Source organism: Acomys minous, assembly GCF_964271855.1.
Source record: "Acomys minous genome assembly, chromosome: 6".
Lineage (NCBI taxonomy): Eukaryota > Metazoa > Chordata > Mammalia > Rodentia > Muridae > Acomys > Acomys minous.
In genome coordinates this window covers 60204469-60342240 of record NC_140487.1, presented here as the reverse complement: position 1 = coordinate 60342240, position 137772 = coordinate 60204469, and the positions used below count along the sequence as shown (strand labels likewise).

Below are 137772 nucleotides of genomic sequence, written 5' to 3'. Positions count from 1 at the left end.
GGGGTGAACGTAACTACAGAACCCCTCCCATGTGTGAGCGTTACATGTATATGGCAAGGCCTGTACACCTTGAAGTGCAGAGCTCAGAAACTGCCAGCCCACCCCTGCCGTTTGTTCCCTGAGCAATAGCTGTGCCCAGGTACTGCCCACACTGGCAGGTCTACAGGTCCTGGTTTCAGCCCTGTGCTATGCAAACTGCAGCCCAGGGCAATCCTTGTCTCTCTGTCAGGAGACTGAGGACAGTGACCTTAAGTGAAACGTGTGCCTTTTCCCTTAGTGAAGATAGAGGCTGCATCCGGGGATTGTCCCCTTCAGGGCCTGCTCAACTGCCTAAAGGAGATCCCAGAAGCCCCAGACAGGCGTCCCAGCCCCTCAGGAGCAGCAGATGTGCGCCTACAGGAGGATCCAGGGAAAAGGAACTCCGGAGGTAAAGGCCACTTGTTAGGTTAGTGCTGGGGGAGCTAGATGGTTTCCCTGCTCTGAGTACAGCTGTGTGTGACTCTTGGTGACAAAATTTGATGCCCTGTGTCAGCATGTTAATCAGAGAACCCAATGCTGGACTACACCACTCTGTACAAAGAATGGAGCATGTAGGAGATTCTTGGTCAGTGCTTCATAATTTCCCAGCAGACTAGAACTTTCTAGAAGGGATACTGGGGAAGGAAAGAGAAAAATAGAAAGCAAGAGTTGTGTCTAGCACAGTAGACTGTACGTGTGACTGGGGACTCCTGTCATCCAATACTCAAGCTAGGTGCTATGATGGGAGTTTGGGGTTCCTAGCACCTATGTTTAGACTGGGGTCACTTGTCAGCTCTTCAGTAAGCTTGTTTTCCAGAGAGCATGGTCCCTAACTGCCAGGGTGGAGAGCCAAGCCTGCTTATGCAGCAGGAGTGAGGTCTGAGTTGTTGCTGACCAGGGAGGGGCTCATTTCAATATCCCTCAGAAAACTCTGGAGCACCCAGAGGTGGTAGGAATGTAACTTGGAGCAGAGCCAGTGACTGCTGTGGAGGCAGGGAGCCTCCCAGCTCTGTAAAGAGGGGCCTCTCAAGACTTAGGGTGAGTCTAAGCCTGAAATTAGGGCTTCCCAGCAAGCACCTTTCCCACAGGGATGAGACGCCTCCAGACTCCTCCTCCCCATTCTGGTCATGCACATGCCAGTGTGCTGACCACAGTGAAGGTGGAAGATGGCTGGACCCAGAGTCCCCCAGTGCCAGCATCCTGCCAGCTTAGCAGGCAAAACCACAGTCCGTATTCCACTGGAGACAGCAGAGAGGTCCGTGTGCCCCGCTGGGGCCCCTTGACACTAGGTAAGTCCGGGGTTATCTACCCACAATCCAATGGTAATGAGTTCCAAAGCCCGCAGAGGAGGACCTGCTTCACTTTGGCCAAGGAGCCTCCCCTGCCTCTCCTCCCAAGCTGTTAGACCATCGTCCATGTCCTCAATCCGTGCCCTTTGTGCAGGCAGCCCTCTGCTTTCAGGACCTTCCTTTTGCAGTGAGGCCCTGGCTGTGGAAGCTGGCCACTGCATGCAGGTGGCTGTCCCACCCTTCCTCTCGGAGTTGAGGACAGCCTCATTCCTTCTTTAGAATCAGAAAACACATTCAGAGTTCCTCACTGGAGGATCATCTGCCTAGCAGATCCCTGGAGCCTGCTGTAGAAGGCAGGTTGTGGGCCAGCAAGGCAGCCAAGGGCCAAGGTGGGGTCTGACAAGCAGGCCAGGGCCCAGCAAGAGAAGATGACAAGGTGGCCTCTCTTGTCCAGCCAGCAGGGCCTCAAGCTCACCTCTAGAAGCTCTGGAGGCCTGTCTGAAGGGCATTCCCCCAGGCGGGTTATCACCTCTCCAGTCACTAGCCATCTCATGGTCCAGAAGTCCCCAGCCCGGAGAGGCTGGCTCTCAGAGGCTTGAGCTACAGCCACAAGGATCTCACAGTGAAGGTACTTGGGCCCGGGTTGACCGTGTGCACAGTGGCGGGAGATGTTGGTCATCCTCTCTGGGCCTCTTCGAGTTTGTGCTCATTTTCCCTAACCCCTGCTTCATGCCTTTCCCCAAATAGCTATCCAGGTTTGGTGACAACCAGATCCTGTCCACCCACTTCCCTGCTCTAAGGACTTCTTATCCCCAAGAGTATTTGTGTGCGTGTGCGTGTGTGTGCATGTGTGCATGTGTCCAGGTGATAGGTAGACTTTTCATCAGAGCCATGGGAAACCCTGGAAGGGAAGGACGGGGTCTCTTGGTACCATATACTCTAAGGCCCAAGGTCGTCTTCTCCAGCAGGTTCTGCCTTGACCCAATTATATTCCTTTATGTAGGAGCTACAAGGGAGCCACCTCTGCCTCTGAGCTTGCAGGGCTACATGAGAGAAGGACCTGGGACTCATCCCTGTGGCTCCCAGGGTACCCCTACCAGCTTCTCCTCAGCCAGCAGCAGTGATGGGGATCTGGATTTCGGGAGCCCCAGGAGCAGCCATGGGCAACGGCTTGGGAAAGGTGAGCTGGTCCGGCCTGAGGGTGTAGTCCTCTGGGAGGAGCACAAGGTCCTTGCACACCGTTATCTCTGCCCCAGTGCCAGAAGAAGGGCTGGGGACACCAAGGCAGAAGCAGACCTAGGACTTGTTCCGGCAGCGTGAGAGGGGTCTGTTGTAGTGACTTGGCTCAGAAGAGATAGGACAATGGCTGGCCATGTGTCCTTAATCTCCCTTTATAGAAAATGCTTCCCTATCTCAGACAAAAAGAAGTGTCCATACTACTAACTGACCTCCACCTTAGGGGAAATGGAGTGAGGATCGTAGAAGACACCTTCAGAATTGTACTCAGTGACCTGGGCCTCCCTGGGCCCTGCCAAAGCGAGGTAGTCTGGGAAACTTCGGGTCTTAGAGAACTCTCTCAGCATCCCCTTTTGTCTTTGTCTTGGAACAGTCATGTCTGCCTTGCCCTTGGTGGATACTCAGTGCATCTGCCCGTCTGTGCCCTGGCCACATCCATTGTTAGTGGGAAGGCTTGAAAATGTCCAATGACATCTGCCTCGGTGACATGGCACCAGCAGCCCAAAGAGCGGCTCATTCTAGTTTACAAGTCTGCTGGGGCAGGGGCTGGAGAGATGGCTCAGAGGGTAAGAGCACTGGCTGCCCTTCCAGAGGTGCTGAGTTCAATTCCCAGCAACCACATGGTGGCTCACAACCATCTATAATGAGATCTTCTGGCCTGCAGGTGTACATGCATGCAGAGTACTGTATACATAATAAATAAATAAATAAATCTTTAAAAAAAAAAAAGTCTGCTGGGGCTTACCTCAGGCATGTGGAGAGCTGCATTTTCTCAAAGTCCCCAAGCCAGACCTACGCAGCTCCTAGTCTATATGGCTATAAATCTACCGTAGAATAGTGTAAAGCTTGGCTGGTAGGAGTGCCCAGCCCTAAAGCAGCAGAGCCCAGACGACAGAAGGCGAGGACAAAACCAGCTGGGCAAGTCACATGTTTGTGTGCGCCCTGTTCTTGCCCTCGTTCCTGCCAAACGCTGCCTAATGAGGGCAGGATGGCTTGCTTTGTTCTTGTCTGGCACATAGAAGCGCTAAGGGACATTTTGATGCAAGTTGTTGTACTCAGCAGACTTTCATTACAGAGCCTGCTTTCTCTCTTGCTCAGTCCTACTGAGGGACTCCCCGCCCCAGTGTACAACTCAGATGTTCTTCAGCCTCCCCCCCCTCCCCGCAGTGCGTACACGGCATACATATGATCAGAGGACAACTTGCAGGAGTCAATTCTAAATTTCCCAACACCATATGTGTCCGGAGATCAAACTCAGGTGTGCTCAGCCTTGGCGCCAAGCTCTTTGCCTGCTGTGGTTTCCACATCCATGCTATGCTATGTTACTCCAGCCCCACGTGACAATCTCTTGGTTACAACCTCTGCCCTGGTTGTAGACAGGCGCTGCCTCATGGAGGAGTGTGGCCAGTGCTGTCCTCACCTTACCCCTCTAGAATGTCACATCATCTGGCTCCTGCCATTTGCACATGACTCCAGGACTGGGAGGAGTTCTGTCTTTGCCATGTGTCTGAGTCCTATGGAGAATTAGACCTCCTGTGCCCTGATTGAGAGGCAAGAAAGCCTGTTGCCCTCCTTGGAGAGTAAAAAAAGCCTTGTGCACATTTAAATGTTAGGGTGTCCTGTGCTCTAAGCAGGTAGCATCACACGTCGCTGTGGTGATAGCTGCTGCACTAAGGAAGCCTAAGATCTATACCTGTGACTAGACTCCCCCAAGGCAGACTTCTGTGTCAGCTTTCTCCAGGGCAGCCTGAGCAGGGATGACAAGTGTTTGGGGCCATGTCTCCATCTGGGGCTCTGAGCTACCAGGACTTGCCCTGTATGCCGTGTTTCCTTCCTCGGCTCTGATCAGGGCAGACAGGCTGCAGGGCTTCACAGAGCACTGGCTACCCATCCAAGACTGGTCATGTCTGATCTTTACAGGATATCCACCAGGAAACTCTCCACTCCAGGGCCTGCAGAACTGTCTGAGAGACATCCCTATTCCCAGGCCACAGGCTTCCTGGCCTTGCCCCTCAGCTTCAGACAGGGGGTTGAAGAGAGCAGAGCCCAGGAACTGGGCTGCAGACAGAGAAGGTAACAAACTGGTATTTGTGGATAACTGTGGGGAGAGCAATCCCTCCTACACCGTAGCTTTGGCAGTGGTTGTAGCAGCCCTCAGGCTGGATCTCAGCTGAGCTGAGAGGATGCTCAGGAGTCAGGCTTGAGCAGAGCCCTGAGGGCGGAAGGTCAGTCACTGGTAAATGAGCACCAGTGTTTGCTGCTCCATGGAGCCGGAGCTTTGCTGACCAAGTGTCTCTGTTGTGGCTGTGTCATCCCCTCATGCCTTGCGTCTGGGCACTGTGTTATACACCTCCTGAGAGTCCACATAGATCAAATTGGGGTTAAAGAGGTTTGGGCTGGTGCAGTGACCAAGCAGGGACCCACACCTGAAACTTATGTGCTAAAAGCCTGGCAGTGACAGAAATTCTGTCCATTCTGTGGCAGTATGAGGTCCCACAGGACCACTTGGACTATTCTCATTAAAACAGGACTGAGGGGCGAGACCTGTGAACCACTGCACCTCAGACAGGGTCGGGGAGAAGTGCCCAGCAAGAGCCTCCATCAAGGCACTCCACAGACCTGCACTCCCACCTGCCACCAGGTGACCACCAGGCCAGGAACATGGCAGTGGCCACAAGATGGTGAGCTACCGTCAGTGTTTACATAGTAGTGTCCCTCCAGCGAGTTTTTGTCAAGGCAGTAGCCTTCCCCTTTGTTTTTCTGTTTCCATCCTACCTTCCCGTGCATGGAGCATAGAAGTGGACAGGAAGAATAGGATGTTGTTTGGTCTCCCTGTGGGGTTTCTGCAGCGGAGACACTGCTGGGATTGAGGGGGACCCCATACACACTGTTGGCTGTAGGCAGCTCCATCAGGACCATTCTGGCCTCTGCACGGGGTAGAAGGATGACTCAGCTCATCAGTGACCCTCACTAAGCTGCCAGCTCTTTCCTGGTGTGGGGTAGAGGCTCTGCTAAGGAGAGGGTTGGCTGCCTGCCCAGTGGGAAGGGCTTGAGTCGCTTGCAAGACTCGGGACCTAACTGGAACCTGATGAGGAGTAGCTTCTCAGGACTTGGAACTTCCAGAAAGTTCCCCAGCTCACTCAGCCAGGGGCATGGCTAGCCTCTGGCTTTGCTTCTCTGCCTGTGACCAGAAAGTAAGTCATTTGGGATCCACTAGAACCCAGATGGGGTGTGGCTGAGCAGAAAATAGACATCTGGAATGCCTGGCCATCAGGACTGGGCAGTGAGCTCTCTTTTCCTCTGTCCAGAGGCAGCCACCATGCCCTCCCCTCTGCACCGCCTAGAGAACTCTCTGAAGGGGATCTTGCCCGTGCGGCCCCTGCGTTTCACCTGTGTGACTGGCCCTGGCCCCAGCCCGAGCCCCTGCTCCAGCTCCAGCTTCAGCAGCTCTGATGGAGAGGACCAGAGGCCCGAGCCCGCTCCCTGGCAGCCACCCCTCCAGAGTAAGTCAGCTGGCATGGGGGCGGAGTGGCAGTGAGCTGCTCTCTGAGGTGCCTGTCAGTACCCTGACGCTGGCTTACCTATGACACAGAGAAGGACCACCTCCCCTCCTGTGAGGGTCCTGCCCCTCAGTGCCCTGTCTCCGGAGCATCCCCAAGAGTCAAATACAATGACTGTCTTGCTGAAGACCCTGAGAGAAGAGATCCCCGGGACCACAGCAGCCTCAGTGCAGGTGAGCCTGGCATCTCCCTGGAGGATAGCCACATGTCCCCTGGGGGCCAAGGGTCTAAGCTTCAGTCTCTGAGTTTCGCTGTCATTCTGTGGGCTCTCATTAAAATCTCCCCCTAATTTGTTGTACTTTAGATCCTGTAAGGCTGAGCCAGAGGGAAGATGAGCCCATGATCCAAGGCCTGTGTTCTATTAGGGAGATCTTGGTGAACCACTGATACACAATATCTACATATATGCTCATTAATACATGCACACATGTGTTTGTATACACATAGGTTCGCCATATAGTATCCAATAACATTTTTAAAACTTGACAGTTTTAACAAAAGAAGTATCAATCATGATCTTTTTCAGTGATAAAGCTCTTGTCTGGCATGCATGAGGCCCTGGGTCTGATCCCCAACATTACCTACACAGTGAGAATAGAACTTTTGAAATTGGCCCAGAAGTCTCGAAATGACACCTGGTATTACAAGCCACATTACTTTCCACCCAAGCTGTGACCCAGACTTTGTTCCTACAGGAAGAGCAGAAGGGACAGAAGTCAAGTCCCACTCACCCAAAAGAGAAGAGGCTGCAGAGCGCATGTGCCAGCCTGCCCCTGTCAGCAGCACCGAAGGAAGAGGAGGTAGGCCCCGGAACCATCTTCAGCAGCTGCTTTGCTCTGGCTGTGCTTGTCTCCTGTGAAGGACTCAGGATGAGCCACATTCCTCACGTTTCCTTATAAGAAGACACTGAGGCTTTAGTAGAGAATGGTAGAGGGGGGTCCCCACATGATGGCACAGTGGGCCAGCCCACCAGTGTTAGGCTCCCCAACATCTTACATCTGATTTAATCATTGTTTAAAAGTTGAAGGTTTAAGGCCAGGTGTGGTGGTGCACGCCTTTAATCCCAGCACACAGGAGGCAGACGTAGGTGGATCACTGAGTTCAAGGCCAGCCTGTTCTACAAAGCCAGTCCAGGACAGTCAAGGCTACACAGAGAGGACCTAGCTCAAAAAACCAAAAAAAAAAAAAAACAAAAAAAACAAAAGTTGAAGGTTTGCCATTGGAGTTAGGGTGGGAATAGGGGATGTGGCTCAGCAAATATCCCCATGTTGCAGTGGTACTTATAAACATCATTGTCCTTGTCCCAAGTGCTCTGTGCGCTTTCTGCAGAGGCAGCTGGGCACCCATGGCCTGCCACTCAGCTAGAGGAAAGGCCCGAACCCAAGTGTACTGAAGATCCCAGGGACCTGAAGCCTGGACATGGTCAACCCAGTGCCACAGGTGAGGGGGTGGCTGTCCAGCATTTGCTGTGCTTTAGAGCCTCTGAGAAAATCAGAGCCCAGGTCACATCCTAAGGAAATACACATGCTCCAAGCTCATCATTTGGGTCCTGGGTGGGAAAGTCTTATACTGAAACCACTCAGATGCATGGTTCACTTCACCTCAGAGTTTTCTTAAAAGGGCACAGGCTCCCCCTGTAGAGGCATTGAGAAGCATCTGGAGTCAAAGTTTGGGTTTGAGGGAACTGAACCTCGGCACTGTTGCGTGGCATGGCTACCAATGTCCTGCACAGAGCACAAGCGTCTTTACCACACATTGCTCCAGGGGCCCACAATGACAACAGGCAGGGTGATGCACCTGTGTCCTGAGCTCTGCTGGGAAGGCCTCACAAGTATGCAGGACTCAGATGTCTGTGGCATATGCCCTTGCTGCCTTTTGTACCTGTGCTGGGCACCTTCTTTGCCTGTGAGCTTTGGCTCCTCCAAGAATACAAAGTTAAGAGCCTTTGGCACCGTCCCTCAGATGAAGCATCACAACACATTCTTACTTTGTTTTGTGGTGTTTCACCATTAGTTTTTGTTTGAGACGAGGTTTCACTAAGTAAGCCAGACCACCTGGAACTTGTGATCCTCCTGCCTCAGTTTCAAATCCTTGACGTAATTCAAACACTTGTCGAGACAGGGTGTGGGTCCTTGGGCCATTCAGGTCATTACCTGTTCTTTGCTGTTTGCCGTCCTAAAGATACTGAAAAGACACAGGCAGACCTTGACTGGCATTTAGCAGACAGTAGATCCCTTTTCCGTTCTGAGCTGAGTGGGTGGGAAATGGGAGGGGCCTTGACCAGCACCATGTTGCCTGGGGTGACACCCACTCCAGTGGATGTGGGACTGAAGAATTAGTCTTGGAAAAAAAGAAACCCAAGATTAAAATTCTCTAGAAACCAGGCCTTATGAGGCAGGATACTAAATACACTAATGAGGTCTTGGGGGCCAGAGAGATTGTCCTCACTCTTACCCATCCTTTCTCTGGTTTTAGCCAAGACCCAAGGGAAAATGCTCTCTGGGGACCCTCCAGAACCACCTGGCAAGTCTCCCCTTCCCACAGCTGTCTTGCCGAAGTGGCCACCCACTTCTCTCCAGCCGCCATGCCCCTGTGGCAGGTCCCTGCAGCAGGAACTGCACAACCTGGGTACTGTCCTCACGGACAAGCTGGACCAGCTTGCAGCAGCCGTGGCAGGCCTGTCTCAGGAAGTGGCCACCATGCGGACCCAGATGGATCAGCTGGGAAGGCGCCCACGGAGCCTTGGGCCAAAAGGCCAGGCTTCCTGGCAGTTGGCCCTCCCCAGGAGACCTCGCTGGGCCAACAGACTGAACCACAGACATCTACCCTACTGGAGGCAGAAGGGCCCCACCAAGCCCAGACCAAAGATCCTGCGGGGCCAGGCAGAAGGCTGCAAGGCTGTTGACCGCCCAGGACTCTCTAGAGGGAAGGGCAGTTTGGTGCCTCAGCTGCCTCCAGATGCTTCCTTGGTAGAATCTTCCAGGCCCACCTGTAGCTCCTCCCAGCAGATCTCCTCTATACCTGGAGGCCACACTGTGCTGACTGCACTCCCCCTTCTGGAACACACTGGATGCCACCAGAATCCCCTCTCCCCTACTGTGCCTACTGCCTTGGTCCCCCCTGTGGCCTCACCTGCAACCAGTGCAGACCCAGAACCTGGGGCTGCTAGTGTGGGAGCAATCGGCACTCCAAACCAGCCCAAGGAACCTAACAGCCTGCTAGGGGGCGCCCTCAGCAAAGACCTCTGGGGAAGTGACCACAGGGATCCAAGGTGGGGGACCCACTAACTGTGCTACTTGTCTGCTCAGCCTTGCTGGGGATTCTGGGTGGCAGGGATGTCCTGGCAGGACTCTCTGGGGTCCAGCCATCCCAGCTACCTGCTTCCCAGGGCTTGTGTCTTCCTTCTTAGCTGTTCAACCAGCCCTCTCATTGCTGCTTCAGGTCTGGCCCTTTGTGTCTGCTGTGCCAAGCCCCCATGGTGTCTGCACAGAGCCACTGTTGAGGCATTCCTCAGCCATACCTCTGGCTTCCTCAGTTCAGGTCCAGTCAGGTCCAGGCTTAGCAGAGCTGTCTAGGTGTCAGGTGGTTGTCAGGCATGTGCCCAGAGCCAGCTGCAGAGGACATCCTAATCTGATGGCCTGCCCCTGATCTCAAGGACACTGAAGGCTACCCTTTGTCTGTCTATAGTGAATACTTCACAGATTGCATTTAAGGAGAGCCTGGCCTGTGGTTTAAGCTCAATTAAGCCACATGGATTCTAAAATTAAACAGAGTAGCTGCTAAGAAAAGGCCACTGGCTCCTAGGGAAAGGTGCTCCGAGGGGATGACACTCAGGCATGGCTGTCTGGATTGTCACCTGTACATTAGGAACTAGGCAGCTCATGCTCCCGAACTCTACACACTTAACACCTCAAGAGAACTGAGCATGTGTCGTGTGATGGAGACTGAATGCCACAGGGCCCCTGGGAAGAGTACAGCACATGTGCCAGTCTCCTAGGCCGTGTACAAAGTGTCACAGACTTAGTCTGGGGCAGCTTAAATCAGGGGTCCCAAATCCAGGTCCTGTCAGGGTTGGTTCTGCAGTGGACATCTGGCTTTGTTGAGGGTCGTTTTCATGTTCACATGGCATCTTCTACGAATCTATTCTCCAAATGCCCCTTGTGCCAGGGCACAGGTATGATGTTTTGGATGGCACCCATTCTCATTTGAACTTAAAGACTTTAAGGAACATCACATTTGAAGTGCCAGGAAAGCTAGCATGGTGTCAGCCTTTCAACATTGTGACACACCGTTGTCATCCAGAAAGTTCACATTAAAGAACCAGACAGTTGAGATTATTAAAGAAAAAAGTCAGAAAAAGAGATCTCTTGTTTTCAGTGTGTTTACAAGTTTGTGTTGGATTGCATATGGAGCATTCCTGGGCTACATGCAGATTAGGTGATCTGCCGGTTGGACATGCCTGTTAGAATTAAAACTTTTAGCATATAAATAGGGAAGAGGCGCCATTTAGCTCATAATACAACTAAGAACTGTGCCAGTCTTGGGTCTGGCCTGGCTGACTAGATGTCGCTCTGTTTCTGCCCTGCTATACCACAGCTGGCCACCCCCTATTTGATCACTGCATGTCTTTCAGAATTGACCTGAGTTCCTTTTGAACCTGAGGACTTTTCAGGAGTGTTGCCTATACCCATAGGAGCTGGGAAGGCCAGGGCCTGGGCTGCCTGCTGAAGCTCTGATTGGCATCACCTTGTCTGTGACAACCATAAGTGGGGGCCAGAGAAGGTCTCTCCCCTACTGTTTGGGGAAGTGGCCATAGACCACACCTGGGTGGGGACCCTCTTTCTTTATATTACCGGTGGGGCTGAAAAGTGGGTGAGTCCTGCTCGCTGAACAGACTGATGGAAGGCTGGAGGAGGTAGCCACAACAGGGACCATCTGTGGCTTCTTTCAACAACCTGCAAGGCACTGTTCCACCAAAGGAACATCTCCCACTGGTGCTGTAAATTACCTGGGTTGGCTGGTCTCTGGGTTTGCATGTAGCTCCTGTAAATAAGCCATGGTTGCAAGGCTTTTCCCTCGTAATCCATCTTGACAATTCTGCTCTTGGAGGCCTTAACCCACTTAGGTGGTATTGATTACTGGTACAGTTATGGTTGGACACACCTTCGATAGTTTGTGTTTTGTCCCACTTGCAGAGTTTGGGATTGGTAGATTGGGTTTGGTTTTTGTTTTCTTTTTTTCCTGTCTTATTTTAGGTTGGCTGTGGTGGGGTTTTTTGTGTTGTTATGGTTAATTTTTTTCATACTCATCCCACGTCTACCAATTTTATCCTTCCAAGATTTAGAAGGAGAAACATTTGTGTTCACAGTGCGAATTTGGAAGATGTCAGTATTCTTTTCTCTAATGAGTTAGGAAGGAAGCCAAATTTTGAATAACTGATTAACAAAATTGGCCTGATTCATGAATGCAAACACTGTACCGCAGTACTGCTGTTTACACACAAACACATACGAGAGAGAGAGAGAGAGAGAGAGAGAGAGAGAGAGAGAGAGAGAGAGAGAGAGAGAGACCTAGGTGAGCAAGCCCTAAAGCAAGCTTAAACAAACTTAAAACCTGGACATTACAAGGAATGAGTTTTCTGACCACACCTTACCTTCCAGAGTTAAATAGAAAGTCCCAGAGTTTTTAAAAATATATTCAAAAAGTAACGATTATTCTACACATAGTCACAATGATCTATAACTCCAGTTCCAGGGGCTCTGACACCCTCTTCTGGCCCCCATGGGCATAAGACGTGCATATAGGCAAACACTCAGACACATGAAAAAAAAAAAAAGCTGGGAGCGTGACACATAACTGTAAACCCAGCACTTCAGAGGTGAGACTAGCACCAGGAGTTCAAGGCCAGCCTTGGTGACACAGAAAGTTCAAGGCTAGCCTAGGCTGTGTGAGACCTCATGTCAAAAAGAAAAATAAAAAGTGGATTCCACAGAGCCCTGAAGAATCAAAGGTCTTTGGAGTCTCTAGAAGCCAGTAGGGAAACCAGGTGTATTAATGAGGCATGGAATATTCTTGAGAATGGAGGGGAAGAAGTGTAGAATAACTGGAGCCTGCGGCTCTTGATAAAGACATTAAATCTAGCAAGGATGTAAACTGGAACTGCAACTGTCCAACCTTTCCAGGAATCCTTTGCTCTTCTGCAACTTTGGTACCCCAAAGACAATGCTGCGTACGTAACCTGAGTGAGCACATAGGAGGCTGAGTGCCTCCGGCTATCAGGTGCCATCATCCAGAAGGTTCCTCTACTCATTTCCACAGCCCCGCCTCACCCCACCCCCACACTCAGAAGCCAGAGAAAATAAATGTTAGACAAAAGTCCCTCTATCTATGAATAAACCAATAATATATATATATTTTTTAAGTCCCTCTTTCATGAAAGGTGAGACTTTAAAACTTCAATCTTCAGATGGGTCTCACTATAAAGCTTCAATTGGACTTAATCTGGCTATTCTCCTGCCTCAGCTTCCTGAATGCCAGGATTATAGGCATGTATTTTAGACCGTGTTGTAACTTGGACTTCTAATGCTCTACAGCATCTTAGGAATCCTTAGCCTAGCATTTATGGGACCTAGCTCAGCTTAGTGCAATGCGGGCAGTTCTGAGAAAATGGAGTGTCCTATCCTTGGTATGTACATATACCAAGCCCACAGTCCTGGGTTGGGTCCCTTGAATCTACAGGCACCCGAGGATCTCTTCTCCCAATGTCCTCGGCCTCTGATGGCTGCCCTCTCAGGAAGTCAGTTCTCCTCTCTGACAGCCGACTGAGAGCTTTGCAAGCTTGATTACATCTGACACAGTTAAAAGTGGGTCTCCTCTGGGAGTCAGACTTCGTGCTCTCGATGCACAGGCCTAACCAGAATTCTGTTCCCAATGCGTAAGCCACACTAAGATACAAGAGCTGCCCACCAGGCTGCTGCTCCTGTCAAAGTGAAGTCACTGAAAGCTGGGTGTGCCTTTAATGGCAGCTTTCCTCCTTGACTCTTGCAGTACCTCTTCCTCAGCCTCTTCATTCTCTCAGCACTGTGCTTCCTCGATTGGGCCTATCCATCTTTGCAGTAGTATTCCTTTTTTCTTTTCCTTTCTCTTTTTCTTTTCTTATTTATTTATTTTATTATTATTATTATTATTATTATTATTATTATTATTATTATTAATTTATTTATTTATTATTATTGCTATTCTGTAGCCCTGGCTGGCCTGGAACTCACCATGGAACCAGATGGCCTCGAACCACAGAGATGGTCTGCCTTTGCCTCCCAAGTGCTAGGGTTAGAAGCCTGTGCCTCCATGCCCAGCTGCAGTGACCTTTTTATATTCAGGAATCTCAATATGTAGAAGAGAATGTTCTGGAATGGCCACAGGGAAAGCATTTCTTCTGCTCCGCTCAGTGACGTTGAAGGAGATACCTGTGAACTAGTATTTAAGACAAACAGGCAAACCAATGCTGAAGTTCACACACAGGGCAAGTTAGCCCTGTATCCATTTGGTCTTTGGTTCATTGTGTGGATCTCTCCCTCTCTCTCTCTCTCTCTTCTCTCTCTCTCTCTCTCTCTCTCTCTCTCTCTCTCTCTCTCTCTCGTGTACTCACTCATCTTCTCGTGTGTATTAGTTAATTTTCTGTTGTAACATGACTAATATTAGTAAATTTGACTGTCCCTGGCTAAGCAGATGGCTTATAGCTCATCTTCAGTTTACACAGTGACCAAGGCAACCTATAAGAGGAAGGGTTTATTTGGCTTACCGTTCCAGAGAGGTAAGACTCCATCACGGTAAGGCGCTGCAGGAAGTAACACGCATGGCAGCAGGAAGCTGAGAGCTCACATCTTCATGTGCAAGCAGGAAGCAGGGAGAGGGAAAACTGGAAGTGGCAGGAGGCTTTGACCTCTCAAAGTCAGTCGCCTGTGACTCCTTCCAACACGGCTGCACCTCCTAAGCCTCCCCAGACAGTGCCATCAGCCAGAGACCAAGCTTTCAAACATCCGAGCATCCGAGTAACATTCCCACTCAAACCACACCATGCACACACAGGGGCCAGTAAATATCAGCTAGTGTTGTTTTGAGAACAGATTATGGACCACTGAATCAGGTAAGGGACCAGTCACTGTAAAGCAGAAGTGCAAGTGATATGGCAAAGGTCATGGGAAAAGCGAAGGGATGCTGCTGGAAAATGCACGAAGTTTGTCATAAGAGTCTTATAATGTAACGTTGTCTGAACATCATTCTTTGTAAGTTGTGACACAGGAAGCAAAGAACGTCAAATGAACAGCCGGCAGCAGCATACCTTTCTGGACTTGCTGAGACATATTTTAAAATGTGATTATGATTATGTTTGGATTTTTCCAAACTCACATAACATTACTTCAAATCTTAAAATCTTAGGGCACTGACAATATTCTGTCTGAAAGGATGCCTCAAATTCAAAGAAGGTGAGGGTTTGTGACCTAGGCATGTGAGCCCCAACAACGCCCTGACATCTCAAAGCCTCAGTCACTTTACCAGCCTGCTGGGATACGTAAGCTTGTAAAAGTGCACTGCACAGAGAAAGCATATAAGAAATACTTGATTGTGAGAGGTATGCTAAGACATTTTAATTTTCTTCTTTATACTTTTCCACATTTTGTTTCAGAGTTATTTTGAGTGAGAGAGAGAGAGAGAGAGAGAGAGAGAGAGAGAGAGAGAGAGAGAGAGAGAGAGAGAGAGAGAGAGTGTGTGTGTGTGTGTGTGTGTGTCTGTCTGTCTGTCTGTCTGTCTGTCTGTCTGTCTGTCTGTCTGTCTGTCTGTGTCTGCATGCAGGTGTCCTTGGAGGCCAGAAGAGGGCATCAGATCTCCTGGAGCTAGAGTTACAGTCATTTAACGGAAAATGGTGATAATATAGCAGAGGCCACAGAACATTCTGGGTGTATGTTGGCAGTTTTCATTTCTTTGGGGCTGCAGGACTGAGGGGAGAGCTCCCAGCTTTTTAATAACCCAGCTAAAAAGCCACTCTCACACCCTTGCTAGGAGAGCACCCAAGGTTCTCCGCCACAGGCTTCTGAACACAGCACGTGCTTATCAGGCCTGCAGAGAGAAGCTCTGCTAGCCAATTGGCCCTGACTTACATGGTGTGGAGGGAGCAGTGACCTCCATCAGCATTACCATAACTATCATTTAAGAGGCCAAGTCACGGACTTGCTCATACTCAAGGGTTTGTGCCATGTATATGTGTGTGCACGGGTGCACTTGCCTGTGTGTGCACAGGTGGAAGGCCAGAGGCCAACAACAGGATGCCTATTTTTACTGTTTTCTACTTTATTTTCTGAGGCATGGTCTCTCAATAAATCCAGAGCTAATCATTTTGGCTAAGGTGGCTGGCCAGCAAGCTCCAAGGATCTGCGTGCCTCTGACCCACCCCCAGCACTGGGTCACAGATGTGCACTGCCACACACCTGCTCTATACATGAGTGCTGTGGATCTGAACTCTGGTCTACATGCTTCCACAGCAAGCCCTGTGCCCACCGAGCCATCTCCCCAGCCTTATCGAGACTTACTATGTGCTGGCCTCAACTGGGGTAGTTTAATAAGGACTTGTACTGAAGATTTGGGACTAGCTCTTCATCAGTTTGATGAAATAAGATTTAATGGTTTTGCTGGGCATGGTGGCTCATGCCTTTAATCCCAGCACTTGATAGGCAGAGGCAAGCGGATCGCTGTGAGTTCAAGGCCAGCCTGGTTTACAAAGTGAGTCTAGGACAGCCAAGACTGTTACACAGAGAAACCCTGTCTCAAAAAACTGAGGGAAAAAAAAGATTTAATGGTTTTATTGTCTGATTTTTTAAATTAAAATTTAGCTAAGAAATACATCCAGAATGTTTTATGTCCTCTGTTCTGTTATCTCATCATTTGGCATTATTTTATTTCATTCTAGTGCCAAACCAATAAAGTGTTGTTTTATCCTTATTTTGTAGAGAAGGAAATTGAAGCTGCTTTACCTGGGGACAGTCAGATTTACTAATCATGAAACCATCGATTGTCACTTCAAAGGTTGCTTCAGTGGAGAGTGAGAGCAGAGGTTTAGACTGCAAGTGGCTTAGTGGCAAATGGAGTAAGGAAGTGGAGACAAGATGTGTTGAATATTTAGGATGGATATGTTTTTGGTTTTTTTGTTTTTTTGTTTTTTTTTTGAGAAAAAGGTATCACTATGTAACCCTGGCTGGCCTGGAACTCACTATAGAGCTAAGCTGGTCTCAAACTCACAAAGATTTCCCTACCTCTGCCTCCCAAGTGCTAGGATTAGAGGTGTGCACCACCATGCCTGAAGTAGATATGCAATTTTTATTTGCCTAGTGGCACTCCAGGAAAAAGCAGCAGCTTTTTAATTCCTGGGTCAACAGCGTGGCCAATAGCTGCCATGTTCCTGTGTGGTCCTGCCCCTGGCACCTGCTGATTGGTCCAGTTCAGGATATCTCCAACTTCTCCTCAAACTGCATCAACAGCAACCAGGAGCAGCAGCAGGGAAGCACCAGCAGCCTTCTTCTTTCTCAGTCTCTCTCTGGGTCTGGCTTTTATCCCAATTGGCAAAGACCACGCCCCCCCTCCCCCATGCAAGGTAGTTCCCAGCTGACAAAGATCACATGACCTCTCAGGAGGCTGTTATCAGCTGTGGACAAACTGGAGCAGCCCCCATAGCCCACACCTGGGATTAAAACAAAAACATGCTTACATATCATAGACCAAAACTTCTAACACCAACACTCAGGAAGCAGAGGCAGGCTGATCTCTGGGAGTTCGAGGCCACTCTGGTTTACAGAGCAAGTTCCAGGACAGCCAGGGCTACAGTGTGTTGTACACTACTCTTCCAGTTAGCAAAAGCCATAAACAGCAAATACTCCTGAGAGCTTTCCTTGATCATATTTCTTACTTTTTTGTAGGTTCAATTTTCTTAACCAATATATTTTATTAACAACTTAGTGACCGAGCATACGTCACTTATAACCCGACTAACCAAAACAATAGGAAATGAGGATTAATGGACACAATAACAAAACCTTAAGGATATCAGTTCCAAGGAATGATTCTCTGGGTGTGAGCCGCAGGATTTCTTCTGCTGGAACCTGGGGTAACCAGAACCCAGAACCTCAGCAGGAGCCGGAGCCCTGAAGCCTTCCCTCGAGCAGTTCTCTCTAGGAGCATCTTGAAGTGCAGCAATGAACAGCCAAAACTATCCCAAGTCTCCAAAAAGCCCCACCTCCAGTTCTGGGCTCATTTATATATCTCCTCCCAGAGTCTGTTCACAGGATCTTTTCAGCTGGCAACAATTAAGCTCCTGCATGAGGTGGTTGCTCTTCTAGTGAATTAACCTCACCTGTTCTCTCACGAGACCTTTTCGATCCCACACTTGGAATCCTAAAAAACAGGTTTATCTCTTCTTCACTTTTTTTTTTTTCCGAGACAGGGTTTCTCTGTGTAGCCTTGGCTGTCCTGGGCTCACTTTGTAGACCAGGCTGGCCTCGAACTCACAGCGATACGCCTGCCTCTGCCTCCCAAGTGCTGGGATTAAAGGCGTGCGCCACCAACCCCCGGCTCGTTGATCCTATTTCTTATCGCATGAAGAAGGCTGGTCTTCAATGAGACCAGGAGTAAAACAGGTTAAGAGGGAAGCTCAGGATTAAATGATCCATAGGTCCTTGGTATTCCCAAGGCTGAATCAGAGACCTACATTCTTGCGGGAACTGAGGAGAGGCCGCCCTTGAATATCCCATCTAAACCCAGCACAGCTCAATTCAAGAAAGCAATGGCTGCTTGTCTGCAGTCGCTGGTCTGCAGGCTCATCAGCCCAGGCCACGCTTTCCCTAGGAAGCATCTGCCATAGCTGAGCATGGCAGGGTACTAGGCTTGGTTCTCCTGCCCACAGTACGCTCACCTGACGAGCGCTATCTTTGCCTCAGAACTCCCTGTTGAGTGGCTGAGACTTTACACAGGAAGGTGTGAGGCCTACATGGTTCTACTCCTCTTCTCTCTCTCTTTCTTTTCTTTTCTTTCTTTCTTTCTTTCTTTTTTTTTTTTTTTTTTTTTTTTTGGTCTTCTTTAGTAGAGTTGAATTGTTGTGATGATCACTGCTCTATGTCAACTTAGCTGGGCTAAAGGAGCTTACAGAACCATGACCCACAAGCCAAATGCATCTGCATGTATCATAAATTACTGAGACCCAGAAACTCAAAATGAAGAAAGTCACCATTTGTGGTGTCTCGAGTAGGCCGAGAGTGAAGGGTGGGCATCAGAAAGCGTGTTTCCTCATCAGAGAGCAATGGGAGCTCATGTGGCCTCATGCCAGGACAGAGACAGAACCCAGCAGAGCCTCTTACAACATAAAGGACTAGTATTCCCAGAGCACCAGGCACATACACATTGCCAGATGACAATGAGTGAGTCAAATGAGGTATTTCTTTCTCGTTTCATAAACCTTCTCTTCTTATGGGGAGGTCCATGCTGCCCCGATAGAGAAGGCACAGAAAACAAGATAGAGGTCATGGAGACCTTGGTCTCTCTTCTCTTGTCACTGAGCAACTTCAGTGGCACCAAGGGGAAAGACACCAAGCTGGTGAGATAGGGGAGCTTTAGGTTAGATAAGAGTGAATTTTTCAATAGCTGAAAGAGGAACTGCTCAAGCACCCACACTCTATGAGGATCCACCTAACACACGTTCCACTAGTGGGTACAGGAGACTGTCAACAAAGATGGCTGATGACTTGCTGTGTTCAAGAGGATTTAGTAGAAGTGACATTGCGTGAGGTCTGAGGTAAAGGCTGCTCCTGCTCTTTGTTTCAGGGCTATCATGTTAGGAAACACAGACCAGCCTTTTAGACGAAGAGAGAGGCCCAGCCAAGATCTAGAACCAACTGCCCAGTGGCTTGTTGGGGGACATCTTGGGCCACCTAGGTCTGGGAAAGGAAGCATTTGGGCATCATCATTTAACTCTGCTTCCCCGACAATGCCTGCTCCTGACTCATGCTCCCTCTACTTGCCTCGCCTGCCATGATGGACTGTGCCCTCCTTCAACCATGAGCCAAAGCAAGCCTTCCCTTCTTAAGGTCACAGAACGTAGAAAAGTAGCTAATAGGTCATGAAATCAAAACAAATAAAGGCTTGTCACTTTGCACTTGATTTGGGATTGGTGTGCCCAGCTACAGAGGACTGGTGTGGTGGAAAAAGAGATCCAACGGTATAAGTTTGAAGGTGGTGGTGGGAGAAATATTTATCTCCTGTTTGACATCTACTAAGCACAATTCATTTAAGTAACTACATGGGCAAAAGGCAGATAATGCAATGATGCTATATAGAGTCTAGATGCACCCCTCGTCCATATTCTCTGATGCCTAAGTACCTACCTGATTGTTCTGGTGACTCTCCTTTGCCCTAGTCAGCTGCACTGCTCTGGGGACATCACCCACAGAACCCTTGCAGCTCCCAGCTGTGACATTGACTAGAGACAGAAGTGGAGGTAAGGATGAAACTTTAAAGGCTCAGGAATAGAACAAAACTCACAAATCTCAGAAAGCTCTGGAAACTTACAAGATTTAAAGCCTCCCTTTCAAAGGTTATATAAACAGTAACAATTGCTGGGCAGAGGAGTCTGAATAGCTGAGTTATAAAAGAGCTCACAGAACACACCTTTCCTGAGTTGCCACTCCTTCTGGGAAGGCTTTTCAGTATTACAGCTGGCTTTGAGTCACATGTGTTCCTTGTAAGTAACCTCTCACGCATTCTCATGTCGTGTATCAATGTGGAGATCAATGGTTAACTCATGGGAAATGCTTCTCTCCTTCCAGCATGAGGGTCCTAGGAATCTAACTGTGGTCATCAGGCTTGGCAGCAAACACCTTTAACCACCCATCCATCTCACTAGCTCGTAGCAGGCGTCTTGCTAGAAGCTCGGTCCAGCCTCAGCCCCAGGTCCCCCTCAGTTTGTGTTTCATATCCCACCTTCCTCTGCCTCAAGAAGAGGAAGGGGGATCCAGAGGCAGGGCTGTTTCTTGTGCACACCCACCTGTTCCAGAATGTCTTCTAGGCTCTGCTGTGGTAGGCACAGGCCACACTGGGAGTCAGACATCTGTAAGCAGGACCTGCCCTACCACACCATGGGCTCATCATCCATCCTTCCCACCTGCAGCCCTATGGACTCATCTCTCCCTCTCTACGCCCGACTTGCCTTGTAGGTAGGATGAGAACAGCGATTCTTTCAACATCCCTGAGAACCTGTAAGAGCACATGCCTAGGTTTAAGAGCGGATCATGGACTCTGAGTTTATTTGCAAACTTATTTCAACACATACTATTTTGAGAGCATCATCCATGTTTACCGTGGCCCCATTTACAATGGACTAGGTGCACACTGACTGAATAATGGGTAAGGAAAATGTAGTCTATGTCCACAGAAAGCATTAGTCAGCCCTAATACGTTGACATGAGAAGTGCTGGATTTTGGCTTCAAGTGACATGAACAGAAACAGAAGAGCAATGCTGCACGTCCTCTCTCATGGGAGGGAGCTGAGCTAGACGGGCCTGCGTGAAGAGCAGTGAACAACAAAGCTCAGAAAGAGCATGGGGGTGTGTAGATAAACTGTGTCCACCGTACTTGTGTGTGCAAGCAATATGTACAATTAACATGTGTTAGCAAGACACTTTAAACTATTTAGTGGTCCACAGAGATTTAGAGACTGATGTTTGAGCACATTCCCAGGCCTGACTGAGGTGACAGCACTGGGAGGACAGGTGTAGGCAGAGAGGCATCTGAACAGGCCTGTGGGTTGTTCTGCAGTGCATCTCAGAGATCCCAAGGATGGAGCTAGCCCCATCCATCTAAAATCCAGATCCTGTGGGAAGACCCTGAGTCCTGGACAGAAACCCTGGTAGAGGAAGAGGGCTCTGACCCCCCAGGAGCTGTCTTGCAGGGTTGGAATGGGATCCCTGGTCTGGCTTCTGCAGAGCCTCCAGTAGAATTCGATTTGTGATGCCTCTAATGACATTACATAACGGTATTACATAAACCCGTTACATAAATCAGTGTCCTGTCGTTGACCAGGAAGGTCCCCTGCCCCGAGGCTGACCTAATCCCAAACCTGAAGGCTCTGTTTTCTGTGGGCAGTTGGTTTAATCTCCTCCCTCTGTCTCCAGTGCAGCCTGCCTAGATCTAGCTGTTCCCATCTTTAGTATCTTGGGACCTCCACCATCTGCATCAGGCCACTGTTCCACCTTTCTAGCTCTTTTTTTTTGTTTGTTTGTTTGGTTTGGTTTTTGTTGTTGTTGTTGTTTATTTATTTATTTATTTTTCCTTTATTAATTTATTCTTGTTACATCTCAATGGTTATCCCACCCCTTGTATCCTCCCATTCTTCCCTCCCTCCTCTTTTCCCCTTATTCCCCTCCCCTATGACTGTTCCTGAGGGGGATTGCCTCCCCCTGTATATGATCATAGGGTATCAAGTCTCTTCTTGGTAACCTGCTGTCCTTCCTCTGAGTGCCACCAGGTCTCCCCCTCCAGGGGACATGGTCAAAGGTGAGGCACCAGAGTACGTGAGAAAGTCATATCCCACTCTCCACTCTACTGTGGAGAATGTTCTGACCATTGGCTAGATCTGGGTAGGGGTTTAAGGTTTACCGCCTGTATTGTCTAGCTCTTGTCATACACTCCCTCCTCTCTCCATGGCGCATCCCACAGCCCTTCCCCAGAGACAATCTTGCAGCCCCTCCCACAACAGCTGCCCCAGAAAGCACAGGGAGCCGTTCATCCTGTGTAAGTATCTCCAACCCTGCTTTGTCTCCAGCTAAGTCCCAAGAGTCAAAAAGGAAGTAAACTCTGAGTTCCCCTAAAGGATAAAGTAAGAGACTCTCTGAGGCCCATGGAGTCCATAAAAATGTCAGCAAAGGCTAGATATGGTGGCACACACTGTTAGTTCCATCCAGCATCTAGGAGGTAGAGGCAGAGGCAGGTGGATTTTCCTGAGACAGGATGACAGCCTGGTCTACATGGTGAGACCCTGTCTCTAAAAAAAAAAAAAAAAAAAGGCAACCAAAATCACCTGTATAGGTAAAAATGTAATTCTGTCTCGCAGTAGCTGTTTCGAGTCCTCCAGAGCCAGCTCCCAACCTCTGGGTACCCAGAGCTTTCCTTTCAGGCTCTCCTACAGCTCCGAGGCCATGTATCTGGAAATAGTGGCTTTGCAAAGGTAATCAAATTAAGATGAAGTCATTAGGTTGGGTATAATCCAATAGGACCTGTGTCCTTAAGAAGAGAAGACACAGATGCCCACAGAACAATGGCTCTGGAAGTCATATGAGGTCAGAAGGGGAGATGGGGAAGCATCCATCAGTGATGGGTCAGATAGAATGGAGGCAGCAGAGTCCCCATCCCCCCACTCCCAAGCAAGGGCTTGAGGTCCTGTTAGCACCTGGGCTTCAGGCTTGCAACCTCCAATGCAAGGACAAGGCAGGAGCTGCTTTGTCATTTTGAGCCTTCCAGACGCTGGTACTCTGCTAAGAAGACTTCAGAAAAGGAATATGGTGCCTTTGGTGAAGGAGCATTGGGTACAGACCATCCCCCCGCCTTCTTTTTGTGTGTGAAGGTTGGCATGGATGGTAGGGGAGGAAGAAGGCATCATCAAGAGACAGGGAAACTCCCAGGCAGGTCTCAGATACCCAGGCCAGCTGAGAGGCTGGGCCTGGATAGTGTCAGCTGTCTGCGACGCAAAGCATCTTTTCCTGGGGGTCTCCACCACCTGTTCTGGGAGCACATGTCAAGATCCTGAGAACTTCCTGTCGCCCCGCCCCATGTGTTCTCTTGTCTGTTGCACAGCTGGCCTCCCCTTCGCGTTATCTTCTAGGACACTTGTTTCCCATCCCAAGTGCCTTTATCCAGCTTGTTGCAGAATGCACTTTCCATGAAAACTGGGCTTTACCCAGCTTGTTCATTTCTAGGTGTTTTATTTATTCTTATTTTTATTTTATTTTATTTTTGTTTTTCAAGACAGGGTTTCTCTGTGTATCCCCTAGCTGTCCTGGAACTCATTCTGTAGACCAGGCTGGCCTCGAACTCATGGAATCCACCTGCCTCTGCCTCCCTAGTGCTGGGATTAAAGGTGTGTGCCACCATGCCCGGTGTTTCTAAGTGTTTAAAATTGTGTCCTTAATGCCTCAGCATAGCCTGCAGGCCTGTGTCTTAGCATGTCTCTGAAACTGATAGTTTGTCACTGAGACCCAGACACTTCATGCTTTCCTTACTATGTCCAACACTGTTTTCATAGTCCTGGGCACAGGAGGATGATGCTTCCCTCTTCTTTCCCAGGAGATAGACATGGAGGACCCTGGATGTGTGGAACCATGCTGCCTGGATGGCCAGGGGCCCAGACCACAACACTGACCTCCCTGCCAATTTGATTCATCTTCTCTGAGACGCCTCCTGACCAGACACCTTGTATTTGTGCTTGTCTTCCGTATTCACAGGCCAGGTCCATCGATGAATCTAAGCTTATAGACTCCAGGAATGAGAGGGTGCTCTCTGCAAGGGGGTACAACATCATTCACAATAGCTACTGGACAGAAACAACCTATCAATGAAATGGATAGAGAAACAAACAAACAAAACTATAGACACACAGTGGAATATTATTCAGCCTTTAAAGGGAAGAAAACTGGGCTCAAACCTGTATTAAAAGACTAAAACAAAAATTAAAGGAATGCTATGCCTGTAAGATGGCCCAATGGGTTCAGGTACTTCCTGTGTGATGCCCAAGATCACATGGCAGAAGAAGAGAGCAGACTCACTCAAGTTGTCCTCTGATCTCCACATGCATACTGTGGTACACAGACACACAGACACACACACACACACACTGCGTTTACTTTTTTTAAGAAAGGGAATTTATAAAGGAGATTCTGGTATGTGCTATCGTATGGATGGACCTTGCAGTTTTTTTTTTAACTGAGTGAAATAAGCCAGACAAATATTATATGCTCCAACTTATGGGAGAGTCCTAATGGTCAGGTTCATAGAGAAAGTAGAATGTTCGTTGACAGAGGCTGCCAGATGAGGAGAAGGGAGCCATTGTTCCATGGGCAGAGTCCCTATCTTCTCAGCTGACACTGGGGCCTGCACGCATGTGGAGGATGGTATGACATTCATATAACAATGAACGGTTGGTGGTTACTAACCTGTACTGTCTAGTTCTGTGTCAACTTGACACAAGCCAGAGTCATCACAGAGCAGTGAGCCTACACTGAAAAGAAAATGCCTCTGTAAGATCCAACTGTAAGGCATTTTCTTAATTAGTGATCAATGGGGGAAGGACCCAGCCCATTGTGGGTACCGTGCCTTGAACAGGTGGCCACGGGTTCTGTGAAAAAGCAGGCTGAGAAAGCCATGGGAAGCAAGCCAGTAAGCAGTACCCCTCCATGGCCTCTGCATCAGCTCCCGCCTCTAAGTTCCTGCCCTGTTTCAGTTCCTGTCCTGGCTTCCTTTGCTGATGAACAGTGATGTGGAAGCACAGCAGAATAATAAACCCTTTCCTCCCCTAACTCGCTGTGGTCATGGAGTTGGATTCATCACAGCAACAGAAACCCTAATTAAGACAATATCCATCTGCTTGAACATCAGTCGTTTCAGCAGAGGTGGGATTTCTCTGAACCTACCCCAAGACAGATAACCAGTTTTCATCACTGCCCCAGAGTTACATAAAGCCCCCTTACAATGGCCTTGAGGGGGCTGGAGAGATAGCTCAGTGGTTAAGAGCACTGCTTGTTCTTCCAAAGGTCCTGAGTTCAAGTCCCAGCAACCACATGGTGGCTCACAACCATCTATAATGAGATATGGTGCCCTCTCCTGGCATGCAGAGGTACATGCAATCAAAACATTGTATACATAATAAATAAATATTTAAGGCCTTGAGGTTGATCCTAAGGTCTCTACCTCCTGCTTGCTTAGCCCTCTTCTTAGCCCAGGGCACACTCCCCTCCAGAAACACCCCTGACTTCTCCAGCCTATACCCTGACCTTTCTCTGCCCATTGGTCTCAAATATCAAATAGAATACAATACCTGTGCTTGCCCAGCCACACGTGATGGGCATGATGTGGAGCTCAGGTCTGTGAGTCTGGAGCTACGCCTTTCATTCCTTTACCATCTCCCAGAGCACTCAGCATTAAGGAGCATGAAGGGCCATCCACAGGACATAGCTTGTGTTACATCTGATGAATCAAACACACCAGATCAAGGGCTCGTGCTGTGTTTCCTACACTGTTTGCACAGGGCCGGGTGGATTTGCAAGCTCAGAGGGATTAAAATGCCAGAGTCTCTCTACCTGCTTGTCTGAGCTGGTCAGAGACACACCTAGACTCTCTTTGACTTGAGATTAAGCAGGCATGCTTGGCCAATCTTTCTGACCAGCACTCTCAGTGTCCCTCTGCAGACAGAGGGGAGAAGACAGCAGACACAAGCAAGATGCCTGTGTTGCCTGGGTCACATGACAGGCAGATTTCACTAGAGCCTGGATTAGCTGCTGCTAAAGTCCACTCACTTTGCTCGGCCCTTGCCAAACAGTCTCTTGTCACTGATTGGTTCCCCCAAGCTTGGTGACCGAAGAAGAGAACGAGAAGAGAGATTGAGACACAGCATTCTGGGCATCTGAACGGCGGCCAAGGCAAAGCAATGCAAGGGCCGCCGCTGCGTGGTTTGTTGAAAACACCACACACAGATCCTCCCCCGACTCCTCCTTCTCCAAAGGCAAAAGCAGGAGCACACAAAGCCTTCGTTACTCCTCTGTTTGTGGCCACTGACATTTCCTCCCCAGCCAGACTGTAAGTTCCTCACGGGCAGACGGCATGATCTATCCATGGGTGTTACATACTGGGACTACAGACCGCCTGCTTCATACCTGCTTACTACAGACAATCTCTCTGTTAAACAAGACTTGGAGGAAACTAAACATATGTTGGCTAGTTAATGAAACATTTCACCGGAGATTATTTCATACATAAATAAATACATATGATTTGTGCTTTACTTCTTAGAGCATTTTTTGAGTACCAGTACAGGGGATGGCTCACACCTGGGCCCCCACCTGGAGAAGCACAGGAGTGTGTATTAATTTTAGTAAGAGCCCCTCTGACTGGACCTAGAGCTCTTCCTTGTGGCAGTCATCAGATCTTGGGCCGAGGAGGGATGGAAATTGAACACTGAGTTTCACATATGCCAGACAAGGCCCTGCCACCAAGCTCCAAGCCCAAAACTATCCCTTTTAAAGTTCTTTTTATTTACTTAGTGTGTGTACACACATATGCAAACTACAACCCACACATGGGGGTCAGAGGACACCTTGTAGGAGTCAGTTCACTCCTTCCACCTTGTGGGGTCCCAGGATCAAATGCAGGTGTGCAGTAGGCATCTTTACCTGCTAAGGCATCTTGCCGGTCCCTTCTCTCCCCCACCACCCATGTCTCAGTAGGCTCTCTGGGCTAGCCTTGAACTCACACTGTAGCCCAGGTTAGCTTTGCCCTTCTGATTCCCCTCCCCCCACCCCCTCGCTTCAGCCTCTAGTGGCTGGGGAGGCAGCCCTGCACCACCGGTCTCTGGCCCAGTTGTTTTTGAGCACTTATCGTTTGTTTTAACCACCAGGCTTGACACTAAACGACTTTTGCAAACAAGCTCCAAGGACGATTTGTTGGGTGGTGACTCTTCGAGAGAATGTGAGAGCCCAGAAATGCCTAGCACGTGGCGGCGCTCATCAGACACACTGAGGGACCGAAAAGCTGTCACTACACAACAATTCCAGAGTGTGTGGAGAAGGGACAGGCGGCAGGATAGCACTGCATACACGCGTGAGCCTAACAGAACAGTCCATGAAACAGTAGACCGGAGGTGGGGGGGGGGGCCGGGGGCGGGAGCGGGGTAGGGGGGTGGGGGAGGGGAGCGGCGGTGGGCGGCAGCTTCAGAAAGAAGCTGAGCTGGGTGTTGGACTGGGAGAGTGGTAGAGATTCCAAGAGCTAAAATGCTCACACTCACACTGAGCAACGGTCACCTACTCATTCTTAGCCAGGAAACAAAACCTTGCACACGTTCATGCCCTTGGCCTTACCGTGAAAGAGGCTTCCCGCCCCTCCCTCACCTGTGTCCAGGTCTCATTCTCTTAATACCTGCTCAGGGACTTTCCTTCTGTGATTCACTTTGGCAATTGGAACTCACCCTACTGGGATGCTGAGCACCATCGCCTCGTCCTCCTCCCTGGTGCAAGACCCTGGGTTCCTGTGCTCTCCTCCCGGAGCCTTCAGCTGCTTCCTCCTTCCTGAAAACAGCCAGGCATCCCTGCAAACTACCTCCCCTGCCCCGCCTGCCCCCCCCCCATCCTCCTCTCTATTCTCTGGTGTCTCCAGTCTTTGCAGATTTCTCAAAGTGCCCTTCCCTCATTATTGGTGCACCACACCAGTGTTTGGTCCAAGGCATCCTTTTTTTTTTTTTTTTTTTTTTTTTTTTAGACAGGGTTTCTCTGTGTAGCCTTGTCTGTCCTGAACTAACTTGTAGTCCAGGCTGACCTCGACCTCACAGAGATCCTCCTGCCTCTACCTCCCAAGTGCTGGGATTAAAGGCATGTGCCACCACTGCCGGGCCCCAAGGCCTCCTCTTTTTTCACCCCATACTCACTCCTTTGGAGGGCGGACATCTAATACCTAATAGCATCTGACAGTTCTCCGACCACCTGTGCTCAGCTTGCCATATCCTGCGCTCTGTACCAATATGGCCTACTTTCTACAAGTCATACTTGGGAGGCCCAAGGCTGCTCTCCCAGCATAAATCTGCTCTCCCATCCCTGTGGACCCTTCTGGGGCAGGGGGGTGAGGTGGGGTTGTGTGTGGGGGTGGGGAGGCCGCTAGCTGGGTAAGCAGAAGTCAGGCCTCGGTGGTTTCACCATCCTCAGTGAGTCCTGTACCATCTGCCTAGCGTTTCTTGAATTCATCACTTCTCCACACCCATAGCCCGAGGTCTCCACCGTGCAGCAGGCGGGTGACTGATACACAAGTCTTCATCCAGTCTTTCCAAAGCACAAGAATGTTAACCCAGCCATGTTTCCGCCACCCTGCCCAAACCCTGCTGTCCCCACTCCCTGAGATGCCGTGTGACCTCCTGTACAATGGAGCGACCCTGGGCTTTTGGGCTCTCAGGCTGCTTCCGGCTTCTCCTCCTCTGTCATCGGACACTGCAGCTCTCTGGATCTTGGCTTGGACCTGATCTTTTACGTCCATCTAACCCCACCCAGGCTTCCCATGACTTCTTCAGGTGCGGCTTAAGAAGTGGCAGCCTACCAGCGTCCCTTGACTATGCTCGATTTCTGTTCACCCCAGGAGTCCACTGGGCTGGCCAGGTTTTGGTTTTGTCTGTGTTGTTGCCAGCCTAACACAAGCTAGAGTCATTTGGGAAGAAGGAACCTCAATTAATAAAATCCACCAGACTGGCCTGTAGGCAAATCTGTGGGGGCATTTTCTTGATTAATGGTTGTTGTAGGAGTTGTAATAGTTGTTGTGAGCAGTGTCCCACCCCACCCCCAGGTGGTCCTGTGCTTTTTTTTTTTTTAATAGAAAGCAAACTGAACAAGTCATAAGAACAGGCCAATAAGTAAGCAGTATTCCTCCATGGTCTCCCCTTCAGTTCCTGCCGACTTCCCATGACCTGAAAGTGTAAAACACGCAACCCTCCTTCCTGTCCAAGGTGCTTATTGGTCAGTGTTTTATCACAGCAACAGTAAGGCAAAGCAGGGAGCAAACTTGTACCACGATGGGAGGGTCCTTACCTCATCGGCTCCCTACCCTTTCCAGGCTTAGCACCCAGGGAACAGTTGCCAGGGGTGTTTTTGTGGTTAGTCATCTATTAATAGGCTAGAAATGGGTCTCAGCTCGTATCTATGCTCATTTTAATGGAAGTTGAAGTTCTGGGAGGGTAACGGATTCCCTACAAGTCCCCCACGAAGCAGAAGAGAGGTCCAGTCCCCACCCACTTCTGCTAGTCCTCTCACTGCCAATCAGCCCCACTGCTTCCGTCTGTCTCAGCTGGGCTGGGAGGGCAGTTGTAGTGCCTCCAGGCTCAAGTGCTCCTCACCAGGAGAAATCTTTATGGTGCAGGGTGTTGCTTCCTTCCTTCCCAGGCAGGTGGGGGTAAGGGTGCCTCTCCAAGGGCCGCAAACAGATGGTACAGCGCCCCAGCCCATGCTAGTCCCTTGGGAACAGCCAACAGTAACCAGCACCCTCTAGTCCTCACCCCCGCCCCCTTTCCACGCCAAATGTCTGAGCTGCACACACACACACTACACGTGCGTGCATGGTACTTTTTTTTTTTTTTTGGCATCTGTGTGTATTACACTTTGCTTGGGAAGAACAACCAGCTAGCTAAGTTTAGCTTCCCTGGACTGACAGGAAAGGGCTTTTCCTGTGGCTGGAGGTGGTAGTGAGTGGAAGAGTCAGACTTTCCTTCTCTGGCTCAGTGAACCACCCCAGAACTCCAGATCTGAACTTTAATGAACGTCAAGTACATAAATAACTATTCTTTCCCTCTATTTAGAGGTTTCTTGCTCAGTCTCCTCTTGACCTGGTTGATTCCCCCCCAAAGACGTCTGTTTTTCAATGTGGTATCTGCAAGGCTTCTCTCTGCGTGTTCTTTGTCACAACTGTCCATGAGCTGAGTACGCTTTTCCGGCTTTCTCAACTAACATTACGGAAAGGACAATGACTCGGGTGTCCTGGTACTTCTGTAACAACCTAGGTGTGAATGATGAAAACCCACCAAGTCTCCAGGCACGAGTCTCCCAAATCTGTCAGGAAAGGAAGGATGCCAGTCACAACTCTTCCTAGAAGAAGATTGGAGGCGGTACCACCTCGGAGGGATTGGGCCAGGCTGGAGCAGTGAGGTTTGAGGCTGCAGCTGGGAGGGTCGCTTCCCCATGGATGCGTTGGTGCCGCACCAGGTGGGTCTTGCGGCTGAAGCTCTTGGCGCACTGTGGGCAGGAAAAGGGGCGGGAGCCGGTGTGGATCGCCTGGTGACGGACCAGGTTGGTTTTGGAGCTGAAGCAGCGAGCGCAGACTGCGCAAGCGTGGGGGCGGCTGCCTGTGTGCACTGCCTGGTGGCGGCCCAGGTGAGATTTGCGACTGAAGCGGCGACCACACTGCGCACAGGCGAAAGGTCTAGCCCCGCTGTGGGCCCGGGAGTGGGCGACTAGATTGGGCCGTGAGCCGAAGCGGCGGCCGCACTGCGCGCAGGCGAAGGGCCTTTCGCCCGTGTGCACTCGCCGGTGCCGGGCCAGGTGCTGCCCGTGCGCGAAGCCGCGCCCGCAGTCCGGGCAGAAGAAGGAGCGTTCGCTGGAGGTGGTGTGCTGGGGTGCCGCGGGCCCCGAACCCGGGCCACAGTCAGGAGCGTGGGGAGTGCAGGCCGAGGGCTCGGCTGCGCCGGGGTCCACGTTGGCGTTCAGTGCACACTCATCGCACCCAAAAGGACGACCCTCGGAGAAATGCAGACTCTGGTGGGTAGCGAGGTTCTTTTTCCAGCCAAAGCTCAGACCGCAGTGGGAACAAGCGAAAGGCTTGGGCCCGGGAGGGGACGGGGTTAGGGATGTGATGGGGGAGTGGGGAGAAGGGGGAGCATCAGGAGAGGACCGGGTGCGGTTAGCAGCGTCGTGTACCCTCTGGTGCCGTATCAGGTGCTGCTTGTGCGTGAAGCTACGTGTACACTGAGTGCACTGGTAGGGCCTCTCGCCCGTGTGGATGCGTTGGTGGCGGATCAGATGTGTCTTCTTACGGAAACGCTTCTCGCATTCCGTGCAGGGGAAGGGTCGCTCTCCAGTGTGGGTCTTCTGGTGCGAGCCCAGGTGAATCTTCTGGCTGAAGCGTTTGCCGCACTCGGCGCACGGGTAGGGCCGCTCGCCAGTGTGCGTGCGTAGATGGCGGGTCAGGTGGGCTTTCTTGCTAAAGCGCTTATCGCACTCTGAGCACGGGAAGGGCCGCTCTCCGCGGTGGCTGCGTTGGTGCAGGAGCATATGGGCACGCTGCGTGAAGCTGCGGCCACAGTCCGGGCAGGCACAGGGACCCTCGCCCCGGTGCAACCTCTGGTGCAATCGCAGGGTTAGCTGATCTCGGAAACGCCGCTCACATTCCTCGCAGCCATAAGGTTTCTCAGGGATCGGGGCCCACCCCGACAGCGCGAGCCCACCTAGTGCCCCTGGAGTCCCTGGCTCCAGTTTGTACGCCACAGCCAGGTGACCCAAGTCAGGAGTGGGGAAAGGGCTGGGAAGGAAGGAGAGATGCTGGGGCCATTCCACTTCCTCCTCTGCCTCCTGGTCCTCTTCCTCAACCTTCACCTTCCGTATCATCCATTCCTCCCCTACATAGTCAAAAAGGAAAAAAAAATGTGAAAGCACATCCATCCATGGGCACATCCTCACTTACAGTATCCCTGCAGTCTGCCTCCTTTTTGTACCCCACTCAAAGCTTCCTGGGAATCAGAGAACCCCAAAGTTCTTTCAGCTTTCTGTTCCCTTTGCAGGAAACAGTGCTGGCAAGCACCGCCCCTCTTGGGGCTTTTCTCCCTGGCTGGCTAGTTTCCCCGACCCCAGGGCCTTACCCAGAATCCTTAGCAGACAACCCTTCCCTCTGCTCGCTCCCTCCCTCCACAACACATCAGCTGCCCACTTCTGTCCTCAAGCTTTCTCTTGAGCTTCCATCCTTGTGGAGGCTGGCCCCTGTCACTCACTCTGGCCCTCTTGAGTGTCCTTCAAACTGGCTATAGTGTCAACCTGGTCTTGGCACTCCCCAGCTAACTTTAACCATAGAACCTTGCACCTCTCCCTTTGCTTCCCCCGGAAGCCCGCCCCCCATTCCCACCCCTCCTACCCCCAACACCCTGTGCTCCATCCGTGCTCCATCCGGGTTCTCAAATGCTCCCTCCTCTGCTGCATCTCCCATTGGCTCCGCTGTTCAGCTCCCTTTCTCCTGCTCTACCGGACTGGGAAGTCCCATTAAGAAAGAAGCTGAGCCTGGGTGTGGTGGTGTACGCCTTTAATCCCAGCACTCCCAGCACTTGGGAGGCAGAGGCAGGTGGATCGCTGTGAGTTCGAGGCCAGCCTGTGAGTACTGGATAGCCAAGGCTACACAGAAAAACCTTGTCTGGAAAAACCAAAAAGAAAAAAAAGCAAGAAAGAAGCTGAAGTTTATAGCATCAAGGGAAGAATTAAGGAAGAGAAGACAGATGAGGCGGGTGTTTACAGGCTGGGGGAGGGGCAAGGGGCTGGCGAGTGTTCAGATGTTGGGAGAAGCAGAGAAAGGCCTCAAGGGAAGCCTCAGCCCGAGGGCAGATTCAAGTTCCTAGGGAACTCTCACAAAAGGCATCCATGCCTGCTGAAAGAATCTGTTCTCTTCCTTCCTTCTAAGCACCACCCCCAATCATGTCTGAGAACACTTGAGCCACATGATCTGAGTGCTGCCTGGCCCTGAAAGCCTGTCATAGCCCGAGCCTTGATCATATTACACACAGATTACACTTGCTCCCCGCTTCTCACTCACTGGTTCCCAATCACTGTCTGCTTAGCCTCCCTGCCAACTCCTCTGCACTGAGCTCCCACACCCCAATTCCGGCTTCCCTCCTCCTCGAGGTGTGAAGCTCTGTCTTCCACAATGCTGCTCTTTTAACCTGTCACACGTCACCTTTCCTGCTTCCTGCCTGGAAGTCCTTTCTCCAACAATAATGTCTTCCCCTCACCCCCACCCCACCCCACCTCTTCCCCTCCTCCACCCCACTTGCAACAGCTGAAATCTATGCTTATCTCACAATGCCCTACAAAAAGCAACATTTTGACATGCCCAGCACATAGAGACCCTTTGCCATAACTCCCTATAGCAATTACCATTGATATTAGCCTCTGTGCTTAATCAAAGTCCCGTGGTTATGTATCATTGATTTAATTATTTGTCCCGCCTCATAGTAACAGCAGCCCAGCTATGGTTTAGCTTCTGGATGGGAGACATCTTGAATTCTAAGATCAGCTCTATGACCGTTTATTTGAGGCCAGCTATGACTGAGGCAGTGTGCACGGCGTGTCGCAAAGCATCATACCAGCCATGATATTACTGTCACCCCGATGATGGGTAAACAAGCCTCCCCTAGGGGAACACAGCACCCTCCCCAGAGCACTCAGCAGATCAGTGCAGAACACCGGTGCAACCCAGGTCTGTGCAGCTAGATGCTCCGTTTTGTCCTGCTACACTCACAACCTGTGTGCAGCAGGCACTAAATGAATCCTTGTTGAGTTAAGTGACGCCACTCAAGCAAGTGGTGATGAATGCAAGACACGATGAGTAGGGCCTTGGAGTGATTGCCTGGGGAATGGGAGGGATGAGCTGGTGACTACAGCCTGGGGCGGGAGTGGTGCGTGGGGTGGGCTGCTACAGACGAGTCGGGGGGCTTTTGGTACCATGAAAATCAGCCGAGATTTGGGGAAAGGAACATGGAGCTAGAGGCAGCGAGCAAGCTGATGAACAGCCTGTATCTTTGTGGCGATTATAATCCAAGAGAGCAACAGCACGTATGAATAGGGGAGGGGGGGGATGATGAGGGAAATTGGGACATCCTCAAGTGGGTGAAGGTGAGATGTACTTCTCTGTGGTACTTTCCTCTCCCATCCCCCTGTCCACAGATGTGAAACTCCAAAGGGGGACAGGGCCTGCATTCATCTTGGTCGGGAGGGCCTGGAGCACAGCTGTCTCCTCAGAGAGAACCCCTGGAATCTGCTTGGTCCCTGTTCCCTTTCACTTAGCCTGAGCATCAGGAAGACTCACCTGGGACAGAGCTCGCAGGCTCAGCCTTCTGTGGGGCACAGGCCTGGCTGCCCATGCAAGGAGCTTCAGCTTGTTCTGTGTGAATACCTTCTTTCTGGCCAGGGGTCTCAGGCCCTGAAAGAGATGAGGATGCCCCCCCATGGACTCCGGAAACACCGCAGATGAAAGACAGTGCCCACTGGTACTAGGAAGCAAGCCTGAGCTCGGCAAAGATCTCTCTCCTATGTCATACCTCCAACTGGCAAATTCCCTGTAGCTCACGCAGGTGCTAAGGGTGGACTGGAGCCACGACTATGAGGAATTTCTGGACTATGTGTTTTATGAGGAGGTGGAAGTAAGGAAAGACCTTTGACCTGAGCATTAGGTCAGTTCCAGGTTAGGAAGATAATAGTGCAAAGCCAGGCCATCTCTTGCCTTAGGCATTCCTGCTTTATCCTATCTGCAGCAGTCTAGGTCCCCCTGGCTAAGCTTTACCCTCCCACTGCACTTTCCGTCTCCTTAGGTGGTTTACAACTTTCACCATGTTTACAGTTCCTGCTGGCTGGCTGCTGTTCACTCGTAAGATTACGTTCTCTCAAGGGAGGGACCTAGGTCTGTTTAGTGCCTAAGGGACTCCAAATGTCCAGAATAGCGTCCAGCAGTGACGGTGCTTACTAGATGGCTTGTGGAAAAAGGAACACTCTCTCCTGAGCCACCCTCCATGGTCCCCACTTACCTGAGCAAGAGTGCAGTGTGCTCTGTTCTCTAGAGGATGGCATCTTCTCCTGCACATTACTGACCCCATCCCTGGGCTCACTTTGGGGAGCCATCTCTGGCTGTCCCACCGAGAATCCTGTTACAGGCAGAGGGATGAGGTCAAAGGAAGCTTCTAGTATTGAACTGATATCAGAGATGGGGCACTTTCCCAGCAGGGTTGTCTACAAGGACAAAGGACTACTGCCCAAGCTCCCCAGCAGTCTGGTCAGTTAGTAAGCTTAGCCCTTTTTCTTTTCTTTTCTCTTTCTTTTCTTTCTTTCTTTCTTTTTTTTTTTTTTTTTTTTTGTTGTTTTGTTTTTTTTGAGACAGAGTTTCTCTGTGTAGCCTTGACTGTCCTGGATTCGCTTTGTAGACCAGGCTGGCCTTGAACTCACAGCCATTCGCCTGCCTCTGCCTCCCGAGTACTGGGAGTGCTGGGATTAAAGGCCTGCGCCACCGCAAGCTTAGCCCTTTTAATAGAGGGTAGAAAAAAGAAAGAAAGCAAAGAAACTGAATAGTTTGAAATATAAGAAAAAAAAATCTGAATTCCAGTGCTGTGCAGAGGAGATGGTAGCTCAGTGGGTAAAGGTACTTGCTACCACCCCTAATGATCTGCATTTGGTTTCTAAACCCACATGGTAGGAGATAACTCAGGAAATTGTTCTCTCACCTTCATATGTGTGCATGTACATATAATGGAGAGAAACACAATAAATAAATAAATAAATAAATAAAGCATTTTGCTGTTTTTAGCTTCCAGTTCTCTGTGAATTCTATGCACACATACAGTGTAGAATAATCATACTGGTGTGGTCACTGGAGCACATGATGGTGACCTACCGCCTTTCCAGGCCCCCGTGGGCTCAGAACTCAGGGCTGTGAACAGCACTGCTGCATTATGGATGCCTAGGAACTCCCACCCGCCTGGTTCCTTTGTCCCCACTCACCCAATGAGTTCAGAGCCTCCAGGGTCTCTCTCATGGCCACCAGGAGTGGCTTTCCTAGGTGATCAGGCCACAGACCCTAAAAAGACAGCCCTGTTCAGATTCTTCCTGTCAGCCTCCACCTAGGTCTTTGCTGTCCCCAAGAGCACCCAAGTGATATCCCTGGAACAGGTGAGGGAACTCAGGGGACACTGGATTTGGAGCTGAGACCTCTGAAGGCGGGTAGCCAATCACATAGAGCCTTCTGCAAACTCTGGTTGGCTAGAGCCCTTGTCCTCACCTGCCCAGTCTTTAAAACCATTCCCAAGGCCATCAGAGGTCACTCATCACCCCTGTCCTGTGTCTTTGCCTGGGGAAGTACAGGGACACTTAGTTCTCTGGATAGAAGGTGGGAGACCAAGGTGGGGAGTGGAAAACTTCACCTGGACCCTGCATGCCCCAGGGGTAGGAGCTACTGAAATAGGAGCCAGCTCAGGGGGAGTAGTGACACTTCTGAGACACTAAGAAGGGTGGGGGTGGGGGTTGAACAGGGGTTCTTGCAGAGGTAGTAAATGACTCTTACTTCCTTTACCTAAACCCCTACCCCAAAGCCACACAACCCCCATAGGACTAACCCGACAAGAAACCCCCACCACCACCACCACCACCACCACCAGGCCAGGACACTCCCCGATTTTTGCACTTCCCAGCTCCTCCTCCAACCGGTTCTCTGCCCCTCCTTTAGCAGACTCCCCTCCCCCTTCCCTGGCAGCCTTCCCTCTGCCCCTCCCCTCTCTCATAGCCTTCCGCCCTCTCTCCCCACCAAATCTGGCAGCCTTTTGGGGCCCCTCCTACTGCCCCGCCCCTTTGGCTCCTCCCCCTGCGCACACCCGCTGGGTCAACCCCTAGGGGCCCCCTTCTAGTCGGCCCTCAGCAGCCACTGCCTCTCCTGACCCTCCTCTCCCAGCAGTCTTAGGCAGCGCTCCCCTCCCCCTCCCTCCTGTACCCGCCCGCCTAGTTCTCTGCGCACCACCCCCTTCCCGGGCAGCACACTCTCCCTTCCTTACCCCTCCTCTTTTCCTTCCTCCCTCCCCCCCCCCAACTCCCGCCCTCCCCTTCTCAGCTGCTCTCCCCCTCCCGCTTGCCCCTCCCCTCTCCTCCCCCACTCGGGTTTCTTTTCCTTCTTTCCTCTCCTCGGTTCCCTCCCCCTCCCCCACACCATCCTCCCCTCAGCTTCCCTCCCTCCTGCAGCTCTCCTTCCCCTCAGCGGCCCCCGCCTCCCTTCCCCCTCTGCCTACCCTGCTAGCTCAGGCTCCGCTTCCCTCCCCTCCGGGTCCCCAGTCTTGTTCTTCCCCTCCCCCTCCTGGTCCGCTCTCTCTAGCTCCCAGGTCTCACGCCCCCCACCCCGGGGAGACTCCAAGCTAACCCTGCAGTCTCCGGACCTACTCACTGGCTCTGCCCCTCCCCAACCCCCTTTCTTTCCAACACACCTCCCTCTCAGCGCCCCCCCAGCCCATTTCTGCTCCCCACTGACTTCACACCCTCTCCGGAGTTTTCCTCCTGAGCAGACTCCCCTCAATCCCTAATCCCCGCCCCCCGTAAGAGCACGGGAGTCACCACTCCGAGTCCTGGCCCCCTGCCCTGCTCAAGGCTCACCTGTCAGCGTCCTTCGCTCCCCAGCGGTTTCATTCCCCGCTGCCGGTTTCTTGCCCCTTAGAGCTGGACCCTTCTTCCTACACTCTAGGTCGAAGAACCCTACTCCCTCTCCTTGAGATCCTCCCTGCAGGCCCCTCCCGCCCTCTTCCCACCTGCTCCCACAGGGCCTTACCCCCACTCCTTGCCCACCCCCCGGCCCCCAGTTTCCTAGTTTCTCCCTCTGCTCCTAGACCCTCCCTCTCTTCCCTCCCTCTTCTGACCCCCGCCCCTCCCCCACACTCTAGTCGGCGCACCCCTTCCCTCGGGGTTGTCACCTGCCGTGAGCCGGCAGCTCTAGTAAAGCTCCGTTTGGGTGGCGGGCGGAGATCAGTGCCCAGGAATCTCCGGTGTCCTTACCTGGCGGGCTCCCCGGGCTGCGTACGGGGGACCCAGGCGCTCGGGCCTCCGGTCCCGGGCGGCCGCTTGCACAATGGCGCCTGCTGCCTGCAGCTTGGGTGCGGGCTGCCCGAAAGACTCCGGGACTGACAGCCCTGAAACTTCGTGGGGAGGGGAAGGAAAGGCGCGGAAGGAGAGGGTGCGGGGCAGCGTTGCGGGTGATGGGGGAGGAACCCGGGAAGCGGGAGTACTGCTCCGGGACACCAGGCTGAGGAGGAGGGTTTTTGAGAGACCCGTCGCGGGAGGGTGCACTAATGAGCTGAGTGCAGGTGACGGTCTGTAGGCAAGATGCCCGGAGTGGGGAGATGGAAAGTGGGAGCTTAAGACCGTGGAAGGGAAGAGAGGAGAGGAAGGGGAAAGAGGAGGCTAGGGAGGAAGGGCACTCGGGCTAGGAGGGAGGGTGCTCATAGCCTAGGAGGGAGGAGCTGGGGAAAGGTGGAGCGCAGAACGGGGTGGTGGTGGTAATGGTGAAGAGTTGGGGGGGGGGGAGCAGGGAGAGGAGGGGGCGTGTTTGGAGAGGAGAGCTGTGTGTGTACGGCTGTCTTTAAAATCGCCAGTGCCACCCGAGTATGTGGTAGCGCCGTGGTCCCGTGGGAGACTGTCTGGCCAGCAGAGATTGGGAGAATCAGTCAGGGACTCTCCACCAGGATCCACCCAGACTGGAGACCCACTGGCGGTGGGGGGTGAGCGGGCTGAGTACTAGGGGCCAGGCTGAGAGGGCTGAGTGAGGGTAGTGAAAAAAAATGGGGAAAAGTTGGAACCAAGTCCCCTACCGAGAGGGCTGGTCAGGTGTGGAATCTGCAGAGGGTAAGGCTGGGCTGGTGGCAGGGGTGACAGGTAGGGGATCGGTGGGCAAGAAAACCTCCTGGCGTTAGATGCGGACCCTTGCCCAGACTTCCACCATTTCTGTTCATGGGTGCACGTACTCCTGGGCCCTACCCATCCATCTCCGCTCCTGAGACACCCTCGCCACCTTCCTGGACCTAAAATCTAGGCTGCCTATTCTATGCCCTGTGACTTTCTGCAAACTCCCATGGGCTCCCATTTCCGCCTGCCTGCCCCTGTAGGGGAAAGGGCAGATCCAAGTTACATTTCTCCCCAGTCCAAGCTTCCCGTGTCAGCCAAGTTGCAGAACAGCTGGGAAAGAGTCTGGGAAGAGGAGGCTAGTGAACGGCCCTCCTGGACAGGACAAGGTCCCTAGCTATGCTACCTTGTCACAAGGATGGTGACACCTGTGGAATCGGCCTAAGGCTGACCTTATAGGATGCAGCAGGGGTGTCCTCAACATTTGCAGATAGAGTAAGGTCTGGAGCAATGGAGACCCGGAGGACCAGGAGGTCCTGTGACTCAAGATGCAAAAAGGCTCTTTTAATACCTGGATGCGTTTCTGGCTGCAGGCGGCCTAGGAGGAGCAGAGTGTGTCCCTCTGTGTGTATTAAGAAGGAGTTTTGAGAACTGCTGTCCACATGGGTAGGAAATATGCAGGAGCAGTTGTCCGGGTGACAGTATGAGAGAAGTTAGAGGGACATTGTGCCCATGACAGATGATGACCCTTCCCCGCGTCTCAACTCCCAGGCAACAACCCTAGCTTTCTGGAAGCAACTGGAGGGACTCATACTGGGCCCATTTTAGTTCCAGGCCCAATAGCAGGCCCAGAAGAAGGAACACCCAGGCCAGCTGTCGTGTACCAAAGATGGGTGATCATGCAGGATGCCCAGTGGGACCTCATTTCATTATGAAATGAAAGGGTTCAGAGTTTCAGGTCCAGCTGCACTCCAGCCCAGTGGCCTAGGAGGTCTCCTGGTGACCAGGATATAACCAGGATTTGCCTGCAGCTGCCTCCTCTGAACCGGACACTGGGATTATTAGTCCATCCTGTTCCGGCTTGGCTCCACCCTTGGGCAGGGGGAACAGGCCCCCCAGTTCTATTCTACCCTCCCTCTCTCCTTCCCATCTTCAAGGAGACTTTCAGTGTTCAGATGCCTTGGGAGCCTCAGAAATGCCACAGGTGACCAGATGGGCCCCCAACTACCTCATACCAACACCCTCAAAACACTGACCCTGCTGAAGGAAGGGTTTACTTTTTCAGGTTGTCTCCACACACTTGGGGGCTCCAACCATTCTGCTCTCCCTGTGCAGTTGGCCTGAGAGGGAGCAGGCAAAGAAAAGAGCACAGAGAACAACATAATAAAAGCAGTGGTTTCTTTTATTTCATGTATGTTTTGCCTGTGTATATGCACGTTTGCTACGTGAGTGCCTGGTGCTGCTGAGGTCAGAAGGCTTTGGATCCCCCGGGAACTTAGAGTTATGCATGGTTGTGAGCCACGCTTAAACCTATGTCCTCGGCAAGAGTAACAAGGGTTCTAAACCACGGAGCCACCTCTCCAGCCTGCAGTTTCTGAAGGCTGGGGAGACCCTCCCACACCTGTAATTTCCAAACCCTTACTGAGTCCCATCTGTGCACCTCTGGGAAGTCCCTAAAGTTTTTTTTCTGGTAAGAAAACAGACGCCCAGAAAGGGAAGGTATTTTTGACTTGTGGTAGTGCTTGAAAGTGTAGAAAAGCCAGGGGCTCAAAATGTCCAGCTGTCCACACACACACACACACACACCATGTACCTGCATACTGGGAGGGGTGTGATGGGGCCTGTTTCCACGGAGAGTTGGCCTCTGAAGGGATGCAGGAGGTAGGCCCAATCTGGTTCTGAGCAGCTGGTACCCAGGGGCACGAGGCTGGGGATAAAAATCTATCCTCGTGAAGAGCCTTGGACAGACTGACCTCCAGGTGGATTCAGGCCTCAGTGTGAGGCAGTGCTATCCTCTCTGGTCTCCTCTAGCAGCACTGCCCAAGTCCAAGCCTCAGGTCATCCCAAAGGTGACCTGGGCTAGGGCACCATGCTTCTTCCTGCCCTTCTGTTTGGGATGCTATGGGCTCTGGCTAATGGGTAAGCAGCTCCTGGGGGGCGGGGGGTCTCCCAATGAGGTCCCCTTGCCTGCCTCTCCCTGGGCACCCTCTGGGATGCCAGACTCTTCTTTCAGCCCTTTTCTATCCACCCTTAACTTCCTCCTCCTTTCAAGTACCTCTCCCAGCAGTCATTGGGGCTTGGATTTGTAGCACAGTGCTTCTTGGTGACAGAGGGCACAGTGCTGGGTAGCTGTGCTCTCCTGTTCCTGGACAGGCACTGGTGTGAGCAGACAGAGACTGTCCACGCGGAAGAGGAAGTAACTCCTCGTCAGGAGGACCTAGTACCCTGCACCAGCTTATACCATTATATCAGCCTAGGCTGGCGGCTGGACCTCCCCTGGAGTGGCCGTGTGGGGCTCACCAGGCCCCCAGCACTTGGGCTCTGTGCCATCTACAAGTGAGTGAGGGTCAGAACCTGGGCTGTCTGCTGGGCAGGAAAGGAAAGTGTGACAGGGCAGGATATCCTGAGAGTGGGGGAGGACCCGGGAGGAACTGGTGCATGCAGCAGGCATTGGGGAAACAGGTTCTGGCTGGATTCGAGCAAGGGTGGAGAGAGATGGTGTGGGTGGGTGAGAGGGCACCACGCTGGGCACAGCATGGCAGGGAGAGAGAGGCGGGACACTTGTCCCTTCTGCCCCAGGCTGCTGCCCAGCACTTATTCTTACTTTGCACTTGAAGAAATGAAGGGCAGAAAGGGAGAATTCCTTGATAAAAAAAAAAAGACCTTGGAGTAGGTGACGGGACCTAAGGTCCTAGGTCTTGGCTGAATATTAACATCTCTTCCTGCTTCCCCCTCCCCTCTCTGCCCACCCCCCGCCCCCACCCCCGGTCTGGTGAGACAGACCTCCAAAAACCAGGCCTGCTACTTGGAACCGGACAGTGAGGGCTTGCTGTCCAGGATGGGGAGGTGCTCACTGTACAGACGGTAAGTTTCCAAGCAGGATGGGTGAGCGGCACCTTCTGCGGTAGTGGCTGTGAAAAGGAGCCCATTTCTGATGTAGCAGAGGTGACAGACTGCCCAAGGACACAGCAGGTCTGGTTGGGCTCCCTTGGCCATCCAAATAATAACAAGCTCTTCTACTATAGCCCTTGCAGGAGCCAGCCCTAAAGGCCACTGCTTTGTCACATGGCAGTGCCGACCTCTAGCAGGCTCAGCTAATTCTTCGATGGAAAGCCTGGAGGAATGCTGTGCCCAACCCTGGGGACACAGCTGGTGGGACAGCCGCTCCCAGATGTGTCTCAGCTGTTCTGGTCAGCAACACTCAGGTGGGTCTGTAGTCTTCAATCCTGGAGACTGATCTAGACCCTTACCCTCACCCTTCCTTGCCCTTAAATTTCTAGGCCTTTCTACCAGGACCTCCTGTGGTCCCTCCAGAGGGACCATGCCCTGCCCTCGTACCTCCTGTTGTGACAGGAACTGTGCCCTCTCCTGTCCCTGCATTTAGAGGCTCAGACATGACTTATCTTGTTCAGGCAATGCTTCCTCTGAGTCCCTCCTGCAGCCTCTGGGAGGGGCTGTAGGCCAGCTCTGGAGCCAGCGCCAGCGTCCCTCAGCCATCTGTGCCACCTGGTCTGGATTCCACTACCAAACCTTTGACGGGCGTCACTACCACTTCCTGGGCCAATGTACCTACTTGCTAGCTGGTGCTATGGATTCCACCTGGACCGTCTACCTTAGGCCTAGGGTCCACTGTCCCCAGCCTGGGCATTGTTGGCTGGTGAGGGAGAGAGAGATGACCCCAGGGAAGGTCTGGACTTGGGGGGGTGGGGTGCAGCGGGGAGAGTTACGCATCTGGTCCATTACTCTTTCTCTCAGGTTCAAGTGATGATGGGGCCTGAGGAGGTTTTGATCAAAGATGGAGAAGTCTCTGTGAAGGGCCACCCAGTACCTGTAGGGGAGCCTCGGCTGCTCCATGGTGAGGATGGTGTGCCCACTCCTGAGGGAAGAGTGGCAGGCTTGCTGCAGCCCTCTGAGGACCGCTGAAAAGCTTTTGAAAATTAGGGCTCAGAAAGGCATAAACCTGCCTCACCCGCTCCCTAATGCCTCCAGCTGTGACTTGGGAAAAGTCACTCTGTTTAACTGCCTTGAGCCTCAGTTTCCCCACCTGCCTCATGAGAGTATAATCATGGCTGGGATAGGAGGTTGGGTCCAAGTGTGCACGTGTCTGTATGGTATGTGTGAATGGACAGAGTGTATGATGTGTCGTGTGTATGCATTGTCTGTGTGGAAGTGTGGTATGAGTGTCTGGATGCTGTGAGGGATGTGGTTTATGTTGTGTGTTGTGGTGCATGGAATGTGTATATGGTATGTGTGTTACATGTTTATATGTAGTATGGGTGGAATGTGGTGTGTGTGTGTGTGTGTGTGTGTGTGTGTTGTAGCTTACTCTCAAGATAGCAGCCACTGCAGGAAAACCACAGTGCCCAGGTTGTAAATTGATGTGAATTCTTTCCCTAGGTAGTTTAGGCCCTGCTGTGAGGAGATGGGTGTGGCCCTTGAGACTGAATGACCCTATCCTCTTCCCAGGGATGAGCCTGCAGTGGCAGGGGGACTGGCTGGTGCTCTCTGGGGGCCTGGGGGTTGTTGTGAGCCTGGACATGTCCAGTTCCATTTCCATCTCCGTGGACTATGAGTTCTGGGGACGGACGCGGGGCCTCTGTGGGCTTTATAATGGCCGGCCAGAGGGTATGTGAGGTGACTCTTGGTGTGGCTGGTGGAGGGAGGAAGGGAGGGGGGGAGGGAGGGAGGGAGGGAGGGAGAGAGGGAGGGAAGGAAGAAGAGAAGGAAGACATAGGGCTCCAGGTCTAGCAATGGCCCTAACCTTCCTCAGATGACTTTGTGGAGCCAGGAGGGGGACTGGCTATGCTAGCTGCTACCTTTGGGAATTCCTGGAGGATCCCAGGTTATGAGGTGAGACTGTCTCCTGCCAACCCACACCCACTATTTTCCTGGGGTCCTCAAGGAGAATGCACTGGTTCTGGTCCCACGGGGAGCCTGGAAACTGCTGCGTGATGGATGACTACCCAGCCCTCCCTCATATGACCATTGAGCAGCTCTGTCTGGGCTGGCTGTGGCCCTGGCTCCTCTTTCTCTGGGCCGGGCTTGTTATTTTGCTGCCATCTGCAGCCCTGAATGTGGTCTAGTGGGCATGACAGTTGGGTCTTGAGGCAACTCTGAGGACAGAAATCACCTTCCTGTTTTCCTGGCTAATGTCCTTCATCGTTGCTTCCTGGCCTGGCGCTCTCCTCAGCCTGGGTGTCTGGATGCAGTGGAGGTGGCCCGGGGCTGTGAGGGCCTCCTGGAAAGTACACAAACCAGCTTGGAAGCTGGTAGGCTTCAAGCTCAAGCCCAGGACATGTGCCACCAACTTCTGGAGAATCCATTCTGGCAGTGTCACGGACAGGTATGGGTGGGATAGAGGTGGTGACCAGCTCCAGAGGGGAACACTTTGTAGGGTGCTTGAGAGGTGGCGGTTGGGTGTGCCCTGGGTCATTGGTCAAGACACGCTTTCCTTGACTTTGGTTTTACTTTGGAGAACAAGATGGCTGCTCTTGTGACTGTTGAGGCTTCTTCCAGCATTTACTATGTTTGGTTTCACATTGAGATGTGAAGAAAGAGGAGAAAGATGTTGGTGAGGAAAGGCATACTGGCTGAGGATGTCCCTTCCCTACAGGTTCCCCCAGATGAGTACCATGAGACCTGCCTCTTTGCCTACTGTGTTGGAGCCACAGCAGGCAGTGGCCCAGAGAGGCAACTGGAAGCTGTGTGTGCCACCTTTGCCAACTATGCCCAGGCCTGTGCCAGGCAGGGCATCTATGTGCACTGGAGGAAACCTGGCTTCTGTGGTATGCTGGGTCTGCTTACTCTAAGCTAACCAAGATCCTTGAGTACACTGAGGGGCTGTCTCCCATGGCCTGTTGGATTTGCAAGGCCAACCTCTCATGAACCATTTTTTGTTTGTTTGTTTGTTTGTTTCCACAGAACGCTCATGTCCAGGGGGTCAGCTCTACTCTGATTGTGTCTCTTCCTGCCCACCCAGCTGTTCAGCAGTAGCCCAGGGAGAGGAGGGGCCTTGTGGGAAAGAATGTGTGAGTGGCTGTGAGTGCCCGACCGGCCTCTTCTGGGATGGTGCCCTCTGTGTGCCTGCTGCCCGTTGTCCCTGCTACCACCGGCGCCAGCGCTACGCCCCTGGTGACACTGTGAACCAGCAGTGCAACCCTTGGTGGGTCTTTGGGCTCTGCTGGGCCATGCCCTGATATTTTTCTCTGTGCTGCCCCTGAGATCTCCCCCTCCCAGATAACCAGCCCATTCTGGGGCTTCCCACCCAATGACCTGTGACATTTTCTGGCATGACTATCCAGTTCCAATGGTGGTGGGGGTTCCTGGGGGAGAGAAAGAACCAATAGACTGGGAGTGGGTCATATCCAGCTCCACGGATGCCACAGTGCACTGTCCCCACCCCCTATGCCTTTAGTGTGTGCCAGGATGGCCGCTGGCACTGTGCCCAGGCCCTGTGCCCTGCTGAGTGTGCAGTGGGAGGTGACGGGCATTACGTCACCTTTGATGGGCGGAGCTTCTCCTTCAGGGGCAGTCCTGGCTGCCACTACAGCCTGGTGCAGGTGAGCAGAGATAGTATTTCAGGAAGGGGGTTTTGTCAGAGTCGGGGGGGGGGGGGGCCCTCACAGGGGAGTCCTGAGGGGAGATGACTGCAAACAAGTCATTAAAGTTGTAAGAGGAACATATAGCCCCTTGCGAGGAGAGGTGGACAGCAGCACTGGCAGGAGAATGGCTGCCTCTGCCCTTCCCCCACACGATCCTTTCTAGTCCCCACCTCTCCTAACTGGCCACCCTAGTCTAGAGCCACAGAGCCAAACCTATCTTCATAGTCCCTTTTATAGATATAACATACTGGGCTTGTCACAGGCAGGAGAAAGAAGGGGCCGCCATCAATAAAGTTGAGGTTTCCCGAGTTCAGCATACACTGTGTTTTTTTTTTTTCCATCCTTCTAAGGACTGATTGGTGATCTCTCAATGGGTTAGTCTGGTTAGTGTTGGACCGTTGCAATTTCTTTACTTATCCCTCCTTGCCTGGGTAGCAGTGGGGTGAGGAAATCAGGAGAGAGGTGGGTTAACAAGCTGGTGTCTTATCCAGGGCAGCTGTCTCCCCAGTCTTCCTGGCCAAAGATGCATGAGGTGTACACACACAGATGGAGGGTAGATGCCAGCGCACAGATTACACACACACACACACACACACACACACACACACAGTCACACAAACCTCCCCATATGCATTCACACCCATTCACCCATGTCAGACCCTGGTGAGGCCTCACAGAATCCGTCTAGTTAGCCGCTGTGCAGGGTGGGAGCTGAAACTGAGGCTTCCTCGGGGGTCCTCCACACACCCCTCCCACCCTGTGTCTCCCAGGACTCTGTCAAAGGCCAGCGGTTGGTTGTGTTGGAACATGGGTCCTGTGACACCGGAAGCTGCCTTCATGCCCTCTCTGTCTTCCTGGGGAACACCCACATTCAGCTCAGATCCTCAGGTAACTTCTTGTCTAGTGCAGAGGAGGAGACAGCTCTACAGTCTACCTCTTTGGGTTGCCGACCAGGCCTGTTGTCCACTGTCCTTACTCTGCGAACTCAAGCCTACCCTGTGCCTGCTCTCCACACTCCTGTCTTCGTATTCCAATAAACATCCCTTTTATATTCCTGTGCCTGCATGTTCTGCCTGCGTCGTCTCATGCTTCCATCCCAGGAGCAGATGCACTAACGATTTCAAGGATATTTTCCAAGACCTCTTCTGCTGGTCTTCAGGCATAACTACAAGTCACACAGTTCTGAGCAGGCTTTGGTCATGAGCAGACAGCTAACTGCTCCTCTCAGCAACAGTCCCTCCAACTCTGCCAAGCCCAGGCCGGCTGCCGGCTCTTTACCCAACACCTGCCACGTACTGACCACACAGAGGGATATAAAAAAAAAAGCATGATGATGTGGGTTCCTGTGCTGTGGAAGGGCGGCCTCTGGTAGGACAAGTGGCCTCTAGGGATCGCTCTTGTTGCTCGCACATCCCACATCCCAGAGGTCCTCCCATCTGCTTGCCAAGTCTTTTCCCCTCCTGTAGGCCCATCCTCCTCCCATGGGTTTCCCACCACATGACCAGGCCTCTCTTCCAGGAGCTGTGCTGGTAGCCGGTCGAGACGTTGACTTGCCCTGGATTGGTGCTGAGGGCTCCAATGTTTCCCGCGCCTCATCTACATTCTTGCTATTGAGTTGGCCTGGGGCCTGGGTTCTCTGGGGAGTGGCTGACCCTGCAGTATACATCACCCTGGACCCCCGTCACGCCTATCAGGTACGCTGGGAGGCCAGCGAGCGTCTGGGCTAGGCTAGGTGAGATGGCATTTCACGTTTACGGGTCTTCCGTGGCTCAGGTGCAGGGTCTGTGTGGCACCTTTACCCGGAAGCAGCAGGATGACTTTCTGACGCCTGCTGGAGATGTAGAGACCAGTGTCACCGCTTTTGCCAACAAGTTCCAAGTGCCAGGCGATGGAAGGTGCCCCTTGGCGGACACCGGCCCATTGTTCTCCTGCGGCACTTACTCCCAGCGCCTCGCTTTCGCAGAGGCAGCCTGTGCCGTCCTTCATAGCCCCACCTTTCAGGTATGAGGGTGCCCTTCTCTTCTGCCCATAAGATCGAGAATCCAAAAAATGCAAGAAAGAGTTCAAGGGCACAGGGAGGCAGCAGTGGGCTCCCAGGGGAACGGAACCCATGAAGAGAAAGCTATTCCTTTTCCTTTTTTGCCCCAAGGAGTGTAACGGACTAGTAGACCGGGAACCATTCCGGCTGCGGTGCTTGGAAGCTGTGTGTGGCTGTGCCCCTGGCAGGGACTGCCTATGCTCTGTGCTCTCCGCGTATGCTCGCCACTGTGCCCAGGAGGGTGTCCTGCTACGATGGAGGACCGAGACCCTGTGCCGTGAGTCTCCCCCGCTCAGCCAACCTTACCCTAGGCCCCTCACCTCTCTCTCCCTAGTGCCCCACCATCACCGTTAGGGGGAGCTGGAGGGGTCAGCAGCTCCTTCCCTACGGGACTATCGCTGAGCTCTTTCTCCTGTAGAGAGGTACAGGGACTTGAGGTCCAGACAGGGTGGCTAGGCTTCTGACTTGCATATTTACTCCTGTGCCCAGCTGTCCTGTGTCCCGGTGGCCAAGAGTACCAGGAGTGTGCCCCAGTGTGTGGTCATCACTGTGGGGAGCCAGAAGAGTGTAAAGAGCTTGGCAGTTGTGTGGCTGGTTGTAATTGTCCCCCAGGATTGCTGTGGGACCTTGAGGGCCAGTGTGTCCCTCCCAGCATGTGCCACTGTCAGCTTGGAGGCCGTCGTTACACCTTAGGCACCAGCACCACTACGAAAGAGTGCAGCCGCTGGTAAGAACTGCCACCCTTGAGTAAAGAGGGGGGCTTTTGAGAGAAGGGCTGGCTGTGCTGCTGCATGGTCACAGGGAGGTTCCCCGGGGCATGGCGGGGTGCTGGGGCACGGTCAGCTTCAGCTCTATCATGTTCACTGCTTATTGTATTGGGTTTTTTGTTTTTGTTTTTGTTTGGTTTTTTGTTTTTGTTTTTGTTTTTCGAGATAGGGTTTCTCTGTGTAGCCTTGACTGTCCTGGACTCGCTCTGTAGACCAGGCTGGCCTCGAACTCACAGCGATCCACCTGCTGGGATTAAAGGCGTGTGTGGCTGCCGCCACCACCACACCTCCCCCCGCCCCAGTCCCCCGGCTTTGCTTACTGTATTGATCCCTACTTGGTGCACGAGGAGGAAAGTAAGGCTCAGCTAGGTAGACCGTTTGGTACTGAGAAGGCGAGATGAGATCTGTTCCTCAGGAGGCGGGGACAGGCTCCAGGGCACTTCCAGGGGCCCCCTCTGCTGCTTTGGACAAGAGGCAACTTAAGGGAGGAAATGATTATTTTAGCTCATGGTGCAAGAGAGTAACTGTGCATCCTGATGGAGGCGCGTCGTGGCAGCAGGAGGTAACTGGTCGTATTGCATCCTTAGGAGGCAGGAAGAGATGAGCACTGGTGTGCGGACCACTTCCTTCTTTTCTATTAGCCCAGGGCCTCAGGCCATGGACTGGTGCTGTCCACAGTCAGGGTGGGTCTTTACGCCTCGATTAACCCAATCAAAAAAAGTCTGTCGTGAATAGGCCCGGAGATTAGTCTCCTAGGTGATTCTAGATCTCATCAAATTGATGTCAAGATTAGTCATCACATCAGGGGAGTCACTATCTGCACCCCATTCTAGAGTTCCAAGGCTAGCCCCCACTAGAGCCAGACAGAAGGGGTACTGTAGATCCCAGGCATGTGGGCTTCCTGAACAGCTTGCCCTCCTATGCTGGAGGCTGTGGTGTTGGAATTTGAGCTGTTCGGGTCTCTAACCTTGGGGCTGGGGATCCTGCAGGGGTCCTCAGTATCTAGGTTCCTGAAAGTCCCTGTGGCAGACTATGGGCTAGGATAGCCAGATGAACCTATGCTGGGCCTGGCTCTTCCATCTCTCTCCCTCTACAGTGTCTGCCAGGAGAGGGGCCTTTGGAACTGCACAGCTCTCCACTGTCCCCCAAAGCGGGCACTTTGCCCGCAGGAACTCATCTATGCCCCTGGTGCCTGCCTTCTCACCTGTGACAGCCACGGTGCCAATTATTCCTGTCTGGCTGGAAACACAGATGGCTGTGTTTGTCCCCCTGGCACCGTGCTGCTGGTGAGGCTGGGAAGGGGACCCGTGGGGGCAACAAAGTGGCTCTCCATACACAGGGGGTCCTGCCCTGGCCTCTAGCTGTCCAAGACAGTGTTTTCACCTTTCACCCAGGACCAGCGCTGTGTGCCTCCGCATCTTTGTCCCTGCCGTCACAATGGGCAGTGGTACCCACCCAAGGCCACCATCCAGGAAGACTGCAACACTTGGTATGTCCAGTGCCTGTCACCTGTTACTGTGTGACCTCGTGACTCCCAGGCATCGTGCCTCTTTTCACTAAAAGCGGTTGAAATGGTAGATGAGGCAGGACATCCCAAGTGGCCTGGACACTGGGAACCCTCCAGAATCCTTCACACTCAGGATTATATCCCTGTTGTTGACGGCTCTGTCCTGTCTCTTGCCCACAGTGTGTGCCAGGGCCAGCGGTGGCACTGCACAGGTCAGCGGTGCAGCGGATGGTGCCAGGCATCCGGCGCCCCCCACTATGTGACATTCGATGGGCTGGCCCTTACCTTTCCTGGGGCCTGCGAGTACCTGCTGGTGAGAGAGGCTGGTGGCCGCTTCAGTGTCTCCATCCAGAACCTGCCTTGTGGGTCCAGTGGCCTCACGTGTACCAAGGCATTGGTTGTGCAGCTGGACAGCACTGTTGTGCGCATGCTCAGAGGTAGCTGTGACCTATCAAGGATGGCTGTGATACTGCCAGAGGGTGTGGGGGTGGGGGGCGGCGGAGGGGCATAGCAGTGTCGCATCACAGCTCCTCAGCATGGCTAGGGCCCAGGGTTCCTGTCCTGGGTTTGGTTGTCCTTATGGTGGGGTTGGTTGGAGCCAGAACTCCGGAAGGCTGTGAAATCAAGACCCAGAGACATCTTCTAATGACCCGCCCAAGCAAAAGAAAGTTTGGGAGAGTAGCTGGGAGGATTGCTTCAGGACCAGGCTAAGTTTAATACCCTCCCTTCTTCTTCAGGTCAGGCAGTCACAGTGAATGGAGCTAGCATAAAGCTCCCCAAAGTCTACACAGGCCCCGGGCTGAGCCTGCACCATGCTGGCCTCTTCCTGCTGCTGACAACACGCTTGGGTCTCACTCTGCTCTGGGACGGAGGTCAGGCTTTGTCCTCGTCCCCTTAGCCCACACCAGGCCTTCGCGCTGGTGGCTAGATTCCCCCAGACCCTTCTTCCTGGTACCTGCCAAGCTCTGAGGTCGAGGCTGACCCTTGACAGCCCACTGGACCGATTTCCAGTCACACAGCCAGGATCTCTGCTGTCTCCCATACGGCCACCTCTGCCCAGTGGCCACCCCTGTCTCACAACCCTTGAAAGTGGGTGAAGTGTCCATATTGTATTTTCATAGCTGTTTTTTTTTCTTCACTTTACAAGCGTGACCACACCACCAAAGAAACAGAAGATACCAAGTTTTAGGAAAAGATGACAATAGGCCAGCTGACATCTCACTACCCAAACATAAGCGGTCCACGGTTTAGAACTATAACTGTTAGTGAGAATTGAGGGAAACCAAAACAACCCTGTGTGGACTTGGTCCCCATGGGTTAGTTGAGAGCTTCTTGCCACAGAAGGACCTCTCAGTCCATCCTGAAGCCAATTCCCACCTGAATGAGGCCTGTAGAGGACTTTTGCTGTCTCTCAACCTAGTGTCAGTCAGGAAACTAGGTGGCTTCCAGATGTTGGTCTTTTCAGTTCTCTCCAGAAAAGGGAATCAGCCGCTGTTGGGTGGGGGCACCTATGCAGGAGCTCCTATCCCCATGTGTCTTTCTGCCCCAGCCTGGCTGAGGGCCCTGGAAGTCACTTTTCAAAAAATTGCTACCAGGCACCCGGGTCCTGGTACAGCTATCTCCCCATTTCCATGGTCGCGTGGCTGGGCTGTGTGGAAACTTTGATGGTGATGCCAGCAATGACCTGCGGAGCCGCCAAGGAGTCCTGGAGCCCACAGCAGAGCTGACTGCCCATTCCTGGCGCCTCAATCCCCTGTGCCCTGAGCCAGGAGACCTGCCACACCCCTGTACAGTGAGTAGGCAGCCCGAAGGAAAGTAGGGGTGTAAAAGCAGAGAGACAGGGACAGAGACAGACAGACAGAGACAGAGACAGGGAGAGGGAGAGGGAGAGGGAGAGACAAATGGAGAAAGACAGAGAGAGAGAGAGAGAGAGAGAGAGAGAGAGAGAGAGAGAGAATGAGGAGGAGGAGGAGGAGGAGGAGGAGGAGAAAAATAGAGAGGCCCACAGAAACACCCTGTGTTGCAGGTGAATGCCCATCGGGCAACCTGGGCCCGGGCCCGCTGCGAGGTGATATTGGAGCCAATCTTTGCCCCGTGCCACACAGAGGTGCCCCCGCAGCAGCACTACGAGTGGTGTGTGCACGACGCCTGCGGGTAAGAAGGCAAGGAGTGGATGCAATGGGCACGCTGAGGTGTGGGGGCGGGGTGGGGCATATGATCAGCCGATGGCTCCACCCCACAGCTGTGACACAGGGGGTGACTGTGAGTGCCTCTGCTCAGCCATTGCCACCTACGCCGATGAGTGTGCCCGGCACAGACATCCTGTGCGTTGGCGCAGCCAGGATCTCTGCCGTGAGTGTGTCCCGTTCCCTCAATCCCGCCATGTGTTCGGGGCCCCTTGAAAGGTGCTGCTCCTATCCCAGCAGCTGACCATTTAGTCACTCAAGTTCATACAAGAGCTGGGTGCTCCCTCTGTCGCTAAGATGCTTTCCTTCATGGACCAAACATGAGAATGGCTGACACACGTCCTTCATCTTCCTTTGGGAGGGTCTTGATCGAGGTCTCCGGCATGGCATCCTGTGCTTCCCTTGGGTGTCAACTGAGGCTGGCTCACCTGCGCCATTGCTTCCTGATGCTCCTGGGCCTCGGTGAGCAGAGCCTCTCCCCCACACAGCCCTCCAGTGTGAAGGAGGTCAGGTATATGAAGCCTGTGGCTCTGCATGCCCCGCTACCTGCCGTGAGCATCATCCTGAGTCCAGATGGCACTGCCAGGCCATCGCTTGTGTGGAAGGCTGCTTCTGCCCCGAGGGGACACTGCTGCACGGTGTGTTGTTGGGGGAGAGGACAGTAAGACTGGGCGGAGGCCACAGTGCTGCCTGAGCCTCCTTTGTTCTGAATTGCACACGCTCTGTGCTCTCAGGTGGAGCCTGTGTGGAGCTGGCTGCCTGTCCCTGTGAGTTAGGGGGCAGCTTCTTCCCACCAGGGACTGTGCTGCAAAAGGACTGTGGAAACTGGTGAGTGAGTGGGAGGCCCAGGAGAAGCCTGTGCTCGTGGGCTGAACAAGCTGACCTGTGGCTAATGCCAGTCACCCCCGTGTGCTCAGCACGTGTCAGGAAAGTCAGTGGCATTGTGGAGGTGACGATGTCCCATGTGAGGAGACAGAACCTGGCTGTACAGCAGGAGAGGCTCTGTGCAGAGAGAGCGGGCACTGTGTGCCACTTGAGTGGCTTTGTGACAACCAGGATGACTGTAGTGATGGCTCAGATGAGGAAGGTGAGTGTGTTTTCACCTGTGTGTGTGTGTGTGTGTGTGTGTGTGTGTGTGTGTGTGTGGCAGTGACAGGGACCGGTAACCAAGGTTACTGAAACTGCAGCATCTGTCCCCAGGGTGGCGCCCTAAGCTTCCCTTGCCAGGTGCTGTGACTCAGGTGATGGGTGGGAACTGAGGGATGGGGAGGGTGCTCGGGGTCTTCGGCAACACAACATCCTAAACCTGCTCGCTTGTCCCACACCAGGCTGTGCCACCTCAGGCTGTGGGGAGGGGCAGATGTCTTGCCAGTCTGGCCACTGCCTGCCCCTGTCCCTGCTCTGTGATGGGCAGGATGACTGTGGAGATGGCACAGATGAGCAGGGGTGCCCGTGTCCTCACGGCTCTCTGGCCTGTGCTGATGGTCGCTGCCTGCCCCCTGCCCTGCTGTGTAATGGGCATCCCGACTGTCTGGATGCTGCAGATGAAGAGTCCTGCCTGGGTGAGGAATCTCTGCCCTACCTTGAGCCCACTAGGCACCCCCCCAACCCACACACAAGGGTCCAGTCTCTGAAGGCCCCTGTGTATCTACCCTCTCCTATGCCAGGCCTCCACTCGTGAAGGTGATACCTGTGAATGGCCGAGTGGAGGTACCCCCAAAAGAGATAGAATAAGGGGCAATCTTAGGGGCTGGATTGCTCAGTGGTTAGTTGCTGCTCTTCCAGAAGACCTGAAATCAGCTCCCAGCACCCACATTGGGCCTCTCACAACCACCTATAACTCCAGATTTAGGGCTTCTGACATGCTCTTCTGACCTCCACAGGCACCTGCACACATGTGTACATTCACACACACATAGACACATACATTTTTTTGTTATGTATACAGTGCTTTGTCTGCATGTACACCTACAGGCCAGAAGATGGCACCAGATCTCATTATAGATGGTTGTGAGCCACCATGTGGTTGCTGGGAATTGAACTGAGGATCTCTGGAAGAGCAGTCAGACCTCTTAACCACTGAGCCATCTCTCCAGCCCCACCCCCCAACCCCCTTTTTAAAAAGTCTTAAAAGGGAGTATGTCCCAGGACCACCTCCTCTCCCCTACTGCAGGGCAGGTGAGGTGCATCGCTGGAGAGGTCTCTTGTGTTGACGACACTTGCATTAGGACCATCCAGCTGTGCGATGGAGTTTGGGACTGCCCAGATGGAGCTGATGAGGGGCCCGGTCACTGCCCTCCACCTTCTCTGCCTACTCCCCCTCTTGACATTGGGCAGAACCCTTCCACCAGCTCCCCAGATACAGCACCGAGTCCTGTGGGTAGTGCTAGTCCTGGTGAGTCTCTGGGAGTAAATAGGGTGAGGAAGCTGGGCGCCTGAGCTGCACAGGAAGGGGACCAGTGAGTATCTCAGAGGGAAGCATTTAGGTCAAACTCTGGGCCTGGGAGCTCTGGAACGAAGCGGTTGGTGTTTGGAAGAGATAGCATGCCCAGGGCTACTTCCTGGTGTTAAGGGGCCTCCCTCTGAATGAGAGAAGGAGGACCTAACAGACATTCAGGGACCAGGGGAAAGCTTGTGGAAAACAAAACAGCTGCCGAACGCAAGAGAGGGTGGGACTTAGGGGAGAAGCATGTTCAGGTAAGAGTCAGGGGTAGTGGCTCCAGAGGGCAGCCCCAGAGAGGCTTGTATGGGTGAGCTGGACCTGCAGAGCCAAGAGTCCAGCCCAGCTGGTCTAACCAACATATCCCCCGCAGCGTTCCCCTGTGGCCTCTCTGAGTTCCGGTGCAGTAGTGGAGAATGCACCCCACGGGGCTGGCGCTGCGACCAGGAGGAAGACTGCCCAGACGGCAGCGATGAGCTTGACTGTGGTGGGCAGCCCTGCCTGCTGTCCCAGGTGCCCTGTGCCCACAGCCCGCACTGTGTGTCCCCAGGACAGTTGTGTGATGGTGTGACACAGTGCCCCGATGGTTCAGATGAGGACCCCAGTGCTTGCGGTAAGAGTCACATACTTCGCTCTGTACAGGTCTCTTCTGCTGGGAGCCTAGCAGACTAAGGCCTGGCTCTTCCCTAGTACCTGTCGCTATTGCCTCTTGCTACGTCAGGCTGGTACTCAGCTAGACTGTGACTGGAGATGTCAGAGGCTGAGCTGTAGTGAGAATTCTGGAATTTTGGTTTCTTTTAACACATTTTTCTTTTTTTTTTTTTCAAAATATTTTTTTTATTAATTTATTCTTGTTACATCTCAACAGTCATCCTATCCCTTGTATCCTCCCATTCTTCCCTCCCTCCCATTTTCTCCTTACTCCCCTCCCCTATGACTGTGCCTGAGGGGGACCTCCTCCCCCTGTATATGCTCATAGGGTATCAAGTCTCTTCTTGTAGCCTGATATCCTTCCTCTGAGTGCCACCAGGTCTTCCCCTCCAGGGGACATGGCCAAATATGAGGCACCAGAATACATGTAAAAGTCAGACCCCACTCTCCACTCAACTGTGGAGAATGTCCATTGGCTAGATCTGGGTAGGGGTTTGAAGTTTACAGCCTGTATTGTCCTTGGCTGGTGCCATAGTTTGAGCGGGTACCCTGGGCCCAAATCTACCTATCATAATGTTCAACACATTTTTCTTAAAGGATTTATTTATTTTATTTATGTATTTATGCAACACCTACAGGCCAGAAGAGGGCACCAGATCTCATTATAGATGGTTGTGAGCCACCATGTGGTTGCTGGGAATTGAACTCAGGACTTTTGGAAGAGCAGATAATGCCCTTAACCTCTGAGCCCTTGATTTCTTTTAAAAGCACAGAAATATAATAAGAATGTGTTTGTTTTTTTTTAAATCCCAGGTATGGGGATAGGGGGCTGCTTTAGACTGCCTGTAGCAGCTGACGATGATTTGCCTCATGCTCCAGCAGAGGCGTGGTTTTACCAGCTGCGATTGTGTGACATTTGGAATTCTGGGAACTTTTCAGAGGGTGTATAAATGCTAGGGCCCCAAGAGGCGGGGTCGGTGGTGGTTGGTCATGTAGGGAGGTTGGTTGTGGTTTGCTGTGGTCAAAGAAGAAATAAAAAGGAAAGAAACTAGATTCAGGGATTTTCCTATTTCCTCTCTCTCTCTATCCTTGTTTCTCTCCTATCTAGTGTTGGGGGGGGGTGAAGTAGGGTCAGGGATAAAGATAGGAAAAATGATGAACCCACAAACTAGCAAAGACCAGCAACACCGAGTGATTATTTTTGTTTTGTTTCTTTGATCTTTACCATGGAATCTTCCTTAGAAGGTTTGTTGCTGTGGTTGTTTTCCCATAGGCCCAAGGGTGAGCAGAAAGGAGTCTCTGGTCTCCTCACATGTGGGCAAGAGGAAACAAGAGAGTGGGTGGTGGCAGAGGGCATGAGAGGGGAGCTCTGTTTGGAGGCTCCCCCCATCCACAGTTTCTCCCCACCTCACCTGAATGGAATTCTTTGTGCCCTAACAAATCATCACTTCATGCCCTGGCCACCTCACAAGAGAGGGCATTGAGCTGTCCACGGGCCCTGAATTTCTCCAGGACTCTTCTTCAACCCTTTTGATGTGAGACAGGGACGTGCCCCCCACCTGTGTTCCTCTAATGCCCCCCACCCGTGTTCTCCTCTAATGCCCTGGCCTTCCCTGCTGGCCCTTCTGTGGGGGTAGGATGGGGACGAGGGACAGGAGCATGACAGGATACTTCTTTTTGTTTGCTTTGCTTTTTGAGACAGGGTTTCTCTGTGTAGCCCTGGCTGTCGTGGAACTCGATCTGTAGACCAGGCTGGCCTCGAACTCAGGAATCTGCCTGCCTTTGCCTCTCTGAGGGCTGGGATTGAAGGCATGTGCCACCACCAACCCAGCTGATAGGACACTCCTTATCCATGGGTTCCACCCGGCTGCCCTCATGCCATGGCCTTTTCTCCTGTGGCTTGGCTCCCTGGCTGTGCCTGAATCCTAGGCAGCTCAGTGATGGGATCCCTGACTGTCCTCAGGACGAGGATGAGCTGCACTGTGCTATGAATACTGTTTTCTTGCCGTCTAGGAAACAGCTTCCATTCCTAGCTAACTGTTCTTTCTTCCCCAGAGGAGCTGTCAGCCTCAGGAGGCCCCAACAGGACAGGAGTTCCCTGCCCAGAATTCTCCTGCCAGAATGGCACCTGCATTGATTTCCTGCTGGTGAGAGTCTTGAGCAGGCATTGAGTAGGCTCAGATTTTGTGCCATTAGGCAGAAGCCTGAGCCTGTTGCTTTCCCAGGTGTGTGATGGGACTCCAGACTGTGAATCGGCAGGCGAAGCACAGCAGTCCCTGGATGAGCAGGGTTGTGGGGCCTGGGGCTCCTGGGGTCCATGGGAGCCATGCAGTCAGACCTGCGGGCCTGGTGTGCGGGGCCGGAATCGACACTGCTCTGCATCTAGTCTCCCAGTGTTACAGAACTGCCTGGGCCCACAGCACCAGTCACAGGCCTGCTTTACAGAGGCCTGCCCAGGTGAGGGAAGGGTCCTCTGGCAGGGGGAGTCAGGCAGCAGGTGGACTCCAGGTCCCCCCCTGGAGACAGAGGGGACAATAGATGTTGTTGAGTCCTAGCCCCACGTTAAAGCCCACACCCCAACACACACACACACACACACACACACACACACACACACACACACCATCTTGACCATCCCTTGCAGTGGATGGTGAATGGGGTTCCTGGTCTTCCTGGTCTCCATGTTCTGAATCCTGTGGGGGCACCATGACACGGTATCGGCAGTGCCACCCACCCAAGAACGGGGGCCAGGACTGTGCCCTGCTGCCTGGGAGCCTTCGGAGCACCCACCAGACCGGTGAGTAGGGGGGAAGGGGGGCACAAGTCAGGGCACAAGGAGGCATGATGAGACACTGAGAGGGGACAGTAGAGGAGGGGACCTCTGGGTGAATGCTGGCTGACGGGGAGAACACAGCAGGAGTAGAGGGTTGCTGGGGGGTGCTGTGGGCATAGGAGTCACCGCCTGGGACACTGAGGACACTGGGGGCTTGTGGTGGACAGAGTGTGATGGACACTGGGTTTCTACTGCAGATGCCTCTCTCTGATTTTTGTCCTTGCCCACTTGCAGATCCCTGCCCCCAGGAGGGATGCCCCAATGCCACTTGCTTTGGAGAGTTGGTATTCAGGCCTTGTGCCCCCTGCCCTCTGACTTGTGATGACGTTTCTGGTCAGGCCATGTGCTTGCCTGACAGGGCCTGCAGCAGCCCAGGTGAGGGGCAACTGGACTGGGCCTGTGGAGGCCTTGTTTTGCGTGATGCCTAACACTGGGTTTTATCTAGGTTGCTGGTGTCCAGAAGGGCAGGTACTGGCCACTGAGGGGTGGTGTGTGAGGCCCAGTCAATGTCCCTGCCTGGTGGATGGTACCCGTTACTGGCCTGGGCAACGCATCAAGATGGACTGCCAGCTCTGCTTCTGCCAGGATGGCCGACCACGTCGCTGCCGGCCCAATCCAGACTGTGCCGGTAAGCCTCTACCCAGACCCTTCCCTGGGGGGCCCTGCTCCCTCCCCAGACCATAGAGCCCTGATGCCTGTCATCTTCCAGTGGATTGTGGCTGGTCTTCCTGGTCCCCCTGGGCAGAGTGCCTGGGCCCCTGCGGCAGCCAGAGCCTCCAGTGGTCTTTTCGGAGCCCCAACAACCCACGCCTCTCTGGCCGTGGTCGCCAATGCCGTGGCATCCACCGCAAGGCCCGCAGGTACAGACAGATTGGGGACATGGTGTATCTTCTACTTCTGCTTATGAGAGAAACTCTGAATCCCTCTTTGAGATAGATGTTTCACATCTGCTGGGGGACCCCAGACTAGCAGCCCCCAACTGACACTTCAGCTGTCTTCTCCTACTTCAGTTTTGTAACTGCTAGATCTAGGAGCCAGCAGACAGAACCTATGAATAAAGCTTGGCCAATCCAGTGGCAAGAATGGGTCTCTGGGTCTCTAGGGGGTGGGAAGTGCCTCTGGTGAGGCTTGTAGGGCCGAAGTTATTTCAGCTCTTCTTGGGCAGGCTGTGTTAACCTGCAGTGCTGGTCAAAAATGCTCCCCTCCTCATTCTTTTGGGCCTGTTGTAGCTGGTCCTTTAAGAGCAGGGGTAGAGGGCTGGAGAGATGGCTCAGAAGTTAAAGGCACTGACTTCTCCTCCAAAGGTCCTGAGTTCAATTCCCAGCAACCACATAGTGGCTCACAGCCATCTACAATGTGATCTGACTCCCTCTTCTGGCCTGCAGGTGTACATGCAGGCAGAGCACTGTATACATAATAAATAAATAAATCTTGGAGAGAAAAAAAAAAAGCAGAGCAGGGGTAGAGTGGGGTTATAGTGTGACCAAACTATTGATGCTTGTTTTTAAACTCTATTTTGGTTTGGGGGTATTGAAGCTTCTACCTCCCTCCCACCAACTCTCAACCCTGGAAAGGAGGAAGCATGTTAGAGGAGAGAGGGGGAGCAGACCGCTTTATTTCTCACGGTTGTTTAGGGTCAGTTTGGGGCAATACCAGTCTCTGTCAACAGTAAATGCAGCAAGCAGTCTCCTCCAAGCCGCTGTGTTGAAATGTTTCTCTAGATCCACACCAGTCTCTGGTCTCTCCAAACTGCTGCTCGCCACTTGCTGCCGCCACTGCTGCCACTGCATGCCACACTTTGTCTCTCTGCGCTCTCCTGTTTATTTTCCTCAAGAGTCCTGACCATGCCCCTCTTGGTGCTGCAAAGACCACGCCCCGCACAAGACAATTGTCAGCTGTGGGCAAACTAAAATCCCACACTTGGGATTAAAACAAAAACATATTTATGTAACATAACTGAGTTTACAATGAAACCAAAACTTCCGTTACAACCAAACATTTACCCAAGACTTTCTCGGCTTTATTACTGACAGTCAAAAGTCTAGGGACGCCCTTAGTTTAGGCAGTGGAAGCAGCTTTGAGCAAGCTCATTCTTCTAGAAGGCTGTAACAGTGTTTCCCTTCCCAGGTGCCAGACAGAGTCCTGTGAGGGCTGTGAACAGTGGGGCCTCATGCACCATGTCGGGGAACGCTGGCGTGGGGGCCCCTGCACGGTGTGTGAGTGTCTGCACGGGGGTATCACACACTGCTCCCCCTATTGCCCACTGGGCAGCTGCCCCCAGGTGAGGGTCTGGGAATGTGGAGAGGGCAGAGCCTGGCCAGAGGTGATATGGACCAGCCAGGCTTGGGGAAACTGATTGAGTGGTCAGGGATGGACCAGTGGCTTGACGCCTATGTCCCCACAGGGCTGGGTCCTCGTGGAGGGAAGGGGAGAATCGTGTTGCCACTGTGTGCTGCCTGGTGAGTGGGTCTGAGGAGCAACAGAAGGGCCTCAGGGGGAGAAGAATCCAGTGCAGATTATGACAGGAAGCAACAGGGCAGATCTATGAAGCTGGCGCTCGCTCAGCATGGACAGTTACACAGGCTGGTCACAGCACGAGTCTCTTTCTAATGCCTACATAGGTTAGGAACTGCACCTGCTCTGTACTCATCCAAAAAGTTGTTTGGGCCTGCCTGGGGTTTTTTATTCTGTTTTCTAAATAGTCAGTGGAGGTGAAAACAGGTACAGATTAGGGACACGCAGAGAAGGAGGGGCCCTTCCCAGCTGGCATTTGTCCCGGATAAGCCATGAGAGGGAAAGTGTTCCAGGAAGTGTAGAGGGTTGATGGCTGGAGGCAGCATCTCCTGCGCTGTCCCCTGACCATTGGGTCTCTGCACAGGAAAGAACCAGACAGTGGTCCCCATGACCACTCCTGCCCCTGGCCCCAGCCCTCAGAGCGGAGCCCCTCTGGTCACCTATGTTCTGCCTCCTGTGGGGGGTGAGTCATGTGCTGTTTTGGATGCTGAGAGGGACCTGCCCTAGCGGTTGCCAGGCCTCTAGGAAAACAGGGTCCCTGGCTCAGTCCCCTGCCTTCTACACACTGCAGGTGGTGAAGTCACCCATCCCAAGTTACATTCCCCAGCTCTGCTTGCCCTGGTCCATTTTTCTGTCCTCTGTACCCCCCATGTCCCCTTGTGGTTCCCTAATTGTCCCTACCATCCTCTGTCTTGGCCTATATAAGCCTACCTCTCTTTCTCCTGTCCCTAGATGCCTGCTATTCTCCTCTGGGCCTGATCCGACTGCCCGTGTGGGCACTGTCCCAGCCCCTTGCACACCCTACCTGGGCTGCCCCCCTGGGAGCTCCCGCTGCAGGGCCTGGCCCCAGAGAGGATGCTTATGCCAGGTGGCACACCCAGCCACTCTACCTGCAGCTGGACCTGCTGCAGCTTCGGAACCTAACTGGTCAGTGAGGGGGAGGGGACAGGACAGGGGATGAGGGGTGGGGTGGCTGTCTCAGTGCTGACCTGTGCCTTGCCCTGGTCCCTCCTCAGGCATCATAGTGCAGGGGGCTGGCTCCTCTGCTGCTTATGTCACCAGCTTGTCACTCCAGTTCAGCAGTGATGGTCTACAGTGGCAAGACTATCTCAACTCTCTGCCAAGTACCCTGCGTCCAGCCACGGTACTGAGCACTCCTGTGCCCCAGGGCAGGTGGTCCAACAGACCCCTTTGTGGATACCATAGCCAAGTCCCCAAGGGACTTTAATTTCCCCAAGGGACAGTCGTGGCATTATACATCTGTGGAACACCTACTGTCTAGCAGGGACTATGTTCTGTGGAGCTGAGAGACCGGGGACATCTGAAAACATAAAAGTAGCTTAGAATCTGCACATGTGACAGACACGTGACTCTCTATGACAGCTTGTGAAGGAGTGGGGTGGCGTCACACCCAGCTCGCAGAGACCCTTGGAAGCACGGGTCTCTGTAACAGCCTCGGCACAGCACTGTTCCTTTAGGAGTTGGCATTCTCCCCAGGAAGGCAGGCCCCTTGCAGCCGCTGGACACAGGGCACACATGTTTCCATTCTCACCCTCTTAAAGAGCCCCTGCTCTGTGTGGGAGTAACATCCATGTTTTGAGGGTTGGGGGACTTGCGAGGGGCACCAAAGCCGAGTTACTGTGACAGTTTGAGCAAGAGGTGGGAGTCGAGCTGCAAGTAATACCTTCCACAGCTTTACCCTGGGAGCTCGGACCATGTGGCCCCTAAGGTATGGACGTTCGACCAGATGGTACAGGCGAGGTACGTCAGGGTGTGGCCACAGGAGGACCACCAAGGTGGCAGAGGCAGCAGCAGCAGCGGTGGCAATGTCCAGGACAACCTCTTCCTGTGGGTGGAGCTCCTGGGCTGTAAGCCAAGTCCAGGTCAGCTTGGGTGCTGGAGGGACAAGAGGGGGGAGTGTGATATCAGGAACCCTAAGTCGCATGTTCTCCACAGTGTCCCCATGGGCACCTCCATGTCCAGGGACCGGGCACCGCTGTGCGAGTGGTGAATGTGCCCCGAAGGGTGGGCCATGTGATGGTGCTGTCGACTGTGAGGATGGTTCTGATGAGGAGGCCTGTGGGCCCCCTCGTGCAGGCACCACCAGCAGGTATGGCCTGGCCTGAGGCTGACCCCGGATGGGAAAGATGAGTGGGAGGGGAGCCCTGTCTTGTCCTCACAAACTGTAACTGCTGAGGAGTCACATCCGGGTGCCCCTGAGTCCTTGCCACCATGAGAGCCTTGTGTTCCGTACATTCTTCTATATCTAGAGCTTAGCAACTCTCAAAGAATGTCCCCTAAGCTAAGACCACACACTGCCCCTCCCCCGACCTGCCACAGGCTGACAGATGGGGGGCTCTCAGTTGTACCCTGGTTCTGTAGGATGGGTCGTGGGAGTGCTTTACCCAGCCTCCAGTAATCATGCCGTGGTCAGGCTGAGACCACTGTTAGAGCTCACCATTGTCCAGCCTTAGTGGGCAGTGACCCTCCTGAATGCCCAATCCTGGTCCCTTTAGGATGGTTGGGCTCTAAGACTGGGAAATTGCACCCCCCCCTCCCCTGAGCCCTCTTGGTGATTTTTCTTCCTAGAGTCCATTCCACAGCCAGGCCCCCGGCCCTCTCCTCTGCCCAGCCTGGAACATTTCCATCCCAGCCCAGGGAGGTGAGTGGGAATCTGTGTGTCACTGCCTCACCCCTGCACTTCCTGCGCCTGCATTGTCCTCCGGCTCTACACACTCTGTGACTTTCCCTCCGACTTGTGTGTCCTGATGCCTTTCTGTCAGGCCTTCAGTCTGGAGCTCTCTGGGAGCCAGCTTGGTGCTAGATAGGGTGCTGAGTGCTGGGAGCAGGAGTAAGTGGGACAGAGTGGTGCAGAGATGTACAGGGTGGGGCGCTGATGTGGTGTGGTCTGGGTAGCAAGTGCTCTGTCACCAGTGAGGAGGCGCTGGGGCATCTGCTTTTGGAATCTATGCCCTGGGACAAAGGTTGAAGGATGGGGCTATCTGTGACAACAGGGTGCTGGCAGGGCGCTTCCCACTGAGGGGCCTAGGGCTTTGGGGGACAAGTGGGCAGTGAGGGTGCCTCAGGCCAGTGCCTGAAGATGCCCAGCGTCTCCACTTTGCAGGGGATGTTAGCTCGCTTATGAACTCTGCGGGCCAGTGTCTTGGGGTATCACCTCTGTCCTCAGCTCTGGGCTTCTGGAAACAGACATAGGAAGGAGGAAGCTGTAAAGAGGATGGGCCGCGTGGAGCTGCCCTGGAGGCCTGAGCAGGGTGGCTAAGCTTTCTTTCTCCCTCTGCAGGTTCCGGCAGATGAGGAGCACCAGCAGCCGAAGCAGGAATCATCCGTGTCTAGCGCAGGTGTGTGCACAGACTCCAATCTCCTCCTCAAAGCCACGCCCTTGCCATCAGCCGCCCTTCTAGAGCAAAGGCAGTGGTGAATCAGAGGCCGAATCCTGCTGTCCTAATTCTCCCAAACAGGGAGCTACAGGGTTAAGAGACACTGGTTATGAGGTGCATGGCCAGGTCCTTGCCTGTGCAGCCTACTAGACCCAGGATATGAGGTCTGAGGGGACAAAGATAGTTTGTAGGGCCGTGCAATTGTCCTGTAGGATGGCTGCTGTCCCCACACCCGGTCCCGGGCCAGTCTCCCTGAAGAAGCTGAGAAACCATCTCCCCCCATCTTTGCCTTTCTGTCTTAGACGATGAATATTTTGGCAGAAAACGAGCATCTGGCTCTCCTTTTCAGCATAGCTGTCAGGAAGCTCAGAATCAGCTTGTTTCTTTGCATCAGTAGCAGTGTCCTCATCCCACAGCTCAGCCATGCTGGCTCCTTCTGCTGTTACATTTACGTGACTTCAGTTCTCTCTCGCCTCTAAATGCCTTATTGTACGACGAACTTGTACAGGGCGTTGCTGTGTCTTCTTGCAACGAGAGTACAGTATTAGATCAAACCTGCTTTCTCTCTCTCTCTCTCTCTCTCTTTTCCTTTAGTACTCTTCTCGTGCCCCTTAGGTGACAGCGTCCCACTTCCTTTTTTGATCTGAGTCCTGTGATGGCTGGGATTGTCCTACACCATGTGGGAGCCAGGGGTACCCTCTTCAGGGTCTGTCTCACCACCTCTCATAGGCTGGGGAGCTGACTCCTTCTCCAGCCTCTGAGAAGACAGCAGGTCCTGCCCACACTGCTGAGGCTCCTCTGCCTGTTTCAGGGCAATCCGTGCAGACAGTGGCCACTGTCTCCACCTTCTTTCCTGGCACCAAGAGCCTGCACCCAGGAATGGCAGCTGTGACTGTGCTTCCCCCACACTCAGTCACTCCAGGAACTCCTGTTGGTAAGACGCTCCTGAAAAGCCTGTGTGAGCCCAGCTTCTCTGTGAGGACCAAAAGCCACAGGATGTCCAAGGTCACATGGCTCCACGTCAGTTTTGGTAGCATGGGCCTAGGACTCGAGCTTCCTGACCCAACTCACTTCTTTTTCATTACCTCAAAAGAGGCAAAAAGAGGGGTATCCTAGATGCTGAGAGGAGGAAAGCTAGGAACTTCTAGAAAGTGACCAAGGGGGAGGGCAAAAGTGGCTTGTTCTCAAGTCAGCCGGTGTCCTGTGGTGGTGTCCTGTTGCAGGCCAAAGTGTCACCCCCAGGCCCTTCCCACCCATGCGGTGTGGCCCTGGGCAGATGCCCTGTGAAGTGCTGGGCTGTGTGGAGCAGGAGCAACTGTGTGACGGGAGGGAGGACTGTCTTGACGGCTCCGATGAGCGGCACTGTGGTGAGCTGGGGGGGCTGCATCGTGCACTGGCAACGGCAGGAGGGTGCAGGGCTGGGGGGAGGGGATGGGGCAGCAGGGAAGGCTGAGAAATTGTGAAAGCAACTAGGAGCACCAGTGTCTTAGACAGTGGTGAGCATAATGGGATGGACACTGGGTCCTAGCCTAATTTGTTAAACCTATCTGGCTGTTGAGGAGACTCGCCTATCCATCAGGCTGCCTTCCCACTTACCTATTGATACATCTGCCCACCCACCCACTTATCCATTGCTCTATCCACCTCCTTATGTATCCATCATTCACCTGTTGGGGTTTTTGTTGTTGTTGTTGTTGTTTTTATTTTCATGTGTATATGCGTGAGTGTATACCACATGTGTGTGCTCACGGAGACCAGATGTGGAATTGGAATTAAAAATGGTTGTGAACTACTGTGTGGGTGCTGGGAATCAAACTGGAAGAGCAAGCAGTGCTCTTAACCACTGAGGTATCTCTAGCCTCCACACCCCGTCACATTCTCTTAAATCTACCCATCCGTACACACATTCATCTTTTCATCCACACACCTATGCATTTGATCATGTGTTCAATCTGTCCTTCACTCTCTCCGTTTATATGTCCATTAATCCCCTGACCATTTATCTATCCATCTACCCACACTGTCTATACCAATCTACCTACATCTATCCACTTATTTGCCCTTCCACCTGCCTACCCACTTACCTGCCTACCCACTTACCTGCCTACCCATCTATTTACTCACCACCTACTTAGCTATCCCATTCACATGCTCATTTCTCTGCCCATCCATCTATCCACATGCCCACATATTCATCCATCTATCCATATAGTCTCTGCCCAGCTCCATCCACCCATCCATCCAAGGTAGATCATCTTGATCAAATCTAAAGCAAAACTGTTAACGAACCGAAGAAACTGGAGCCCAGGGGAGAACCCATTCCGAAAGTGGGTAACCACGGGGAAGGGCTGTCCTACGCGCACCGACTTCTCTCTGGACACTTACAAGTAGACAAACTATGACAACTGTGTAGAGCAAAGACCTTATGAGGGCTCCTCGTGGGTGGAGGACCCCAGAGGCACCGGGAGGAGTGGAGAGGCCAGAGAGCCTCTCCTCATCAAACTATCCCGAGCTCTGCCTCAGGTTCAAGAGACTCCATTTTTCATCTGGCCAGAAATCATTTATGTGGCTCCCTACTCTCTCCCCAAATTGGCAGCAAGGGCTGGGCCCTTCACCGTGCCCACCACTGCCCTCCCTGGGTTGCCAGCCTCAAGGGCCCTCTGCTCCCCAAGTCAGCTGAGCTGTGGCAGTGGGGAGTGCTTGCCTCGTGAGCAGCGCTGTGACCTTCAGCTGGACTGCCAGGATGGCTCAGATGAGGATGACTGTGGTACGTGCTGGCCTGAGGTCCAGCTCTCCTTAGGGACCCTCTTCCTGCACGAGCCCTTCTCTAAGCCCTGGTGTGCTATCCTCTGCAGTGGACTGTGTGTTGGCACCTTGGTCTGGCTGGAGTAACTGCAGCCGCAGCTGTGGCCTGGGCCTCAGCTTCCAACGCCGGGAGCTCCTGAGACCTCCCCTGCCTGGAGGCAGCTGTCTGTTGCCCCAGCTCCGTAGCCAGTCCTGCTTTGTGCAAGCCTGCCCAGGTAGCCTAGCACCCTAGATTCCTTCTGGGGTAGGGATCTGCCTCATGCTGTGGGAGACCTGGGGTGGTTCACATCAGAGACCCCTTACTAAGGAACCTGCTCTCCTTGTGTTCAATCTCTTGGGACTCTAGCACAATGGTATCAAGTGATTAGAGCCTTCAAAAGGTTGTCAGATGCTGGAGAGATGGCTCAGCAGTTAAGGGCACTGACTGCTCTTCCAGAGGTCCAGAGTTCAATTCCCAGCAACCACATGGTGGCTCACAACCATCTGTAATGTAATCTGATGCCCTCTTCTGACCTGCAGGTGTGCATGCAGACAGAGCACTGTATACATAATAATAAATAACTTAAAAAAAAAAAAGGTTGTTGGAGCTGGGAGTGGTGGCGCACACCTTTAATCCCAGCATTCTGGAGGCAGAGGGAAGTGGAACATTGTGAGTTCAAGGCCAGCCTGGTCTACAAAGTGAGTCCAGGACAGCCAAGGCTACACAGAGAAACCTGTCTCGGAAAAACAAACAAAAGGTTGTCAGGATACCCACTCCTCTGGCCCCACCCTTCTTCCTTGCCCACTTAGGTGGCCAGAGGGAATCCCTTCATCCCTTCATTCAGGCTTCTGAAGCTGTAACTTGGTGACAGTCATTCCTACCTCTATCCACCATGTTTCCATGTGTGAGGATAGAGACACCATAAGAAGGTGTTTTAAGTGACAACTAGTTGTACCACTTGCTTCTTTGTCCCTGGCTCCATACTTGAAGGCCTTGTAGACCTTTTGTTCAGTAACTCCAACATAGTGGCTCCCAGCCTGCTCTGTGTGCTGCGGAGAGGATACTCTACACACACACACACACACACACACACACACACACACACACACACACAGAGTTCCCAACCCTGGCTTTGGTAGCTTCCTTGTATCACTGCTGCCAAGTGTGCCCCACTTCGGGCTTCTGCCATTGTAACCCTGCCAGGGCTCTAACTCTGCCCTTGGGGTCACTGCGTGGTTTCCCCTGGTTCTCTCACCTACACTTTTCCAGAATAAAGGGGATTTTAGAACTGCTAGGATACTGCCCTTGGCTGCTAGGCCACTGGCCCCTAAGGGACCCTCCCTCTCCACACATCCTGTCTCTTTGGAGTCATTCTGGTGGACCCCCCCTTTTTTTCCTCCACAGTGGACGGGGCATGGGCAGAATGGGGACCCTGGGAGCCCTGCAGTGTCTCCTGTGGAGGTGGCCACCGGAGTCACCAGAGGAGCTGCGTGGATCCCCCACCGAAGAATGGTGGTGCCCCCTGCCCTGGGCCTTCTCATGAGAGAGCACCCTGCAGCTTGCAGCTCTGCCCGGGTGACACAGGTAAAGGGAAGCTGGCTGGGAGGGACAGTGGAGACCCAGAGTTTGTCTCTGGATCTTCTGGTGCTCATCCTACATGTGCTCTTCTCCCCTCAGACTGTGAGCCAGGCCGCGTACACGTGACCGCTGAGCTATGTCAGAAGGGCCTAGTGCCCCCCTGTCCACCCTCCTGCCTGGACCCTGAAGGCAACAGAAGCTGCAGTGGCCACTGTGTAGAAGGTGAGGCAGGATCAAAAAGTGGAAGTAAGAGGTGCCCACCCAAGCCCAGCACTCTCCCTAAGTGACTTCTTGCTCCCAGGATGCCGCTGCCCTCCTGGGTTCTTGCTCCAGGACTCTCACTGCCTGCCCCTCTCTGAATGCTCCTGCCTGGTAGGCCAAGACCTGAGGCAGCCCAGGTTGGCCTTCCTGCTGGATAACTGCAGCCAATGGTGAGCATGCTAGGCTAAGGGCTGGTGCTAGGCTAGGGGTGAGTACTGTGGCAAGAGAGGGTGCTGGGCCTGGGAGGGCTCTGGACCAGGAGATGGTACTGGGTGGAGAGAGGGTATTGGCCTGGGCCTCCTGGTGTTGATGGATCCTCTGTCCCTTCTGTTCTGTGCAGCATATGTGAGAATGGGACACTGCTGTGTAAGCCAGGGGGCTGCTCCCAGTCCTGTGGCTGGTCTGCCTGGTCCCCCTGGACTTCTTGTGATCGCTCCTGTGGCTCTGGAGTGCGGGCCAGGTTCAGGTGCGGAGCTGGGCCATGACTGGAAGAGATGGGGAGAAAGGATCAGAGTGGGCCACCCTGGTTGGAAGGGCAGTGAAGAGACTGATAAAAGGACGAGGAAGGCAGGAGTGCTGGGTGGTGACAGAGAGAGGCAGATGCCCAGGCAAGTCTCTCTTTAGGTCTCCCTCCAACCCTCCCGTGGCACTGGGAGGTACACCGTGTGAAGGTGACAGGCAGGAGCTGCAGGCCTGCTACACAGCATGTGGGACAGGTACTCTAAGGCAGGGGACTGCCTTCCTCTTTCCCAAACTTGGTACCTTGGGTGGCCAGTGAGTGAAGCCGTACCAGACGAGACTAGAGTCCCCGTGTCCCCTTTTCTGCCTGGCCCCTAATGCCGACAGAAACTGCAGTGTGTACTGTGGAAGGTGAGGCATAGCCAGAAAGTGGAAGTTAAGAGGCGTGCCCACGTAGCTGAGCTATGGTCCTCGAGCCCCGTTAGTGGGTTTGGGGGTGGGAGAGGCAGGCTCTGGGTACCTGGGAAGGCTATCTCATGGGGACAGGGGTCTGCAGGGGCTGGAAGAATGAAGATGCTGGCCTAGCAGTGCACTTCAGGTGCCCAGGGCAGACAGGAACTCTTGGAAGTAGGATAAAGGTGCCAGTTGGCCCCTTCGCGTCAGGCGATGTGGGTATCAAGGGAGGCCGCCGCACTGCAGGCTCATCCCTGTGGCCATGAGTCAGAATGAGTGCTGGGTGGCAGGGAATGAGTGGGGGAAACTGAGTCCTGGAGTCAGTGGAGAGTGAGTGACATCTCACACAGGTGGTCACAGATCACAGGAAACGCCAGGGTTGCCCACATAGAGAAATCTAGAAGAGTTGGGCTGAGAGACTGAGGATGGGCAATGTACTATGGACTGTTGGCTGAACCATGAGGAGACATGGGCCTGAGCTCAGCCAGGTCCCATGGAAGGTTCTGCCTTAAGGAAAGCTGAGAAGTGGAGCTGCAGATTAGGGCTCTCATAGCAGAGTGGGTCGTAGGGCTAACCCTGGCCTTCACTGCCTTTTGGTGTTTCAGACCTGACCCAGACCCCAGTCTTCTGGCCAGCCTGTCCCGAGTCTCTATACAATATGTCTGTAACTGTCTTCCCTTCCAGAGATACCAGGTTGGACACCTTGGACGTCCTGGTCCTCCTGCTCCCAGAGCTGCCTTGTCCCTGGGGGAGACCCTGGCTGGCGGCAGCGTTCTCGGCTATGCCCCGGTTCCAGGGACACACTCTGTCCTGGGGAAGCCACCCAGGAGGAACCCTGCAGCCCCTCTGTGTGCCCAGGTACAGCCCTACCTTCCTTGTGTGGCTGGCAACCTTAGTGGGAAAAGGAACAAGAGAGAATGACCCCTTGACCTTGTCCAACTCCCAGGAAGGAAAGGAAAGAATAAACCTGGTTGATGTTCTTAAGCCACCCCCCACCCCACCCCACCCCACCCCACCCCAAGTCTCCTTACAAACAGGAGACCCTGGTGGCCATTATTTGGAATATCCCAAATGCTTCCCTCCCCTGCCCGTGTCTTGCCACCGGTGACTGCAGCCTCTGTTCTTCCTGACAGTGCCAAGTTCCTGGGGTTTATGGGGTCCCTGGTCCACCTGCTCAGCCTCCTGCAATGGTGGCATCCAGACTCGTGGGCGCAGCTGCTCTGGCTTTGCTCCTGGGAACCCTGCGTGCCCAGGACCCCACACTCAGACCAGAGACTGCAACATGCAGCTATGCGCAGGTGCCGCACTCCTTCCACACACTCCAGATGGCTGCGCCCACCCTGGGCGTGGATCTTCCCTGCCTTCTCTTCTCACTCAGCTGAAATCTGGCTTCAGAACAGGCCACACGGGTGGCGGTGGGCGGGCGGGGGGGGGGGGTAGAGTGCAGGGGGGGCGTGGTGGTGAGAGGGAGCCTTTAGGATTTCCAGTGTCTCTCCAGATCCCCTCCTCCTCCCACTTGCTGGGAACCAGACACTGGGCCACACACTTTACTTGTCCCTCATAAGGTCATGTGACCTTGGAGGCAGAGTCCACTCCCAGGCAAAAACTCAGGAGAGCAGTGTCTGCCCAGAGAAAGCTATTTTCTTTGCTCCCTCATCCTCTGGGCATTCCTCCTGGCCCAGACACTAGCGTCCTGTTTTCAAGAGCATTCATAGCCAGCCGATGCCAAGCTTTGGAACAAGGGGAGGGAATGGGAGAGGACTGGAGGGGAGGGACTTCCTCACCTCTGCCCTGTCAATCACTACATCCAGGCATTCCCTCCTTGCCAGCATCCCTTCTCTCTTGGCTCAGACCCTCTCTGTCTTTCCATCTAGCCCAGTGCCCAGGGAACATGGTGTTCCGATCAGCAGAGCAGTGCCACAAGGAGGGGGGTCCATGCCCTCAGCTGTGCCTGGCGCAGGACCCTGGGGTGGAGTGCACCGGCTCCTGTGTCCCTAGCTGCACCTGCCCCCCTGGCCTCTTCCTGCATAATGCTAGCTGCCTGCCCCGTAGCCAGTGCCCCTGCCAGCTGCACGGGCAGCTCTATGCACCGGGAGCAGTGGCTCGCATGGACTGCAACAACTGGTAGGCTACCAGTGGAGGATGGGATGGCGACAGGGCAACGGAGAGGTGGTGTGAAGGGAGGGGCTGTTCTCCAGAGTCAGGAAGAAGTGGATTCTCACACACGTACTCATCGGTGTGTGAGGGGTCAGAGGGCAGGGGGCTGACTATGCTGACCGCACACGGGACATGGTTCCTGCGAAGACTGCAGTGAAGGAGATGCTGTCCGGCTACAACACAGGTATCTACAAGATATGTTCACCCGGTCTGGCTGTGGGAAGACTGGGTTTCAGGTAGTTGGAAGCACTGTGTAGAACTATAAAGAAGGGCTTCCTTTTTTTTTTTTTTAAGAATATACTTTGTCTCCTTGACAAGTTCATACATGCGTGTAATTAGTTTGATCCTATTCATCCTCACTCCTGCCCCTCATGACTTCCAGGTCTGTCCCAAGCCCCCTCCGACTTCATGTTATTGTACAGATGCTCACGGGTGTGGAACCGTCCTCTGGAGAATGGCCCGCCCACCAGGGGCCATGTCCTCAGAGGAAATGGACTTACCTTCACACAGCACCTGTCAGTTGTCATAGCTCCTCAACTGAGAAGCTCGTGAGCCCTTCTGGAAGGGGTTTCTCTTTCTTGAGTATAATTCTCTACATAGACCCCTCTCGGATTCTGCTTTGAAGTAAACGGTTCTCAAAACGGACACCAGGTTTTGCCAGCAGAGGGCGCTCTAATATCCTCCCACCCTCACTCCTTTTCCCTTTCCATTTTCTCAGATGTCTTCATTCTTTATTTTTTTTCCTCTTTATTTCCTGGTGCCTCTCCCAGTTCCTTTCTTATAGTTCCTCCCCCTTTCTCTTGATTCTTCTGCTAGATTTTTTTTTTTTTTGAATCATCAGTGTTTGACAAATAAACATGCACTGGAGAAAAATGGAAGAGCACAAAATATATCCACTTTTAGAATTCTAGCTCTTTCTAAATTGCCGCTACCTAGCCCTGTCACTTAGAGTCATGTACAAATGCTGTTTAGTAAGTGCACATGAAATCAAAAGCATGAAAGGGCATCTATTGGTAAAACGGTGTGACAAAGGGACAGTACCCTACCTAGGCCATCACAGCACCCACTGAGGGAGGGAGATCTGAAGTCACAGCACTTCATGTTGTGTATTTGGTGGCCCAGCTCTCCTGGAGGCAGGTATCCGATGCTTCAAGGGCAAGGGCTGGGTGGACTGGTTGGGGGCTCACTGGACATTCTCTTTGCAGCACCTGTGTCTCTGGTGAAATGGTGTGCACCTCAGAGCTCTGCCCAGGTAGTCCCTCCATGTGGTAGTCAGTATTCAGGGACGATGGGAGACTTTGAACCCTTTGGAGATAGCCTCCTGGGGTGTTGGTAATGTCCCAGGAGACCCAGGGTCCAGGACAAGTTGACCTGCTTTCAGACACCTGTCCCCTTACCCTGGCAGTGGCCTGTGGCTGGAGCCCCTGGACTCCATGGAGTCCCTGCAGCCAAAGCTGTGATGTGGGCATTCGACGGCGCTTCAGAGCAGGCTCTGCCCCGCCCGCTGCCTATGGGGGTGCCGAGTGCCAAGGTCCCAACATAGACGCCGAATTCTGCAGTTTGAGGCCATGCCGAGGTGAGAGTGGGAACCTAGGGCCTGAGAGTTCCTTTAAAGAACCTTCTAGAGAGAAGCCAGGAATACTCCTCAGGACCCTATGAGTGATATAAGGGACTCCCTAAGGGATGCTACTAAGAGATGGGTCCCTAGGGGCTTTGCTAGTCCATTCCCCAAGAGAGACGCTCTCTAGAGGCCAGCCCACGTCCTCTCTGAAGGCACAAGGCGGAAGTGATCCTGCAGGTGAAGGGAGACAGAGTGAGAAGGAAGGGGTGTCTGTGCACATCTGGGTTGGGTAAGGAAGTATGCTGAGTATGGTGACCCTAAGTGACCTGAATGATACCCATAGGCCCTGGTGCGCAGTGGGGGCCCTGGACTCCATGCTCAGTGCCCTGTGGTGGTGGCTACAGAAACCGCACTCAAGGCAGTGGCCCGCACAGCCCTGTTGAGTTCTCTACCTGCAGCCTGCAGCCCTGTGCAGGTGAGGGATGCCTTGGGGCCACTCTAGTTCCCATTCCCAACAAGCTAGGACTTGTAACAGCCTCCCCCCACCCCCACCCCTCGTGTCCCCAAGGCCTGTCCCTTAAAACAGTATAGCCTCCATGGCAACCTCAGCAATACCCAGAACTGATGTCTCTCCCGTGTTAGGATCCTGGGAGAAAGCTGAGTGGGCAGACACTGTGCTGCCCTTTTGTCACATGTGTCTACAGGACCAGTGCCGGGTGTGTGTCCTAAGGGCCAGCAATGGCTGGAGTGTGTCCAGGGCCCGGCCTCCTGTGCCCATCTCAGCACCCCTAGAGAGCCTAATCAGACCTGCCATCCTGGCTGCTCCTGCCCCTCTGGGATGCTCCTGCTAGTGAGTATCCCCGCTGTTGCCTGCCTACAGTTGGGACTGCCTGTTTCAGCTGGGGCTTCCTGGTTACAGCTGGACTGCCTGGCTACAGCTGGGACTGCCTGGCTACAGCTGGGACTGCCTGGCTACAGCTGGGGTTTCCTGGCTACAGCTGGGGCTTCCTGGCTACAGCTGGGACTGCCTGGCTACAGCTGGGGCTTCCTGGTTACAGCTGGGGCTTCCTGGCTACAGCTGGGACTGCCTGGCTACAGCTGGGACTGCCTGGCTACAGCTGGAACTGCCTGGCTACAGCTGGGCTACCTGGCTACAGCTGGGCTTCCTGGCTACAGCTGGGACTGCCTGGCTACAGCTGGGACTGCCTGGCTACAGCTGGGACTGCCTGGCTACAGCTGGGCTACCTGGCTACAGCTGGGGCTTCCTGGCTACAGCTGGAACTGCCTGGCTACAGCTGGGCTACCTGGCTACAGCTGGGGCTTCCTGGCTACAGCTGGGACTGCCTGGCTACAGCTGGGACTGCCTGGCTACAGCTGGGCTACCTGGCTACAGCTGGGGCTGCCTGGCTACAGCTGGGGCTGCCTGGCTACAGCTGGGACTGCCTGGCTACAGCTGGGGTTTCCTGGCTACAGCTGGGACTGCCTGGCTACAGCTGGGGCTGCCTGGCTACAGCTGGGGCTGCCTGGCTACAGCTGGGGCTGCCTGGCTACAGCTGGGACTGCCTGGCTACAGCTGGGACTGCCTGGCTACAGCTGGGCTACCTGGCTACAGCTGGGGCTGCCTGGATACAGCTGGGGTTTCCTGGCTACAGCTGGGACTGCCTGGCTACAGCTGGGGTTTCCTGGCTACAGCTGGGACTGCCTGGCTACAGCTGGGACTGCCTGGCTACAGCTGGGGCTGCCTGGCTACAGCTGGGACTGCCTGGCTACAGCTGGGACTGCCTGGCTACAGCTGGGCTACCTGGCTACAGCTGGGGCTGCCTGGCTACAGCTGGGGTTTCCTGGCTACAGCTGGGGCTGCCTGGCTACAGCTGGGACTGCCTGGCTACAGCTGGGGCTGCCTGGCTACAGCTGGGCTACCTGGCTACAGCTGGGACTGCCCTGTGGTTTGGGGCCATTGTTTGCCGGGAAGAGATAGCCAGTGGCCTGAGAAAAGCTCTGCTGCTCAGATACCCTAGACAGCTGTTCTCTTGTTTATTAAAGTGGTGGTGGGCCAAAAAGGGATTTACACATTTTTCTCCCTCAAATGTGTGCCATCCTACCCACCACCAGCCATGTGCTGAGCACACACCTACTAAGTGCTCGGTCCTAGACTGGGTTGTCAAGTGAGTGGAATGGATAAGTTAGACTTGCTCAGGGCTGTCTACTGGGTCTGGCTAGGGACACAGCTGCATTCCTTAATGAAAATGGTTGCGGGGCGTGCTGGAGGGTGTTCCGCTATTGTGTAAATCACATGGTCCCTATGAAAAGTGGATATCTCACACAGTTGATTTCACTTAACAGTTCAGTCTCATGCCTTGCAACGAGAGGAGGTCATTTTCTTCCTGAAAGAGAGGGCCCCTGCCCTCATGTGACCCTGAGCTAAGGCTCTGCTCTTGCCTGCTGAGAGAGGGGACCTGTGTAGCGCGCTATAGAATGTGTCTGGGTGGCAGTTGAGATGGCCTAGGAGACTGAGTTCTGGCTTTGACTGCAGCAGGCTGGAGCCAGGATGACAAAGGGCTTTCTATTCCAGAACAATGTGTGTGTGCCTGCCCAGGACTGCCCCTGTGCCCACAGGGGGCGTCTTCATCCCCCAGGCAGTGTTGTGGTTCATCCATGTGAGAATTGGTAAGACCCTCCCACCTCCCAGTTCTGCAGGCTCCCCAACCCCCCACCCCCGTGATCTCCGAGGACCCAGTTTGACTGGGCTGTCTCTCTTCAGCAGCAGGCAATATTGTCTCCAGTCGGCCAAAGAGATGCCCGACCAACCCTGCCCCTGAACCTGCCTGCACCCCTCCAGCCACCTGTCCTTGTCTGTCTTCTCTCAGGGGCTGGAAACATACTCAGGGGCAGAGGGCTTACCTCAGTCAAATCTCAAGTAATGAAAAAAACAAACAACAACAACAACAAAAACCAATCAGCTGTCTTCTTTTTCTATGTCTCTGTTCATTTCTATGATTGTTGTAACAAAATATATCATACCTATATTCATGCATATATATATATATATATACACACACATGTACACACAGGAGCACAAGCACACACATACATGCATGTACACAAGCACATACACATACATATACACATGCACACAAGTACATACACATGCACACAAACATGCATGTGTTCTGGAGGTAGGGTCCTTGAAAACCAGTCATTGATGGCAACACATGTCCTAGATCAGGGTGTTGGCAGACCTGGTGTTTCTTGGGCACTGAGGGCACATTTGTCTCAACTCTCCTTTTTGGTACCAATCTGGCATCTTCTAGCTTGCAGATAGCTGTCTTCTCCCCTTGTCCCTCATCTCTCTGTGTACGTCACCATCCAAATACCCTTTCCTTACAAGAACAGAGGTCACACCAGATTGACACCATCCCCCCCTCCAAACAACCTTACTAACACAGTTACCTTATCTTTAAATAAGGTTGCATTTGCAAGTCCGGGGGCGGGGCAGTGGGCAGAGTTGGGGCCTAGGCTCTGTGTGTATCACGTAGCCCCATGGAGCACACAAGGCTCTGCTTCTCCCTCTAGCTCCTGCATCTCCGGCCTCATCACCAACTGTAGCTCCTGGCCTTGTGAGGAAGGTGAGAAAGGTGTCTTCACCCCTCATGTGCCCTCACTTCCCATGCCAGGCAGCCATGGGGCTGGGCTGGGGTAGGGGATAAGCCTCAAGAGAGCTGGGGCGGAAGGGGGTATGGTGGCTCCCCACGTTACATCCTCCTCCTCTCACATTCTTTCTGTCCCCCATACACCCCAAGGCCAGCCTGCGTGGTCATCCTGGACCCCATGGAGTGTGTGTTCAGCCTCCTGCAGTCCTGCCCACCGCCACCGGCACCGCTTCTGTGCCAGGCCCCCCAGTATGGTGCCCCTCAGCCTGCCTCTGCTGACCACAGTGGCTGCCCCCACGACCCTCTGCCCAGGCCCTGAAGCTGAGGAAGAGCCATGCCTCCTGCCAGGATGTGACCGTAAGTGGTCCTTTAGGCTGATGCTTGCCCTGAAACACTGGGTGAGCCATCTCTGGGGTACCTCATCTTTGTGCCAGCTCCCTCCAGCACCTCCAACCCTTACTGTACTCTTTCCTCTGCTGTTCCCTTAGAAGCAGGGCACTGGAGTCCTTGGGGCCCCTGGTCTGGCTGTAGTCGGAGCTGTGGAGGAGGCCTGCGGAGCCGGACCCGAGCCTGTGACCAGCCACCTCCTCAAGGCCTGGGGGATTTCTGTGAGGGACCTCAGGCCCAGGGGGAGACCTGCCAGACTCAACCATGCCCAGGTACCTGCTGAGGGTGAGGTGGGCCCAGGAGCACAGTCTTGGGAGGCAGGCCATAGTCTCAACGTGCTCTCTGCCCATCTTATCCTCCCAGTAACCAACTGCAGCACCATTGAAGGGGCAGAGTATAGCCCCTGTGGCCCTCCTTGTCCCCGCTCCTGTGATGACCTGGTGGTGAGTCTGGGCTCCCTGGATACTCCCATCTGACCTTTGGCTATGATCAGACAATCATCTTGGCTGACATTGGGCAGAAAGCCTGGCGGGGATGGGTGAGGCCCTGGGTTTAGGTTTACAACCGTGCAGCCTTGCTCCCTCTTGCTAATGAGAAAACCAACCTAATCCAGCAGCCCTTGGCTTCAGGACAGCCAATGTTTCTAAATTAAAATGCCATTGCAAACTCAGCACAAACACGTGGGAGGGGAAATCATCCCACTATGTCATCTTAAGTGCTGTAAACATTTTGGTGTACAAAGCGTGTGTGTGTGTGTGTGTGTGTGTGTGTGTGTGTGTGTGTGTGTGTGTGTGTTCTGAGCACCTACGCAGACATTGTAGACACAGATGGAAGCAAACACAGACAAAGGTCTCTGAATCTGTGTGATCCCACAGTCTGGGCCGGGGGCGGGGAAGGGGGAGGAAGACAGACATGATGAGAGCTCTGAAGAAGAACATGGTGCTTTAAGGTCCGAGTGTGGCGGGTCCTGTATACACAGGAGGCCAGGGATGGCTCCAGACAGGTGAGGAGAAGGAAGAGGGGGAACAGGAGAACTCACCTAGAGTGCCATATGCGCTGCCAGTTGTCACAGACAAAGCCCGCTCCCAGGTCTTTCCTACACAGCTTCCCTTGTCATCCAGTGTTCTGAGGCACCTGCTCCTTGAGTGCTGGGGAGGTCTGGCCACGCCGCAGTTCCCAGACAATCAGTACAGCCCCACACTGAGTCTGCAACCCCTAAGGGTCTGGGGTTTCACATTTGCAGGGCCCCAGCCTCCATCCCTTGGGAGCCTCTTTTCAGTGGCATGCTGGTTCCCTTCCTACCCTTCATCAGGAAGTAATTGTAAAGTCACACTTTTCTCTCCCCTTGGGCACCCTTCATTTTCTCGGTGCTCCTTGCTCGTTGCAGGGACAAGATACCTGACAAAAAGTAACTTCAGAAAAGAAGGGCTTTTTCAGTCCATCGCTTTGGGGAAGGTATAGAGGAAAGAGCCTGAGGCAGCTGGTCACATCACACCCATAGTCAGGAGGCAGATGGATGAGGCTCTCCTCTCTTACTCAGCCCAGGCCCCTAATCCATGGCATGCCACCACTCACACGTAGGGGGTGCATTTTTTTCATTTCCATGGTGACTGTAAATCAAGTTAGCAATCAAGATGAACCATCACACCCACCCTGCTGCCCTTCCAACTTGGTCTGGAATTCTTCCCAACGCCCCTGCTTGCTCTCTGACTCCCCCCACCCCCCTCCAGCACTGTGTGTGGCACTGCCAGCCGGGCTGCTACTGTCCTCCGGGCAAGGTACTGAGCGCTGATGGGGCCATCTGCGTGCAGCCCAGTCTCTGCAGCTGCCTGGACCTGCTGACTGGGAAGCGCCACCGTCCAGGCACTCAGCTGATGAGGCCTGATGGCTGTAACCACTGGTGAGAGGCCCTGAGGTAGTCCTGGGGCAGGAGGCAGCATGCCGACAAGAGAGGCTTGCTGGATGTCTATGCACCTAAACCCTGGGCTGGGGGGGCTCAGGCAGTGTTACACTCGGTACCCCCTGTCCTAGAGAAGATGCAGAGCAGGCTCCATGACACCTGTTTAATGGGAGGGAAAACTGAGGCAGCCCTTTCCATTTGCTGAGGGCTCAGTATTTGTTCCTGGGGAGGAAAGAAGTTGAGCTGCACAAACAACAGATAGGATGTTTGTTCCTGCTGCCCACCCTTAAGTACCTGCAAGTTACCTGCTGTCATTGCCCAATACAGCACACCTGTTGTGCTAACCCAGAAGGCCAGCTTAGGGGACAGGTAGGCTTCTGAAGCATAAGATAGTAGGAAGAAGAGCATGAGCCACACCATGAAGGTGCAAAGATGGAGAGGGAGGAAGCAGCAGCCAGATGAGTTTGTGGTGGCCTAGGCCGTTCTGAACTGACGTCTTTCTCCCCTGGCTCTCCTCTTGCCTAGCACCTGCATAGGAGGGAAACTTAACTGCACAGACCTGCCCTGTCAAGGTATGTGCTAGCTTGCAGGGCAGGAGAGAAGAGTGGCCTCAGGATTATATCAACTACACCCAATGCCTACCCTCCCATTCACAGTGCCTGGAGGCTGGTGCCTATGGTCAGAGTGGACAGCGTGCTCCCAGCCCTGCAGAGGCCAAACAAGGACCCGCTCCAGGGCCTGTGTCTGCCCTGCTCCCCAGCATGGGGGTGCCCCATGCCCTGAGGAGGCAGGGGAAACAGGAGTGCAGCATCAGATGGAAGCCTGCCCTAACCCCACTGCATGCCCAGGTGTGATGTTCTCTCCCATGAGGCCTGTGCCCCTGTCCCAGAAGCTCCAAATATATGTTCTCATCTTGATAACCTAAGGCCTCCTGGGGCTCCCAAGAGACACGGTTCTGTCTCCTTGGTACAGTGGATGGAGCCTGGAGCCCTTGGGGGCCATGGTCCCCCTGTGATGCATGCCTGGGGCGATCCCATCGGAATCGGCTGTGCAGCCATCCACCCGTCTCTGATGGAGGCAGGCCTTGTCCTGGAGGCCATCAACAGAGTCGCCCTTGTTGGAACACTTCTGCCCTGTGCACAGGTGAAGGCTTTGGGGGGCGTCGGGTAGGGGTCTAGAGGAATGCTAACGTTGACTCTGACGACCACATGAACTGTTCAAAGGGTAGCCTCAAGCTACTCGCCTGTGGTTCTGGGTGCGGTTCAGGTCAATGTAGGCATCACAAAGCTCTTACCTCTTGGAATAGCTCCTTAATGCTTTCTCCCACTCACCCACTCTCTCTCCCTAGACTGTGGAGGGGGCCAGGAACTCTTACCTTGTGGGCAGCCCTGTCCTCACTCCTGTCAGGACCTGTCCCCCAGCAGTACATGCCAGCCAGGCTCAGCGAGCTGCCAGTCTGGCTGTGGGTGTCCCCCAGGCCAGCTCTCCCAGGATGGGCTCTGCGTGCTCCCAGATGACTGTCACTGCCACTTCCAGCCTAGAGCCATGGGTCAGTGGTACCTCCCTCCCTTGCCCTCCTCCCTGCCATCCCCCCTCCCCCCCAGCATCCCCGTGGGGCCCAGGTCCAGACTAGAGGTTGGGAATTGGAAGCCCTGCATTTCCCATGCCCTGGGCTACACTGGGTTAGAGAGTTCCCATTTCCTTCCTTTAGGACGTGGGTAATGTTGGAAGGGTTCTATAAAGCGGGAGTGTAGGATGTGGGGGGGGGGCGTGTTGTGCTGTCTGTAGTTTCCACCCTTACTCCTGTGACCTTCAGGGATTCCTGAGAACCAGAGCCGGTCAGTAGGGTCCACACTCAGCTCCTGGGAGAGTCTTGAACCTGGAGAGGTGGTGACTGGGCCCTGCGACAACTGGTAAGCAGGATGGGAGTGTGCCCTCAGGGAGGTGGACCAGGCCCTGTGGCTGAAGTCTCATTCCTTGTCCCCAGCACCTGTGTGGCAGGTGTCCTCCAGTGCCATGAGGTGCCCAGCTGCCCTGGTCCTGGGATATGGAACTCCTGGGGGCCCTGGGAGAAATGCAGTGTCTCCTGTGGGGGAGGGGAGCAGCTACGGTCCAGGCACTGTGCCCGACCCCCCTGCCCTGGTCTGGCTCGACAGAGCCGAGCTTGCCACGTCCAGGTCTGCAGAGGTGAGTCCAGCCATCTTCTACCCAATGATCCTTTAGCCTTGAGTCCTATCAGGTCCCTTGACCCTGGCTCTGAGTCCCTGTAGAGTTCTCTCTCTCTCTCTCTCTCTCTCCCTCTCTTCCCTCCCTCCCTCCTTCCCTCCCTCCCTCTCTCTCTCTCTCTGTTACCCACTCTTCCCTTGTTAGCCACAAACAAGCAAAGGAGGAAACAGCCAGATCATGGAGGAGCCTTTGGGGAAGGGACACAGCAAAGGGGATGGACACTATGACTTTTGGGCCATAGAGAAGGTGGGCACAGAGGTAGGCAGTGAGGACAGGGTGTCAGACAAGCCACTGACTCCGTGGTTGTCTCAGAGACAGGCTGCCCAGCTGGCCGATTATACCGTGGATGCCAGCCCGGCGAGGGGTGCCCCTTCTCTTGCGCTCACATCACAGGACAGGTGGCCTGCTTCTCTGAGAACTGTGAGGAGGGATGCCACTGTCCCAAGGGCACCTTTCAGCACCACTTGGCCTGTGTCAAGGTGAGAACTCAGCTGGCTAGGAGCCGGAGGCTGTGCCCTCTGTCCCCAGCATCCGGCAGTTCATTGCCACCAAGGAATCTGGGACCTTAAGCAGAGCTCAAACCCTAGAGGGCTTTGCTGCTTGACACAGGGTATCAGATTAGGGGGCCAGAAAGGGAGGTAGAAGTGAGGCAACTACACAGGGGGTCCCTGGCTTCCCAGGGGCCATGTGCTGCCTAGGGACAGCATGGGAACTTCTATTCCAAGCTGAGCTCCTAGGTCAAGGCCACCTGTGAGAGTTTTAACCCACCATGACCACATGCTGCTCGGTACCGCTCTTGCTGTGGCACTCAGTCTTCCTGGCAGTTTTCTGCTGGGCTCCCATAGCTGCCTATGGCACATGGACCACCAACCTTGTCCTCTATGTCAGGGGCTGTGAATCTTCATGACCCCTCTCTTCCCTGCCATGCCGTGATAAGGAAAGGACCCCCCACACCTTCACCCTACCTAGCCTCAGATCCCTGTCTCCAGCTGTGGGGACAGATGGCAGGCACGTGTTCCCTCTGCTCCACCGAACCCAACATAGATGCTCCAGGATTCTATCCCTAATTCTAGTGGCCTCCGCCAGCCAGAACCTGAGATGCTTCCTGGCCCCATTTGCTAAGAGATGATGACACTGAGTCCAAGAAAGGAAGGGCTGCTCTAAGGTCAGGAGGTCATTGACCACCAGTGTTGGACTCACACTGAGACATCTAGGCTCCTCTGATTCCTGGCAGGACTCTCTCTGCCTCACTGAGTCCTGTCCTCCTGGAGCCCCTGCCAATGCCTGCCTGTGTCCATCTAACTTTTTTGTATAAGAAGATGGCTGACTCTCAGGCCCTCGGTCCTATGTGTACTAGGAAGTGCCTCCTGAGGCCGAGGCCCTCTCTCTTGCTATCCCCAAGTCTCATCAGAGGCTGTACACAGCTACCCAGTGGTAGGAAGCGTCCTGGGAGAGGTCACAGTCTCCTTCTCTTCACCCATCCAGGAGTGCCCCTGTGTGTTGACAGTCTTGCTGCTGCAGGGGCTTAGGGTGGCCAGCAATGCCCCCGGGGCCTACCCAGCCCTCCTGGGAGCTGAGGGCCAGACCCTTAGACCTGGAGATGAGCTTCACCCAGGCCAGATGCTCCACACAGTCTGTGGAAACTGGTAAGGGAACTGCCAAGGTAGGGACTGGGCTAGGATGGGGGGGGGGGGGGGAGGAGCCGAAGGAGGGATCAGTGGGTGAAGATAGGGAACCCTGCATTCTGTCCTCTTGCCTGGATGCACCTTCTTAGCCACTTTGCCTGGTACCTCGTGCTTGTGTTTTCCCAGCTCCTGTGTTCATGGGAAGCTGTCTTGCTCTCTGGAGGGATGCTCCAGGGGCAACGGCAGCTTTGGTCCCTGGGGCATGTGGAGCCCGTGTTCCCACTCTTGTGGTGGGTTGGGTACCCGCACCCGCACCCGCCAATGTGTGCATCCCACACTTGTTCCTGGTGGACTGGGTTGCCGTGGGCCCCTTCAGGACGTGGAATACTGCTTCAGCCCGGAATGCCCTGGTAAGGGAAACAGGAAGGAGCTAGGCAGACACCTGCCCGGCCAGGTATGGCTCAGCCTGCCTTCGTCCTCTCCTGTGTCTGTTTATTCCTGCTGGTATCTCTGGATTTTCCTTCCTTCCATGAAATACCTCTCAGCCAGCACTCCCAGAGGTCTTATCAGATGTTCCATACTGTGTGTGTGTGATGCTGGTGGGGCATATTGCAGGTCCCCGAAACACTTCTGAGCAGAGTCTCCTTTTACACAGGGACTGCAGAAGCTACTGTGGAGCCCGTGACAGGTCCTGCAGGTAGCCTTGAGTCTCCCTGCACCTCTCCTGTATGGCCTTTCTCTGGCAAGAGCAAGCCTTCCTGCCCATCCCTACTCCCTGGGGAGGCTGGAGAGCCTTGCTGACTAATTGGAAAGTCCACAACACTCTTTTTTCCACTCTTCCTTCCCACAGGTGGCTGGGGACTATGGTCTCCATGGTCTCCTTGTTCCCACAGCTGCACAGACCCTGCTCACCCGGCATGGCGCAGCCGTACTCGCCTCTGCTTGGCTAACTGTACAGTGGGGCGCTCCTCACAAGAGCGTCCGTGCAACCTACCCTCATGTACAGGTATGACTCCGGGGGCTCAACCCTGAGGCCATAATCACAGCCTTCAACCAATTCATTCAAACCCTTGACTAGGGCTCAACATTGATTCCCCCTGGGACGATCGAGGGACCGAATCTAATCTCAGATCAGTGTCTGACCGACCCGAGGCCTCCTGTTCGCTTTACCAGCCCTAATAGCTGCTCTGAGCTCTGCCAAGTTCTAGCAGGTTCCTCAGCCCTGATGCATGTTGGGAGCGCAAACCACTTTCTGTGGTGTTGTTCCCTATCCCCCAGAAGCCCCATGAGTCAGGGATTTCTGTCCCCGGTGGGAAAAGGCACATTGACTGCCCAGACCACATACACCCATCAGTGTCTGGTGCAGAACAGGAGCCCCTGGGTGTGGAGGAGGCCACAGCTGGCCCAGGTGATGAAACCTGAGCCTGAGCAGGGGCAGGAAGGAATGCCTGGGGACAGGAAGGAGAGCCTGGGGACAGGAAGAAGAGCCTGGGGACAGGAAGGAGAGCCTGGGGCAGGTTCTGCTGGCTCCAGATCTTTCTCATCCCGCAGTGCTGCCCCTGTGCCCTGGCCCTGACTGTGTGTCGGAGAATTGTTCCTGGACATCCTGGGCCCCATGGGGACCTTGCTCCCGCAGCTGTGGGGTAGGTCAGCAGCGCCGCCTACGAGCGTATCACCCCCCTGGGCCTGGTGGACACTGGTGCCCTGACATCCTGACCGCCTACCAGGAGCGCCGTTTCTGCAACCTGCGTGCTTGTCCAGGTGAGGGGAGCTAGGGACGAAGAGTGGTATGCTTCAGGCTCCTGCCTGGCCACACCCCTGAGAAGCTCTGGTGCTTTGCATTTAGCCTTCCTGATCCGGGACACGGTCATCCCCTGGCTCATGGGGTACATGGGACCTCTGCTGGATCCAAACCCTGATGGAACTTATTTTCGTCTTTACAGTGCCTGGGGGCTGGTCCCGCTGGAGTCCCTGGTCCTGGTGTGACCGCAGCTGTGGAGGGGGCCGATCCCTGAGGAGCAGAAGCTGCTCAAGTCCACCGCCCAAGAATGGGGGAGCATCCTGTGTTGGGGAGAGGCACCACATCCGGTCCTGCAATTCCATGCCGTGTGGTACTGCAGTGGTGACTGCCACTTCCTGCCTACTGAGCTTAATTCTGCAAAGCTCTCTCCACCCCCGCCTCTAACTTCCTTCACACTGTACCCATGGGATGGAGAGGGAGGCAGGCTGCTGCTTTGCGGGCTACTTAGGAAAGCAGAAATCTTCAGGGAAGGGATGGCTGGGTATGGGTACCGAGCAGGGACATCCTATGTATATCTAGGTAATTTGTGGCTGAGGATGAGATGCAAAGGTCTGCCACCTACCAGGCTCATCCCTAGCACATCTTCCCAGTCTTTCCTACCCTCTTAGCTGCTGGAGAACCACCTAGCCCAGGCAAAGCTTCTGAGAGCCTGCGGTGTGAAAGGGTGCATATGGTTCTCCCAGATGTAAACTGGACCAGAGACTATAATTGAACCCTTCCTCCTTCCTCTCTCTGCTTCGGCCCTTCTTGTCAGTGCTCCCAGCCTTAAGGGTCTCGGTTACTCCGGGACTCATCTCTGTCAGGAGATGGTCATTCACACTGCACACAGCCTCTCATTTCAGACCAGGGGCCATGAGCCACCAGCTGAGAATGTTAGCTTCTGAGCCGCACAAATGTAGTCTACCATCACCAGCATGTGTTGGCTGACCCGCTAGGTTCTGAGAACTTATGCAAAGTGAGAGGAGCTCTCTGTGTACTTAGACTAACCTAACTCCAGGGCTCTGCCAAGCCCCTAATGTTTCAGTTCACACTAATATGGGGTGGGGCAGGATGGACCCTGGAGGCTCTAGAAATCACTGATAGGAAAGAGGGAGGGGTTGTCTTAGCTTGGGTTTTATTGCTCTGAAGAGACACCATGACCAAGGCAACTCTTTTTTTTTTAAGATTAAAAAAAAAGATGTATTTATTTATTATTATATATATAGTGCTCTCCCTGCATATACACTTTCAGGCTAGAAGAGGGCATCAGATCACATTATAGATGGTTGTGAGCCACCATGTGGTGGCTGGGAATTGAACTCAGGACCTCTGGAAGAGCAGTCAGTGCCCTTAACCACTGAGCCATCTCTCCAGCCCCCAAGGCAGCTCTTATAAAGAAAAAAACATTTAATTGAGGTTGGCTTACAGTTTCAAAGGTTTAGTCCATCATAATCATGGTGGGAAGCACTGCAGGAACCAGGCAGACACGGTGCTGGAGGAGCCGAGAGCTCTACCTCTTGATCTGAAGGCAGCAGAAGGAGACTACACACTGAGCAAGCAGAGCCTGAGCATAGGAGACCTCAAAGCCCGCCCCAATCATGATGCACTGCCCCCAACGAGGCCACGCCCCTCCCCATAGGCCACTCCCCATAGACCACTCCCCATAGGCCAAGGATTCAAACACATGAGTCTATGGGACGCATACCTATTCAAACCACAGGGGTCTTGGAGCACCCAGGATCTCCTGACACTGAGCTTTTCCCCGCCCACCCCACCCCACCTCAACAGAGGAAGGTTGCCCATCAGGCATGGAGCTGGTGAGCTGTGCCAACCGCTGCCCTCACAGCTGCTCAGACCTGCAGGAGGGAGTCATGTGTGAGGAGGACCAGGCTTGCCAGTTGGGCTGTCGCTGCTCTGAAGGTACATGCTAGAGACCCTTCTGGCACCCCAGGGTAGCTCAGTGGGAAAAGAGGTGTGTGGTTTAGATACCAGCATCAACCTGCTGCGCCCCCCACAGGGTTTCTGGAGCAGGATGGTGGCTGTGTGCCAGTTGGGTTCTGTGAATGCACAGATGCCCAGGGCCGCAGGTGGGCCCCAGGGAGCCAGCATCAGGATGCCTGCAACAACTGTTCCTGTCGGGCTGGGCAACTCTCCTGCACCAATCAGCCCTGCCCACCTCCTGCCCACTGTGCCTGGAGCCACTGGTCTGCCTGGAGTCCCTGCAGTCACTCATGTGGACCTCAAGGGCAACGGAGTCGCTTTAGGTATGGAGCTGGGTGACAAAGGGTCTCTTGCCTGGTATGTCCCTCTCTGGACAGAATTCCTGGGTGCTTCCTGCTTTCATCAGTGACGTTGCTCCATCCTGTGTCCTGGCCCAGTTTGTGCTGGTCACCTAGGCCTTTTTTGAGCCACCCTTATGTTTACCCTGGACCTTCCCCTCCTGGAAGCCAGAAGGGTCATGTAGGGCATGCATTGTCTGTCCCTTCTTTTGTCCCTGGCCGTGCCCAGGTCCTCCACATCAGGCTCCTGGGCTCCAGAGTGTCAGAAAGAACAGTCGCAGAGCCAACCTTGCCCTGAGGCACCCTGCCCGCCCCTGTGCCTACACGAAGCCCGCCTTCGTGCCCTGGGGGACAACTGGCTGCAAGGAGAGTGCCAGCAGTGGTAAGCACAGTCCAGGAAGGGGTGACCCCACTGTCCTGCTGGGTAGCAAGACCCTGAATCCAGGCTCTTTTTTTTTTTTTTTTTTTTTTTTAGCTCCTGCACTCCAGAGGGAGTGATCTGCAAAGACATTGAGTGTGCAGGTTTGGTTTTCATCCCATCTCCCACCTCAGCACCCCTTTACTGACCTTATGTCTTATAGGCCATCTCTTATATGTTCTCTGTCCCCCCCAGACAACCCCCCTCATCCCACAATGCTACCCTCTGTGCCACTGGGATCCCAGCCTAACCTCTGGCTCCCCCCCCCACTACTCTAACCTCCCCTTGCCTCCTGCAGTGCCCGGAGGCTGGACACTGTGGTCTTCCTGGTCCCACTGCTCTGTCTCGTGTGGAGGTGGAAGTCAGGTTCGCACTCGATCTTGCGTGGTATCAGCCCCTCGGCACGGCGGCCTGCCTTGCCAGGGCCCCGACACCCAGATCCAGCATTGTGGGCAGCAACTGTGCCTGCAGCTGTTAGAGACCTGCTCCTGGGGACCATGGGGACCCTGTTCCCGCAGCTGTGGCACAGGCCTAGCCTCCCGATCTGGGTCTTGTACCTGTCCACCAACCAAAGAAGACTCCATGTGTAATGACACATTCTCACGCCTGGACACCCAGGCCTGCTACCCAGGGCCCTGCCAAGGTGAGCTGTTCCCCTGTGTTTCTTCCTTCAAAAATTCAGGGGATAAATGTTTGCTCGTGCCAGGTTCTCTCTCTGAACTGTCCCTATAGCCATTCCATAGCATCTTACTTTATGCCCTTTAGCGCTTTGTCATCTTGCTCTCTTTGCCTACTTTGAGAGGATCCACCCAGCTTTTAGAACCAGTGGCTTCCTCTTTCCTTTTTCCAGCTAGGCAGGGATGGGTGTGAGCACAGGGGATGAGGTGGGAGTCCCCAGCTAAGGCAGGGATGGGTGTGGGCACAGGGGATGAGGTGGGAGGTCCCAGCTAAGGCAGGGATGGGTGTGGGCACAGGGGATGAGGTGGGAGGTCCCAGCTAAGGCAGGGATGGGTGTGGGCACAGGGGATGAGGTGGGAGGTCCCAGCTAGGTAGGGATGGGTGTGGGCACAGGGTGTGGGAGCCCCCAGCCTACTTCCCTGCCCATCTCTAGAGGACTGCACATGGAGTGACTGGAGCAGCTGGACACGCTGCTCTTGTAAGGTCCTGGTACAGCAGCGTTACCGACACCAGGTGTCGGCACCTGGCCGGGCTGGAGAGGGCTCCCCTTGTACACGGCTGGATGGCCACTTCCGGCCATGTGCCATTGGCAACTGCTCAGGTAAGGCCCAGGAATGAGAGGTCAAGGAGATGAGTGGGGGCAGTGGCATGCATCCTCCTGCAGACCACGGTACAAATGCCTAGGGTTTGCACTGACCCTTTCTCAGTCACGCTTTCTTTGTCCCACTCACTAATTATACTCCTCACAATATCTGTGATTTCCTGCCTGACAGCTGCTGGCTTCCCTGTGTTTTTTGTTTTTGTTTTTAATTTAAAAAATTTTTTAAGTTTAATTAATTTATTCAGATTACATCTTAATTGTTATCCCATCCCTTATATCCTCCCATTCCTCCCTCCCTCCCACTTTCACCCTATTCCCTTCCCCTATGACTGTGACTGAGGGGGACCTCCTCCCCCACTATATGATCATAGGCTATGAAGTCTCATCTTGGTAGCCTGCTTAGCCTTCCTCTGAGTGCCACCAGGCCTCCCCACCAAGGGGACGTGGTCAAATATGGGGCACCAGAGTTCATTCTCCACTGTGTTTTTATCCCCTTGTCACTCCCTCAGAGGCAGAGTATCTTGCCTATCTTTTGTTCAAGCTGCCCCTCATCTTGTCCCTTTGTGCCCTCCCTTCCTGTCCCTGGAACCGCCACCACAGTCCTGATTCCCACAGTCACTCCTCCATACAGAGTCCTGGATCCGGAAGCCCAGTCATCACAGTCCTTTCTGGGGGCCCATGAGCTAAGCTGGAGCCAGGAGGAAGGGTTGGGGGTGCTGGTCTTTCTTACAGGCAACAGAAGGACAGTCTTGTTCTATCTGTCACCAACTGACCTTTTAACAGTGTCACTGGGACCACGTGGTGTGTTCTTGGTTGTGTGGGGAGATGTGTCCGTGGGCTGTTCCTCCACCATCACTCCTCTTCCTCCCCTCAGAGGACAGCTGCCCACCTCCCTTTGAGTTCCAGTCGTGTGGCTCCCCCTGTGCTGGGCTGTGTGCCACACATCTGAGCCGTCGGCTCTGCCAGGACCTGCCACCTTGCCAGCCTGGCTGCTACTGCCCCAAGGTGGGTTCCGGAAGCTGATGAGACACTCAGGAATGGATGCTCTACTCACCCACCACCCCCATTCCCTTCTCTAGGACACCCATAGGGACCACAAGTGGATGCTCTGCCCAACTCTCCACACGCCCATCCCCCTCTCTCTAGGACCACATCACTTCCATGCTGGGAACCTCTCCCCCACCTTGTCACCATCCCACACATGGGCTCAGCAATACACATGTGCACTGCTAGAAGCCAGCGCTGTGCAGGATGCATAAGAGTCAGTGGTCCTTTCACAGTCCTGATTTTTCCCTTCTGCACAGGGCCTGCTGGAGCAGGCTGGGGGCTGCATACTCCCAGAGCAGTGTAACTGCTGGCATACCACACGAGAGGGAGGTAGGGTGATGCTGGCCCCTGGGGACCACCTGCGCTTAGGCTGTAAGGACTGGTGAGTGAGCCGGGCAGTGGTGGCGCTCGCCTTTAATCCCAGCACTCGGGAGGCAGAGGCAGGCGGATCGCTGTGAGTTCAAGGCCAGCCTGGTCTACAGAGTGAGTCCAGGACAGCCAAGGCTACACAGAGAGACCTTGTCTCAAAAAAAAAAAAAAAAAAAAAAAAAAAAAAAAAAAAAAAAGGAATGGTGAGTGGGAGTGGAAGGGGTAGGGTAGAAGGCCAGAAGTGGGGGTGGGCAAGGGCATTTTGACTCAGCAGAAGCCAGGCTGAGCCTATTTGGACCAGTCCAATCTGAGGGCAGGTGGCCCCAAGAGGCCAACTTTACAGCTCTGTCAGCTTGCACCAGAGCGCCCAGCTCTTGATCAAGCTCATGAGCCATACTCAGCTCAGCAGACTCCTATTTCCCAAAGCCCACCCTGATGTGCCCTTCCCACAGTGTATGTCAGAGTGGAGAGCTGCGGTGTTCCAGCCAAGGGTGCGAAGGTAATCCTGGCTTGAGAGAACTGTCCCTGTTAGCCCAGGCCTAGGGGCATTTGGGACTTGGAGTTTGCTAAAGCTGGGACAGTCCTAGACAAATAGTGTCCTGCCCTGCCCTGCCCTGCCCTGCCCTGCCCTGCCCTGCCCTGCCCTGCCCTGCCGTCTTTCTTAGTCTTTCCTACTCACTGCTCCTTCTGGTCATGGCTCTGAGCTCTTCCTGATGGCACAATGGCCTCTCTGGGTTAAAAAGTCCCCGAGACCAGCAGGAACCCTTTGCCCTTCTAGGTCTTCTGCCTCTGACTGGATGGTCAGAGTGGTCACCTTGTGGACCCTGTCTGCCCCGAAGTGCCTTGGCCCCTGCCTCCAGGACATCCCTAGAGAGGCAGTGGCCTCTGAACACATCAGGTCTCCCTCCAACCTCAGTCACCCTGCTGGCTTCTGAGCAGTACCGGCACCGCCTCTGCTTGGACCCCGAGACAGGGAGGCCCTGGGCAGGAGACCCTGCACTTTGCACTGTGCCCCTCAGCCAGGAGCGCCTCTGCCCTCACCCTGGAGCCTGCAGTGGTAAAGGAGGGATACGGGCCAGCAGACAGGACGGGGCTGCCATGCTGGCTGGAAGAAAAGGCCTGGGTAAATGCCTGAGGCAGGTAAGCCTGAGTCACTGATTTCCATTTTTATTTTTCTGTCCCCAGATGCATGCCAATGGGGCCCTTGGGGCTCTTGGAGCCCTTGCCAAGTGCCCTGCAGTGGAGGATTCAAGCTGCGCTGGAGAGAGGCAAGAGACACCTCTCATGGAGCATGCCGTGGACCATGGGCTCAAACAGAAAGCTGCAATACGGGTTCTTGCCCAGGTAGCCAGTATCCCAGCATCCCAAGGGTATGGTGGACTAGAATGTTGGAATGGCCCCTGATGGGAATGGTTGCCTTGGCCCCGGTGGCTTATAGTGGAAGAGAGGGTCTGCTGGAGAGGCAGGGGGTGGGCAAGAGTTCCTCCAGCACATACTTTTACTTCTGGACCCCAGGAGAGAGCTGTGAGACCCGGGACACTGTGTTTACCCGTGACTGCGCTAACCAATGCCCTCGCAGTTGTGCTGATCTCTGGGATGGTGTTCAGTGTCTACAGGGACCCTGCAGCCCAGGTATCTGGCCTCCCACAGTCTGGCCTGGGGAATCCAGTTGCCCAGGCCCTCTTCTCTACAGGGGCAGGGGTCAGAGTAGGGGAAAGGTTAGACCATGACAGTGCAGGAAGGCAAGTCCTTGGGTGACTTCCGGGAACCACTTTTAGTCCTTCCTAGCGGGCTCCAGCAAAACCTTCTGGGTTGCCAGCTGTGGTGGCACACATGTGTAAATCCTAACATTTGAGAGCCTGAGGCATGAGGATTGCCATGAGTTTGAGGCTAGCCTGGGATATATAGTGAGTTCGAGGCCAGCCTAGGTTACACAGCAAGATCCTATCTCAAAACAAACTGCTGTATAGAAGAGCACAGAGGTGTCTCCCATGCGTGGCCAGGGTGCGAGAGCAGGCTTGGGACCCAGTCTTGCTGCTGGAGGGACCCACTATGTAAACCTTGTCCCAAACACTGGATTTAATAACTTATTAGCATGTATTGATTGTGCAAGCTAATGGGGTCACATTTTCACACATGCATATGCTATATTTTCACCTCATTCCTTTCCTCCATGCTCCCTTCTTTTCTCCTGGTCCCTTCCTCCTCCTTAATAGTAAATTGCCCTTCTACTTTCAAGTCTTTTTTTAAAGCATTAAATCTTGCTTGCCCTTCGCAGGCTGCCGATGTCCCCCGGGTCGGCTGGTACAGGATGGACGCTGTGTACCCATCTCCTCTTGCCGCTGTGGCCTGCCCAGTGCCAATGCCTCATGGGAGGTGGCCCCGACACAGGTGGTCCAGATAGACTGCCATAACTGGTATGTTGCCAGGCGAAGGGCTTTGGGTGGGTGATGGGCACTGCTGGAGAATGAGAGCTGTCTGTCACAACTTGATGCCTGATCCCTGGGGCACATACACACCTTGTCCACAGCACATGCATCAATGGGTCCCTGGTATGTCCATACCTTGAGTGTCCAGCCCTGGGACCTTGGTCATCCTGGAGCAAGTGCTCAGCTGTCTGTGGTGGGGGCACCATGGTGCGCCACAGGACCTGCGAGGAACGTCCTGAGGGTGTCCCATGCCAGGCCCTGGACGTGCAGCAACGGCAAGAGTGTAACCTGCGGGCCTGCCCTGGTGAGTGTCCTGGGCCTGGGGTTGCACAGCCTTCCATCTTTGCGGGCCCATGCAGCGGGTAGAAGAGGCCCTCTGTAACTTGCAAGTGTCCGTCTGACTGCGTATGTATGTTTCCCAGAGTGCCCACCTGGGCAGGTGCTCAGGACCTGCGCCACTTTGTGCCCAAGCCTCTGCTCTCACTTGCAGCCTGGCACCATCTGTGTGCGGGAACCCTGCCAGCTTGGCTGTGGCTGCCCTGGGGGACAGGTGAATCTGACTACTGGGTTCTAGTTTCTAGGGGTGAGGGTGGTGGAGAGGCGGTTGGGGAGGCATGAGGCCGGATCCAAGTGTAACTAAAGCTATCTGCCTCAGCTGCTACACAATGGCACGTGCATCCCCCCTGCTGCCTGTCCCTGCACCCAGCTTTCCCTGCCTTGGGGCCTCACCCTACCTGTGGAAGAGCAGGCCCAGGAACTGCCCCCAGGGACTGTGCTCACCAGGAACTGCACACACTGGTGAGGGCTTGGAGCCTGGGTGGAGGGCAGGGTTGGTGAGGATGAGGGAAGGGGGGAGGAGGGCCAGGGGGCCTCTGAGCAGTTGCTTCTGTCTTCTCAGCACCTGTGAAGGTGGAGCCTTCATCTGCTCCCTCACCGACTGTCAGGGTGAGACATGGCCGTCCTTGTCCCTCCAAGGCCAAGACTCTGCTCAGGGAAACAGGGCCCTGTCTCCAACTCAGGCTAAGCTTCTTGCTTCAGGGAATGCCTGCTTCTTGTCAACACGGCCCCCTTCCCTACCTACTCTGCAATCTCCCAGCATCCTGTGTGTCTTTTCTATTCATGATGGTGTTCACGCTGAGCCAGGCTATATGAGTGAGGCCCAGAAGTGAAAGAGTGCTTCCCCCTGAGGTCCAGGGGGTAGAGCGGAAAGGAAGAATCTGGCTTGAGAAACCCCCAGACCTTCAGTATCCAACTTCTGGTGTTGCCCACCTTTGCCACGTTGGCATCTGTGGATTCAGACATAGGCTTGGCGAGTTCCGAAGCGCTGAGCCTGGCTGCGGAATAAAGGTGGGACAGTCACCAGAACGAGTAAAGGCAGGAGACTGACTCTGAGTTTCTGGCAAGCACCCTTAAGATGTGACAGGGTACTGGGGATGCAGAGGTAAGGTGGACAGAGTTGGTTATAGGGTGAGATCTGTCTGGGCCCAATATTTGATGAGTAGATCTGAGGGAGAGGCATGGCTGGTAGATGGCGGCCGGAGTCAGGAGGCAGCATAGGGTCGGAGGGGAAGAACTTGAAGAGTGTCTAGTGGGGCGGCCTCTCTAGGCTGGATCCAGAGTTGACAGAGATGGCAAGTGGGTGGTCTTCCTGCAGAGTGCCCTCCTGGGGAAATATGGCAGCATGTCGCCCCTGGGGAGCTGGGCGCTTGCGAGAAGACGTGCCCGGAAATGAACCTGACGCTGGCTTGGAGCAACTGCACTAAGGCACGGGATCCAGGCTGTGTGTGTCAGCCAGGGCACTTCCGCAGCCAGACGGGTCTCTGTGTTCCCGAAGACCACTGCGAATGTTGGCACCACGGGAGTCTCCACTTGGTGAGACACCAGCTCCTTTGCTTGTCCAAGTCCTCCCCACAACTGATCTCTACCTGTTCTTCACTTGGCTCCCTATTTCCCGTCCTGCAGTGACAGGCAAGCTCTGCCCTCTCAGGACCCAACTGGCTCTGGGTTGAAATCCCCCTGACTGAGTTCTCCCAGATAGACTCCAGTCCTAGGCCATTTGTCTGGCTGGACATCCCAGGCTGGATTTATTACTGAGGTGTTATCCTAGATATGGATTGTGGGGGAGGTGGGGGCTACAGAGTGAGTCCAGGACAGCCAAGGCTACACAGAGAAACCCTGTCTCAAAAAACAAAAACAAAAACAAAATCTTAAAAAAGAAAAGAAAACGCAGAGAGACCGAGTAGGGTTTTTCCTCCCCTGCAGCCTGGATCTGAATGGCAGGTGGCCTGTGAGAGCTGCCACTGCTTCCGGGGGAGGAGTGTCTGCTCTCAAGCCTGCCCAGCCCTCACCTGCGCTCAGGTACTCTGTGGTCCTGTAGCCTTCTTGGCAGCCCCCCTCGTGCCTTCCCTTCATGGCTGGCCTTGGTGGGGGCGGGCTGGGGGGGGGGGAGGGTGGGCAGGCAGTGTGGGGTGATGGCATGTCCTCCTGTGTGAATCGTGCATGGCTCTCTGTAGGGTGAAGTGATGGTGCAGGAGCCAGAGCGCTGCTGTCCCACTTGCCAACAGGACACTCGGGGTATGGAGCGTATGAGTGCCTGCCCGATGCCTTTCCCTGGCCTGCACCTTTCTGCCTCACACTCTCACACCCAGCCTGCCATGCTCCCACTGTCCCCAGGCTTGCCTGCATGGGGATCAGAGTGGCTTCCTCATCCCAGGCTCTGCCCTCACATGTCTTTACTTAAGGTCCCCCCCCTTACCCGCCACCTTAGTCTTAGCCTCTTCCTTTGTCTTGATGCTACCCCCTCACCTCCAGAGGAGGAGCCAGCCTCCTGCAGGCACCTCACAGAACTCAGAAACCTCACCAAGGGTCCCTGCCACCTGGATCAGGTAGAAGTGAACTACTGCAGTGGCCACTGCAAATCTAGCACCAACGTCATGACTGAGGTGAGCCAGGGGCTGTCTTAAAGGGCCATGGGGGCAGGTCAGCCAGTGCCCTTGGCGGGGGGGGGGGGGGGGGGCACAGGGGGGGGCAGCGGGTAGGGGATGGGGGTGGGGTGGGGGGTAGGGGAGGGGGCGCTTAACACCAGCTGAGGACCCTGGGAGGAACACAGTCCATTCTTATAGAGCTGACAGAACTGGGGCTAAGGAGTGTCAGAGGCCTTCTCCAGGGTGGTGGTATACACACATACCCAGAGTGTGCCTCTCGGACAACTGTGTCCCTCTAAGCCAATAAACAGAGATGCCCACAAAGAAAGGCTTGGGGAGGGAAAGTGGCTGAGGTCAGACCCATCACATTCACAGCAGGAAGGTACCCAGGGTTGGCCTTTTATAGATAGGCCCTCCTGGCCTTTTCCTGTACTATCTGTAATCCTGGAGAAGCCCAGAAGCAAGCTCTCTCTCTGACTTCCTTGGCTTCCACCCTGGAAAGTTGTAACTCAGGCTACTGGCAGCATTCTCTTTGAGAGGAGAGCCAGATCTAGCACTTCACATCTACCCTGAGGCCATTCCCTTCTGCTTCTACCACACGGGGTTAGGTAGTGCTCGAAGATAGTGGTGCTTTCCCTGTGGTTCCCAAAGATGCTGCCTCTCAACTTTGTGCTGTGCTGCTGCTGGCCTGAGTGCCCCTGCCCTCAGGGGGTGGCCCTGCCCTCAGGGGGTGGCCCTGCCCTCAGGGGGTGCCCCTGCCCTCAGCGGGTGCTTTTCCAAAACATACTTGGATCTTTTTTCTTTCTTTCTTTTCTTTTCTTTCTTTTCTTTTTCTTTCTTTCTTTCTTTCTTTCTTTCTTTTTTTTTTTTTTGAGACAGGGTTTCTCTGTGTAGCCTTGCCTGTCCTGGACTCACTTTGTAGACCAGGCTGGCTTCGAACTCATAGTGATCCACCCGCCTCTGCCTCCCAAGTGCTGGGATTAAAGGCATGCTCCACCACTGCCTGGCACATTTGGAGCTTTTAAAACAGAGTAAAAGGGCTGGAGAGATAGCTCAGTGGTTAAGAGCACTATCTGCTCTTCCAAAGGACCCGGGTTCAATTCCCAGCACCCACATGGCAGCTCACAACTGTCTGCAATTCCAGTTCCAAGGGATTTGACACCAGTGCACATAAAATAAAGTTAAAAAAAAAAAACAGAGTAAAGAAAGAAAGAAAGAAAAAAGGAAGAGTTGGGAGATGATAGCCTTTGCCATTTTTGAGCTCGATACTATAGGAATGTCTGAAAGAGTTACAAGCTGGACAAAGGTGACAGGTACAATTAAGTCACTGTTTGGTGGGCACAGGAGGCTCTGCTCCGGAAGGGCTGCCCACTGTGCTTGGGATCCCAACTGTGTACTTAGGGTTTGTTGGCAGTTTCATGTATGACTAGCCCGTTTCCATCTAGACCCATCCTTACCCTCATGCATCCATCCATTGAATGTTGAGATGTGTTGGGGCTGGAGTGAAGAAAACGGGCTTCTTAAGGAAGGGCGCTTGGTGGTGATGCTCCCCCACCCCCAGGCTGCCTTGGGAGTCCAGGACAGTTGGAATTTGGCCCTTCCCCGGGAAGGGAGGAAAACTCCATTTGGCTCCCTTCCTACTCAACCAGCCTCTCTTGCTCAGGAACCCTACCTGCAGAGTCAGTGTGACTGTTGTAGCTACCGCCTGGATCCAGACAGCCCCGTTCGCATCCTGAACCTCCATTGCCCGGACGGCCACACGGAGCCAGTGGTGTTGCCAGTGATCCATAGCTGCCAGTGCAGTGCCTGCCAGGGTAGGTCTGGTTGGGGAGGTGAGGGCGGGGCTCCCCAGGACCAGCCAGGGCTAGGTCAGAATTCTCATTAAGGAGGCCTTAAGAACATGCCTGTGAGCATAGCCTCCCATTCTTCCTCGGGTTTTTTTTTTTTTTTTTTTTTTTACCAGTCTACTCAGATCCTCAGCATTCTCCTTTCCAATTACACATAAGCTTGGGTGTTTGCACTAAATTGTACCTGGTTCAAATCTCACTTTTGTGCTGCTGTCATTACCCATGATGCCATCCCCTAAATGGGCTTGACATCTACACGACCTTGCAGGGAGGACTCTGGAGGAGCAAGCCTGCGAAGTCCCTGGCAGGTTTAGTTACATATCTGATGTGTACTAACTGAGGTCACATGATATGCCAAGTGTGGGGAAGACGAAGAGGAGGGACAACACCACAGACTAGGTGGAGAGTAGATTCACCCTGCAGTTCTCCCTCAGGCAGCTCCGTCTCCCCTTCCCCCGCCCTGCCCTGCGCCATTTAGTCTCCATTTGACTATCTGAAAATTCTGTCTACAGGTGGTGATCTCTCAAAGCGCTGACAGGCTCTGCTGGAAGCATCCCCTGCTGTCTCTCCCGTGACGCTCGCTCCCTGCTTCCTTCAGTGCCCACTTACCCGCCTCTGACTTATGAACCATGCTCTGGCATTAGCTTATTCCAAATAAAGTGACGCTGGTGACTAATGCTGACTGTAGTGTGGTCTCTATTCCTGGTCCCAGCAGGGGGTTGGAGGGAGAGTTTAGCCTGGGCCTGAGCAGTGCCTCTGGTGGGCTTGAACAAGTCACTCCCCATCAGTGCCTCAGTTTCCTCAGCTGTAGTAGGAAAGGGCCGACTCTAGAGCCTGAATAGCCCCCGTACTAGACAGACATGAGTGTCCCAGGTCATATCCTTCAAGCCAGTGTTACTTCATCACAACACAGAATTCTGGAACATTCAGGCTATCTACCTCTTGACAACAGTTTTATTGACCTGTAATTCATATGGTTAAGAAACTCCCCCACCTCCTCTCTCTCTCTCTCTCTCTCTCTCTCTCTCTCTCTCTCTCTGTGTGTGTGTGTGATTTCAAGACATGGTCTCTATGTATAGCCCGGGCTAGCCTGGAACTCACTATATAGACCAGGATGGCCTTAAACGCGACAGAAATCTACCTCCTCTGCCTCCTGAGTGCTTGGATTACTAGTGTGAGGTCCCACAACCAGCTGAAATTTATGCAAGTTAGCTTTAAGCGTTAACAACTTTAGCAGAAAGTAAATAAAGTTGTGCACACATCACCTCCATCCAGGTCCAGAGCATTTCCATAGTCCCCTGCCCACTGACAGTCAACTTCAACTTCTAGCCCCAGGCAAGCACTGAACTGCTTTTTGTCTCAGCAGAGCTGCCCTCTCAGGACATTTAATGTCTTTCAGTTCACCCTACGACTCTGAGGTTTGCTGGCACTATAACGTGCAACAGAAGTTCATTCATTTTGCTGCTAATTAGTAGCCATTGCATGGACCATCTGCAAAGCGCCTGTCACCTGCAAGGTGATGCACATTTCCTTATACTTTGCCCATTTTCCAGTTGATAGACATTTCTGTTGCTGTTGCCTATTCTATTATGCATAAAATTATTATGAATATTTTTGTACACCTTTTATATCTTTCATACCCCCAGAACCCACAAAGAAGGTGGGCTGGGCACTGCTCACCTATAACCCCGGCACTGGGGGTATAAAGATAGTGGAGCTTCTTGGCCAGTCTTGTGCAAAAGCCAGCTCCAGGTTCAGTGAGAGACCCTGTCTCAAAATCCAAGGTAGAGAGTGTGTAGAATGAGACAGGGAGGCACTTGTACAGATGTGTAACATGTGCATGTGTACACACACACACACACACACACACACACACACACACACACACACACACCCCAGTAAACCCAATATGATGGACCAGCCTGTAATCAACAGCACTAGAGGCTACGGCAGGAGAATCAGGAAGCCAGCCTGGCTATCAAGTGACATGCTTTTTTGTTGTTGTTCTGTTTTTAAGAAACAAAGACATGTATGAAAAAGTATTGCCCTTTCTGATTAGCCTTGTTGTTCTGTTGGTCTGTGTGTCTGCTGGAGTTGACCTCATCAAGGAACTGGTCCAATCAGGACTCTCCAAGATGGACTACATTTCCCGTGAGCCTCTCTGCCTCTGTGAAGCGGCAGCTGTAAATCGCTGCGCTAGTACGACACTAGTCCAGCTCACCACTACCTGAGCCAGCAACTGCGGTACAGCCTCTCGCTGTAGGACTTTAGTTTGCTACCGCCTAGTCTCCCAACTCTGGCGCCTCAACTCCGGGAGCCCAAGTCCCGAGTGGACCGCGGTGGACTCGGAACAGACCTGGAGGGAGGGGGTCTGCACTGCCACCAGTGGTGGTCCCTGGAGTCCGGGGAATCGGGGAAGGTAGGACTGGAACGGCACCGGGTTACTCTCCCGCCTGTCAGGCATCCTGGTCTGGGCTAGCGAGCGAGCTAGCCTTTCAGGGAAGTGCTCTCCCACCAGCCTCGCCTGGGAGGCACTTACTCCTCCAGGTCTGAGCATCCCTCCCAACTCCCCTTCTGCGGGTCAGCCACCCTCTGTTTGTGGCCACTCTGCCCGTGGTCCCAGGTGGGGACTCGTCAAGCACAGCGATGCCAAAGTGTTTCTGGTTTCCCTTCCTCGTTTTCGGCATTTTGAGGAGACACAGGGGCTGGAGGTAGTACACCAGTGGGAGCCAAAGGGCCTGGTGCTACCCAGTTGCTCCATGAAGAATGTGAGCCTGGCTTAGAAACACAGTCCATAAACTTGCTTCAAGGCTTTGGGCAAGAAGGGGCTTTGAGGTTGGAAGATACGTAAGGCAGAAAGTAGTCAGGAGCCGGCGAGCATTGTCAGAGTTGCTAGCTTGTGGGCACACTGGCCTAGAGGCAGACATCCTCTTAGGAGTATGGCCTTTTACGATGTTCTTTACAGCCAGTTCTCCTGTGTAGGGCAAGGAGTGCTGGACACCAGACTTTGGGCTTTAGAGGGAGCAGAAAGGGTTCTACCCTTGAGCTATATCCTCAGTTCTTAGCAGCCCTTCTTGAGAGGTTTGTTTTGGGGGGTAGGGGGCGGGGAGGAATTTTCTCAACACGTGTTTTCAAGAACTATGAGACCTTTTCTTTCTCCCCCGTCCCTCCCCCGTGGTGTCCATATAATAAGCATTTGTACTCTGGGATTCGCAATGTTATTCATTGCAAATGATGTTGTAAGTACGAGAATACACAGGAAGGAACCTTGCCCCACAGAGTAACGCGAATAACTTGACCGAGCCTGGAAAGGTTGGCCCATGAGAGAGGAAATAAGGAGGGGTTTGGTGCTGTAATTTTATCTGGAAAGGTTTCTGCCTTAGAAAAGCAGTTGTTCTTTACGCGTCTCTTCCGCCCTCCCTTCCCTCCAGTCCACTGGCTATAGCAGTCTGCGGACTATCTGGGACCCGTGATGACTGAAAGCTGTCTGGGCAGTGTGCAGTAACACACAGGCACACACGCTAGAAGGAATGGCTGTTTTTTTCTTGGGTAATATCTTCACATTGGTGTAGACTGGACCTGAACTCAGACGAGGGAATGCGGCAGGGAGTATTCAAAAATGGCATCAAGACCAGAATTAGCGATCCAAGGTCATTCATAAAGCTCTTCTGCTCCGCAGTGGTCTTCCTTAACCTTTAACAAGAAAGGAGAGAAATCTGAGGGCTTTGATTTCTTTTTTGAGGTCCAAACACTAGTTAAAAAATCTCACATCTCAGCAATTTCTTCCTTGATTCTAGTCTGGATGGCAGGGTGCCTCTAAAAGGCTTAGCCCTCCCCAAGCACATGTTTGCTACCCCGAGAACTGAGGAAAAACGAGAGTGTCTTAGTTAGGGTTTCAGTTGCTGTGAAGAGACACCATGACCAGGACAACTCATAGAAAGGAAGACATTTCACTGGGGCTGGCTTACAGTTTAGTCCGGTGTCGTCACGGCCGGAAGCATCGCGGTACACAGGCAGACAGTGGTACTGGAGAAGGAGCAGAAGGTTCTGCATCTGGGTGCGCAGGCCACAGGACGACAGAGACACTGGGCCTGGCTTGGGCATCTCAAACCTCAAAGCCCACTCCTAGGGACACACTTCCTCCAACAAGGCTACACCTCCGAATAGTGCCACGCCCTACGAGCCTGTTGGGGGGTGGGGAGGGGGACAGGGAGCGTTTTCATTCAAACCACTGGAGAGAGAGGAACGTTGTGAAAGCAACTGGCTGGAAAGGTACATCTTAAACTAGTGAAAAGATGAAGGGCTGCTGCTAGGTGGGTTGAGTGATGTTGGGAGGCAGGAGGACTCCTGTGGGAGGAGGGAGAGTGAGAAGGGTTGAGTTTCATGGTGAGAGGGTTTTGGTGCCCAATAGAGGGACCTGCTAGAGTAGAATATTCAGATACACTTTGCTCCTACACAAGTAAGGGATTTCTCTGTCTGTCTGTCTGTCTGTCTGTCTGTCTGTCTCTCTCTCTCTCTCTCTCTCTCTTGGTTTTCGAGACAGGGTTTCTCTATGTAGCCTTGGCTGTCCTGGACTCACTTTGTAGACCAGGCTGGCCTCCAACTCACTGGGATCCACCTGCCTCTGCCTCCTGAGTGCTGGGATTAAAGGCGTGTACCACCACCGCCTGGTTTAGGAATTTCTCTAATTCAAGCACATTTGAGGTTTTATACTACAGAAGCAGAAGCTGTTTGCCATGGTGTAGCTTAAAAGAGGGGTGCCGGGTACTTGTAGGTTACTCTAGGTGAGAAGCCGCTTGCTTGCTTGCTTCTTTCCGCATTCAGTTTCCGCCTCATTGTGCTGCTCAGGAGATGAGGCTCCCAGCCTTCACTGTGGCACCTTCTCAACTCGGGGGCAGGGGGGAGGGGTGAGCAGCACAAAAGGAAGCCTGTGTCCCTGGTCACAAGAGTTGAGTTTTCCCATTTGCTTGGTTGGTTGATTTTGAGAGATAGGGTCTCACCGCTATATGACAGGCTGACCTTGAACTCTATCCTGCAGCAGCCTCCCAACTGCTGGGCTGGCTGGTGTGTTCTATCAAAGCCTCTGGACACAGGTTTTTGTTTTGTTTTGTTTTTTTAAACCTGCACCCATAGGAATAGACTGCCCTCTGGTCCTGGTGTGCAGCATTCATCTAGGGATCTACCTTCCACGTGATCAGACCCCGCCCCCACCTCGTCTCCACACCAATCCCCTGCCTCCCAGGTCTCTTTGCATGTGTCTCATTTGCATGTGGCTGCTTCCTTGTGGTGGAATCCCCTTTGCAATAGCATTTGAAAGGCTCTGTAAGCTTATTTTAAGTGAATGCTTTGCAGTATCCTTCCACTACTGTTTTTTTTTCCCCTTTATTACTATGTTGTGTGCACGTATGTGGGTAAGTCAGAGAGCAGCTTGCAGGAGTCAGTGCTCTGATTCTGCCAGGTGGCTTCTGGAGACTTAACTCGGGTCATCAGGCTTGCCTGCAAGTGCCTTTGCCGGCTAAGCCATTTCCTTGGCCCCTGCTGCTGCTTTTCAGACTGTTCAGTTTTTACGTATTTGTTGACAACACTTTGGGAGGTCATATACCAAATAATAGTAATTCTGCCTCCATGATGGGAATGGTCGTAACGAGGCTTTTCCTTGGAGAGATAGATGACTCTGCAGTGAGGGACACATATTGCTCCTGAAGAGGACGGTGAATCACAACCGTCCATCCGTAACTCCAGTTCCAGGGGCTCCGACACCCTCTCCTGACTTTCCCAGGCACCAGCACATGTGTGGGACACATACATACATGCAGGCAAAACACTCATACACAGAAATATTGTAGAAACTTTAAAAAAATTATTTTTATGTACATTTGGTGTTTGGCCTACATATATGTCTGTGTGAGGGATACACTGGAATTTGAGTGACGGACAGTTGTGAGCTGCCACGTGGGTGCTGGGAATTGAACCTGCATCCTCTGGGAGAGCAGCCAATGTTCTTAACCGCTGAGCCATCTCTCCGGCCCCGAACTTTTTATTTTTTTTTTTAAATGAGGAGCAATTGAAAAAGACAACCTGACACTGATCTCTGGTCTCTACAGTCACACATATAATGTGTGCGTGCTGGCACACACGCACAAACATACACACACTGTAAAAATACCGACTTCCTGGATCACCTTCATGAAGAAGGCTCTGACTGAGCCCAGAGCTAACTTTATTCCATTGATTTGCACTCACATAGCAAGAGAGATTGATTGCAGGCTGTGTGTGCACCTTGATAATGCCTCCCTCCCCGGCCCACGCGCTGGTAAATGCGTAGAGCAGGAGCTCTGGCTGCCAGGGTGGAAGATGCCGCTCTTAGGAACTTGATACTTAGCGGGGACCATTGCCCTTTCAGGTTCCTGTGACCTTCGGAGACATCACGCTGTCCTTGCTGCAGGAGGAATGGATGCTGCTGCTGCTGACTCGGCCACCAAAGGACTTCTCTGCTTCCAAGGAGCTGACAGCGCCTCTAGGTATGGATTGTCTCTACCACTGCCGGCCTAGATCAATGTCCCCGTCCCCTACCCCCCTCCCCTACCCCCCTCCCCTGGGTCAGGACGTACTGGAGGATTTTCTGCGATTCTTTGCTTTCTCTGGATATCTTTACTCCTCTACTCAGTCCCAGTCATTCTTCTTTTTTAAGTTGGCGGGGACAAACAGGGAAAGCCCGGCTGTCTAGTGCTTTGGGCTGTTTGCGCAGTGGGGTGTGGGAAGCCGCCTGTGGCCCTGTGGAGCCCTCAGGACTGGGAGGGAGTCCATAGTGGCTGTCAGAGCCTTGGTTTTGCAAAATCTCGTGTCGCGCCTCGCTTGACCGGCAAGAAAGACGCGACCACCGGTTCTTCTCCTAAGCAGCTTTATTCAGGCCTTTCTTCTTCGCTTCGGTGAAAATCCCCCCAAGCCACGCCCCTCACATTCATTTCTAGCACTCAAACAGCCAATCACACCAAGACACGTCTCACGCTCTGATAGGCTCGCGAGCAGAGGGCCTTTTTCAAATAAGGGGTTGTTTAAATCGAAACGGCTCCGGCTGCATGCCGGGCGCCCTGTGGAGGCGGGGGTCCACAAAGGGCTCCGTGGCTCTCCACAGTTCCTCCTTTTTGTTTTATTAGCGCTGACGCAACAGGTGAGAGTAGAGGTCTGATCTCCAGGAGGACACTGATGTATAACAGCCCACAATCTAAGCCCTCCACCAGATTGAGTGCTGAACCCGTCCTGTTGAATGGACACTGATGTACAACAGTACTCAGCCAAAGCCGTTCACTTGGCTCAGCACTGGACCCGTCCAGTACCTTTTTTTCTGGAGGTGGGGTCTGGGGTACCAACCCACATGCAATCAGACTTGCTCCCCAGGAGGCCATTAACTGCAAACAATGTACCTCCTGTGCAGTGCTCTGCCTCGCACCCTGAGCTTGACGAGGTGATCAATTCTTCAGGACCGCCAACCACACTTGTGGAGATTGCCCCGCCTCAACTGCTGCAAATGCCTGAGCCATCATAACTTGAGTACGCATCTGAGACACACACAAACGACAAATACACCAAAAGCATACCACACATACTGCAAACATCAAGAACCCCAAGGCTCCTATCCCCGCCCACTCTTCCAGGTGGTTCACCGCTGCCGCCATCCATGAAGAGAAGCTTGTGGCAAGGGACAGGTCCCCGCGCATGGAATTAACAGCTGCAATCGCGACACGCAAGTGGTTGAGTGCCTGCTCGAGAATGGCTGACCAATTTCCCTGGAGTTGATCTGATAAAAACTTAGATAGATTAGCGGCTCGGGTATAATTTTCATGAACCATCATAACTACCATTATATAGGATGAACAAAAAGGGGGGCCAATTTGCTCTTCCAACGGTACAAAGGGCAATTCTAATCTAGCATTTGAGGTAAATAAACAGGGAAAAGCTTGCGCATCATGTCGAATCGGCATCAGCTTCAGGAAAACTGACAGTATCCCCCATTGGGATTCCCGACTATGAATGCGCGGGAGGAGGGTTATCATCCACAGGATCCACAGGAAGATCATCTCCATGGCACCTACGGACGAGACGTTCTGGAACCCACACCGGGTCGGTTGCTGTCCGGGGAAAAACACAAACAGATCCTCTCGCCCATGCTAGGACTGGATCGGGGCCGTGCCATACACCAGTCAAGACATCCTTCCATTTCACCAAACCTTGTCCACAAGGCACAGTGGAGGAATGGCGATCAGCAGAGGATCGTCCGTCTATATCCAGATTTTAAAAATTTAAAGTAAATAGGGCTAAAGCTATTCTTTCTTTCGGGGTGCGGCCATTGCCTATTCCCCCTTTTTGTTTTATTAAGCATTCCTTTAAGGTCCTGTGAGTGCGTTCAATTATTCCCTGTCCTTGAGGATTGTATGGCAATCCATGTTTTAATGTCACTTCCATATGTTCACAAAAGGAAGCAAAAGATGCTGCTGTGTAAGCAGGACCATTGTCTGTTTTTAGTTGTTGTGGTTTCCCCCATGCAGCCCATGCCTCAAGGCAGTGGGTCATCACATGGGAAGCCTTTTCTCCTGTCAAGGGAGAAGCAAAAATGATACCTGAGCAAGTATCCACTGATACATGCACATATTTTAATTTTCCAAATTCTGCAAAATGAGTTACATCCATTTGCCAAACTTGTAACGGCCGAAGCCCACGAGGATTTACCCCGTAGGACGGAGGATGGTGATGGATAACACATTGTGGGCACCGAAGCACCACTTCTCGAGCATTCGCTCGGGTTATGTGAAATTTAGCCTGTAAGGTCCGGGCATTAACATGAAACTTAGAATGAAATTCTTTTGCTAACTCCAAGCTAGAGGCCATGAAGGCAAATTGCATGCGGGTGCATTGATCAACTACATCATTACCAGTAGACAGAGGACCAGGAAGAACTGTATGAGCTCGAATGTGCTGTACAAAAAAGGGTTTATGTCTCTCCTTGATTATTGTCTGCAATTCTTTGACTATTTCAAAAATGGGACTCCTATCACTGATATTCCCCGCTACTTCCAGGGTCTTTACTAGATTCACAACATAATTAGAATCAGAGATTAAATTAAAGGGTTCCGGATGTCTTTTGAAAACTTCTAAAAAAATTTGCAACTCAATTCGTTGAGGTGATGTAGGATGGAATTGTATGAGGATTGGTTTTTGACCTTCAACTAAGAAAATCCCACAACCGGTCTTTGATCCATCTGTAAAGATATTAACAGCTCCACTAATGGGCTGGGATCGAGTAATTTTTGGAAACACTACTGGATGTACCTTAAAGAAGGTCATCAATGGATGTTTAGGATAATGATTGTCAAAATACCCATCATAACTGGTTTTTAAAATAGCCCATTCATCAACTGTTGCAAACAAAACTTGAAGTTGGTGACTATCATAAGGGACAATAATTCTTTCATGGACCATACCGAAGAATTGTAAACTCTGTTTTAGGCCTTCCATGGCTAATTTTGCAATGGCTGTGGGATAATGATCTATAGTTTTTGCAGGAGAACATTTTGGGTGGATCCATAATAAAGGTCCATCTTGCCATAGAATTCCTGTAGGTTGGTCTGATGTTTGTAAAATGCACATTTGAATGAGAATTCCTTCTTTTATTCTATTTAGGCAAGCTTTCTGCAGTTCCTGATTAACTTTATTTAAAGCCTTTCGTGCTTCTTCATTTAATTGTCGAGGGGAATTCAAATCACTGTCCCCTGCTAGAATTGCAAATAATGGCTTTAAGATATAATTTGGAATCTTTAAATAAGGTCTAATCCAATTAATATCACCTAACAATTTCTGAAAATCATTTAAAGTGTGTAGGCAATCCAGGCGTAACTGCAATTTTTGGGGGCAAACTTGTCTTGGTAGAATCTTTGCTCCTAAATAACTCACTATGGTGTCTTGTTGTACCTTCTCAGGGGCTATAGACAATCCCCTTCGTCGCAGCAATTGGTCTAGTTCGGAGAAAGCTGTATGCAAAAGGGTTTCATCATTGTGTGCCAGAAGGATGTCATCCATATAATGGATACATCTTAATTTGGGGTATTTTTTCCTCAATGGCTCAATAGCTTGTCTACATAAAGCTGACACATCGTAGGGCTATTAGCCATACCTTGTGGCAACACTACCCATTCATATCTCTGGTCTGGCTTTTCATGATTACAAGAAGGAACTGTGAAAGCAAAACGTTCCCAATCCCTTTCATTTAAAGGAATGGAAAAAAAGCAGTCTTCGATATCAATAACAATTATGGGCCAATTCTGAGGCAGGGTAGAAAGTAGCGGGAGTCCACGCTGAATTGGTCCCATCACTTGCATTTGCTCATTAATAATTCTTAAATCATGCAACAGCCTCCATTTTCCAGACTTCTTTTTAATAACGAAAATGGGGGTATTCCAGGGTGACACAGAAGGTTGAATATGTCCTAAGCTAAGCTGTTCCTGAACAAGGGTTGTGGCTGCCTGTAATTTCTCTGAGGAAAGTGGCCACTGGGGAACCCATACAGGGTCCTCAGTCTTCCATGTAATGGGAGTCCCCTCCCCAGCGGCCCCTAAGAAAAACCCAAACCCTCTTTCCCTTGTTTTTGTTTTGGCTCTATAGGAGAATGCTGTCCCTGGAGATATTTTCCTAGGCCAAAACTGGGATGATAACCCATATGGTTCATTATTCCCTGTGATTCTTTCGAGTATTCATTAGTTAGTCTAAAGCCCAAGTCTTGTAATAAATCTCTTCCCCATAAGGTGACCGGCAGGTCAAGGACATAGGGCTGAATTTCTCCAACATGACCCTCCTGATCCTGCCATTTTAGCAATCTGGAACTCATGTCAGGGGCTTTGGCATATCCCAGTCCTTGCAAGATCTGTGAAGAAATTTGAACGGGCCAAGCAGTAGGCCAGTCCTTTTTGGCAATAATACTGCGGTCGGCTCCAGTATCTAGCAACCCTGAAATTCTTTTACCCTCCACTAACAGGTCCAAAATCGGTCTCTTATCCAATTGCAAAGAGAGGAAAGTTAAATCAACTCCACTGGACCCAAAACCTTTCTTTCCCCTCTCTTGTTTAGCTGATGGAAAATTAGTATGTAGACTAGGGAGAATCACCAATTGTGCTATGCGATCGCCTGGTGATATGGCCACAATACCGCGAGGCGAGGAAACCATAATCTTAACAGTACCATAATAATCGGGGTCAATGATGCCTGGATGTACTATTAACCCTCGGAGAGCAGTGGAGGATCTCCCAATCAAGAGCCCCACTGTTTGAGGCTTCAGGGGTCCTTTGAAGTCAGTCTCTATTAATTGGACACCCATTTGGGGAGTTAACACCAGTCTGGTGGTGGAACGGAGGTCCAACCCTGCGGAACCCGAAGTGGCTCTCCGTGGTTCTTGGGACGACGGAGAGATGGCCACCTCTCCTCCTCCCAGCTTTCCTGGTTCCCATTGTCCATGGCCCCATATATTTGCGGGCCCTGGGGACGTGGGCCCCGCTGTCCGTTTTTTGAACGAGCTCCACCATAGCCAGGTGTCAAATGCTGACCGTTAATATCTTTCACCGATCTACACTCATTTGCCCAGTGGTTCCCCTTTTTGCATTTGGGGCACAAACTTGGTTGTCTCGGTTGAATGTTTCCTCCCCCTCCCTGTCCACTTCCTCTCTCAGGACATTGTCTTTTTAAATGTCCATGTTTGCCACACTTGAAACAAGTGCCAGGGGGAGCAGACTTCCTTCCTCTTGAGAGCTGTACTACTGCAGCGGCCAGTCCAGTATTAGTCAAAGGCCCGCCCAGTTCTCGACAAACTTTCATCCAGACTTCTATCCCTTTGCCCTTATAAGGAGTGATGGCAGCACGGCATTCCTTCGTGCATTGCTCATACACTAGCTGCTTAACCAGGGGCATGGTGACATCTGGGTCCCCGAAGATTCTCCCTGCTGCCTCAACCATGCGGGCGACGAAATCAGAAAACGGTTCTGTGGTACCTTGCATGATCTTAGTCAGGTTCCCACTTACCTCCCCTTTATTGGGTAAGGCCTTCCATGCCCCAATGGCAATTTGGTTAATCTGCTCATACACTTGCATTGGATACCCCGTCTGTTGATTTGCAAATCGGCCCTGTCCTAGAAGCATGTCCCTGTCCCAGGCTGGATTTCCTGCCGCAGCGTTAGCGGCGGCCTGTTCAGCGGCAAATTCTATTACAAAGGCCTTAAAATCAAGGTATTGACCAGGAGTGAGGCAGGCCTTGGCAAGGCTACCCCAATCTGTGGGCGTCATGCAGTGTCTGCTCAGTGCTTCAACCTGCACCACTGTGAAGGAAGCCGAAATGCCATAGGCACGTACCGACTCGGCAAGGGACTTCACAATTTTGAACTCTAGGGGCTCGTGGTAGCGCTGTCCCTGAACATCCTGGAACACTGGAAAACCCAAGGCACCAGCTCTAACGTCCCTCCAAACTTGCGGGCAGAGAGACCGAGTGCTTGCGGTTGCCTCTGGCCCAGGATTAGGAATGTAATAAGGATGAGGCTCGGTAACTTCCGCACCAGTTCTAGTCTTCACTTCCTCCTTTGGCAACTTCCCCTTTTTAAATGGAGTCAGGTCTGGATACAAGGTGGACCTCTCCATTTTTTCTGCTAATTCCTCAATATCTTCTTCCAAGTCTGAACTGTCGCTTGATGTGTCCCCTTTCTCTGACCTCAAAGACCTTTCTTCTTTGAGCTGCTCTAAGGCCCGTTTCCCTACTTCCAGAGCCTGTGAGCATCTGGTATCCTCCAAGCAACTGCGTACCAGCCTCCATATAGGTCTTATACCTCTTTTCAGATCGCCTTGTTCCCAGGCGAAGTCTAGATCTCTACCTAACTTGTCCCAGCTCGAGGAGGCTAGTTTACCCGATACAGCAAACCACGGGGCTACGGTATCACATTCTGATAAAAAGGTTTCCAAAGTTTTACTCTTTAATTTGATTCCCTTTGATTTTAACAGCTCTTGAAGAGCGGCGAAAACTGGATGAGACTGTGATGCACCCATATTTTCACTTATTGGCTCCCTCCCGGAGACCTAAGAATTAGCTCCCTTCCGGAGACCTAAGGATAGCCTCCCTCCCGAGGACTTTCCCCTTCCCCAGGGGTCGTAAGCTCCACTTACCAGGAACTTACCCGCCGGCAATCCCTGACCACTTGGAGTTCTGAACTTGACGGTGGGGGAGTCGGTTCCCCGTACGGGCCACCACTTGTCGCGCCTCGCTTGACCGGCAAGAAAGACGCGACCACCGGTTCTTCTCCTAAGCAGCTTTATTCAGGCCTTTCTTCTTCGCTTCGGTGAAAATCCCCCCAAGCCACTCCCCTCACATTCATTTCTAGCACTCAAACAGCCAATCACACCAAGACATGTCTCACGCTCTGATAGGCTCGCGAGCAGCGGGCCTTTTTCAAATAAGGGGTTGTTTAAATCGAAACGGCTCCGGCTGCATGCCGGGCGCCCTGTGGAGGCGGGGGTCCACAAAGGGCTCCGTGGCTCTCCACAATCTCGTCTCTCTCTAGCTCCAGAGACTGATACCAGAGCGCTTTTCGACCTTTTAGGCCTTGATTTTCTTAGGTGATTTAATAAGATTAAATGAACCCAGAAACTTTGTACAAATGTAGGGTGTTTTTTATCCCTTCTGTTTTAGGTTTGTTTGCTTGCTTGCTTGTTTGTTTTCTAAGACAGGGTTTCTTTGTGCAGTCCTTACTGTCTTGGACTCACTTTGTAGACCACAGAGATCTGCCTGCCTCTGTGTCCCAAGTGCTGGGGTTACAGGTGTGTGCTGCTGTACTCAGCTGCTGTTTTAGTTTTTAAATATACTTTTCTCTGCTTTTGTGTTACTTTTAGTGCCAAGGACAGAAGTAAGAGTCACCTGCGCTCACAGGTTTTTGATTTTTGGAGTATTTTAGATTAGAGCACTCTATTAGAAAGTAAAAATACCTAAACATCTGAAAAATTCCAAAATCTGAGAGTCTCATGTAGCTCAGGCTGGCCTCAAATTCCCCACATAGCCAAGGATGACCTTGAATTTCTGGTCTTCCCGCATCCACCTCCCCACATGCTGAGATTGAACCCAGCGCCCTGTGCTTTCTAGGCAAGCACTCTTGTTAGCTGAACTGCATCCCTGGTCCCTATGGTCCTGAGCCTTTAGGATGAGGCTCTGACCTTGCATCCGTTGGATGCGGTTTGATGACTGTTCCCTTTTCCTTTCTCATTCCACAGAGGGCGGATGACGGTGCGGGAGCTGTGACCTCAGCGTTCTGTGGGTGGTGGGTTGTAGCTAGTCTAGGTCCTGCTCCATGCCTGCTAAATACAGCTGAAAAGCACCGAGTCCCTAACGCTTCCAGCAGCATAGCAGTAGCTAACAGGCCGGCTTGGCTCACAGTGGAAATTCTGTTCCACGTTCTCTCGTCGTTTTGGCTTTCACCATTTTAGTTGGCTTCTTCAGCGTGTTTTCAGTTGCCAACGTTGGCCATGTCCCACATAGTTGCCTTTTATTTCCTTTTATTATATATGCATATGAGTGTTTTGTCTGCATGCATGTCTGTTTACCGTGTTTGTGCCAGGTGCCCACCGAGGCCAGAAGAGGGTGTTAGGTCCCCTGAACCTGGCCTTATAGATGGCTGTGAACTGCCAAGTGGGTGCTAGGAGGTGAACCAGGGTCCTCTGGCTCAGCCAGTGGTCTTAACCACCAAGCCATCTATCTCTTCAGCCCCATGAACTGACAATTTAACCTCATTTCAGCTTTGCCTGTGCCCCCTCCTTGCTTTTGCCTGCTCCCCCATTCTCTTAGTGGGGAGAGATCTCACAGATAGCAGAGCTTCTAAACCATTACGCCAGCCCACTTGGTTCTTTCTTATACCACCCGCACCCTCACGCCCCCGAGGATATCCTGGCAGAAGCCGCTCTTTGACATTAGGAACTGGAGCCAAGCCCTCATGGCTTTTCTGTGTTCCCAACTCAGGACCAGCTGCTACCAATCCTGAGGTGTTCCGTGGGTTTGGGCAAGAGACTGAGCCATGGCTAGGCAACATCCAGGGACAGAGGAACCTCCCGTACCATCATCCTGGTGAGTGTGGTCTGTGCATGGAGGCGGGTACCTACTGACGAGGAGCAGGGCTGGGGGGACACTAGAAGCCAACGTCACCCTATCCTATGCCTGCCTGTTCTCCACCATGCGCAAGAGGAACTCTGCCCTTTCCACAGATGTTGCCTTATCTTAATGTTATCCCTGCCTTGCGCTTGTACTCTGCCCTCTCAGCCCCTTCCCGTGACTTCTACCCTATAGCATATACCAGTTTATACTGAAAATTCCAAGGAAGTTTGGCCATCTTACCTCCTGTTGTATTTTCCGTGCCCATAGCAGTGCCCGGCACACAACAGTAGTAAAATTGTAACCAAGGGAATGAAGAAATGAGTGAACAGCTATTTGCTAAGCCCTAGGGCTGACAATTGTGTTTTGGGTGACAGGGTTAACCAGTCCCTCCTGTGGGAACACAGGGAGTGGGGCTCACGCTCTGCTGTGAATCATAGCCACAGAGTTCGCTCTCTCTTGCGGTTTCCTCAGAGAGACCACAGGCATCTCTGGACTGCTGTGACTGCAAAGAAACACAGAGGCCCATTTGTCTCCCCTTGCGTGGCTCTTCATCTGGGGCCTAATGACTGTTAGAAGCTTCGTGCTCAGTTTTGTAGGCTGCTTAAAAACCCTGAGGCGTGGTCACTGGCCACTGAAGTTTAGGTTGATGGCCAAGAAGTGGCTCCAGGGAGTTACAGCTGTCTGCTTCATTTCCTGTAAAGAAACTTGTAGTTTAGTTTGAGGAAGGCGAGTCTTCATGAGAGTTTTGAACTCTGAAAGGTGTCAGAGGGAAGCTGAGCCCTGAGCATCCCATCTGCGTCACCAGCTTGAACTGAGGTAGCCCCATTTATCTGCGGTGTGTACCCCTTCATCCATGCTGTCTCTCCTTAGTTTCATATAACCGACTGTCAGTCACAGTTGTGTAATGCACTAAGGTATTTTGAAGAAGAGAGAGAGACTGTATTTCCGTAACTTTTTTTTTTTTTTTGAGACAGGGTTTCTCTGTGTAGCCTTGGCTGTCCTGGACTCGCTTTATAGACCAGGCTGGTCTCGAACTCACAGCGATCCGCCTGCCTCTGCCTCTCGAGTGCTAGGATTAAAGGCATGCGCCACCATTCCCGGCCTGCTATGTCTAATTTATTGTTTGCTTGCTATGTCTAATTTATAAATGGAATGTTACCACTTTTATGTATAGATGGGAAAAACAGTGTATAGAGAGTCTGGGCCCTGCCAGTCCCTGAAGACAAGGGGAGCTATTGTACTCAGAGGTGCACTGCAGTTTACCGAATGCTCTCTGTCCTGAGACTGCAGCTGTGGCTAGGGGATAGTGGCTGTCTTACCTTGAGGTGCTTGAGTGGAATGCAGGGGCCTCTCTGACAGGCCCACCCAGAAGGAAGTTTCTACAGAGTGAGAGTTGCACTCTGGTTCTTTGAGCTCGCTAAACCCTGTGTTTCCATGCCCTCACTGTTTTATCCTATGTAAGCTCTGATCCGAGGTCAGGGCCACTGTGCGAGGTGGCCTTGATCAAAGTGCAGCCATTTCACCCAGTGTATCTCCCCGTTAAGTTTTTTGAAAGGAAACATTTGCTTAAAGCACACCTGCTTGATTTCTGTCTGCTTTAAGCATGGTGTGTGTGTGAGGAGTCTGAGTGAAAGTTGAAAATTCAATTACGACATTCTTTAGAGCAAGTAGAGAGGAATGCCTGTCCCTTTGGACTGAGTGTGTGTCCTCCTACTTGATGGCTCTCAGATCATAGGATTTAAAATTTTCATTTATCTCGTTCCTCAAAAGAAAAAACCCACACGAACTTCATGGAAGAAGTAGATAAGCAGAGTTCTGCCAGAGAGAAAGGATGGTACCTGCCACCGCAGAAAGCCTGCCTTGCCCACATCAGTACAGAGAGCAGCACCATCGAGGGAGACTGGACAGAAAGAAGTGTGAAGCTTCCAAAGCCCCGTTCTATTCAGAAATCATGGTTTACACAGTTTCCGTGGCTGATCATGAACGAGGAACAGACGGCTCTGTGTTGTGCCGTCTGCCGGGAATACCCAGCCGTCAGAGACAAACGGTCACGGTTAATAGAAGGCTACACAGGACCGTTCAAGGTGGAAACTCTCAAACACCACGCCAGGAGCAAGGCCCACATACTCTGTGCCAATGCCCTGGCTGCCAGGGACCCCATCCGGGCAGCCCACCTTCAGAGTCGCAGGGAGAGTTCGGCAGATATCCTGGCCAAGCCTGAACAGCTCCTCAGTGCAGACTATCCCACGCTCTCCCCTCCCGGGCCTCTGGGAGGCATTGATGGCATCCCTGAGCTCCTGTCCATCCCAAGAGCTAAACTAGAGGACCCTTCAGGGAGGGGAGCCATCCCTGCGTTGTTCCTAGACTGTTCCATGTCAGATCTGAGGCAAAAAGAAATTAGCAGTGACACCCTCCGTCCTTCAAATAACACCGCGCTGTGTGAGGACCCCGCTGAACTCTGCAGCCAGGTAACGTGTTTACTGCTTGTTGTGCCTTACAGAGGGTTCCATACTGAAAGTGACACAAATTGCAAGATGATGATGGAAAAAAAGCAGAGCAGTTCTCAGCACTGACGTCATAGGGTCACTGGCGCATGCGTGCTTTTGTAGTGTCTGATACTTATTTTTATCTTGTGTGTACGAGTGTCTGCCTGTGTGTTTGTGCATCACAAGTGTGTAGAACCTGTGGAAGCCACAAGTGGGTACCAGATGCCCTGTAAACGTTGGGAGCTGCCACGTGGGTGCTGGGAACTGAACCAGGGTCCTCTGGAAGAGCAGCAGCAAGTGCTCTTAATCACTGAGCCATCTCTCCCGCCCCAGCTCACAGTGTTTTAAATCACCAGGTATTGCTGTAAATGTTTTACAGGCATTCCATCGTTTAACTGGGACAACTCCTGAATTATCTTCTGTTTTCACAGACAGCAAAGCCTAATTCATGGCACAGAGCATCCTGACTTATAGAAGGATCCAGAGTTCAGATCAGCCACAGAGCTGTGCTGTAACTCTTTAACCTCGCAGAGTTTTCATAGGCGATGAGCTGCGTCTAAGGTTTCTTAGGTTATAGGGCAAGAGTTGCTAAATTCACCGTGTTGGGAGAGGAGTGCGACTCAAATGTCCCTCAAGGATAACATTGTAGGGAGCCTTCCACGGTGGTCAGTTTTTCCAGAGTCCAGGGAAACAGCAGAGCTTCTCTCTCTGATCTTCTTGTTATTTTTTGGTGTTAGGAGGTAGTAACCGGTCTGACCTCCAGAGCCTCGGGACTCCGGGAGTGCGGGACTCTGGGACTCTGGGACTCTGGGACTCCGGGACTCTGGGACTCCGGGAGTGCGGGACTCTGGGACTCTGGGACTCTGGGACTCTGGTACTCTGGGACTCCGGGAGTGCGGTGTGGGTTACTCCGCCCTAGTTATGAGCACCTCTAGTTCTTTTTAACTGCTACTTCCTTCACGTCCCGTGGGGGAGTCCCCTCCACAGCCACAGTGGGTACAGGGTGACCATGGGTCTCCGCTGACAGCGTGCAGTCAGAGGTGCCTTTCTCCTGGGAGTTTCTGACTGAGCCAGTCTGGTTTACCTATTCTCCGGGGCTTGTGGATTTGATACCATTTGGCGGGGACTTCATTCTTGCGCCTCTTGGTGGGCTTCCCAGGAGAAAGCTGTCTCCCTTCCCGAAGCGCCGTGTCGCACTGTAGCCGTGGGCTGAGCAGCACTGCTCTGCATTGCAGGAGCCTCCTGAGGAGGAGCAGCCGAAGGCTTCTAAGGTGTCCAGGGAGCTGCCTGCGACGTTTGAGGATGTGGCGGTGTATTTCACTCGGGAGGAGTGGGGCCTGCTGGGCACGCAGCAGAGGGAGCTGTACAGAGATGTGATGCAGATGAACTACACGCTGCTGGCTTCCCTGGGTAAGGCCTCCGTGGGCGTTTACACGCCACTGCCACGGGCCGGGGATCTCGGAGCAGCCGCGGCCTTTCCTTAAGGGCAGGGAGCGAGCTTGTCTTGTGTCCCTCAGAACACTGGCTGCCGTGGGGTCAGTGCACTGTCTCACCTCTTCCTTCATTTTCCTGTCCATCCGCTCACCCATCCTCCACTCCCATTCATCGAATGCCCGCATTATGCAGGGTGCTCAGGGCATCCGCAGGCCTTTGGATGGAACGTCTGAGTTCCATCAGCGGGTTCTGGAAGAGTAGCATAGGGCAGTCTGGATGTGGGAGAGAGGAGTCAGGAAGTCTTCAGAGACGTGTTATGAGGGATACAGATCCAGGTCCCTTGAAATGGAGGAAGGGCACCTAGACAGGACCGAGGATGGGAATAGCCCAAGCAGAGCCTGAAGACACGCGGGCCTCTCCAGGCTCCCACGTCATCTGAACAGCCTCCGGCTGTTTTCCAGATGCTAGCACAGCACCCTGGGTATGAACATCAGCCTGGGCCTTGGAGAGTTTTGTGGGTACCAGAGCCGTCCTGACCTCCCCTGCATCTGTTTCTTGTTCTTCACTTTCCATCTTTGTGACAGACACCCCAGCTTGCCGTCCAGTGTCAGACAGGAGACAGCTGTTGTGTTCTAGAGCTGGTATTTCCTGTTTTCACTAGTGTGCACCGTAGCAGGAGTTGGCAGAGCAGGCCACTGTGTACACACAGGAACAGCAACAGCGAGCACCTCTGGTAACTTCTGCTTGTGGAATAACTTCTTTAGAATGAAAAATCTAGAACCTATGGCTCTGTTGATTGGCTTGTCCCTTTGTTTGTACTACAGCTGTAATCTGGATAACTTTCTAACATTGCCCTGTCCCCCCTGACCTTATTTCTTCCTTTTCTTTCTTTCTTCTTTGTTTTAGTGTGTATGGGTGTTTTGTCTGCATGCGCATCTGTGCACCACGTGTGTGCAGTGCTGGTGGAGACCAGAAGAGGGCGTCACATCCCCTGGAACTGGAGTTACAGATGGTTGTGAGCTGCCATGTGAGTGCTGGAAATTGGAACCTGGGTTCTCTTGAGGATCAGACCGTGCTCTTTACCACCGAGTCATCTCTCTAGCTCCGCTTTCTGACAGTCTTCTTCTATATACTTGTGTTTATCATTATTCACAATGTGTGGTACTGGAGTTTGGGTCCACGGCCTGTGTGTGCTAGGTAAACGCTCTGCCACCGCAGAACACCCATCCTGTTGTCCGCAGTGCTTCAGTGGCTCCCCAGACATTTCGGAAGCTACTTAAGTAATCGTCATCTTATGGTGACAGAGGTCTGGGGGCCTGTGAATGTGCTGTGCTTTCATAACATCAGCACCACAGCTGTACTGCAGGAAGCAAGGTCCAGGGGAAATTCATTTATAAGAATTGTGTGCAAGCTGGGCAGGAAGCTGAGGCAGGAGGCTCACTGTAAGTTTGAGGCCAGCCAGGGTTACAGAGTAAGACCTTGTCTCAGACAAGGAAATACAATAATTACATACTCACTTTAAGCAGCTGGCCTTTCTTTCTTTCTTAAAATTTATTTATTTCTTACACATATAGTGTTTTGCCTGCATGTACACCTGCATGCCAGAAGAGGGCACCAGATCTCATTGTAGATGGTCGTGAGCCACCATGTGGTTGTTGGGAATTGAACTCAGGACCTCTGGAAGAGCAGCCACTGCTCTTAACCCCTGATCCATCTCTCCAGCTCTGGCTTTTCTTTTTTTTAAGTAGCCTTCAGTAGCAAAGCAGTTTGCTTCTAGAGTTTTGCATAATCTTTTTGTTTGTTTGTTTGTTTGTTTTTGTTTTTTTGAGACGGGGTTTCTCTGTGTAGCTCTGGCTGTCCTGGACTTACTTTGTAGACCAGGCTGGCCTTGAACTCACAGAGTTTTGCCTGCCTCGGCCTCCCAGAGGGTTGGGATTACATGCATAAGCCACCGAGCCCACCTATCTTTTATTATTTATTTATTTGGTTTTTTTGAGACAGGGTTTTTTTTGTGTGGCCTTGGCTGTCCTGGACTCGCTTTGTAGACCAGGCTGGCCTCGAACTCACAGCAATCCACCTGCTTCTGCCTCCCAAGTGCTGGGATTAAAGGCGTGTGCCACTACGCTGGGCGTTCTTTTAATTTTTTAAACCTGTTCCTTATATCTTATCTCAAAGTAGTACGATCTTCATACATGGGAGTGTGTCCTAGTTTTTCTTTTTTTTTTTAATTAAGTTTTTTTCCCCCTCAATTCTTATGTCTGGAAGTAACAGCAGTTGTTTTTACTGTGGCCTGAATGTCTGCCAAGGACTGGCCCTATGTTGAAAGCCTTCTGTGTGTTTGATGTCATATTTAAACCAATTCTGCAAGTAGGCAGTAATATTTTCCATATGAGAACAGCCCCCAGATTGTAGTAATTTATATGGTAAATGTCCAAAGTGAGGCCTACTGTTTTGTCTACTGAGTGTACATTGGGCTCAGATAAAAATCCTTAATTTGTATGTTGTTAACTAGTTGGACTCCCTTTCTTTGAGTTGGCACATTTGTGTTCATCACATTGGTACTAAAATGATGATGCCATGCATAAGATAAGGTCATTTAAAAGTTCAAGGAGTGTAAGATTCGGTCTTTTCGTTTTGTACCCCACAGCTTTTGTGGGTAGCTAATAGTTGGTCTGGCTGGGTCACATCTTCCCTGGAGATAGATCACTGTTGGTTCTGTCACCTTAGTGAGCAGTGGATGGACGTCCCTCTGCAGCGCATTTGGGCCACATGTTTCCATCTGTTCTTTATTCCCTTCCCCTTCCCAACTGCTTCTTCTCAGAGTTTATAATGGGAAAGATAATTATAGAGTTAAAGTGGTGAAAATGTCATCTCAGAGTTTGTTATCTTGAATCTGGCTTTTATTTCGGTTTGTAATGCTAAGGATGAGACTGGAGGCTCCACTCCTTCTAGGCAGTTGCTTTCCCACCGTGGTGGTTTGACTGAAAATGGGCACCCCCCAGGCTCACAGGGAGGGGTACTCTTAGGAGGTGTATGGCCTTGTTGGAGGAAATCTGTCACTGAGGGTGGGCTTTGAGGTTGCAAGTGTTCAAGGGAGGGCCAGTGTCACTCTTCTTGCTGCCTCTTGTTCCGGATGTAGAACTTTCAGCTACCTCTATAGCACCTGTCTGCCTGCGTGATGCCATGCTTCCTGCTGTGACAATTAGTGGACTAAATATCTGAACTGTAAGCCAGCCCCAGTGAAATGTTCTCCTTTAGAAAGGTTGAGCTGATCATGGTTTCTCATCACAGCAATACTAACCCTAACTAAGACGGTGGTTGTCTTAGGGTCTCTCATGCTGCGATGAAACGCCATGACCAAAGCAACTGGAAGAGGAAGGATCGGATTACATTACCACACACAGTCCATCATCAAGGGAAGTCAGGACAGGAACTCAAGCAGGGCAGGAACCTGGAGGCAGGAGCTGATGCACAGGGCATGGAGGGGTGCTACTCACTGGCTTGCTCCCCATGGCTTGCTCAGCCTGATTTTTTATAAAACCCAAGACCACCAGCCTAGAGATGGCAACACCCACAATGTGCTGGGCCCTCCCCCATCAAACATGAATTAAGAAAATGCCCTACAGGCTTACCTATAGCTCGAGCTTATGGAGGCATCTTCTCAACTGAGCCTCTCTCCTCTGATGACTCCAGCTTGTGTCAAGTTGACATAAAACTAGCCAGCACAACCGCTGAGCTACATCCCCAGCCCTTGACCTGTTTTCAAACAGACATCTCATTTTAGTGCAATCAAGTTTAATACTAATTTCTGCTGTGATTTTTTTTTTTCCTCCTGGCCCTAAGCCCAGAATAAAGACTTGTGAGACCTAAACTGTGTTTACAAATACCTAGGCCATATAGCTAGGCTCTTCTCTGACTAGCTCATAACTTAAAATAATACATTTCTACTAATCTGCATTCTGCCACGTGGCTGGTTACCTCTGCTCAGGTGCCATGCATATGTCCTCCTCACATCTTCCCGGATAAATCTCTGTGCCTGGCTCCATCCCAGAATCCTTTCTGCCTACCTGATGTCCCACCTTCTATTCTACCCTTTTCTATAGGCCATAGGTTTAAAATATATATATGTGTGTATATATATATATTTTTTTTTTATTGATAGGCAATGCTTCCATACCTTCACAAGAGATTCCTTTCTACAAATTTCCATCCATTTAGCAGTTGGACGGCTCAGAGCTTTTCAGCAGATGTGGATTTCTGGTTACAGCCACCCACCTGTCCCATGTACTCACCTGTCACAAGTACCTGGCTGTTCCAACGGTGCTGAGCCTACAGATGGTGGTCATCTTCCCATAGAGAAAAGGGCTTGGTTCTGTTTGGTTCTTCATGGCTTTTGGGATGGACCCCAGGGCCTGGTGCACACTAGGCAGGTACTCTAGCTGAGTTCTGCCTACAGCCTGCTTCGCTTTCAGCACTTCCTGTTAGTCTTTCATTTTGGATTCACTCATTTAGAGCCGTCTTGTTTGTCACTCTGCAGAATACCCAGCTGCCCCCGTGTTTCCATGTTCTGCATTCTGCTTTCTCACTTTGATCATGTTTGATTGTTTGATGACGTCTCTTGCTTCCTGCCAACAAAACATCTAGAGATCTAATTTACATTTGAGATAGAGTCTCTCTCTCTCTCTCTCTCTCTCTCTCTCTCTCTCTCTCTCTCTCTCTCTCTCTTTCTCAGACAGGGTTTCTCTGTGTAGCCTTGGCTGTGCTGCACTCACTTTGTAGACCAGGCTGGCCTTGAACTCACAGCGATCCGCCTGCCTCTGCCTCCCAAGTGCTGGGATTAAATGCTCCATCACCACCCAGCCTAATTTACATTTAACTGTTAAGAAACTAAAATTTGTCACTGGGCATGGTGGTGTATGCCTGTAATCCTAGGACTCAGAAGGCTGAGGGAGAAGGATCAAAGGTTTGAAAGGCTGCCGGGCAGTGGTGGTGCACGCCTCTAATCCCAGCACTCAGGAAGCAGAGGCAAGGCAGAGCGCTGTGAATTCGAGGCCAGCCTGGTCTACAAAGGGAGTCCAGGACAGTCAAGGCTACACAAAGAAACCCTGTCTGAAAAAACAACAAACAAACAAACAAAACAAAACAAAACAAAAGGTTTGAAAGGCCAACCCGAGACTGTGAAAGAAAGTGTGGTAGTGTATGCCTGTAATCCCAGTGCTCGGGGGATGAGAGGTAGGTGGATCTCTGCGAGTTTGAGGCTAGCCTGGTCTACAGAGTAAGTTCCAGGACAGCCAGGGATACACAGAGAATCTCTGTCTCAAAAAAAAAAAAAAAAAAGAAAAGAAAAGAAAAGAAAAAGAAAAAAGAAAAAGCTCAGCCTGGCTCTTTCTGTTACAACTATCCATCCCACTCCCTTCTCTCTTTTCTTCTCTTACCTGGCTCTGACCTAGACTTTTTGTTTCCTTTTGGTCTGGTTTGGTTGGTTTGGTTGTTTGAGACAGGGTCTCCTGATTTTCAGGCTGGCCCCAATTTCACTGTATAGCTGAAGATGACATTGAACTTCACTCCTCCTGCCTTACCTCCTAGGTGCTAAGACTAGGCATGCCCCGCCACACCGGGTTTGTGTCATGCAGGGGGATTGAACCCAGTACTTCGTGCATACTGGACAAACACTCCCCAGCGTCCCCAGCCCCTTAGCCGAACCTAGGACTTTCACTAGTAAAGAAGATAATGTGTGCTAAGCTGTTAGGTCATTTACTTCAGGTGAGCAGTGCCTACCCCTGAACAAGTTTTGTTTTTGTTTTTGTTGTTGTTGTTTGTTTGTTTTTGGTTTTCCAAGACAGAGTTTCTCTGTGTAGCTCTGGCTGGCCTGGCACTCACTCTGGCCTCGAACTCACAGAGATCTGCTTGCCTCTGGCTCCAGAGAGCTTTGTCTAGTAGGTAAGTAGGGATGTTAGGGTCACCACGGGGAAGCCAGAGGGCCGCCTCTCCAGAGCTGCTCACAGGACTGTGCCTTCAGGGTAGGGCAGCCTGGAGCTAGAGGGCAAGGAACAAGCCAGGGCCACAGTACTTCTTTTAGATCTGAATTTGGGGTGGACCCTGCCACCTTGGCAGTGAGAGTAGCCAGAAAGGATCAGAAGTCTTTATTGTCTTGAGGTTCTTCAGGTCAGAAGGCCATGTGAGCTCAACTGGCTTCCCTATTTGCTTCTCATGGGCCCAGAAGCAAGGTACTGGCCCTAGAGGCTCCGCCTCAGAGGACCCGAGGAGGAAGGGCCGCAGGCTCATTCTCCTGGTGGCAGAGTCCTTTGTGTGGAACTGAGGAGTTGGTTTTTCTTGGTGGCCATTAGCCAAGCAGCACCCTCAGCTGTTCCTCTGACCAGCCCCACAGCCACAGGGAGAAGGGTGGTAGTACAGCTCCCATCTTCCCTGTAGCAGGGGGAGGGGCTCATGGTCATTTCACAGCTGCCCCCACCCCCCTTACCCCCCACTCCCCCACTAACCCCCCCCATAAATATCTCTTAGCAAACACCTAGCTTCCTGAGCTTTTCGGCGGCAGCTCTTTGGCTCCTTCGCCTTTGGCTTTCTGCGTTTGTGCCATGACCCTGCTTTAGAATGGCAGGTGACCTGTACCTGTTTTTAAAAATTAGTTAATTGATAACTTTGTACACTATATTTTGATTATATTCACCTTTCTCCCTAACTTCTTCCAGATTGACACCCTCTTTCTTACCCAAGCAACTTTGTGTTGTTAAAAAAAAAATCAAACAAAACCTCACTGAGTCTAATTTATGCTCTTAGATGTATGGTCTTTCACTTGAGTGCGGTCAGCCTACTGGGGCTACACCTCCCCTTTTTCCAGCTGTCATCAATTGCGTCCGCCTCACCTCCCAGTGCTTGGCTCTTTGTCTGCCTTGAGTTTGCTCGGGTTGTGAGCGTGCTGTCACACCATTCTTTAGTTCATATGTGCAGCTGCCCTGTTGTGTCCGGAGAACGGTGGCTCTTCCAATCTTCCCTCCCTTTCTTCTGCACTGATCCCTGAGCCCTGGGAGGGGGTGTGGGCTATAGGTGTGTCCCACTTAGGGCTGAGCACTCCACAGCACTTGACCAGCTGTGGGTCTCCTGTATCACCATCTACTGAAGAAAGAGGCTTCTCTGATGAGCGTTGAGAGATGCGCTAATCTATGGGCATTTTGAGAAGTCATTAGCAGTTTGTTAAATACTCTGTTCTCCCCTAGGGCCTGTGATGCATCTAGCCACAGGTTCCTGGCCTCAGTAATGGTGTCAGGTGTAGAGTCTGTCTTACGAAGTACTGTTAAACCTAGTCAGAAAGTGGTTGGTTACTCCCACGACATTTATTTGTCTTGCTATTGCACCAGTGGGCATGTCTTGCCAAGCTAGATGCTACTGTACATTGCAGGGTTCACAATGGGTACAACTGGTGATCACCCACACATAGCACCTTCCAGCGCTGAGTGCTAACCAGTAGGGAAGGATACAGCTTCCGGGTCAGCAGCACCAGCTTGTTTTCTCCATGTTCGATGACCCAAGTACGTGATGTATTCAGCAGTAGGGTCTCACTGTCACGTTCTGGAGGGCAGTCAGATTGTTGGCAATGTTCTGTGATAGCTGGGGGGCAGGGGGTCTATGGTACCTCACTGGCTAACTCCAAAAGAAGAACCCCAAATCGAGCACTGGGTTTTTATCTGTCATCCTATGGTGTCTAGTGGGGGCCTTGCTGCCCTGGTAGAAGCAACACAACTCCATTTCAACCCCTTTAGAATTCTATTTTATTTATTTAGAATTTATTCTCTATGCGTGCATGTATGCGGGTGTGTGCCTGCCAGTCAGAGGACAGCTTGAGGGGGTTTGCTCCTCTCAGCCCACTTATATAGGTCTCAGGAACTGAGCCCAGGGTATCATGCTTGGGGACAAGCATCTGCTGAGCCATCTTCCTGGCCCTGGGCCTCATATTTGGTGACTTCAGTCCAAATAGCACCGTGTTGCATGTGTTCACTGCTCTTCCTGGTTTAATTTTAGATGTTCCCTAGTGATTCCTACTGTGGAAGATGAAGACATAGTCTCTTACGCCACCCAGGCCCACTCCTCTCCCTCACATCCTCTCAGAACAGGTAGAGCACGCTTTTATGGTTACGTCACCGTAAGTCATCTGTCTAATTGTGCTTGTGTGTGATTTACTGCTGAGAGCTGCACTGTGCTGTGTCCTTCCCGGTAGAATCTTTTCATCCTGGAAATGGGATTTTTTCAAAATTTGGGTAGTTTTTTGGTATTCTCTTGATTCGTCCCAAACTCTCCAGTGGTGCTAAGAAACTCCTCTGATGTCTTTCCCTGTGGTCAAACACCTGAGGCCTGTTGGCTTCATTCGTCATCTGAGCACTTTCCTCTTGGGCCTCCTTGCTCCATCTAAACCAATTACCAAACTAGTTACTTGGCCTGTCACATAGCTGTGGCTTAGTCTCCTTCATCACTTCGTCACCTTCCTGCTTCCTGGGTCTGTCCCTTCTGTGGACATTTTACTGGACACATCTTCTAGTAGCCTCCTAACCAATGCTAGATGCAAAAGCTTCTGTGTTCTTTTGTTTTTCTTTTTGAGACAGGGTTTCTCTGTGTCACAGCCCTGGCTGTCCTGGACTCTTTGTAGACCAGGCTGGCCTCGAGCTCACAGAGATCCGCCTGCCTCTGGACACTGCAGATATGCAGGCACCGTCATGGTACCTACACGATTGAGTGATGCTTTGGTGGGTGCGAAATTCCAGATAGAAACCATGTCCTAGGCTGGCTGGGTCCCAAGCTGAAAGTGTTGGTCTGGTGGTGCTGCAGAGAAACGGAGTACTCCGCTCGTTCCTAAGCCTTTGGCCGCGATGTATCCTTTCTCCTTTGAGAGCTTTTAAAATCTGTCCCAGCAGAGGCTGGAAAGACAGCTCAGCACTTCGGAGACTCAGCTGCTTTTGCAGAGGCCTCACATCTGGCACTCACAACTGCCTATAGCTCCAGCCCGGCACCTGACGCCTCTGGTCACTCATGCACACACATTCCAACCCAGCCATGCGCATAACGAAAAGTAAAACTTCCTTTTGACATTGTATTCCAGTGTACTGAAGCATTTCCTGCTGTGCCTGCAGTGGGTCTTGTTACTGTGTGTCTGTGGCTCCCCTGCCACCTTTGTAGCTAGGGACAATGTCCTGCAGTTTCCTCAGTGACTGCTTCTCTCTTCTTTTTTCCCCCTCAGAACTCTTTTGTTAATCACATACTTCCTAGACTTGGACTCTGGTTTATTTTTCTCACTTTCTGCTTTTTTTTTTTTTTAATAACTTTCAGGCAGATATCTTCATTTTATTTGCCAACAATTCAGGGCTTTGTTTTATTTTGGATTTTTCTGTTTTTGCAATTGTTTCTGAGCCTGCTTTCTTCTTGCCTTTAGCACCATCATGGCTTTCTTACCGTCAGTGTTAATTCTTTTTCTTGAAGTCCTTTTTTAAGAAAAAAAAATTGGTGGGCTGAATAGATGCTCAGTGGTTAAGAGCACTGCCTGTTCTTCCAAAGGTCCTGAGTTCAATTCCCAGCAACTCCATGGTGGCTCACAGCCATCTACAATGAGATCTTGTGCCCTCTTCTGGTGTGCAGGCAGAACACTGTATAATTAATAAATAAATAACTTAAAAAAAAAAAAAGAAGAAATTGAGGGGCTGAAGAGAGGGCTCAGGATTAAGAATACTGGCTGCTCTTCCAGAGGGCTGGGTTTGATTCCCGGCACCCATGTGGTGGCTCACATTTCTGTAACTCCAGTCCTAAGGCCTCTGAGGACGCCAGGTGTACACGTGGTGTACAGACAAGCATGTAGACGAAGCACCCTTAGGCATACAACTTTGATTTATGTGTATGTTTGTGCATGTCTGCCATGTGTGCAGCGGTACTCACAGAGATCAGAAGAGGTTCACATCTCTGGGAGCTGGACTTAGGGGCAGTTGTAAGCTGCCAGCGTGGGTTCTGGAAACCGAATGTGGTCCTCTAGAGGAGCAGGGAGCCATCCTAAGTGTTGAGCCCTATCACAGTCCCCCAGTATTAGTTCTTAGTTCCTGTCTTACGCTTCCATTTGCTCCCTGTGGTGTCTCTAGACCTTCTAGTACTTTTCTAGTACTTCTAGATTTTTCTAGTACTTTCTGTTTTCATATGGGAGGTTTTTCTTAAACCATTGTTTTCTAAATTTATTCCTATTTAAAAACAAAACCTCGCTGGGTGTGGTAGCACACACCTTTAATCCGATCACTCTAAGAGGCAGAGGCAGGCTGATCTCTGTGAGTTTGAGGCCAGCTTAGTCTTCTACATAGTGAATTGCAGGACAGCCACGGCTATATAGACTCTATTTCAAAATAAATAGTAATAATAATAGCTAATAATAGTAAATCAAATAAAAAGAAAAGCAAAGCCTTAAAAGCCAACAGGAAACACTCTACAAGACTGGAATAATTGAAGGACAGGTGACACTGTAAGAACCAGCTGTAGGGGCTGGAGAGATGGCTCAGTGGTTAAGAGCGCCGCCTGCTCTTTCAGAGGTCCTGAGTTCAATTCCCAGAAACCACATGGTGGCTCACAGCCATCTATAATGTGATCTGATACCCTCTTCTGCGGATAAAGCACTCATATGCAATAAATAAAATAAATAAATCTTTTTTAAAAAAAACCAGCTGTAACTTGAGTGTGTCATAGAAGAGACTAAAAAGTCAGTATACATTAGTGTTTGGAGGGAAAGAGATGACAGTTTCAGCTCTGTGCACGCGTGTAGGTGCATGCGTACACGTACACACACACACACACACACCACCATACCTTTCAGTCACTGGTATAGAAAGTCCAAGCCCATCCAGGGTGCTCGATGTCTAACCGCGCACCCCTGAGCCTATGAATGAAAAAACTTTGCTTTCAGCACCACTCTCCTTCGCTTTTCAGGTCCTGGGGCCTGGAGCTTCTCTTGGAAGCTTTTCCAGTGTACTCAGTCTCTCTTCTCCTTCCCCTGACATGGGGCTGTTTCCTGGGTTCCTGGGAGAGCCAGCCACAGGGGCCTTCTAGGTCTGTGAGCGAGCATTGGTCATGTCTCTGCTGTTTATTCCTGACCCACTGATGACCCCTGACACTCCACCTCAGTCTCACCCACTGATGACCCCTGACTCTCCACCTCAGTCTCACCCACTGATGACCCCTGACTCTCCACCCCAGTCTCACCCACTGATGACCCCTGACTCTCCACCCCAGTCTCACCCACTGATGACCCCCTGACTCTCCACCCCAGTCTCACCCACTGATGACCCCCTGACTCTCCACCCCAGTCTCACCCACTGATGACCCCCTGACTCTCCACCCCAGTCTCACCCACTGATGACCCCTGACTCTCCACCCCAGTCTCACCCACTGATGACCCCTGACTCTCCACCCCAGTCTCACCCACTGATGACCCCTGACTTTCCACCTCAGTCTCACCCACTGATGACCCCTGAATCCCACCCTAGTCTTACCCACTGATGACCCCTGACTCTCTACCTCAGTCTCACCCACTGATGACCCCTAGCCCCCACCCCAGTCTCGCCCACTGATGACCCCCTGACACCCCATCCCAGTCTTGCCCACTGATGACCCCCTGACACCCCATCCCAGTCTTGCCCACTGATGACCCCCGGCCCCCACCCTAGTCTTGCCCACCAGGGCTGTGATTCTGAATTAGCCTGGTGTTCTGGGCTGCAGGCCCCCTGGCCTTCCCTTGTGGTGCAGTCCTATGAATCTTCTGTCTCCTGCTGTGTCTAACACAGTGGTGCTCTGGCCTGTGCCTTTACTTAGTCCTTCACCTTCCTTTTAAAGCCATTCAAGGACCCCCCCCTCCCACTCAGCCTGCCACATTGTAATCGTTTACCTACTTAGTTGTTATTAAAAGTAAACATGTAGATACACACAAATATCCATGTGCATATGAATATTCAAGTGATCCAAAAGATAAACACCCCTTCAGTAGTTCCTCCCAGAAGCATGCAAAACTACTAGTTACTTCTTATTTGTTTGTTTGTTTATTTATTTCATTTTTGTCTCTGTGTTACTTTGGCTGTCCTGGACTCACTTTGTAAACCAGGCTGGCCTCGAACTCACAGAAGTCCACCTTGCCAGGGCCACTAGTTACTTCTATGTGTTTTAAACATTGTGTGTGTGTTTGTATGTGTGTATGTGTGTGTGTATATGTATGTATATGTATGTGTATGTATGTGTATGTGTGTGTATGTATGTGTGTATGTGTGTGTGTATATGTATGTGTGTGTGTGTATGTGTATGTGTGGGTGAAGGCACATGCATGCCATGGCATGTATGTACAGGTCAGAGAACAACTTGTGGGAATATTTTCTCTTCTGCCACCCTATGGTTGCTGGGGAGTTTGAACTCAGGTCATCAAGTGTAGTGGCAAGCGCCTTTACCTGCTCATCTACCTTGCTGACCCTTGTTTGCACACCCTCGCAGATGTGCAAAAGCATGCAAGGAGATAGTAACGGACTTTACGTTAAAGAAGAAAGCATTTGTAAAGTGAAGTAAGAAGTAGTGCATAACGCTCCTGATCATGTCTCAGGCCCCATTGCAAATGGTAGACATTGACAGAAGCTTTTCACTCAAATCTATCAGCCAGCCCCTGAAGGAAAGCCGCTGAGGGTATATGGGGTGGGCGCAAGCACAGCCAGCTGCTTTGGCAACTTCGGCCTCTTGCGTAGGCCTTTGTATTGCAACCCTGCATCTTCCTCCTTTTCTTTTATTCTCTGTTTCAACCCCTTCCCCCCCCCCCCCCCCCCCAGCCCTGACTCTTTCTAGAAGCATCTCACTGGCTCCTGGTTCCCATGCCTGGCTGCAGGAGTAGTCCTTTACCAAGGACAGAACCCCGTCGTGCCTGTACACTGCAGGGTCAGATCTAGCTTATGGGCGGGCCACGGGCTCTGCCAGCCCACTGTTAGTCTGACTCTTCATTTCTGCAACAGAGCCTCCCGCTGCCAAGCCAGACCTGATCACAAAACTGGAACGGAGAGCTGCACCCTGGATCAGGGACCCCAATGGGCTAACATCCGGGAAAAGTCCCCCCCTAGGTGAGTAAAGCTCCGTCAAGGTCTGGACACATGTAGCTAGGAGAAGCCACACAACCCAAGTGCAGCCACACTTATGCTGGACCTCTTGTGTTACGAGGCCACAGGCAGACAAAGATGAGTAAGGAACTAGCCGTACCTGAGATTATAGAACTGTGCAGGCCACCGGGACAGTAGAGAAGTAATCAGGTCCTCAACTGAGCAGAAGCGCTTGCTGATGGGATCGTGGCAGAGCTGATGTGGGGAGACACCCAGGAGACACTGGAGAAGAGCAGTGGGGGCACCCCCCCCCCCACCTCTCTGAGAGCTGCTCTCCTCTCCTTCTCTCCTGGAGAGCAGTGACAGCTCTGTGGCCCATGAGAACTACATGTTTTCACACCCCAGGCCTAACTCACTGGCCAGGAGCCACTCTGTGAGTCTTAATGTCCTTTCTGAGGCTCACGAGAAAATGAAGGTGCTTGGGTTGAACCTCACTTGTCTGTGAAGCCTCATGAGAAGGCTGAAGTTGCCTGTTGTTGGTCTGCCTCTTCTTCAGGGAGCCAGGCTGGCCTTCACACTCGCTGGGGAGGGCCCGTAGAGGCCAGCCGCGATCTCCACAAGGAGGGAGTGTGTTCAGCTTCCCTGCTTTGCACAAGGGACACACTTACTTGATGCAGATGTCTTAGCTGGTACCACAGAGCTTGGAACCAAAAAACCAAGTGTAATTTAATTTCTTCAAAGGGAAAAAGAAGACAGCGGCAGTAAGAGAAGCCAACATCAAAACCCAGGCTTCAGCTACAGATTCCATCTTACTCCCAGCCCCTGTGGAGACACGGAGCTCGCACCGCCCTCCCAGCACGTGTGAGGGAGAAGTAGACAGACCTGGGAACGTCAAGAGGACATACAGACCCCGTTCCATTCAGAGGTCATGGTTTAGGCAGTTTCCCTGGCTAATCATGGACTCCATAGAGACCAAGCTGTTCTGCTCTGTTTGCAAAGAAAGACCAACTCTCCACGACAAGGCCTCCCGCCTGGTCCAAGGTTACTCTGGGCCCTTCAAAGTGGAAACTTTAAAATACCATGAGGTCAGCAAGGCGCACAAGCTGTGTGTCAACACCGTGGAGGTCAGGGGCGACAGCCCTGAGCCTACCCTCAGCCCAGAGATTTCCAGTGACCTCATGGCCAGCATGGAGCACTTCTTCAACGCCGCCTACTCCATCGCCTACCACTCCAGGCCTCTGAATGACTTCGAGAAGGTCCTGCGACTCGTCCAGAACACTGGCACCACACTGTTAGGCAAGTACCGGAATCGCACCGCGTGCACCCAGTTCATCAAGTGTATCTCCGAGACTCTGAAGAAGGAGATCCTAAGAGACGTCCGGAACTCCCCGTGTGTGAGCCTGCTATTGGACAGCTGCACGGACTCCTCCAACCCGGCCTGCGTGGGGATCTACATGCGCTACCTGAAGCAGATGGCGGTGAAGGAGTCATACATCACCCTGGCCCCGCTCTCCCGAGAGACAGTGGACGGGTACTTCGAGACCGTCATCGCCGCCCTGGATGAACTGGATATCCCTTTCCGGAAGCCCGGCTGGGTGGTGGGTCTGGGGACTGACGGGTCTGCCATGCTGAGCTGCAAGGGAGGCCTCGTGGAAAAGTTCCAAGAGATCGTCCCCCGGCTGCTGCCTGTGCACAGCGTGGCCCACCGGCTGCACGTGGCTGTGGTGGACGCCTGTGGGAGCATCGGTCTGGTGAGAAAGTGTGACCGGCACATCCGGACCGTCTTCAAGTTTTACCAGTCCTCCAACAAGAGGCTCAGCGAGCTGCAGGCCGTCGCAGCCCCGCTGGAGCAGGAAATCCTCCGCCTGAAGGACTTGAGTGCTGTCAGGTGGGTGGCCAGCAAAAGGCGCACTCTGAACACGTTCGTCGTGAGCTGGCCCGCCCTGGCTAGGCACCTCCAGAGTGTGGTGGAGGCCGGGGGCCAGAGTGGGCAGAGGGCCAAAGGCATGTTGAAACTGATGAGGGCCTTCCATCTTGTCAAGTTCTGCCACTTCCTTTTGGATTTCCTGAGTATCTACAAGCCCCTGTCTGAGGTATGCCGGAAGGAGCTCGCGCTGGTCACAGAGCTGAATTCTACCCTGGGGCATGCCTATGTGGCACTGGAGAGTCTCCGCCAGCAGGCAGGGCCTAAAGAAGAGGAGTTCAGCGCTGGCTTCCAGGACGGGCGGTTCCATGGCATCTTCCTGGACAGAGTGGAGATGGCAGAGCAGCGGTTCCAGGCAGACCGGGAGAGGACGATCCTGACCGGAGTCGAGTTCCTCCAGCAGAGGTTTGACACAGACCGCCCCACGCAGCTCAAGGCCATGGAGGTGTTAGACACCACGGCCTGGCCTAGTGAGACAGAGCTGGCCTGCTTTGGGAATGATGCCATTCTCAGCCTTGCCAGGTATTTTGAGCTTTCCCTCCCTGTGGGGTACAGCGAGGAAGCGCTGCTGAAGGAGTGGCTGAGCTTGAAAGCAGCTGCCCGGAACCTTCCGTTCTCCGCGCTGTGTAAGAGCGCCCTGACTCAGCGCTGCCGGTTCCCGCTGCTGAGCCAGCTGGTAGCTGTGGTGGTCAGTGTGCCCATCTCTGCCTCCTGCTGCGAACGGGGATTTAAGGCCATGAGCAGGATCAGGACCGACGAGAGGACCAAGCTGTCCAGTGAGGTGCTCAACACACTCATGATGACGGCAGTGAACGGCGTGGCGGTGACAGACTACGACCCCCAGCCAGCCATCCTGTACTGGTACCTGACCTCTTCAGGACGACGCTTCAGCCACACCTATGCCTCTGCCTGCTCCCATGCCAGTAAGTGCAGGAAATCCTTAGTGTGGGAAACAAGAGGGACCCCTTATATCCCTGGTCCCGCAGTTGAGCCAGTCTGAGCAAGTCGAAGGAGGGACCTGTGGAGTATTGCCTAGGGCTCGAGAGACACACCTACTTCTGTCTATTGTAGTGCTGGGGCCATCAGTCTCCCCTCAGAGCCTCAGTCACCCCAATATTCAGGGCCACTGCCAAGGACCACAGGCTCAGAGGAAACACACACACACACACACACACACACACACACACACACACACACACACAACAGTAGCAGCAGGAAGGTGACCAGCTGGAAAAGGGGAACGGGACAAACCCTCTCTGTCCCTGCTGAGCAGGGTGGAGAACTCTCAGGAGTGGCGGGCTTTGGTCTCCATAGGGACTGAAGGAAGCAGGAGATGTGTGTCCCCAGTTCTTCCCCGCAGAGCCACTTGCAGGGAAGAACTGGAGACAGAAGATCTGTCCCGGAAGAATATGTGACTCAGCTAGACCTGGCGCAGGGTCAGGACAGCAGGCACACGTAAAGAACCTGCAAACCCCGGAGTCGTCATATTCCCCCACCCCCACCCCCAACCCCCGTTCTCGGTCTAGCGCCCCTGCCAGCCAGTGTCCCGTGACTGATCTAGGAGTGAGTGAGCACACAGCATCCGAGCGGTAGGGCACACGGTGCGAAGATGAAGCCCGCTGCTGGAAATGAAATCCAAGGGCTGGAGACGACCGGCAGGGATGGTGTCGGGTTCTAAGCTGGAGTGGGTTGACTTTGAGCCAGGCAGCGGGGGTTTCTGGAGAGAAGAGAGCAGTCAGGGTCAGGGTGGCTATGAAGAAAGTGGTGTGGAGAGGTGTCTCACCTGGGAGTCCCTGGAACAGGGGAGCCTGAAAACAGACGGGGAGCCTTCTGCTAGCCGCCAGCCCGAGGGTGCGGTGGGCAAAGCACTGATAGCCCAATGGGAAACTCCCCTCTCCTCCAGTCCCCATGGAGACCAAAGCCCGTCATTCCTGAGGGTTCTCCACACAGCTCAGCAGGGACAGAGAGGGTTTGTCCCTTACCACTTTTCCAGCCGGTCACCTTCCTACTGCTCCCACTCTTATGGCCTTGATGGCCCTGGCACCACAGTGGACAGGATGTAGATGTGCCTACTTCTCTGTGATAGCCAAGGGGGACCTCAGAGTCTGAGCCCTGCACAGGGGTGAGGGAGGAAAAGCTGCCAGCAATGCTTGGGGCAAGCGGTCCTCTCCATGGGGCTGAGGAGAGTGGCACCGCAAGGAAGCAAATGGGAACACTAGCAGGCTGTGTGTGACATTGCCACCACCCCAGCCTATGGACATTCAAAGCCCCATAACTCTCTGCAGTGGGCTCCTGTGCAATGGATGTTTGCAGGTCCCTGGCCTCTAATTCATAAATTCCCTTCTGGAATACCAGTATGTGGCAACCAAAGGGACCTCCAGACTGTCCAGATGCCACCTAGGACAAAGCCCCCCCATCCCAATCCTGGGGAGTGCGATTGGGAGGGGGGCGACCAAGCAGAACAGACAGGTGAGTAGTGCAGGATCCAGGGCTGACCAGCATGGCCGGTTCTGAATGTTGCCTTTACCACACCTAGACGCGGGGCGAGGGAAGGCACTCAGCTCCACTCGGTGTACTTAACCATTTTCTCCTCCACAGATACAGGGCTCAGGAAGGAGGGAATGGTAGCACTTCGTAAGGAGGATTCTGTGACCCCGAAGACATCCATCACACCGTCTGGGGAGCTGCGAGGTTTAGAAGGATCACATGGTGAAGGTTCCTGCACCATCTCAAAGGCTCCGTAATCCCGAAGACAAGTGGCCTGGACAAGGCTTTGGGAGCCCCTTGATTATGGAGAGAGGCTCTCCGAAGAGCCTGTGCTGCCTTGGTAGAATACCTTATGGGCTGAGAATGTGGACAGTGACAAAGGGTTGAGCGGACATCCCCAAGGAGGAAGGCCCTCAAGGAGCCTCAGTGCCTCCCAGAGCAACAGCATGCCAGAGAGGCACTTAGCTCAAGTGTGTTTCACCCTAAGAATCCTGCCATGAGAGTTTACCCCACACATTCTAGGGGCGGAGGACTTTGCAGAAGTGGGAAGTGGGGGTGTCAGGTAAAAGGAGCACCCCAGCTCTCTGCATCCCTGGCACAATGGGAGGTAGCCTATGAGGAAGGCCCTTTGGCCTGCTGTAGAAGCTTCAGCCATTGGCCATTCGGGACCACTGCCGAGGGTCATGCAGTAGACTCAAGGAGACCCTGCCCCTCAGTGCCTTTAGCATGAAACAGACCAACATCCTTTGCACAGAGCATCTGAGAAAGGTAGTCTCATCACAGCTCCTCCAAAGCGAGACAAGCTTCCTCTGAAGGGAGCCTGGTATTCCCTCCCGACCCCTGAACTGCTGTGGTACCAGAAACAGTTTCTTGAGGCATGCATGAGAGGTGGGAAGAGGGAGGCCTGGTGTCAAGGCCTTCTGCACAGTGTGCCTATGGTTAATCCCTTCCTCTCTCTCTCTTTTTTTCCCTCTGAGATAGGGTTTCTCTGTGTAGCCTTGGCTGTCCTGGACTCGCTTTGTAGACCAGGCTGCCCTTGAACTCACAGCGACCTACCTGCCTCTGCCTCCCGAGTGCTGGGATTAAAGGCGTGCGCCACCACGCCTGGCTCCTTCGTCTTTTCTGAGCCTCAGTTTCACTCCTCATTGCTTGCCACAGGGAATTCGAGTGCTGTTGGCTCCCTGTAGCTATAGCCGTACTCAGTGGGAGCCTCGAAGGCCTGGAAAGACGGGCTTGTCTAGAGCACTTAGCCGTTCCTGCCCTCCACTTGTCCTTAGTGATGAAGCTACCCTATCAGCTTTGCCACTAGAGTCCTGCTGCAGGTGGGAGTGCTGTCCTCACGTGATGGCCACGGGACACGTGTGTCCGTCCTGCAGAACCCCCTGAAGACTGCGCAGAAGCACCACGACTTGTTCAATGCTCCTGATCCTGGACCCCAGCAGCTGTAGTTTCTCAGAAGCTTCCCCAGGACCTTCATGGATGTCCTCTGGCTTCATAGCCACTTCCGTCCTCGTAGAAGGCCCTCCAGTAAAGCTAGGTCTTTGTGCCTTCCCCACTTTCCCTTTCCTTGTGACTTGAAGCTCTGTCCCTTCCAGGGCAGCCTGGCCTTGCAGGCTCAGTGGTTGCCTGTTTGGTTGGGAGGACCTGTCCAGGTTCTGCCTTCTTTGGCTCCAGGTTGGAGAATTGCCCCATGAAGGGCTCCTTGCCTCTGTCTCGCGCTCATTTTGAAGGGTAGGAGCCTTGGTTGCTGCCCATCTGCTGCAGGCGCCTCCTCTGTGCCCTAAGCACACAGCTTCTGACTGAGTCACGTACCCTCTCCTTCCAGCAGGTGCTGAAAACCCCAGATTCTGCACCCAAGTGCCTCAGTGTTATGCAGACCCGTGGCTCTCTCCTCAGCGTTTAGCCTCGGTGTGGAGTGTACTATTTTCCTCACTCAAGAAAGTCCCTCATCCAGCCTGGGGGCTTGCAGGAAAAGAGCAGACAGGCGTTTGGCTCTAGATCTAGGAGGTGGCCCAGGCAGTCTTAGAGTGCAGGGATTTGCCAGGTCAGGGGTGAGGTATAGGTCTCCATCTACATGGCTCCAGCAAGCGCCTCCCCACGGCAGCTTTAAAAACCCCCTCAGCAAGATGCCAGTCCTGTGAATGATGGAGGCATGGTTTCTGGAATGAGGTTTGGGGAACTCAGGTGGCTACGAGGTGGGGCAGCACCCTGCCCTCCCCACACCAGCACCATGACGTCACCTGATGTGGAGCAGGCTGTATTCTAGGCTAAGTCTGCCCAGAAACACTTCGTGGTTGTAATGCACAGAGCAGGCTATTTAGCCTGGGTGTTTGCCTACTCAAGGAGTTTTTGTTTTTGTTTCTGACTGGAGCAAGTACTCCCTAGTGCCCCTTTACCAGCTCAAGACAAGGAAGCCGCATTCTTGTTTAGGCCCTCTAGGTGGGCACGTGGTGAGCGCTGCTGTCACCTGGCAGCCTTTGTGCTCAGGCTCCTGCTGTGCCCCTAGGGGTGGCTGCATTTCATAGGGCACATCTGGTTTTGCCTTGGGAAAACAGGCTTTGGGAGATGGAGGAGGCACTGCCACTGTGGCCTCAGCCTTGGCCTCTCTCCTTCCCAGCATTTTTACATGCTAGACCCCCCCCCCCACCCCACTCCACCTGTCTGTCTCTATGTAGCCTCGCCTGCCCTGCAACTTACTGTGTAGGCAAGGCTGGCCTTGAACTCATAGAGATCCATGTGCCTCTGACTCCTACCTGTTCTCCTTGTATGTTTCCTGCAGTTATCCCTCCCCTTCCCTGATAACTGGTGCCTGCTGGACTGCTGTTCTAAGTAGCCAGCATTGTATTCAGCACTTTGATTTCAGTAGCGATAGAGACTTGGGGGAGTGAGGAACCTCAGCCCCTGGCCAGCTGGCCACAGTAGAGTGTAGCCATCTCCAGACCTTGTACCCACTACAAAGGGCAAGTGCGGTGTGCTAAGTGGTCAGGACAGTATGGAGGTCACCAGTTCCCTCAGACTGGCATCCGTGTAGCCAGGAACAAAGATGGCTGGTCCAGGATGCTCCGGGCTCCTGGTTTGAAGGATATACAAACTAAGTTAAAAACCACGTTCCAAGGGAGGGACGAATGGGTAGATACAAGGGACGGGATAACAATTGAGATGTAATCTGAATAAATAAATAAATAAAATTTTAAAAAAGGAAAAAAGCCCCACCATGTTCCAGTCTTAACTTCTGCTATTTGAGTAAAGCAGGTTTGACTTTATCGCTGTCTTTATGTTTCCTCCTTTGAGTCCTGAGTGAGCCAAGAAGTTTTTACCCATGAGTGTGAGAAGATGGAAATGAGAGTGAAGCTCACCCTGAGGGTTAGAATCAAGTGTGTTCCATGCTCACTACTCTTCAGCACACTATAGCTATCAAAGGACTTCATGTCAAAGCCAGACTTCCAAGTCTCCCATTTCCACCAGCGAGGGCCAAAGCCATGTGACCACCCAACAGAATTCCCAAGGACCATTTCAGGGTGTCCTCTGTAGCTCTGCTCAGTGGTCAGGTGTCCCCCACCAGCTCTCCTGGCAGGAGGGAGCATAGTGGCACAGATGATGGGATACCACCAAACCTCTGGCCGGGAAACTCAGCCGTGTCGCATCTGCACGCACCTGTGTAGGTTTCAGCGGTACTAAAGAGCTACTGGAAGCAGCAGCACGCGTGACTGTTTCTGGGCCAGAGCTGTGCAGCTACAGTTAGGAGAGGCAGCCCACAGTGGTGCTGGGGAGTCCTCCTTGGCCTTCAAGGGGGCAGGTGGGTGTACTCTAGGAACAGTTTGCCACAGGCAGTCTCCACTGGGGTGGGCCTTGCGTTTTCTTAGCAAGCTCTCAGGGAAGGTGGCGCCTGGCAGGTAGCAAGGTAGCCTCTGGTGAGTGTGGTAAGCTGAGGCCTGGGGGCCTTCTGTACCTCTGCCTTCTCCCAAGTATGAGACGCAGCCACCTGATGCGTCACACCTTCCAGGTGTCATAGCCTCTGTTGCCAGGGACTCTGAGACAGAACCTCTGCAGTGTGGGTCTTCC

At 52.8% G+C, this 137772-nt stretch overlaps 4 protein-coding genes across 18 annotated transcripts in view; 3 read left to right on the top strand and 1 right to left on the bottom strand.

Annotated features, from left to right (window-relative positions):
• The window catches only part of KRBA1 (KRAB-A domain containing 1), a 22684-nt gene extending 10991 nt beyond the window's left edge, over window positions 1–11693 (top strand). For 10 of the 13 annotated variants that reach the window (XM_084786122.1, XM_084786115.1, XM_084786110.1 and 7 more), the window contains 11 exons: window positions 278–427; window positions 1107–1307; window positions 1762–1935; window positions 2311–2487; window positions 4464–4616; window positions 5072–5224; window positions 5852–6046; window positions 6136–6276; window positions 6799–6903; window positions 7412–7543; window positions 8579–11693. In XM_084786122.1, the coding sequence (XP_084642248.1) occupies window positions 278–427; window positions 1107–1307; window positions 1762–1935; window positions 2311–2487; window positions 4464–4616; window positions 5072–5224; window positions 5852–6046; window positions 6136–6276; window positions 6799–6903; window positions 7412–7543; window positions 8579–9390 (2393 nt within the window). In that variant the 3' untranslated portion in view covers window positions 9391–11693. The remainder of the gene's footprint in view (window positions 1–277; window positions 428–1106; window positions 1308–1761; window positions 1936–2310; window positions 2488–4463; window positions 4617–5071; window positions 5225–5851; window positions 6047–6135; window positions 6277–6798; window positions 6904–7411; window positions 7544–8578) is intronic. The other 3 variants (XM_084786121.1, XM_084786114.1, XM_084786116.1) reach the window with 2 other exon arrangements.
• Window positions 11694–29071: 17378 nt separating this feature from the next.
• On the bottom strand, window positions 29072–38178 carry ZNF467 (zinc finger protein 467). 2 transcript variants are annotated; one of them, XM_084786153.1, is made up of 5 exons: window positions 37705–38178; window positions 35677–35752; window positions 34710–34826; window positions 33995–34108; window positions 29072–31544 (listed from the first exon to the last, which is right to left on the bottom strand). In XM_084786153.1, the coding sequence occupies exons 2-5, from the start codon at window positions 35708–35710 to the stop codon at window positions 30019–30021; spliced, it is 1791 nt and encodes a 596-aa protein (XP_084642279.1). In that variant the 5' UTR covers window positions 35711–35752; window positions 37705–38178; the 3' UTR covers window positions 29072–30018. The 2 variants fall into 2 exon arrangements, with proteins under 2 accessions (XP_084642279.1, XP_084642280.1); XM_084786154.1 differs by lacking the exon at window positions 37705–38178 and adding an exon at window positions 37309–37430.
• A 2176-nt stretch (window positions 38179–40354) lies between these two features.
• LOC311599964 (SCO-spondin-like) lies at window positions 40355–97783 on the top strand. Its single transcript, XM_084786109.1, has 103 exons — window positions 40355–40686; window positions 40921–41103; window positions 41549–41631; window positions 41793–41972; window positions 42180–42424; window positions 42523–42622; window positions 43234–43392; window positions 43538–43617; window positions 43958–44110; window positions 44381–44552; window positions 44689–44929; window positions 45182–45326; window positions 46139–46256; window positions 46887–47062; window positions 47142–47369; window positions 47518–47683; window positions 47896–48133; window positions 49270–49459; window positions 49568–49662; window positions 49861–50117; window positions 50418–50552; window positions 51276–51472; window positions 51707–51834; window positions 51923–52032; window positions 52355–52504; window positions 52601–52694; window positions 52784–52953; window positions 53195–53428; window positions 54040–54261; window positions 54680–54919; window positions 57013–57104; window positions 57183–57414; window positions 57602–57754; window positions 58025–58165; window positions 58236–58418; window positions 58500–58650; window positions 59918–60071; window positions 60195–60249; window positions 60669–60767; window positions 61037–61231; window positions 61321–61448; window positions 61998–62187; window positions 62261–62414; window positions 62894–62966; window positions 63606–63663; window positions 64514–64636; window positions 64926–65069; window positions 66299–66469; window positions 66558–66722; window positions 67892–68071; window positions 68165–68287; window positions 68367–68496; window positions 68667–68792; window positions 68951–69042; window positions 69923–70096; window positions 70372–70536; window positions 71113–71362; window positions 72601–72647; window positions 72801–72971; window positions 73300–73431; window positions 73661–73806; window positions 75529–75623; window positions 76530–76582; window positions 76757–76963; window positions 77095–77265; window positions 77357–77436; window positions 78724–78893; window positions 79419–79465; window positions 79550–79741; window positions 79866–80036; window positions 80242–80442; window positions 80710–80806; window positions 80881–81080; window positions 81513–81598; window positions 82605–82765; window positions 82931–83154; window positions 83400–83441; window positions 83595–83750; window positions 84296–84505; window positions 84688–84855; window positions 86313–86444; window positions 86542–86788; window positions 87033–87185; window positions 87279–87325; window positions 87520–87864; window positions 88333–88500; window positions 89375–89505; window positions 89805–89929; window positions 90369–90415; window positions 90695–90973; window positions 91102–91260; window positions 91432–91548; window positions 92195–92333; window positions 92447–92649; window positions 92768–92895; window positions 93001–93143; window positions 93244–93290; window positions 94000–94217; window positions 94608–94703; window positions 94859–94919; window positions 95157–95287; window positions 96933–97083; window positions 97629–97783. The coding sequence occupies exons 1-103, from the start codon at window positions 40637–40639 to the stop codon at window positions 97649–97651; spliced, it is 15357 nt and encodes a 5118-aa protein (XP_084642235.1). The 5' UTR covers window positions 40355–40636; the 3' UTR covers window positions 97652–97783.
• A 1555-nt stretch (window positions 97784–99338) lies between these two features.
• Window positions 99339–136973, top strand: ZNF862 (zinc finger protein 862). Of its 2 annotated transcripts, none has more exons than XM_084785510.1 (8): window positions 99339–99535; window positions 103520–103637; window positions 112148–112252; window positions 114050–114747; window positions 116001–116175; window positions 129219–129323; window positions 130041–132146; window positions 133822–136973. In XM_084785510.1, the coding sequence occupies exons 2-8, from the start codon at window positions 103571–103573 to the stop codon at window positions 133965–133967; spliced, it is 3402 nt and encodes a 1133-aa protein (XP_084641636.1). In that variant the 5' UTR covers window positions 99339–99535; window positions 103520–103570; the 3' UTR covers window positions 133968–136973. The 2 variants fall into 2 exon arrangements, with proteins under 2 accessions (XP_084641636.1, XP_084641637.1); XM_084785511.1 differs by lacking the exon at window positions 99339–99535 and adding an exon at window positions 104772–105421 and having other exon boundaries at window positions 103518–103637.
• The last annotated feature ends 799 nt before the right edge of the window (window positions 136974–137772 follow it).

What these genes read in the sequence shown, in the direction of transcription:
- ZNF467 (XM_084786153.1), bottom strand. Translation starts at nt 35,710, where the DNA reads ATGAGAGAGACCCTGGAGGCTCTGAACTCATTGG. An exon ending in GGAGGCTCTGAACTCATTGG is followed by an intron (nt 34,827 to 35,676) that starts GTGAGTGGGGAC and finishes TGCCTGTAACAG; the next exon opens with GATTCTCGGTGGGACAGCCA. An exon ending in GCCTGCGAGCTCTGTCCCAG is followed by an intron (nt 31,545 to 33,994) that starts GTGAGTCTTCCT and finishes TTGACTATGTAG; the next exon opens with GGGAGGAATGGATGATACGG.
- LOC311599964 (XM_084786109.1), top strand. Translation starts at nt 40,637, where the DNA reads ATGCTTCTTCCTGCCCTTCTGTTTGGGATGCTATGGGCTCTGGCTAAT. An exon ending in ACGAAAGAGTGCAGCCGCTG is followed by an intron (nt 48,134 to 49,269) that starts GTAAGAACTGCC and finishes CTCCCTCTACAG; the next exon opens with TGTCTGCCAGGAGAGGGGCC. An exon ending in TGTTCTGCCTCCTGTGGGGG is followed by an intron (nt 60,768 to 61,036) that starts GTGAGTCATGTG and finishes TCCTGTCCCTAG; the next exon opens with ATGCCTGCTATTCTCCTCTG.
- ZNF862 (XM_084785510.1), top strand. Translation starts at nt 103,571, where the DNA reads ATGCTGCTGCTGCTGACTCGGCCACCAAAGGACTTCTCTGCTTCCAAG. An exon ending in CCTCCCGTACCATCATCCTG is followed by an intron (nt 112,253 to 114,049) that starts GTGAGTGTGGTC and finishes GTTCCTCAAAAG; the next exon opens with AAAAAACCCACACGAACTTC. An exon ending in CACGCTGCTGGCTTCCCTGG is followed by an intron (nt 116,176 to 129,218) that starts GTAAGGCCTCCG and finishes TTTCTGCAACAG; the next exon opens with AGCCTCCCGCTGCCAAGCCA.